This window comes from Oncorhynchus gorbuscha, linkage group LG05 (assembly GCF_021184085.1).
Source record: "Oncorhynchus gorbuscha isolate QuinsamMale2020 ecotype Even-year linkage group LG05, OgorEven_v1.0, whole genome shotgun sequence".
NCBI classification, from domain to species: domain Eukaryota; kingdom Metazoa; phylum Chordata; class Actinopteri; order Salmoniformes; family Salmonidae; genus Oncorhynchus; species Oncorhynchus gorbuscha.
Genome location: NC_060177.1, coordinates 29,079,418 through 29,201,313, shown reverse-complemented (window position 1 = coordinate 29,201,313; position 121,896 = coordinate 29,079,418). Strand labels below are relative to the sequence as shown.

At 43.3% G+C, this 121,896-nt stretch overlaps 5 protein-coding genes across 20 annotated transcripts; 4 read left to right on the top strand and 1 right to left on the bottom strand.

Annotated features, from left to right (window-relative positions):
• The first annotated feature begins 3,761 nt into the window (after positions 1 to 3,761).
• Positions 3,762 to 23,650, top strand: LOC124035797 (protein GOLM2-like). 5 transcript variants are annotated; one of them, XM_046349538.1, is made up of 10 exons: positions 3,762 to 5,190; positions 16,735 to 16,789; positions 17,133 to 17,235; positions 17,403 to 17,493; positions 17,741 to 17,846; positions 17,961 to 18,041; positions 18,147 to 18,443; positions 19,651 to 19,797; positions 20,625 to 20,792; positions 21,617 to 23,650. In XM_046349538.1, the coding sequence occupies exons 1-10, from the start codon at positions 4,864 to 4,866 to the stop codon at positions 21,691 to 21,693; spliced, it is 1,452 nt and encodes a 483-aa protein (XP_046205494.1). In that variant the 5' UTR covers positions 3,762 to 4,863; the 3' UTR covers positions 21,694 to 23,650. The 5 variants fall into 5 exon arrangements, with proteins under 5 accessions (XP_046205494.1, XP_046205493.1, XP_046205495.1 ...); XM_046349537.1 differs by having other exon boundaries at positions 3,765 to 5,190; positions 17,958 to 18,041; XM_046349539.1 differs by having other exon boundaries at positions 3,766 to 5,190; positions 17,958 to 18,041; positions 20,625 to 20,711.
• A 409-nt stretch (positions 23,651 to 24,059) lies between these two features.
• On the top strand, positions 24,060 to 50,420 carry LOC124035795 (CTD small phosphatase-like protein 2-B). Of its 6 annotated transcripts, none has more exons than XM_046349533.1 (15): positions 24,061 to 24,563; positions 26,482 to 26,572; positions 26,999 to 27,072; positions 33,911 to 34,098; positions 37,114 to 37,252; positions 37,394 to 37,558; positions 37,826 to 38,059; positions 38,169 to 38,262; positions 43,386 to 43,497; positions 43,827 to 43,913; positions 44,120 to 44,182; positions 44,299 to 44,378; positions 44,600 to 44,726; positions 47,262 to 47,357; positions 47,611 to 50,420. In XM_046349533.1, the coding sequence occupies exons 4-15, from the start codon at positions 33,934 to 33,936 to the stop codon at positions 47,674 to 47,676; spliced, it is 1,428 nt and encodes a 475-aa protein (XP_046205489.1). In that variant the 5' UTR covers positions 24,061 to 24,563; positions 26,482 to 26,572; positions 26,999 to 27,072; positions 33,911 to 33,933; the 3' UTR covers positions 47,677 to 50,420. The 6 variants fall into 6 exon arrangements, with proteins under 6 accessions (XP_046205491.1, XP_046205489.1, XP_046205488.1 ...); XM_046349532.1 differs by having other exon boundaries at positions 26,466 to 26,572; XM_046349534.1 differs by lacking the exon at positions 26,482 to 26,572 and having other exon boundaries at positions 24,061 to 24,548.
• Positions 50,421 to 52,086: 1,666 nt separating this feature from the next.
• On the top strand, positions 52,087 to 70,338 carry LOC124035072. 5 transcript variants are annotated; one of them, XR_006838675.1, is made up of 9 exons: positions 52,087 to 52,687; positions 55,551 to 55,625; positions 59,407 to 59,509; positions 59,690 to 59,851; positions 60,205 to 60,390; positions 61,675 to 61,790; positions 62,009 to 62,129; positions 62,308 to 62,491; positions 63,549 to 63,691. XR_006838675.1 is itself a non-coding variant. In XM_046348488.1 (8 exons), exons 4-8 carry the CDS (start codon positions 59,714 to 59,716, stop codon positions 62,368 to 62,370), a joined length of 624 nt encoding a protein of 207 aa, XP_046204444.1. In that variant the 5' UTR covers positions 52,087 to 52,687; positions 55,551 to 55,625; positions 59,407 to 59,509; positions 59,690 to 59,713; the 3' UTR covers positions 62,371 to 62,948. The 5 variants fall into 5 exon arrangements, 1 of the variants encoding a protein (XP_046204444.1); XR_006838677.1 differs by lacking the exons at positions 52,087 to 52,687; positions 55,551 to 55,625; positions 59,407 to 59,509; ... (3 more) ...; positions 62,009 to 62,129; positions 63,549 to 63,691 and adding exons at positions 64,368 to 64,508; positions 65,178 to 65,239; positions 65,344 to 65,477; ... (3 more) ...; positions 69,375 to 69,483; positions 70,041 to 70,338 and having other exon boundaries at positions 62,363 to 62,491; XM_046348488.1 differs by lacking the exon at positions 63,549 to 63,691 and having other exon boundaries at positions 62,308 to 62,948.
• A 2,502-nt stretch (positions 70,339 to 72,840) lies between these two features.
• Positions 72,841 to 77,332, top strand: LOC124035794 (eukaryotic translation initiation factor 3 subunit J-A-like). The gene is made up of 8 exons (XM_046349529.1): positions 72,841 to 73,095; positions 73,233 to 73,324; positions 74,547 to 74,598; positions 74,851 to 74,942; positions 75,026 to 75,131; positions 75,225 to 75,401; positions 75,621 to 75,694; positions 75,943 to 77,332. The coding sequence occupies exons 1-8, from the start codon at positions 72,909 to 72,911 to the stop codon at positions 76,072 to 76,074; spliced, it is 912 nt and encodes a 303-aa protein (XP_046205485.1). The 5' UTR covers positions 72,841 to 72,908; the 3' UTR covers positions 76,075 to 77,332.
• Positions 77,333 to 77,495: 163 nt separating this feature from the next.
• On the bottom strand, positions 77,496 to 84,912 carry LOC124035793 (cartilage intermediate layer protein 1-like). 3 transcript variants are annotated; one of them, XM_046349526.1, is made up of 9 exons: positions 84,761 to 84,912; positions 83,524 to 83,669; positions 82,298 to 82,363; positions 81,762 to 82,040; positions 81,390 to 81,587; positions 80,914 to 81,228; positions 80,715 to 80,823; positions 80,448 to 80,605; positions 77,496 to 80,267 (listed from the first exon to the last, which is right to left on the bottom strand). In XM_046349526.1, the coding sequence occupies exons 2-9, from the start codon at positions 83,582 to 83,584 to the stop codon at positions 77,917 to 77,919; spliced, it is 3,537 nt and encodes a 1,178-aa protein (XP_046205482.1). In that variant the 5' UTR covers positions 83,585 to 83,669; positions 84,761 to 84,912; the 3' UTR covers positions 77,496 to 77,916. The 3 variants fall into 3 exon arrangements, with proteins under 3 accessions (XP_046205482.1, XP_046205483.1, XP_046205484.1); XM_046349527.1 differs by having other exon boundaries at positions 81,771 to 82,040; XM_046349528.1 differs by lacking the exon at positions 82,298 to 82,363.
• Positions 84,913 to 121,896: the final 36,984 nt, after the last annotated feature.

The window sequence follows — 121,896 nt, the reverse complement described above, 5'->3', positions numbered from 1 at the left end:
GTAGGTTGTCCCGCCCTTGTTTTGTGCGGGATTGTTTGTTTTTGTCATTTCGTTTCGGCTGTCGGTGTTTTTGTGTTTTGTTTCTCCGGTTTATCTGTTATTCCTGTTTTGGATATTTTTCACCCTGTTTGTATTTTGGGTTGTCCGTGTTTATTTTTGTTCACCGGAGAATAAACCTCTATTCACTATTTGCTCTCTGCGCCTGATTCCACCCACCTTGACTAGTCGTGACACCTACACACCGTTGCAACATGACCATACACTTGGCACCTGAAATACTGCAGCAGGTTCAGCACAAAACCTCGTACTAGATAACTGATATATCCTAACATGACTTAGTCAAGTAAAGACTCAACATCATAACTCAAAAGAACAGACAGTGACTCTTCTATTTCACCCCACTCTCCGCAGGGTCTCTGTCGCATCAAATGGCAGGCATCACAAACACTGGGAATCTTCCCCTTCAGCTGATCCATGTTTTTCTGTTGCTCATTAGAAAAATGAGATTTCAGTCTTGGCAATGTGTTTCCAGACCAATTCCGCATTTAGTTAATGATGTTTGTCCCCCATGAGACACTGTAGACACGGAAGCCTATATCACTTCCTCAAAATCCCCAGAATGAATCCAGGATAACTCAAGAAATATTTAATTCTATTTTACCTTTTTGCAGAGGATGTTTTAGTTGCGCAATTTTACATCTAACTAAGGTGTTTGGTGCAGTATTTCTCAAGTTTAAAAATGGTGACGTCTCATGTAAATAGTCGGCACTGCTGAGCAGGTCTGTCACACTGTCTATGCTATTGGATAGAGAGCAATCACCACAGCTGTTCACCCCATGTTAGTGGGCAAATGGACATGTCAAATCAAAACCCAACCATCATTTATCCATTGTTTATTTATTTTTAAAATGTTATTTCACCTTTATTTAACCAGGTAGGCTAATTGAGAACAAGTTCTCATTTGCAACTGCGACTTGGCCAAGATAAAGCAAAGAAGTTTGACGCATACAACAACAGAGTTACACATGGAATAAACAAACATACAATCTGTCACGCCCTGGCCATAGAGAGGCTTTTATTCTATATTTTGGTTAGGCCAGAGCGTGACTAGGGTGGGCATTCTATGTTCATTTTCTATGTTTTGGATTTCTTTGTTGTTTGTCCGGTTGTAGTTCTCAATCAGAGGTAGCTGTCTGTCGTTGTCTCTGATTGAGAACCATACTTAGGTAGCCTTTTCCCACCTGGGTTTTGTGGGTAGTGCTTTCTGTTTTTGTGTCTGCACCAGACAGAACTGTTTCGGTTGTTCTCTTTGTTGTTTTGCTATTCAGTGTTCAGTTCAACTAATAAACGATGAACACGTACCACGCTGCACCTTGGTCCTCACTTTCTTCCACCAACAGCTGTTACACAGTCAATAATACAGTAGAAAAAGTCTATATACAGCATGTGCAAATGAGGTAGGATAAGGGAGGTAAGGCAATAAATAGGCCATGGTGGTGAAGTAATGACATTATAGCAATTAAACACTGGAATGGTAGAATGTGCAGAAGATGAATGTGCAAATAAAGATACTGGGGTGCAAAGGAGCACGATAAATAAATACATGAGGTAGTTGGATGGGTTATTTACAGATGGTCTATGTACAGGTGCAGTGATCTGTGAGCTGCTCTGACAGCTGGAGCTTAAAGCTAGTGAGGGAGATAAGAGTCTCAGGTTTAGTGATTTTTGCAGTTCGTTCCAGTCATTGGCAGCAGAGAACTGGAAGGAGAGGCGGCCAAAGGAAGAATGCTTTTGGGGTGACCAGTGAGATATACCTGCTGGAGCGCATGCTACGGGTGGGTGCTGCTATGGTGACCAGTGAGCTGAGATAAGGCGGGGCATTACCTAGCAGAGACTTGTAGATGACCTGGAACCAGTGGGTTTGGCGACGAGTATGAAGCGAGGGCCAGCCAACGAGAGCATACAGGTCACAGTGGTGGGTAGTATATGGGGCTTTGGTGACAAAACGGATGGCACTGTTGTAGACTGCATCGAATTTGTTGAGTAGAGTGTTGGAGGCTATTTTGTAAATGACATTGCCGAAGTCGAGGATCGGTAGGATGGTCAGTTTTACGAGGGTATGTTTGTCAGCATGAGTGAAGGAGGCTTTGTTGCGAAATAGGAAGCCGATTCTAGATAAAATTTTGGATTGGAGATGTTTAATGTGAGTCTGGAAGGAGAGTTTACAGTCTAACCAGACACCTAGTTATTTGTAGTTGTCCACATACTCCAAGTTAGAACCGAGTAGTGATGCTGACGGGCGAGCAGGAGCGGGCAGCGATCGGTTGAAGAGCATGCATTTAGTTTTACTTGCATTTAAGAGCAGTTGGAGGCCACAGAAGGAGAATTGTATGGCATTGGATCTCGTCTTTAGTTAACACAGTGTCCAAAGAAGGGCCAGATGTATACAGAATGGTGTCGTCTGCGTAGAGGTGGATCAAATAATCACCAGCAGCAAGAGCACCATCATTGATGTATACAGAGAAGAGAGTCAGACCGAGAATTGAACCTTGTGGCACCCCCATAGAGACTACCAGAGGTCCGGACAACAGGCCCTCCGATTTGACACACTGAACTCTATCAGAGAAGTAGTTGATGAACTGGGTGAGGCAATCATTTGAGAAACCAAGGCTGTTGAGTCTGCCAATAAGAATGTTGTGATTGACAGAGTTGAAAGCCTTAGCCAGGTCGATGAATACGGATGCACAGTAATGTCTCTTATCGATGGCGGTTATGATACCGTTTAGGACCTTGAGCGTGGCTGAGGTGCACCCATGACCAGCTCTGAAACCAGATTGCATAGCGGAGAAGGTACGGTGGGATTCAAAATGGTCGTGATACATAGATGTTCCAATCTCCGTTTTAGACGAGACTGACTTATGACCAAAATGATCCTGTTTACAATTTGTAGTCCATTTTGACCAGAGGCTCAACTTTGGTTTTAGAAGTGGGGGGGGGGGCATATTTTTTTATTTAATCCAGTTTTATCCAGTTTATCCAGTTGAAAGCAATGATTCTCTACACTACACATAGCTTGTCATTCACATTGAAAGCAAGTCTAAGAAGAGGTAGATCTGTTCTATGTGCGCTATTTCTATTTATCCCGTGCTTAAGTTTGGTATTTGCATCGTTTCCCTCCGGTTTTGTACAACACCTTCAAACAGCTGAAAAGACAGTATTTTTGGTAACTGAAAAGATATTGCACAGCGGTTTAGAGGGTACAATGATTCTCTACACTAGACATAGCTTGTTTTGTCACATATATATATAATTTCAGTTTATATATATATATATATATATGTATAATTGGTTGGGGCCCCTTAAGTGACCACTTATTTAGCTTATGCCTGGAAAACCGTCCCTTCACACACACACGTTTCCACCAGAGTCAGACACCAGCAGTTTTGATACATTTAACTTGATGATCCTGAATCATATCATATGTCTGTCCACTGTGTTCTGCATTGCCTACGAACACGGAACTTCAGCGCGTTAGAAATCAGAATCCAACACCCCTTCATGATCTGTAAAACCCCGTCCATGTCATTTTTCTCTCATCCAATGTGCTTCCAAAAGGCAAGAACTACCCAATAGAATGTGTTCTTTATTGCAAGACGTATGTTATGATTGGATAATTGCACTGTCACTTTAACCTAACCACGCACCTTGCGTGCCTTGGCTACACTTCAGAAATCTGAAATTGGTGGTTTGACGAACTAGCCTGTATTGTGTGTCGACATTAGTTAGGCAGGTGTCAATGTAACGTTAACTGTCTAACACTCTAACCTTTATAACGACATAGCTAATCACTGTATCCAACGTCGCTTGCGTTTCGCATCCACGAGTCAAGAGGCACCAACAGAGGATATGCCAGCCAAGCCAAGGTGGAAGTAGCTAAAGTAACCATATCAACAGACAAGACGGGCTCAAGACTGGGGACTATCTTTAGGGGACAGGGGTAAAACAAAACTGATCGGATTGGGAATCTGACAGCAAACTAACCAGCTAATAATGGAAATTGTTATCTGTCGGTAAAATAAGCGTTTACCACGTGTAACCTCATTTCAATGGGTCTAGTAGCTAGCGACAAAGAGCCTATATATAGGGTACCAATACGTTATCTGGCGTAGTAGCGCCTAGGATTAGCAGTTAACGCGTAGCAACTACGTTGAATTGCATTGGATATCGCTAGATTAACGTTTGAATACAGTATTTTATATATACATAATTAAGATCCATAATCAATATGTATCATTAGGATGGCGATAGTTGCTTTGTAGTGTGTCTGACTAGCACTTTCAGTGCAAGCAACTAGCCAAACCAGTTTTGGTTCATCTATGTTAGCGCAGTCAGGTTGCTAACGCGTTAGCTAACTACTGTAGGTTTACGATTTGGTGGATAAATACACTTTTTCTATCTTGAAACGATTCAGGGCCCACCAGAATCGCTCAGATAATGACACTGGACTCGTTAGATAGCTAAATAATTTATCACTTGCATGCTTGGCTAGTGTTTGTCCACGTTTGCTGTTGCATTTAGGCCACGTCGCTGCAGATGCATTTCATCCACTGACAGCGTCGTTGGATGAATGCAAACAAGACAGGCGACAGCTGTGCGGAAGAGGGAAGACGCGTGAATAACTATTCCCCGAAGCTAACTTAATGCAAGAAACTCGTTTGGGGTTCGCTAAAAATGCTTTCTTTATAGACTCTCAGTGGCTGTATTTTTGCCGTAATTGAACGGCATGTCACCTACCCAATTTGTTAACCAGGGGAAGCATCGGCTTTTTTAGTTTTATAGATCAATTATCGAATACATTCTGAAATGGTTGGCTTTGGTGCAAACCGACGAGGAGGCCGTCTCCCTTCCTTCATCCTGATCGCGCTGATGGTGATCATTGCCATACTGTCTTTCAACTACTGGACTGTGTCCAACAAGCAAGGGCACCTATTGGACGAGTTGGCGGAGGTGCAGACACAGGTGAAGCGGACCGACGCGGCGCGCAGTCGACTGGAGAAGCGCAACTCGGAGTTGATGGTGCAGGTAGACACGCACAGGAAACATATCGATCAGAAGGACGGAGATAACAGCATGCTGGAGGGCAAGCTGCAAGCTCGCGAAGCTCTCGTCAAAAAGTGTACGGATGAAAAGGTGGGTAGGACTCGATACTGGATCACTTAATCCATCCGTAGTACCTATGATTCATAGTTCCTGCAGATCGCAGGCTTATTAACTAACTGTGCATAGGTTTGACAGGTGGAAAGCAGCCGTGCACCTGCATCCTATTGTTGTATTACAGTGGAGGGCAAAACCAATGTCAACCTAGTGACACCTACCAACATGGGTAAAGACTGAGCAGTTGAAAGTGGGTTGACGTGTACCTAAGTGACTTATTGACTTCCTCGTTCATGGAATGAGTCTTGATGTAATTTTAAATGTAGGTTAAATTCATAAACAGTATTCTAGTTTATCTACTTCAGCTGTGATACCCATCAATCTTTGAATCTCAAAGGTGATTTCAAAAGCCATATCATGTAACAGCTTAACTCATTTTTCCCCCATCACAAAAGTGCCTGCTAACCTGGCATTGCAGTTTGCACATTGTTTATTGGTGTGCATTTGTGCACTTATATTAGTCATTTTACATGAGGTAGTTTCCCTCCCTGCAGACATGGGGGTTATGAGTCCCAGCTGGGTCCCCTCTGCAAGGGCCCATCTGTGTGCCCAGTGCTGGGGACCCACCTCTTTTTACCCTTTCAGCCTCAATGTATGCTTACGTGCCTCACCAGATTGCATAGGAGGCGTGGAACAGCTGAGGGGGAGGGCCTACCTTTCATTAGCATTCTGCCGTACCCACACGGATGTTTGCTCTTCGGATTGTGTGGGCTAGCCATGCCCAAACTGGATTGTATATTTTAATTACAGCTCATTTCCTGAATGTTAATGGTGTCCAACAGTGCAAATCCTCTGTTCAACATGAGGGATGTCGTATTGTAAAGCCAATCCCAGATTTTCCCCAGCGTTATCTACTCTTTGTCCCGTATCAGGATCTAATTTTCTGATGTTACCAGTGTTAGGGTTTGGTCAGTGTCATCCTTAGTCCAATTGTGATTATGTACCCATAAAACATGCCTCTATTGCGCCCTCCCCCATATATATATATTTTTTTAAATGACAGTTGGGCTCCGTCGTGAAATTGAATGCAACTGGATGAATCATGATGAAATATAATGTTAAAAGCCTGGACAAAGGCTAAGTGCAGGCAATGGCAAATCTTTTCTAATATTCCTTTCTGGTGGAAGGGCAGGGCAGAGCAGGTTCGTTTGTGTCTGTCTGTGTGGCGAACACATGATGGAGCAGCAGTGACTGTCTGATGAGGAACGGGCTGTCTTACCATAGTGTGCTAGGTTATAGGCCTAGATCATGGGTTGGATAGAAGCAGTCTACAGTCTTCAGAATTGATTAATAATTGCTTTATTTCCCTCATAAAATAATAGAAAAATTAACTAGATAAATTGGTGGGACTTGCTTTAACTCTTTACAAGTATTTTTGTGGAAGAAGTTTTAAATGTTTTACTTAAGCCAAAGCAGTTTGAATATATATTTAAGTTGCATTTTGTAAAATAATTGGTCTTGCTTTGATAGACTAAACTATCAACCTTATTACTTTGGATTGTGAGGCAGTTAAATCCCATATTTCATCACAAATAACTATATTGACTAGCCTATTGCACTTTTTTCTGCTGTCTTACTACAATACCACAGTGTATATGCAAACTGTAATTATAGAGTACAAAAGAACAAGGAGGCATTGTTGAAGTTTTAAATAAATGTAAAGCTGCAATATGTAACTTTTTGGGTGACCCTGACCAAATTCACATAGAAATTAGTTATAGATTTGTCATTAAAACAAGTTTAAGAAGTGGTAGATCGGTTCTATGTGCGCTATTGCTATGGTTCCCATTCTTAAGTTAAGTTATTTTGGATCTTTTACTTTCGGTTTTGTACACCAGCTGAAAATACAATATGTTTGGTTATGGAAAATGTATTTCACAGCGGTTTAGATGGTACAAAGGTTCTCTACACTATACTGGCTTATTTTGTGATTGGTTGTAGTTATTGCTGTTTTGATTTCAGATTTGAATATCGGAGAAGTTGACCAGGGTGTCATACCCTTTAACTTTTGATCTATGTTGCATTGTTGGGAAAAGTGGTCAAGGTAGCTGATTTGTCAAAAGTCACATTTGCTCATTGGGTGTTTCTCAAAATGCATACCTCCATGCTCCGAGCACGGGAGGGTCAGACTATGAGTCCAAATCAATGTATGTGAAACGGAGCACTTTTCGAATGCGTACACAGTTTGTACATATATTTAAGCATGCATCGACGCAAGCTTCAACTGAAAGAATGCACAAATGTGACGCAACCACGTAAAACAATTATGCGACATTTCTTGAAATTAATAGCGGTCGTTAAAATGCACTCTGACTTCAGAATGAAATGTTGCTTATTCACATCTTATATGTTGCCTGACTATTTTTAATATATTTCTCTATGTTAATAAATACACTGCTCAAAAAAATAAAGGGAACACTTCAACAACACAATGTAACTCTAAGTCAATCACACTTCTGTGAAATCATACTGTCCACTTAGGAAGCAACACTGATGTGAGACCATATGCTGGTGCGGTTGGCCCTGGGTTCCTCCTAATGCAAGACAATGCTAGACTTCATGTAGCTGGAGTGTGTCAGCAGTTCCTGCAAGAGGAAAGCCTTGATGCTATGGACTGCCCGTTCCCCAGACCTGAATCCAATTGAGCACATCTGGGACATCATGTCTCGCTCCATCCACCAATCCACAGACTGTCCAGGAGTTGGCGGATGCTTTAGTCCAGGTCTGAGAGGAGATTCCTCAGGAGACCATCCGCCACCTCATGAGCACGCCCAGGCGTTATAGGGAGGTCATACAGGCACATGGAGGCCACACACACTACTGAGCCTCATTTTGACTTGTTTTAAGGTCATTACATCAAAGTTGGATCAGCATGTAGTGTGATTTTCCACTTTAATTTTGAGTGTGACTCCAAATCCAGACCTCCATGGGTTGATACATTTGATTTCCATTGATCATTTTTGTGTGATTCTGTTGTAAGCACCTTCAACTATGTAAAGAAAAAAGTATTTAATAAGACTATTCCATTCATTCAGATCTAGGATGTGTTATTTTAGTGTTCCCTTTATTTTTTTGAGCAGTGTACATGCTGTGTTAATTTTGGTATGATTACCTGCCTACAATACCCACTGTAGTATGTGTAGATTGCAAGCCCATAGTAAGTCAATGGGGCTAACTGGCTAGCTACTACTGTTAGCTAGCCATATAGCCACAAAGAATTGTTAGCTAGCTAGCTACCTACAAAGATTGTACATCTACCTTGCATAACATAGTTTTAAGTCATGTTGCCTGTTGAACTAGCTGGCTAGATTTATTATGATTCACATAACTAGCTGATATGTAAAAGGTTTGCTTTGCGTATGCATCTTGCTTAGTTTCTATTCTATTGTTCCATTGTCTTGGCTGGAAGACAGTTCAGTGGATGTGGAGGTGCAGTGAGTGCTTCTCAAATGTAATGTTTTATGCGTTCTCCACACATGTCCTCACAAGAACGTACTTAAGAGAACATCCTGAGAGAATGCACTTGAGTGTGGCGCACGGTAGCATGCATATTGAGAAACAATAATTTTCTCATGCTTAGACTGTGCTCCCCCATTGTTATAATTTGAATGTTCTGAAAAGTTTCATGGCAGTTAATTCAACAGTAGAAAGTTAGCTCAATAAGTTTGTTACTAAGATGGCTATACCTCTTGATTGGTAGTAGATATTTCTATTAGAGGTCGGCTGACTAATCGACATGGCTGATTTAATTAGTGCCGATTTTTCAAGTTTTCATAACAATCCTTAATCTGCCTTTTTGGATGCCAATTATGGCCGATTTACATTGCAATCCATGAGGAAACTGCTTGGCAGGCTTGACCACCTGTTACGCGAGTGCAGCGTCAAAAGGACCTTGTCGCTGCAATGAGCCAAGGTAAGTTGCCAGCTAGCATTAAACTTATCTTATAAAAAAAAATCAATCTTCATTTAATTACTAGTTAACTACATTTACATTTAAGTCATTTAGCAGACGCTCTTATCCAGAGCGACTTATTTCTAGGTTAACTAGCTTGTCCTGCGTTGCATATAATCAATGCGGCGCCTGTTAATTTATCATTGAATCACAGCCTACTTCAACTTTGCCAAACGGGAGGGTGGTTTAACAAAAGCACATTTGCAAAAAAGCACAGTCGTTGCACAACTGTAAATAACCATAAACATCAACCTTTCTTAAAATCAGTACACAGAAGTATATATTTTTTTAAACCTGCATATTTACTTAAAATAAATGCATGTTAGCAGGCAATATTAACTGGGAAAATTGTCACTTCTCTTGCGTTCAGTGCAAGCAGAGTCCGGGTATATGCAACAGTTTGGGCCAGCTGGCTCGTTGCTAACTGTGTTTCTTCCTAACGAAGATTGTAATTAATATGCCTGAATTGTACATTATTATGACATAATATTGAAGGTTGTGCAATGTAACAGGAATATTTAGACTGATGGATGCCACCCGTTTGTAAGTATGGAATGGTTCTGTATTTCACTGAAAGAATAAACGTTTTGTTTTCGAAATGATAGTTTCTGGATTTGACCATATTAATGACCAAAGGCTTGTATTTCTGTGTTTATTATAATTAAGTCTATGATTTGATAGAGCAGTCTGACTGAGTGGTGGTAGGCAGCAGCAGGCTTGTAAGCATTCATTCAAACAGCACTTTACTGCGTTTGCGAGCAGCTCTTAGCAATGCTTGAAGCACAGGGCTGTTTCTGACTTCAAGCCTATCAACTCCTGAGATTAGGCTGGCAATAAAGTGCTTATAAGAACATCCAATAGTCAAAGGTATATGAAACACAAATGGTATAGAGAGAAATAGTCGATGCCTCATAATTCCTATAATAACTAAAACTTCTTAACTGGGAATATTGAACCGCCAGATTTCATATGTTCTTAGTAAGGAACTTAAATGTTAGCTTTTTTTACATAATATAATAATAATAATAATATAATATATAATAATAACATGGCACATATTGCACTTTTACTTAATTCTCCAACACTGTTTTTGCATTATTTAAACATTTTTCATTATATTTGAGACTAAAGAGATTTTATGTATTATATTAAGATAAAATAAGGATCCATTCAGTATGATTGTTATTGTCATTATTACACATAGATATCTATGTATCGGCCTATTAGTTGGTATCGGCTTTTTTTTGGTCCTCCAATAATCGGTCTCTGCGTTGAAAAATCATAGTCGGTCGATCTCTAATTTCTGTTCTTATTTCCAGATTTGAATAGCAGAGAAGTGGAAGAAGATTTCATACCCTCTTAACTTTTTGTCAGTTCGGAAAGAGGTCAAAACCGCAGTTTAAAAAATGATACAAAAAAGTTGATGTTGATACTAAAACATCTGTATCATTAGATGTACAATATATTTTTGTTCTGATTCCAGATTTGAATAGCAGAGGTAGACCAAGATGTCATATCCTCTAACATTGTCTAACTTGTTAGGAAAAGTTGTCTCAACCACATTTTGTTTAAAAAATATATATATTTACAGACACACACAAAAAGTTGCTGATGCAGATACTAAAACAGCTGTATTGTTTAATCTCTACAAGATATTTCTGTTCCAGATTTGAGTAGCAGAGAAGTAGACAAAGCTGTCATACCCTATAACATTTTGTCAAATGTATTGGTAAAGTGGTCAAAGTAGCTGATTTGTGTGAAAAGTGACATTGTTTACAGTAAATGTGAAGTCATGATGCCACAATGGGGTGCTTTGGCCATACAGTGTTTTCAGAAAGTATTCACTCCCCTTGACTTTTTCCACATTTTGTTGTTATAAAGTGGGATTAAAATGGATTTAATTGTCTTTTTTTGTTTGACTGAGTATTTTTGTGTAGATCGTAAAAAAAATTGAATAAAAATTCTAACATTAATGAATCCTTAACTTGACTTGATAAGTATTCAACCCCCTGAGTCCGTACATGTTAGGATCACCTTTGGCAGTGATTACAACTGTGAGTCTTTCTGGGTATGTCTCTTAGAGCTTTGCACACCTGGATTGTAGTATATTTGCACAATTTATTATTCAAGCTCTGTCAAGTTGGTTGTTGATCATTGCTAGACAGCCATTTTTAAGTCTATTCAGTTTCTTTTGATCCTTAAACTCCCTAGTCATTGCCGATGACAAACATACCCATAACATGATGCAGCCACCACCATGCTTGAAAATATGAAGTGGCACTCAGTGATATGTTTGGGGCAAATCCAACAACAACACTTTGCATTCCTTACATAAAGTAAAAATAAATTGGCACATTTTTATGCTATTTTACTTTAGTGCCTTACTGTTCTGGAATATTTGTATTCTGTACAGTCTTCCTTCTTTTCAATCTGTCATTTAGGTTAGTATTGTGGAGTAACTACAATGTTGTTGATCCATCTTCAGTTTCTCCTATCACAGCCATTAAACTAACTGTTTTAAAGTCACCATTGGCCTCATGGTGAAATCTCTGAGCGGTTTCCTTCCTCTTCGGCAGCTGAGTTAGGAAGGACGCCTGTATCTTTGTAGTGACTGGGTGTATTGATGCACCATCCAAAGTGTAATTAATCACTTCACCATGCTCAAAGGGATATTTTCACCCATCTACCAATGGGTGCCCTTGTTTGAAATGTACTACTCGGTTAAGGGACCTTACAAATAATTGTATGTGTGGCGTACAGACATAAGGTAGTTATTTCAAAATCCTATTAAACACTATTATTCCACACAAGTGTCCATGCCAGTTCTGTGACTTGTTTTTTACTCCTGAATTTATGTAGGCTTGCATTAACAAAGGGGTTGAACTCTTGACTCAAGACATTTCAGCTTTTCATTTTTAATTAAAAAAAAAAGTCAACATAAAACCACTGATATTGTGTGTAGGCCAGTGACACAAAATCGAAATATAATCCATTTAAAAATCAGGCTATAACACAACAAAATGTGGAAACAGTCAAGTGGTGTGAATACTTTCTGAAGACACTAACATTTAATGAAATAGGAAGATATTGTCTCATTCAGAGCTCAGAGCATAAGAATTTCACTTTACCCTGCGGTTACATCTGCGACCCTGTGCATGTGACTAATAGTTTAGCCTAGATAGTTTGTCTGTCATATCATGATGTCGTCGATCGATGATGCTGTCGTAATATCGCCCAACCCTAACCAGCATCTTGTACTTCTCTGTTCCTCCTGTGCAGGTGTTCCACCCCTCTGTCAACTCTACTACTAGGACAGTGTGTTAGCAACTGTCAGTCACACACCATATCAGGAATGGGATTTGAGTTATGGTGGTGGTGGTAGTAGTAATCAAGCTGTATTAGCATAGCCTAGTTAGGCCAATACTCCTCATCTTCGTACTGCTGAAGGATAGAGAAGCAACACAATATAAATGTCGTTGAGGTGTTTTGCTTTAATGTCTTGGTCTCCACATCTGCTGTGTGCTTTGTGCCTAGAAAGAGTACTGTTATTTTCCACACAGCAGATTTGGTGGAGAGACTGTGAACCACTCGGTGTCTTTCTCTTCAAGGAAGGTGACAGCATGAAGCTTTTATCTCCACAATGGCTGACATTGATGCTGTAATTACTGACACTCCTCTTCTGTGCATTCTGCCTCATTAAAGTTCTGAGCCCCTTTTTCCCTCCCTCCTTCTCTGTGTGGATTTGATTCAAGCTCTTGGATCTCCCTGGAGAATCCACCCCTGTGATTTGATTGATGGCCAGTGACAACTGATGGGTACGTGAATCTCATTGGTGGTGGAGGAGTTTGTTTCTGGGACAGTCCTATAGGGTTGCCTGACTGGATACTATTCCCTCATTAGCCTATAAATAACAGTTCATTCAGCCACTATGCCACACCGCTATAAAATGTTTAGTGACTGGGTCAATGGAGCTATCAGAGAGAATCAGCTTTGGGAGAGACTAGTATTGGATTACACACGTGGTTACTTGCTACCTGGGAAGGGTAATCCCAGCCGGGCATCCCCTTGGTGTCTGCACCATGCTCAAATCGATTTGGTTTCTCCGGGCTGGGTTTGATGTTTTTGTCTTTTTGATGTTCATTTCATGCGTTGAGTGTGTAGAATACAGTAGGTCTATGAAGCTCCTAGGTTTGATGGTCCTTTGCCAGTGTTTCTAGCAGCTGGGATCTCCTGTCCTTACACTGGTGACAGTTTTGCTCATTCTGAGTGGTTATGTTTGGCTGGGCTGTAGAGACTTAGTCAGACCCCAGATAAGAGATGGCATAATTGGGTGGAGGGCAGAGAGGGGCCTGTCTGGATCAGTCGGGCTCAGGAGGACAGAAATCTCGTCTGACAAATTCTCACTTCGTCTGCGGCCTCTCAGCCATGGACATGACTGGACCTATATGGCCTGTGCTGGATTTTTGGACAGCTTTCAATTAGATATACTTTGGTGTATTCAAAAAGATGGTTATTGCAAATGTGATGTTAAATGTGGCACAAGTATTAGGCTGTGCATGTGCAGCAGCCCCCTCTGCGACAAGCACTGTCAATGAGGAGCGCTGCGATGATGGCTCCCTCTTCAGGTCACCGAGCAACACTGGGAGCTGAGCCGTCTTTTATTGTGGTCAAGGTAGGGGGAGGGGAGAGACGGGACAAAGGAAAGCAAACTGGACAAATGAGGATTTCGTCTCCTTTTGAAACAACCATTGCACAATTTAGACATGAAACTGAACGCAGGATGTATGCATAAATTAAGCTCACAATGCCTTTATAATAAATCCAGATACAGCATGCTTTTTATGTTGAGCACAGATCGCAAATACCTACTCTTATTTGGTGTAGCATAATGTTGCCACACCCTCGCCTCTTTTTACAGTGTTCTATTATGTTCAATACAAAACTGTATACAGCTCAGGTGTGTGTGGTCACGTAGGCTAATATTTGTCAAACGTGGGCATATGGATACAGATACCAGACATGTAGACACTTCATGTTCTCTGTCCCTCTAAGCATGCACAAATAGTGCCCCAGGGATGGCCTTCGTTCCTGTTTCTCTCCCAGCTGCATTTCACATTCACCACATCCCCTCAGTCTCCTGAGATCAAACGCCTGCACCCCTCCCGCTGTTTCCTAAATCTACCTCAAAGCCACAGCCGCTCTCCTCTGGTTGCGGCAACAAAAACCCGTAAGATTGAATTGTCTTTTTGTATATGTATGAAAATAAATTGAATAACCCCTTAGCCAGTCAGTGTGTCATAATGTGTAATGGGCCAATAGCGCATTGTTCTGACTAAGGTGGTTTCACTCGAAGCAGTCTGGGGTTGTATTATGAATTTCCCAATGCACAAAAGAGCAGTCAGAGAAAGTCAATCAAATCAATCCAGTTTAATTACAAGTTGCAACAGGGAGACACCTCGAACACAGAAGCAGAGAAAATGTCTGACGGGCCTTCTCTGAGACAGCCCTTATCCTAAACAGGACCCAATTGTTCTGTAAACCCGAGAAGCTATTAGGAAGTCAAAACTAAAAGGCATGGACTTGGTCAGCTGCTACAGAATACAATCGTAATCAGTGTTGTCCAGTCTGGCATCAATCGCCATCAACAGATATGACTTTGATCCATAACATACAGCATCCAGTTTAGGGCATCAATCCAAGTGTCACGAAACACTAGAAACCATTTCAAATCAAATTGTGTTAGTCACATGTGCTGAACACAACAGTGAAATGCTTCATTACCAGCACCTAACCAACAATGCAACTTAAAAATTACAATACGGGGGGGGTACCGGTACAGAGTCTATGTAATATGTACATAGACTCTCTCTCGGAGGACCTGAGGACTGTGCCCCAGGACTACCTGATATGATGGCTCCTTGCTGTCCCCAGTCCACCTGACTGTGCTGCTGCTCCAGTTTCAACTGTTCTGCCTTATTATTATTTGACCATGCTGGTCATTTATGAACATTTGAACATCTTGGTCATGTTCTGTTATAATCTCTACCTGGCACAGCCAGAAGAGGACTGGCCACCCCACATAGCCCGGTTCCTCTCTAGGTTTCTTCCTAGGTTTTGGCCTTTCTAGGGAGTTTTTCCTAGCCACCGTGCTTTTACACCTGCATTGTTTGCTGTTTGGGGTTTTAGGCTGGGTTTCTGTACAGCACTTTGAGATATCAGCTGATGTACGAAGGGCTATATAAATAAATTTGATTTGATGTAGGTAGTTACTATGCATAGATAGTAGCAGCAGTGTAAAAGAAGGGAGGGGGTGCAATGCAAATAGTCTATTACAGAAAGAGAATGTTTAGCATATTTATACATCTTAAATATTCATTTTACAGTGAGCCATAGATGTGTTCAGCTTAGGTCTCTATCAGGCTTCATTATGAAGGCTGTGGTCTGTTCTGACTGCCTCAGCCTGGCTGTCCCCTAGGATCTCTCATCCATCTAATCTGACTCTATATCTGGCTGCAGATGGTCCTCCAGTCACTCGGCTGGTCAGACACAATGAATGAGATGGGAGTCTTTTGCAAGCAGACTTTTCACTCAAAAGAACCTTTATGCAGCTAGATATCTCTACTGTTGCCCAGCTGACATTTGAAATAGTATTGCATCGGAACATAGTATAAAAAGGATATATTTCCAGTTAGGCTAGTTCAGCCATGTAATGCTTTAGATGTCCTGTTCAACCGGTTGTATTTGGCCTTAGGAGTGTTACGTACGCTTCTTGGAGGAGGGAATGCAGCACACTGCTACATCTCAACTCCCCGTGTAGTGACAATTGTATGTGATCATAGGTGCGGGGAGGAACGACAGAGGCAGCGAGAAATACCATATACAGGAATTTATTATTCCTTAACACGGTAATGTGGGGACAAGGGGTTGGACGGAACCAAAGTAAGTTAGTCCCCTCTCCTATCTTACCTGCCTTCCCACCTAACCTTAAGCACCACCTGGGGCACTAACCAAAATACAGGGGGTGGTCCGCCCAGGTCTTACCTAGTGTGCCTAGACAGATTAAATACGACGGGTTATGTATGCCCGCAGACCTCTCGCCTAAACACTCCCAAGATGCCTTCCCCCCTAGGAACAAATGAAAGAATACTTTAAGTGAAATTTCGACGCCCTATTGGCATACACATACCTCCTGAAGGAGTGGCTACAAAATAATATCAACAAAACTTTTACTGCCCGCCACAACAACCAACACAGGACAAAAAATAAGCTATTTTCTCTGACAAAGGAACACTGGTTTTTATCAAGCTGGAGAAGGAGTTGGTAATTGACGAGACAGCTGTATCCCCTGAAGAAAGAGAAAGGGGGGGGGGGGTCAGAGCTCCAATCAGCGATGGGGTCAACCAGTCAGCTGCTTCAGGAATCCAGGAAGCTATTTCCTGAAATGCCCACACTTGCAAACCCACAACACCACAGAGACTGGGGAACATAACAATGAACATAAAGGGTTCTGGTAACAAAGCGTTCTGGTGACCTTTCCTCAGACTGATGTTCTTTTCTCTCCTTTCCAGATGAAGGTGCAGGGTGATGTCACAGCACAGATGTCAGAGATTGTGAGGCTGAAAGGTAAGAGCAGACACTGGCCAGCAGAGGGCACATTTCTGTTGGAGTCTTGTGGCTAGGCTAGCAGAAAGCAGTATGGGCTTGTATTACCATAGATGGAGCCTGGAGCAGTAACAGCAGTTTGCTTAATGCTGTTAAAACATCTTATCTCAAGTCCCCCGTGTGCCAAGTGAACTCTAATGCATACAGATTTGCAATGTTGTCAATCCTAGTTTCTTTATTGAACGATTGTTCAACACTAACGCTGTAGCCTAATATCACTACATGTAATATCACTACATTAAATGCATTTGTTCATAGAATATGAACCCTAAGGTTATAATGTGTGTTATTTGGGTGGGTGTAGAGCAGCTGAAGGAGCTGAAACAGGAGTTTATGAGGCAGGAGATCCAGCTGAGGGAGGTGAAGAAGAACAGCACCAACCTGGAGAGGAAGCTGGAGTATGAGAGGTACAGAGAATGAACTCAACACATCTTTCATGTTTTTGCTCTAGGCTCTCAAAGTCACAAAAGTTCAGGTTATGATGACTATCGCACCGATATAGCCATTGGTGTGAATTCTGACACAAGCTTCGTTGCTTTTGTCTCTGAATTTTTTTGGTTTGTGTGTATGATAGCTTGCAGTGTGGGCGTCAAATCACACAACTAATGGACGAGTATGAAGAAGCTAAAAAGACCCTGGAAGAGGACGCGGTGAAGCTGAGAATGGTGAGGCTCTGTCAGAGCACTTAGTCATGGTGTCCCTGCCTTTCCTTTCCTTCCCCTGTAACGTAAGTTGTCTACCACCCCCTGCTGGTGTTCATAGATCATACACTCCGTGGATTATCCTTTGCTGGGGATGTCAGCAGCTCTGCACTTAGCCATTGTGACTTTTTTTTAAACTTACCCAGCAATAGTAAAGGCGATTATATTCATCTCTGTCCTTTTCTCTGTCCCACCCGCCCGCCATCTGCAGAGTGTGCTGGATAGCAGGAAGGTCGGAGCTGCAGAAGGAGGGACTGAGGTGGAGACCGCAGGAGAGCACCCAACTGTGGCCACACACCGAGACACTGACCTCAAAGGTAACATTACAACCAGCTCATATTGCCACGTTCTGCCTCTGTAAAGTTTTAGAAGTAACCCACCCTCTCCCTCCACCCCATCCATTCTTCTCTCTCTTCCTCCTGGGATAGAAGGTTTGGGCAAGCCTGGCAGTGATGCTGGCATGCCTGGTATTGAGGACAGTGAAGTGGGAAAAATAGATGATGTGCAGTTTGGTGAGTATTTATTCTCTCTGGTTATTCTACTTTTGATAACGATTCTGTCAGTAAGATTGGTGTCAAATTTCAACTGGAACTGTCCTCCCCTCTCATTCTCTCCAGCCCTGAAGAAGCCAGCCATCACCCAGAACCACATAGAGTTACCTGATACTGGGTTAAGAGAGGTGGGGGCCGGTATGGGAGCAGGGGCAGGTGAGGGGGCTGGTCGAGACCTCTCTCTGGACCTGCCTGTGCTCCAGATCCAGGACAAGGTCCTAGGGTTGGGGAAGGAGGGACGAGCGGGGGCCCTCCAGCAGCAGCCCCCCCAGGCGGTGGCAGACAGACCCATCCTCTTTGATGAGGACAACAAGGCAGCCATCCAGGCAGATGAGTTCGGAGAGCAGCACAGACCGCTTAGAGGTATGTCGACTCACAGTCCACACACTCCATATTTGCATTTTCAGTTCACTTGATTAGTTTTGCTGCCCAGGGACAAAGCCACTTACTTAGAGCAGTAATGCTTTAGTGGTGACTTGTTATTGTGTGTCATTGAGCTTGAGACCTGAGGCCATGGCCTGGGTACTCAATCAAATGTATTTATAAAGCCCTTTTTACATCAGGCGATGTTACAAAGTGCTGTACAGAAACCCAGCCTAAAACCCCAAACAGCAAGCAATGCAGGTGTAGAAGCACGGTGGCTAGGAAAAACTCCCTAGAAAGGCCAAAACCTAGGAAGAAACCTAGAGAGGAACCAGGCTATGAGGGGTGGCCAGTCCTCTTCTGGCTATGCTGGGTGGAGATTATAACAGAACATGGCCAAGATGTTCAAATGTTCATAGATGACCAGCAGGGTCATAATAATAATCACATTGGTTGTAGAGGGTGCAATAGGTCAGCACCTCAAGAGTAAATGTCAGTTGGCTTTTCATAGTCGATCATTCAGAGTTAGAGACAGCAGGTGTGGTAGAGAGAGGTTCTAAAACAGCAGGTCCGGGACAAGGTAGCACGTCCGGTGAACAGGTCAGGGTTCCATAACCGCAGGCAGAACAGTTGAATCTGGAGTAGCAGCATGACCAGGTGGACTGGGGACAGCAAGGAGTCATCAGGCCAGGTAGGGGAGATTAGGGAGAGGGAGCGAGAATAAATATATTTAAGTTCACACCGGATGAGATGGGAGAAATACTGCTCTGACTGGGTTCTTAATGGCTGTACAGCAGAGGCCCCGCTGCACTTGGCCTCGCCAACTCCACACTAGCTGCTATAAAACGTGAGCCATGCTGGCTTCCTGTTTTCAGTTCAGATTTTTTTTCATGGATTGTTTGTGTAGAAAATGGAGGGAAACGTATCGTTGGCACGGTGCTCTGCTCTCTGTTTGGCAAACTGTCTTTTTTAAAGGCGATTCATCCTTTTCTCCCGGAGATTGAAACGTGCTCCTTCAGACTGTAGGCTAGCTCTCTGTGAAGGAGCACGTTCCATACTACAGGAGAGAGTGCACCCTAAACCTCTCTCCTATTCTACATTATAATTGAAAAGCCCAAAAGGGATGACCAAATTTCAGGTGAAATATTTCTAACAGGGGAATAAATGTCATTATTGATGCTACCTCTGTTTCGATGTCTCCTTTAAGCTCCTGCCAATGTGATGAAAGCAGATGATGTACAGAGGAAAGGGGCAGGACTGCCTCTGCCTCCTAACCCCGCCCAGGTGCCCAACCCTATAGAACCTCTGCATGCCAGAGACCCCAAGCCTGCTGAGCCCCTGCGTCACAGACAGAGTGAGTGCCTCCAAAGGCTGGTGGGGATGGGAGGGGGAGACTGAGTACCTCTCAGTACACAGGAGATGTGACACATGAAGACTGTGGTTGTGTCTTTCCTCTGACCTTTAGCTGCAGCGTCCCAGTAAGAAGAGCTTCTCTCACTTGCAGATGTGTCAAGGTTACAACATAACCTTTACAAATACGTAAGCTATTTTTGAACGCACTCTACAGTCCGAGCCCTATCTAGAGTTCTTTCTCAAGGCTGCGTTAGGTCTACTATAAGTGGTTGCCTTCCCTAGCTATCAGGGTTTTAACAAACCTTCAACACTGCTCATAAAGTCATACATATGAGGTGCTGTCGCCACAGACTGAAAGAGATGGCCAGATGTCAGAGTGCACACAGTGGGAGAGGCCGCCTGACTTCAAGGGTCTCAGGGTGTTTCTTCCTGCTGCCTGCCTGGCTTCAGCTCTGCTCCCTCCCTCCCTTCGCTGCCTACTCTCCAAACAATACCCCAACCAGCTGCCCTGCCAGCTACCCCTCTCCTTGCTTCATCTTCACACACCCTGCACCACACATACACACACTCGTCATGTTTTCCTCCCAAGTTTCTTTACACATCACTTCATTGCCAATGACTTTTGTCCCCCCCAAAATCCCCTTAAACATATACAATATGCCTCCCTCTCATACCTTTTACAGTCCAACCCATCACTACCTCCTTCAGTCCATCTGATCCCCTCCGTTTCTTAGTTTCATCATACTCTCTCCAACCTTTCTCTTGTGACTCTGTCACAATCTCTTTGCTTCCCTCCCTTCCTGATGGGGCCCTTCTCTGCCTCTACAGGCCGTTTCTTTGATGAGAACGAGTCCCCTGTAGATCCGCAGCACGGCTCTAAGCTGGCGGACTACAATGGGGACGATGGGAACGTGGGTGAGTACGAGGCGGACAAGCAGGCCGAGCTGGCCTACAATGAGGAAGAGGATGGTGATGGTGGGGAGGAAGACGTCCAAGGTGAGCCAGGCCAGGGGTCTTCAAGTCCAGCTGTATCACCATTTTCTCCCTCCTCCACTCCTGCTGTCCCTGCATTAGACTGAGTACCACCAGCTCGGCCAGAGCTCACAGCACCCTGAGTTACCCACCATTCCTGTCTCAGGAACATCCATAACCAACTGCCCCTCGGGGTCTAAGCCTGAGGACTGTTCAGTGGGTCATTTGGGCTGGAGGGCAAGCCTCCCATCATTGTATACCACAATAAAGCCCTACCTCTACATGTGGTGGGCACTTCTCCCCCTCAGTCACTTATTGTTCTTTGTGACTCCAATGTCTGCATGCCTCATCCTGCCGTGCGCTTCTCCACTATCTGTGCTCCACCACCTGTTTGTGCCCACTGGTCATCTCTGTGTACACCTGCAGTAGATTGATAGATGCTGTGTTTGGGTAGTACTTGGAAGTTTGAAATGCATGTGCGTTCTTGTGTTATCATTATTGTACGGCTGTCAATCATTTCTCCATGACAGGTTAAGTGTTTTGTGTGTTACCCTTTTAATGGAACAGATTTCCATGTAGGTCCTTATTCCTTAGTCACTTGATCTTGACATTTATAACAGCTATTGTTGTCCCTGCCATTGAATAGGCTATTGTGATAACAAAGTAGTGTCAGGAATTCTATGGCCAATATGGGACCAGACTAATATGTACAGTATGTTGCTCTTCCATGGAGAATTCCTAATGATAATCTTTTAGATTGAAAAAGGAAATCCCATCTAGCAAATGTAATTTAGGGATGAGCGAGATGACTACTCCCTGATTTTGTTCTGTCGTCAATCTCCTTTCAGATGATGAAGATCGAGACATGCAGGGAGACCGGGCAGTGGACTATGGAAAGAGACGTCAAGCCATCGACATTCTGTAAACCTTGTCCACTTGCTCTTGGATCTGGGATGGAACATTCAAACAAAAGCGTTTATTCCTCCGCATTGTTTCAGTGGTGCTACAGATGTCATTAGGACTGGTTGAAATCATGAAGTCGTTTTAGGTGCGTCTCTTATGGCGATGGACAATTCTGAAGACACGATTACAGATTATTCCATGAATCCGTTTGACCTAAAACCATGTATCATTGAATCTATAAAACAGTTCATGATATCATTCTGTGCAGCTGTTGAATTGCAACTATATTTGTTTTATAAGTTATTTGGTATTAGAATTCCATAGCGATTACAATGATATAATGTACAAGAGTGCTATACAGTGTACATTTTGTTTTTTTTCATGACCGATTATGGATACTTTTGTTTTGTTTACTAATTTAAATGAACTGTCAGCTGCAAGAATAGACTGAAGTTGTCTGGGAGAGACCGTTTGGGCCAGAACCTCGCTGTCTTGGATGACTCTGTTGCTGACCCGGTCACCTAGACTTGCAGGCATGGCATATTGCTTGAAATGATCAACTTTTAATTTGACTTGTCTTTTATCTAAAAGGGAATATGTTTCCCTTTGATTTGGGACAGCTGTTGCTTGATAAAGAGAACCTGAACTATTGCTCCAAACTGTCAATGAATTTGACAGGATGGTTTCTTTGGCACGTTCTCTCGTATTGTTGGACTCTTGTATGGACGCCCACACTTCGAACACAGCTGTGCCAACGCAGCGCTTATGCCAAGGACTTCTCATGGCTTCTTAAACCTATTTGTTCACCTTATTTCTGTCACAGACATAAGTCTCCAAAGTGCTCATTCTGTCTTACAATTATGCTGTTGCTATTAATGCATGTGATTTTTATTAATCAACCTGAAGAACGTCTTGAAGCTGGGGGCAATACTTAAACCAGTTTAGAATTAGGAATCCTGTGGAAGACTAAATGCACATCTGTCCTGCTATTATGACTGGACTACAGTAGGCATAGATGTACATATTTTAACTGTTCTTCTTTTTGAATAATAAGCATAAAATCAGTTTTGTGTGTTTTAAAAGTTGGTGATTTTCATATGGAAGGTTGGCATATTGAATGTACGCTGCTGATGTTTGGTTTTTCAAGATCTTCATAATTAAGATATTTTGGGTAGTTAATTGTTACAACTGTGCAATTTAGATGCTAATGGGTAAACTGTGGAGTCGGTCTGTTCCGAGCTAACTGTGCAATTTAGATGCTAATGGATAAACTGTGGAGTCAGTCTTTTCCGAGCTAAGCTTTCTCTCAAATTCCGTGTTACTGATCTGGGGATTATTAAAAGCTGTTTATCACTGATTTTGGGTAATTCATTTATCATTTCATACTGAAGAATAAATCATTCATAAGTGGTCATTGATGCAAGTAATTAAACAATAGTTTCTGTTTGCCCCTGAATGCCTTTTGATCCATGATTTTATTCTCTGTAACCTCTTGAATGTGCATGTGAACTGTACTTTACCTGAGAATGTGACTGACTGGCAATGATTCTGGCAGGGATCCTGGCCCATGTTGACTCCAATGTTTCCCACAGTTGTGTCAAGTTGGTTGGATGTCCTTTGGGTGTGGTGGACTATTCTTGATACACACTGGAAACTGTTGAGTCTGAACAAAAACATCAGCGTTGCCGTTCTTGACACAAACTGTTGCGCCTTGCATATCCTGTTCAAAGTCACTTAAATGTTTTTGCCTTGCCCATTCACCAACTGAATGGCACGCATTCACAATCCATGTCTCAGGTCAAAGAAGGATTATTAAACCTTGTCTCCTCCCATTCATCTGTGATTGAAGTGGGATCATAGCTTTCACCTGGTCAGTGTGTTATGGAAATAGGTGTGCTTAATGTTTTGTTTACTGAGTGTATACTATGTTAGTGTTATACCAGAAGCCTCTCTATTGTAATAAAATCCATATCACCAGATTATCTTGATTTAGTTCAAATGCCCATAAAGCTACCCTAACATTTCTAGTATTTTACTCGCACTTTTTTTCAACATTCGTAAACGTTATTAGTCTGCATAGAAGACTTCAAAAGATCAAGCAATTGCAAGAAAATACCCGGGAGTGAAGAGACCTCGAAAAGACCCACACGCATGGGGGATTCGGGACCAGGTAACGGTATGTACTGTCAGAGTATCTCTGGACTATTTTTCAAATAAAAGGGGTGTGAGTTCATGTGCACAAGCAAAGGAAAAAGAGATATTACGCTGGCCCGGGTTGAACCGGGCAATGCCCCGGCACATCATAGGGCGAAAGCGGAAGGGTGGAGCGCCCTTCTCAAATCAAATAGTAATCTGCGCCGTTTGGTCATGTCAGCATGGTGCATCGTCCACAAACATATCTCTTTTCTAGTTTTCATTGGGAAGGCAGGTAAAGGGTTTTTATCCAAAGCAATCACTGTTGAATGTGAAAACACAAAACTCGACTTAGTTAATTTACGTTACTTTTGTTTTGAGCCGACTCGCTGTCCGCCAGAGCGGGGCACCTGGCTCACGCCCGGAAGCAGTCCGGTTCCACAATGAATGCAATCACTTCACCCGAATAAATTCCTCTCACCGGGATAACCCGGGCCAGATAAACGAACCACCTCATTGACGCCTCTGGCTCAAGCGGTCCTCTGTCATCCGGGTATCTGCCATCGAGAGAGTGTGGGTGAGGAGGCGGGAAATGGCGTCTGGGAGCACATCGCAGTATCAGCTACTAGACCGTTCATAAAAACAGTAAAGCAGAGAGGAAATAAGAAGAAAAAGAAGAAGCAGCTGCTGTCCGCACCGTGGCAGCCAGCAGTGCTTGATCAGTCGACTCGCTTTCTAGATAAGGTGAAGTACTGTAAAGTAAGTAGGGATTATTTCAAGCGTCTTTCAGCATGTGTCAATGACGTACAAATAAATATTTTCCTTTCTCGCCCCCAAGGCATGGACAAAAACTATCTACAGTAGCTAGTCAGCCAATTTGACCCTACGTCTTGCAACAATCTCGGCCTCCTGGTTTGATAACATGTAACCATTTCGCAGCGGAAAATTATTGAATGTTTTTGTAAATGTTGGTTTGATTTCTTCTACATTTACAACAGTCTTGGCTAACTATTGCCTAAGACAGCTAATTGACTAGATCCATGTTGCCAAGCTAGGTAGCTAACTAATCAGCTAGCAAAGTTTAGGTAGTAGTAGTGCTAGCTAATTAAGTTTAGCTAATGTTAGTTGAGCTAGTCAAATGTGCCTTTGGACAGAAGGGGCTAAATATTGCTTGTCCAGACTCTCACAACCTAAGTTTAATTTCGTTAGCTAGATGTTCTAACAGCTAATTGCATAGCTAAACCGCTAACATTTCTCAGTTGAAAACAGACAGTGAGAAATGGCAGGTACAGTAGCTAGTTATCTAGGTGCTGTGTTTTTTGCTAGCTAGCGGGGTAGCCGCCACGGCTAGCTAACGTGAACTAACATCGCGCGCTGTTTTCGAACGATGTTTGTTACTTGCTAGTAGCGGACTCCTGTGATGTTTAGCTAGTTAGTTACTATTGGCGTCCTGCTTTTAAGGCCTTCTACCTGGACACGAGTGGTCCGTAGCAAGCTTTAATTTCCCGCCCACTTTGTGCATACAAGCCTGCATAGGGCTGTCCGTCCATAGACATAGAAAAAGTTGGTTAGGTTAGCTGTGGAACAAATGCGAAAGCTTAACATGTTTTCTTTTGAATTGTAACCAGTTTTGACCCATTACACGAAGGAGTCAGTAACATTTTGAACAGTGACAATTCGATTAACTTGCCAGAAGACTGTCTAGTTAGCTAACTAGCTATTTCAATGAAGTGTGCGTGGTGTTCCCACTTGCCACCCATGCCACCCATGTTGATCGACCATCCCCTCATCTAACCATACCTTCCACTTGTTATGGAACGATGCACCGCCACCACCAAACGATTACTAGTGAGAGCGAATGAATGGGCTGCTGCAGTCACTATGGGTACTCTTTCTAGAGCCCCCAATTAAAGTCCAGGTAGCAATTAGACCAGTAAAAATAAATGTATTGTCATACCTGTGGTAAACAGTATGAAAAACCACAGTTTTCAGCCAATCGGCATTCAGGGCAATACTAGCAATAAAGCACCTCGTGGTATATGGCCAATATACCACTAGGGCTGTATCCAGGCTCTGTGTTGCATCGTGCTTAAGAACAGCCCATGGTTATGGTATATTGGACATTACTACACCCCTCGTGCCTTACTGCTTAAATATACATGGGTTTTAACACTAAAATATCTTTGTTTACAATTTATGCTCCCTGCATATAAGGAAAGCCCCTAAGGCAAGATTATAATTTCTATGATTCACACGGTGGAGGAACATATTGTCTGTCTGTAGCCTACTGTACACGGTGGAGGAACATGTTGCCTGTAGCCTACTGTACACGGTGGAGGAACATGTTGCCTGTAGCCTACTGTACAAGGTGGAGGAACATGTTGCCTGTAGTCTACTGTTCACGGTGGAGGAACATTTCCTTGTAGCATACTGTATATGGTGAGCTGTTTGTGGCACTTCCTCTTTAATATGGAAAACACACTTTCTAAAATATTGACACAATTACAATCTTTATATAGGAAATGTAATTTAATCAATTATATGTGGAAATATTTATTTGTGTCAACATACTTGCGTGAACTAAACTAAAGCATGTTAGTTTTCAGTGTTATTTAGATGATGTGAGCTAAATCTGTTTTAAGATAGCTAACGTTAGCATAGCTCTTTCACTTACCAGCTTGACTTCCATGCTAACTGAAGCCCATGATGATGCTCATGCTCGGCTGGTGCTGCTGCCTGTTTTGAGATGCTTTAAAGCCACATTGATGGTAGGTGCACCATCCACTTTGAGAAGCAACTTCTTACTGAAATAGTCCTTACATTGTTGATGGCTGTGGAAGTTCTCAGGGATGAAATGTGACCTGCAAATTGAGTAAATGCCCAGTTTATTCCCTCTCACTAATCCCACTTTTTACAAAGTTTTACATTCATCATGTGACGCTGACCGTGGGGCGTTGTGGTATTTTCTTTCTGAAGTTAGTTTATTTGGAGACCTCTAAAAGTTGAGTTTGATCAACATTATAATATAACAATTGGTTTAACAGTTTGTAATTTGGGAATGTTTTCTTGGGGTGCTCTAAATCTATATGCATTTCTGGCATTGAGAAAATAAGTGCTACACAACTTCAATTGTGCATCGGAGTTTGTGTCATACTAAATTAAAATATTGAAGTTGCCATATTTTATTATTTTAGGTTGCGGTACCTTCCTTGATGTGGACAATGTGTTACTACATTACGCAAGCTCACATTTTGAACGCATCATATTGGTGAGTAACATGGGGTGTTGGTGGTTAATCCAAACTGAATATTAATACTCAGTTTGGAAATGAGATCAACTCTAGATTGGTCTTGATGCAAACAATTTAACTGAACTTTTCATGCATTCCTTGGTAAATTATTAATTCGATCATACTCTAGGGCAGGGCTATTTAACTGGCTGTATATCAATTTAGAATGGCCCTTTGATACATTTCTGAACATTCATATAAAAAAAGCAAACTATTTCCAGCAAAAATTTGATTTTTAGTACCAAAAGGAGCCCTCGTTCAATATTCTCCAATGGAAATGTTTTCCTGTAGTCCTGCCCATTAAGTGCTGTCAATTAATATCACCTAACATACCAGTTACAGCCAATCAGCGCTGATAACAGGGGTACAGGGTCTTTCTGCCCGCCTATCGGCTCATTCACCACGGCTGTGAGTTAAAAAACGACCATTAACTTTATCCGATCAACATCCTAGCCTGCAACATTGCTTGTTTTGTTGTCTGCTGAGCATCATGATCTATTTTTACGCAATGATGTTCGATGGCTAAGAAAGGGTAATGCGCTCGAGAGCATTGTGATCTTTGGGAGGAGATGGTTGCTTTTCTCTGTGATTGCCTCCACAAGAAAGCCAACAAATATCTAGTGAAAATGCTTGAGCTCGTATCATGTTTTGTTTTTGTGACATCTTCAATCAATTGAATTGACTAATTTTGGGACTACAGGGGAGGGATGAAATAGCCATTGACATGATTGGTAAAACAGATTTCAAAATGTTATTTTCTCCTGATTTAGCTCCATCAAAACCGTCAATTTTCCCTTCACTGCGCAACTATATTCAGCCATTAGTACAAATCACTCCTGTGACGTTGGAGTTTTTAGATGAACTGAAAGCAAACTCATAAAATGTTGTAAAGTTAGTCCCTACAGAGGTGGTGCTTTTTCATTAACGCACCCATTCTCTACTGATGCGGTATGGAGAGAGACTGCTCTGCAAAAACTAGTCATCTGACATATACCAACAACAACAAAAATAACAAAAGTAGACAGGTGAAGAAATTGAAAATGGGACAGAATTTGTTGCTGGTCATCTGAGATATGCTACAAATTAGGCCCCGTAAGAATTTAGTTGAATAACCCTACATTAGGGTAAACTGAGCCGTGATAAAATGAGGTAATACCCGTTTACGTCTTTAACAACTTACTGCACAGTCACGCCGCTTTGAGTGCATGTGGCAATTTCAATGGTTCTCACACATCTTCAAATTATTTTTTTACGTTTGTTTTTAAAAAGCACTCTAGTATAATGGTGTGTATGTGTGAGTAGCTAGCATCTAGCTACTATAGAGGTTGTTTTCTTTGTAGCATATGTAACAGCTGGTTGTAATTTCAGAAATCTGGGGGCAGTGAAAATGGATAGTCTACTATACTTTTTTCAAATATAGCTTTATCCACAACCTTACTTGATGTGTGTATTATATATCCATAGATTTCCTTTGTTCTTAGAAAGAAAGAGAAATAAGGAAATCCTCTTCTCCCAGTACAGTGTTTCTGGCGCTACCGGCTGCAGCCTTGGGTTGTTGGAAGCTGTGAATGAGTCATGCTTTGAGATGGTAAAAAATAGGCATGCTATGACTGGAGGAACTGTATGTGTGATTCGTCTTCATTGGCTCTTGCATCCATGCTGAGTTCTGTTGGCACAATTGAGGCATGACGTTTCTGCTGCATTGGAAGATTTGCTTGCTCTTTGTATGGTTTAGCCCAGGGGTATCAAACTCAATCAGCACATGGGCCATATTGGAAGAAAAAAAAAACACAGCTTATAGTTTGTTTTTACAAAAACCGTGCCTACAACCGTGGCCCAAACTGGCCATTTTTTCTCTCTCAAAAAATAGGGCTCTTTATAAAAACCACTTATGTTCATAGGATGCTTTATAGCATTTTAACATATTAAATCATATTTGTCCAGCCTTTGCTACTATGCTTGCAGATGTGATTTAACTCCAAATAACAAAAACATAACTAGTTAGTTGTAGCCTAGCCTACTGCTCAAATGCTGTCGTAGGCCTACATTTCTCCTTTGCATGGTGTTTTATTGAAATGTTTGGCATTTTGGTTATTCGTTCTTACGCTTAAATAAATGCCAACAAAGATAGTTTTCTGTAGGCTACCGCAACGATCAGTTGGAACTGACATTTGACATGGCCTACCACACCTTTAAACTTTTGGTCCGGTGGATTCGGTCACTGCCATTTAGTGATATGATACAGCATTTTTGTGTGTGTGTGGCAATGCACTGCGGTTTGGTGTGCATCGTGTTGGCAGTGCTTCCTGTGACTTGTAGTGCAGTGCATCACGGGCGGTATGGAAAGCGGGCCAAAATGAATTGACACCCCAAATCAGTGCGCCGGCTGGATTCTGTCCATGGGCCTTGTTTGATGCCTGGCTTAGCCTAACCGAGAGCTAGGTCGTTCCTTCATTCGTAAATAATCTTATTTACTGGCTATATTATTATCTAGGCGTAACATTTTTTTAGTCTCTGGATTTGAAGTAGCTAACCTCTGCATTGCATTGCTCACACTGGCACCCCTGTGCCCGTGGGGCTTGCAGTCATTACAAGGAGACTAATGCTGTCATATTACATCAATAGTACCACATAACATCCCTGTTATGCTAGTTCAACATAACAGCTGTTGCTTCGTCACGGTGAAGACTAGTGTTCATTTGGAAATAATCCTTCCTGTGACTTGTATTGAATAAGTCTGGCTACTTGTCTTGTGTCTATGTAAATATTGTTGAAGGCACATACGTTTCCCGAAATCCTGCCCTGTAATCAACTGCTAATTTAATGTGGGTAGTGAAATAAAAAATTGTCCATCACATGTTTTGACAAGGGATGGAAACTTTACATTAGTGACTGAAAAAAGGGATGTTGTGTTCACATTCCTCAAGGTTTATCTGAGAAGTAAATGGACTTAGTTATATTAGGATCTGTTGAGAAAGTGTGTTCACTGTTTAGGCCAGGCCCCGTGGTAATGTAATGCAGATGTAGTGAAGCAGTGGGTTTCTCTGCAGTGCAATGGGAGTGGTGGATAGAGAGAGCTGTGTGTCCACTGTCTGGCATGGTGCCTGATAGGTCCTGGACATGTCTGAACACATTTTCAGCCAGTTATGTAATGTAGGATGCTGACCAAAACTTGCTTTGCAAAATGCACTTTATAATTTCCTCAAGAGCTTGCGCGTCAATGGGTGTCTGTTGCCAAGTGCGAAAATAGAACCTGGTTCAATTTTAGATGCGTGAAGATGCAAGTACCGCCTTTCCCATCTCCTCGTTGGTGTTTAGGAGCATTCTAACCCATGTGGGTGATTTTTGAAAGAAGAATGAGGTCCACACTCCACTCTGTTGTAGTAATGCGCCTTAAAGTTGCCATATAAAATCCACAGCGAAATAAACGAGGAGTGATGAATCAAAGAAAACAAATTAATGTGGTTTCCCCTTTTTTACCTGTGGAAAAAGAGAGAAACTATGATTATTACTCACAATGGTTGAAATTCTACAAAGATCCAGCAAAAAAAAGACCATGAACATTTCAGGTAAAATAACCCACTGTTTATCGCCCAGGACGATACGCTAGCCAAATGTCCATGCATGTTTCGACCTGTCCCCAAATTTAATATACAGTGGGGCAAAAAAGTATTTAGTCAGCCACCAAATGTGCAAGTTCTCCCACTTAAAAAGTTGAGAGAGGCCTGTAATTTTCATCATAGGTACACTTCAACTATGACAGACGAAATGAGAAAAGAAATCAGAAAATCACATTGTAGGATTTTTTAAATTAATTTATTTGCAAATGGTTGGAAAGTAAGTATTTGGTCAATAACAAAAGTTTATCTCAATACTTTGTTATATACCCTTCGTTGGCAATGACAGAGGTCAAACATTTTCTGTAAGTCTTCACAAGGTTTGCACACACTGTTGCTGGTATTTTGGCCCATTCCTCCATGCAGATCTCCTCTAGAGCAGTGATGTTTTGGGGCTGTTGCTGAGCAACAAAGATTTTCTATTGGGTTGAGATCTGGAGACTGGCTAGGCCACTCCAGGATCTTGAAATGCTTCTTACGAAGCCACTCCTTTGTTGCCCGGGCGGTGTTTTTGGGATCATTGTCATGCTGAAAGACCCAGCCACGTTTCATCTTCAATGCCCTTGCTGATGGAAGGAGGTTTTCACTCAAAATCTCACGATACATGGCCCCATTCATTCTTTCCTTTACGGATCAGTCGTCCTGGTCCCTTTGCAGAAAAACAGCCCCAAAGCATGACGTTTCCACCCCCATGCTTCACAGTAGGTATGGTGTTCTTTGGATGCAACTCAGCATTCTTTGTCCTCCAAACACGACGAGTTGAGTTTTTACCAAAAAGTTTTATTTTGGTTTCATCTGACCATATGACATTCTCCCAATCTTCTTCTGGATCATCCAAATGCTCTCTAGCAACTTCAGACGGGCCTGGACATGTACTGTCTTAAGCAGGGGGACACGTCTGGCACAGCAGGATTTGAGTCCCGGGTGGCGTAGTGTGTTACTGATGGTAGGCTTTGTTACTTTGGTCCCAGCTCTCTGCAGGTCATTCACTAGGTCCCCCCGTGTGGTTCTGGGATTTTTGCTCCCCGTTCTTGTGATCATTTTGACCCCATGGGGTGAGATCTTGCGTGGAGCCCCAGATCGAGGGAGATTATCAGTGGTCTTGTATGTCTTCCATTTCCTAAGAATTGCTCCCACAGTTGATTTCTTCAAACCAAGCTGCTTACCTATTGCAGATTCAGTCTTCCCAGCCTGGTGCAGTTCTACAATTTTGTTTCTGGTGTCCTTTGACAGCTCTTTGGTCTTGGCCATAGTGGAGTTTGGAGTGTGACTATTTTGAGGTTGTGGACAGTTGTCTTTTATACTGAAAACAAGTTCAAACAGGTGCCATTAACCTGTTAATACTCTAGGGGCAGTATTTCATTTTTGGATAAAAAGACATGCCCGTTTTAAGCGCAATATTTTGTCACGAAAAGATGCTCGACTATGCTTGGAATTGATAGTTTTGGAAAGAAGACACTGACGTTTCCAGAACTGTAAAGATTTTCACTGTGAGTGCCATAGAACAGAATCTACAGGCAAAACCAAGATGTTTGAGTGACCAGGAAATCAACAGGATTTCTGGAGGCACGTTTTCCATGATCTCCTTATATGGCTGTGAATGCGACAGGAATGAACGGACACTTCCTATCGTTTCCCCCAGGTGTCTGCAGCATTGTGACGTATTTGTAGGCATATCATTGGAAGATTGACCATAAGAGCCTACAATTACCAAGTGTCCCGCACGGTGTCTGCGTGGAAATTGGTGCGCAAAAGTCAGGTACCAGTATTTTTCCATCCGAATCAGAGAAGAATGCACGCTTCCAGGGAAGGGATTTCAATGAAGAGATATATGACAAAACACCTTGAGGATTGATTCAAACAACGTTTTCCATGTTTCAGTCGATATTATGGAGTTAATTCGGAAAAAAGTTTGACGTTTAGGTGACTGAATTTTCGGTTAGTTTCGGTAGCCAAATGCATAGTAACAAAACGGAACGTTGTGTCCTACACAAGCATCTTTCAGGAAAAACTGGACATCTGCTATGTAACTGAGTCTCCTCATTGAAACATCTGAAGTTCTTCAAAGGTAAATTATTTTATTTGATCCCTTTGCTGGTTTTTGTGAATGTTGCGTGCTAAATGCTAACGCTAAATGCTAAGCTAGCTATCACCACTCTTACACAAATTATTGATTTTCTCTGGTTCTAAAGCATATTTTGAAAATCTGAGACGACAGGATTGTTAAGAAAATGATAAGCTTGAGGATAGGCATATTTATTTCATTTAATTTGCAATTTTCAGAAATCGCTAATTTTGCATTATGGTAATGAGCTTGAGGTTGTAGTCACGATCCCGGATCCGGGATGGGGCGGACTAAGAGGTTAATACAGGTAACGAGTGGAGGACAGAGGAGCCTCTTAAAGAAGAAGTTACAGGTCTGTGAGAGCCAGAAATCTTCCACTATAATTTGCAAATAAATTCATTAACTCCTACAATGTGATTTTCTGGATTTTTTTCCTTCTCATTTTGTCTGTCATGGTTGACGTGTACTTTTGATGAAAATTACAGGCCTCATCTTTTTAAGTGGGAGAACTTGCACAATTGGTGGCTGACTAAACTTTTTTGCCCCACTGTAGTTGGTTTTGATATTGAACCTGTCAGGTGGGAATAGTTCAAAATCAACATGTGCAGGCGCAGAGCTGGTTCGGTCAGCATGTAAGATTAAGTACGGGTGGGGGGGTTGTGCTCCTTGAGAGAAGAGAGTTGTGTTTACTTACAGTAAATCACTTTCCTTGTGCATTTTTTTTTTTTCGTTAATGAAACCCATAGGTCCATCTTATCTCTAATGTCCTCATACTTTTTGATCAATTTGTCCCGTCAGTTGTCAGATAAACACATTCACTGAAATAGTCTTGCGTACTCAGTTGACGGGGTCTTTGGCTCACTGAGTCAGCAATGATGTACTGTGATGCAAAGGAAATGGTGTCTTGAATGCAAGCAGATGTTAGCAGCAGCACTTTTTCTGCTGGTGTTTTTTGTTCACTAAGGGTTTTCAAATCACCAGCTTGTCCACGTCTTTAGCTGTTAGGCTGTATGTTATGTGAACCCATGAAGCGGGGGGGAATCAGGTCTTACACTAATGTCCCCCCCCCCCTCTTTCTCTCTCTTCCCACCCAATCTTCCCCCCATTTGTCCCCTTTGCCCTATCTGTCCTCCAGTCTTACATGTGGCTCTTAAAACAATGATGCTGAGAATGCGGAAGGCATCTCAGCAGTCGAGCCCTGCCCATGCGCCCCGCCCATCCCGAACCAAGCGGAGGCATTCAGAAGTGGAGTGCACGCCGACAGGTGGCGGGAGAGGTCTGCTGTCCACCATTAAGAAATTAATCAGAGGAAATGCTGTCAAGGTGAGCCGTCTCTCTGTTATGTCTCCGAAATGGCATCCTATTCCTTATATAGTACACTACTTTTGACCAGTGCCCTGTGAGTCTTGGTCAAAAGTAGGGCACTAGATAGTGAATAGGGTGCCATCTCGGGATGGTAACATTCCCCCCTCAAACATTCCACAGCTGTTTGATCACTAAAGTTACATGCAGTCCTTAGTTTAACATCTTAGCAATGTGTTATGTTCGCAGCACCTTTTTGCACCCCACACACACACCCCCTAGACCTTTATTTAGTCCAGATGTAAGAAGTAAAGTCTGTTTCAGTACCCCCAGTGTCATGTTTCCCTAGAAATGCATGGTGGAATGCAGCTTGTCTTAGAACTCCAGCAGTGTTCTAATTTTAGCGGTGGCTCTAGAGATTGCAGAAGGATAGTGGGTAGTGGGGCTGTATGATTGGGGGGAGAAAAAAATAATTGCCATTTTTTTGGGATATTAAACTTGCGATTTTCTAACACATGGGTGAAAACTTGCTAATTCCATCAGACATGTTTAAAACACGTCTGGGTAGAAAACATCATTTCTAAAATGAGATCATGAGTTAATACATACTGTGCTAAATGAATACAAAACCAAATTAAGCTAATATTTTCCAATATTGTTATACATATGGTGATAGGATTACAGCACATACATATTAACAAACCTAATTTAACATGATCATCAAACTATAGCAGGGTTCCCCAACTGGCGGGTCAGATTTGGCTTGCAGGTGGTTTCATTTGTTTTCTGAGCCCCCTTGCCCCCATTGTTGGACATAATAGACTGTAAAAACACCAGGAAATCTGCTCCAAGAGGTTTTAATTTAGGAAATATTTTCTCAAGTATTCCCACGCATGGAGAGATGTGAAGGCATACAAATGTGAACAGGTTGGAATTATGTTTTAGTCATATTATATATTTTTGGAGCTTATTGTGGTCAATTTGCAGCCTACAAGTTATTTGTAAGTATGTTCTTGCCCCCTGACCATCCACTGAAGAGAAAATTGTCCCGCGGCTGAATCTAGTTGATGATCCTTGAAATATAGTGTGCTATAAGTGTATAGCATGTTGTTCATTTAACCAATGAATAACATGAGTTTCTATTTTACCATGGATTTCTTCAAGTTAATTTATTTTAAGCGAAGTTCATTATTTATTCAGCCAGCCATAGGTTGCAGATGGAATAGGAAGATTATATCCTGTATTTATGTATTAGTAGGCTGAAACATCATTATAAGTCAAAGTTCATTTAAAAACATGTAACCTACCAATTTACAACGTGCAGTCTGGTCCAGTCATTCAACGCGATGGCCTTGCCCATGTGTACACCGTGATCGTTATGCACACTTAATGCTCCTCGTTCAGGCCCCAAGCAGCTAAAGCTTCTCTTAACCCCAGAGCTATGTTTTTTTTCTTGTTATCTCTGGGGAAGTAGCCTATGATGTTTGCAAGCACAGACCTTTCAGTTGAAACTCCTTATCAATAAAATGTAGCATACTGTCAAACTAATGTAGGGCTTGGTTGTTATTATTAGTGATGGGGGGATAATTACATATTGGGTTATTTGTAACGCTATATTGAATTGTTTTGACTATTACAATATTATTTTTGCTCTAGTTGGCTGTACTTGCACAAACTCCAGCATTTTCCCTTCACAGCTCGTTCGATATCTTTTTTTAAATAATTGTAGTTTTTCATCACTTATTTCCTTGACTGTTCAACTCGTTTTCTCATGGCTCTCTTATCCCTCTGCAGCATACATACATATGGGCAGCAATATGTTTGGCACATTGAATAACAATAAAAATCAGTGTCGAATCGCAATGCATACGTATCGACACCAAAGTCAAGTGATAATATCACATTGTGAGGTCCCTGGCAATTTCTATCCCTATGTTGTAATAGACCAAAGACAGGCCTATGTTGTTGTAGTCACGTAATAATCATGTAAGCTCTGTTTCAAATGATCCCTTAATTTTGCTGTACAGCGTTTGGATGGTGACTTGAGAGATGGAATCTTGTTTCCTGTCCAGATTGTTTATCCTCTTTTTAAATAAAAAATAAAAAATTTAATAGACAGCTTTGCTGACTAAATGTGAATCCTTTCTTTGGCTGGGTGATTTCTATGTGTCCTGCGGGATGTTTTTTCGTAGGGTGTTACCCTCGTTAATTCCTGTTTTAACGTATGTGACTAGCTGTGGCTGAGGGGCTTTGTTGCTGTCCGGCGTTTTTTTTTTTTTCACCATGCAATCGTTGTGAAGTAGGGGATGGTTCTTCGAATGATTGAATGCATTTGTTGTATTGTCGCTACAACTCTTGAGGCACTTTTTGCACAACACATGCATTTGGTTGACAACGGTTTGCCTGTTGCTGGAATACTGCCAGGCCACTGAAGATGACCCCTTTGGCACCAAATCGCTGTTCTCGTTAGCATTAGCAGCACTCATGTTTCTGGGGTAAAGCCCTTTCTCTCCTCACCAGCATCTAACTGTGTGCTCTGTGGGATGCTTATGATTAGCCAGCATGACTTGCAGGGAGCGAGAGCCCGCTTGTGATTGGTCAGCATCCTCTGTGCATGTAGAGAGTGAATGGAGTCTAGGGAATCTTATTGGCGACGGTACCGTAGTCTAGTGTGAAAGAACGTAGAGAATCGCAGCCTCTTGTGATATGGATATTGCACATCAATATCGCAATTTCTATCTGAATTTGATTAATCATGCAGCCCAAGTAAGTAGCTAGGGTTGGCTGAAACAATATTTCAGGAGAGAAAAAATCCCTCTGGGAAGGCATATGGTTTCTTTGTCTTGGACCATTGTTACTTGGCATACTACAAGTCCATTGTACATCCAACCAGATATGAGTCAGAATTCCTTTGGCCATCTGCTAGTGGGAAGATTCAAAATGTTGAATACTTTAAGATTTTTTTAAAATGTGGTTTTATTCTAAAGTTATACTCCTCCCATCAGTTCTGATATGAGAGTTGTGTTTCTACTTCAGGTAGAGCAGGAGAACCCAGCAAAGAAGACGCGGCTCAACTGCGACGTAGACGACAACCTGATCTCTTCCACACCACAAGGTGGCGATGCCCCCAGGAGGACCATCTCCAGGGTCAGCAGGAGAAATTCAGTCAACGGGGGTGAGTTTGGAAAAAGAGTGAAATGTTATTCTGTTCAGTAATCATACCTTGTACGCCAACAAGCCTTTTTACAGGAGTTTGCATCCCTTGATAAAGCGACATATCATGTTGTTCTTACCTGCTCCTCACCCTAAACCACAGAAGCGACAAACCATGACACGAACCATGACACGAGTAGTAAGCCTGTGAAGCCCAATGGGAAGCTGGAAGAGGCGGCAGAGACTTTGACCAGTCCGCCTAGAACCACTCTCCTGGGAACCATCTTCTCTCCAGTCTTCAACTTCTTCTCACCAGCAAATAAAAATGGTAATACACCAAAATGATGCTAGGTCGAAGAGTGCCAATTACTCTGCAGAAACTTGACTTAAAATATGTTAGATTGGCCCACATTGTTCCATGTTTGTCTCTAGTCACTGCGCTGGTAAATGGCCTACTATATTACCTCGGTCTTCATTCAACCTTGTATGATGCTCATTTATGTTATTGTATTTTTTATATTGTGGTCAAGTCTAACTTCCCTGCAGAACTACGGTAATAAGTAGTATAAATATAGTAATCTAATGTAATTTTCAGCCACGTCAGGTTCGGACTCCCCAGACCAGGCGTTGGAGGCTGAGGAGATTGTCAAGCAGCTCGACATGGAGACTGTGGAGGAGACCCCCACCTGCACTGGCACCACCACCGAGGAAGTGTGTACGACTATGCCCCTTTACTCCAGCAACATGCTGCCCCCCCTGCGGCCCCCACACTCTCCAGAAGTACCCATCGAGGAAGAGGAGGTCGTCACAGACATGCCTCCTCTCACAGGTAGCTGGAGATAAATGTCTTCTTGGTGTCCATGTCATAATGGACAAGGATCATGCTCACTTCTCTCTCCTGCCCATTTCTCTTGGTCTCCTCCCTCCTATCCTCTCAGCCCCAGACGCCCCTCCAGTGGGAGGCTATGTGGATGCACAGCCCACAGCCCCTGCAGAGGGGACATACGAGGAGGACTGGGAGGTCTTTGACCCGTAAGTACCAATCTGCTCCCTCTTACGCAAAATATTCCAGCCTTAGTTAAGGCCAAAATATGAATACTTAGAATTCATTTTGATCATGTGAATATAAAAAAGGAAAATGTACTGAACAAAAATATTAACTCAACCTGCAACAAATTCGAAGCGTTACAGTTCATATAAGGAAATCAGTCAATTGAAATCAATTCATTAGGCCATAATCTACGGATTTCACATGACTAGGAATACGGACATGCAACTGTTAGTCACAGTTATTAGGGTGTGACCACTATTTGTCTCGAGATGCATGTACTTTGCCGAGAGTTGATCAGGCTGTTGATAGTGGCCGGTGGTCCCACTACCACAAAGTTTCTGGATATTGGCGGGAACTGGAACATGCTGTCATAAATGTCAATCCAGAGCATCCCAAACATGCTCAATTGGTGAGTATGCAGGCCATGTAAGAACTGGGTTGTGAATTATGCTCAAACATGAGGTGGTGGCAGCGGCTGAATGGCATGACAATGAGCCTCAGGATCTTGTCACTGTATCTACAGTGCATTCGGAATGCATTCAGACCCCTTCCATTTTTCCACATTTTGTTACATTACAGCATTCTAAAATGGATTACCTAACAAATCAATTAATCTACATACAATAATTCATAATGACAAAGTGAAAACATGTTTAGATATTTCTGCAAATGTATTTACAAATAATAAAACAGCTTATTTATATAAGTATTCAGACCTTTTACTATGAGACTGAAAATTGTGCTCTCTTGTAGAGGTCGACCGACTATGATTTTTCAACGCCGATACCGATTTATTGGAGGACCTAAAAAAAAAAGCAGATACCGATTAATCGGACGGTTTTAGGGGGAAAAAAACTGTTTTATATATATTTATATATTTATTTATTTATTTTATTTAAAAAAATGTATTTGTAATAATTACAACAATACTGAATTAACACTTATTTTAACTTAATATAATACATCAATAAAATCAATTTAGCCCCAAGTAGATAATGAAACATGTTCAATTTGGTTTAAATAATGCAAAAACAAAGTGTTGGAGAAGAACGTAAAAGTGCAATATGTGCTATGTAAGAAAGCTAACGTTTCAGTTCCTTGCTCAGAACATGAGAACATATGAAAGCTGGTGGTCCCTTTTAACATGAGTCTTCCAGGTAAGAAGTTTTAGGTTGTAGTTATTATAGGACTATTTCCCTCTATACCATTTGTATTTCATTAACCTTTGACTATTGGATGTTCTTATAGGCACTTTAGTATTGCCAGTGTAACAGTATAGCTTCCGTCACTCTCCTCGCTCCTCCCTGGGCTTGAACCAGCAACACAACGACAACAGCCACCACATCGAAGCAGCGTTACCCATGCAGAGCCAGGGTAACAACCACCCCAAGGCTCAGAGCGAGTGAAGTTTGAAACGCTATTAGCGCGCGCCTACTAGCCAGCCATTTCACTTCGGTCACACCAGCCTCATCTCGGGAGTTGATAGGTTTAAAGTCATAAACAGCGCAATGCTTGACGCACAACGAAGAGCTGCTGGCAAAACGCATGAAAGTGCTGTTTGAATGAATGTTTACCCGCCTGCTTCTGCCTACCACATCTCAGTCAGATACTTAGATACTTAGATGCTTAGATGTTGTATGCTCAGTCAGATTATATGCAACACAGGACACGCTAGATAATATCTAGTAATATTATCAACCACGTGTAGTTAACTAGTGATTATTGTTTTTTTATAAGATAAGTTTAATGCTAGCTAGCAACTTACCTTGGCTTACTGCATTTGCGTAACAGGCAGTCCGTCTCCTTGTCGAGTGCAACGAGAGAGAGGCAGGTCGTTATTGCGTTGGATTAGTTAACTAGGGTTGCAAGATTGGACCCCCCGAGCCGACAAGGTGAAAATCTGTCTTTCTGCCCCTGAACGAGGCAGTTAACTTGAAATCGGCCCTAATTAATCGCCGATTCTGATTTAATCGCTCGACCTCCACTCTCTTGCATCCTGTTTGCATTTAACATCCTTGTTGTTTCTACGACTCGATTGGAATGCTCTGGTGGTAAATTCAATTGGTTGGACATGATTTGGAAAGGCCCACACCTGTCTATGTAAGGTCCCACAGTATGTCTGAGCAAATCCCAAGCCATGAGGTTGAAGGAATTGTCTGTAGAGCTCCGAGACAAGATTGTGTTGAGACACAGACCTGGGGAAAGGTAGCAAAAAATGTATACAGCATTGAAGGTCCCCAAGAACACAGTGGCCTCCATCATTCTTAAATGGAAGAAGTTTGGAACCACCAAGACTCTTCCTAGAGCTGGCCGCCCTGCCAAACTGAGCAATCTGTGGAGAAGGGCCTTGGTCAGGGAGGTGACCAAGAACCCATGGTCACTCTGACAGACTTCCTCTGTGGAGATGGGTTGTCCTTCTGGAAGGTTCTCCAATCTCTGCAGCACTACAGAAATCAGGCCTTTATGGTAGAGTAGCCAGACATAAGCCACTCTTCAGTAAAAGACACATGACAGCCCGCTTGGAGTTTGCCAAACGGCATCTAAAGGATTTTCAGACCATTAGAAACAAAGTTCTCTGCTCTGATGAAACCAAGATTGAGCTCTTTGGCCTGATTGCCAAGTGTCACGTCTGGAGGAAACCTGGCATCATCCCTACGCTGTAGCATGGTGGTGGCAACATGACTGTAAGTCGCTTTGGATAAAAGCGTCTGCTAAATGGCATATATTATTATTATCATGCTGTGGGGATGTTTTTCACCGGCAGAGACTGGGAGACTAGTCAGTATTGAGGGAAAGGTGAACAGAGCAATGTGCAGAGCTCTTTGATGAAAACCTGCTCAGGACCTCTGACTGGGGCGAAGGTTCACCTTCCAACAGGACAACGACCCTAGGCATACAGCCAAGACAACACAGGAGTGGCTTCGGGATATCCTTGAGTGGCCCAGCCAGAGCCCGGACTTGAACCCGATCGAACATCTCTGGAGAGACCTGAAAATAGTTGTGCAGTGACTCTCCCCATCCAACCATCCAATCCTCGATCGGATCTGCAGAGAAGAATGTGAGAAACTCCCCAAGTACGGGGTGTGTGTGAAGCTTGTAGCGTGAAGGCCGACGGTGCTTCAACAAAGTTCTGAGCAATGGGTCTGAATACTTATGTAAATGTAATCCATTTTAGAAGGCTGTAATGTAACGAAGTGGAAAAAGTCACCATATGTGCAGGCTGTATTACATCCGGCCGTGATGGGAGTCCCAGTGGGCAGCGCACAATTGCCCCAGAGTTGTCCTGGATTGGCTGTCATTGTAAATAAGAATTTGTTCTTAAACAGCTTGGAAAATTTTCTGGAATTATGTCATGGCTTTGGAAGCTTCTGATAGGCTAATTGACGTCATTTGAGTCAATTGGGGGTGTACCTGTGGATGTATTTCAAGGTTTACCTTCAAACTCAGTGCCACTTTGCATGACATCACGGCAAAATCAAAATAAATCATCAAAGACCTCAGAATTTATTTTTGTAGATCTCCACAAGTCTGGTTCATCCTTGGGAGCAATTTCCAAACACCTGAAGATACCACGTTCAACTGTACAAACAACAGTACGCCAGTATAAACACCATGGGACCGCGCAGCCGTCATACTGCTCAGGAAGGAGACGTGTTCTGTCTCCTAAAGGTGAACGTACTATGGTGCGAAAAGTGCAAATCAATCCCAGGACAACAGCAAAGGACCTTGTGGTGATGCTGGAGGAAACAAAAGTATCTATATCCACAGTAAAACGAGTCCTATATCGACAACCTGAAAGGCTGCTCAGCAAGGAAGATGCCAGTGCTCCAAAACCGCCATGAAAAAGCTAGACTACGGTTTGCAACTGCACATGGGGACAAAGATCGTACTTTTTGGCGAATTGTCCTCTCGTCTGATGAAACAAAAATATAACTTTGGCCATAATGACGTTATGTTTGGAGGAAAAAGGGGAGGCTTGCAAGCTGAAAAACACCATCCCAACCGTGAAGCACGGGGTTGGCAGCATCATGTTGTGGTGCTTTTCTGTAGGAGGGACTGTTGCACTTCACAAAATAGATGGCATCATGAGGGAGGACAATTAAGTGAATATATTGAGGCAACATCTCAAGACATCAGTCAGGAAGTTAAAGCTTGGTCGCAAATGGTTCTTCCAAATGGATAATGACCCCAAGCATACTTTCAAAGTTGTGGCAAGATGGCTTAAAGAAAACAAAGTCAAGGTATTGGAGTGGCCATCAAAGCCCTGACCTCAATCCTATAGAAATTTGAGGGCAGAACTGAAAAGGCGTCTGCGATCAAGGAGGACCTGACAAACCTGACTCCATTACACCGGCTCTGTCAGGAGAAATGGGTCAAAATTCAACCAACTTATTGTGGGAGCTTGTGGAAGGCTACCCAAAACGTTTGACCTAAATTAAACAATTTAAAGGCAATGTTACCAAATACTAATTGAGTGTATGTAAACTTCTGACCTCCCGAGAATGTGATGAAAGAAATGAAAGCTGAAATAAATCGCTCTACTATTATTATGACCTTTCACATTCTTAAAATAAAGTGGTGATCCTAACTGACCTAAAACAGGTAATTTTTACTTTGATTAAATGTCAGGAATTGTGAAACTGTGTAAATGTATTTGGCTAAGGTGTATGTAAACTTCCGACTTCAACTGTACCTGCAGTCAGCATGCCAACTGCACGATTCCTTAACTTGAGACATGTGTGACATTGTTGTGGCAACTGCACATTTTAGTTGCTTGTTTTTTTTCAGCACAAGGTGCACCTGTGTAATGATCATGCTGTTTAATCAGCTTCTTGATATGCCACACCTGTCAGGTGGATGGATTATCTTGGCAGAGACATGCTCACTAACAGGGATGTAAACAAATGTGTGCTCAACTTGAGTATTAAGCTTTTTGTGCTCATGGAACTTTTCTGGGATCTTTTATTTCAGCTCATGAAACATGGGACCAACACTACATGTTGCGTTTATATTTTTGTTCAGTGTCGTTTATTTTTTGTTGTTGTGTGATTTCATTAAGTCCTGTATTTACCTTTTTTGAACGGTTTGGTTTGGATTGGTCCAGGTATTTCTTCATCAAGCATGTACCTCCACTGACTGAGGAACAGCTGACCAGGAAGCCTGCCCTCCCACTGAAGACCCGCAGTACGCCAGAGTTCTCCCTGGTTCTCGACCTGGTGAGTGATGATAACATGGTGCACTTCAATCCGTCATCTGCATTGGCCGTGCATATTTTACAGTGATACGGCCTCTGCAGATGTCAGCGCATTCATACTTCTTGCGCTTCCCGGAGCAGATCCGGGCTGTTGAGTAAGCTGTTGTGAAGGAAGTGAGTTTGTTAATACAGCCTCCGGAGGCTCTGCAATTGTCACACCTTCCGTATGGAGCCTCCGACCACATTTTTCGGGTCAAACATATATTTATTTTTACTGTAAATGGTACTTCCACTTAACGGGTATTGTTGTGGTGGTTTGCAACTTACAACTATTTTTGTGATTCCTACCAGGATGAGACATTGGTGCACTGTAGCTTGAATGAGCTGGACGATGCAGCACTAACCTTCCCGGTCCTGTTTCAAGATGTCATTTACCAGGTATACAGAAGTCCTTGGTCTGACATTGAGGCGTTTCTGTTTTAAATGGGACATAATTAAGCATATTACTTTTCCACCAGAGGGTGCTAAAGCTGTGCCATTGTAGACAGCCACAGGTGAAAGTTGGAGATGCAGAATCAGTTTCTAGGAGAAACGGGGGCCTCTGAATACTTTGTACAAATAACTGATACTTTGCTTGTCTGCAGGTGTATGTGCGTTTAAGGCCGTTCTTCCGAGAGTTCCTGGAGTGCATGTCTCAAATCTATGAGGTAAAGTGGGCTTCCTTTTCTCTTATTTAATTGTAACAGTATATGGAAAGAGTGCAGTTACTTGCTTTAAGCTACTCTGAAATGAGAAAATTATTCGGTTGTCTTCCCCTTGTTAGATCATTCTCTTCACTGCCTCAAAGAAGGTTTATGCAGACAAGTTGCTCAACATCTTGGATCCTAAGAAACAGTTGGTTAGGTAAGTTAAATGTTTATTTCTCATGTTTCTTTCTACCCCTTCATTTAGATGCATTGGAAGTATCAGCCGTGTTTTTGTAATAGAATACCAAGCCGTAGCTTTGACATGCATGTATAGTGTTCTGCCTGCATGTGATGTTCAGTTGTCAACATTGTTGTTTTGACTGAAATATTCAAACAGACTTTTAGACTTTTATTTATTTTCCTCTCCACTATCCCTAGACACAGGTTATTTCGTGAGCATTGTGTCTGCGTACAAGGGAACTACATCAAGGACCTGAACATCCTTGGAAGAGACCTGTCCAAGACCGTCATTATTGACAATTCACCACAAGCCTTTGCATATCAGGTGAGCCTTTCAGCAACAAGTGACATCTGTAATATAGGTTGGCCGATTAATTAGAGCTGTATTTTTGGGGGTCGATTTTGAATTTTTATATGTATTTTATATATTTTTTAACCTTTTTATATTACTAGGCGAGTCAGTTAAGAACACATTCTTACTTTCAATGACGGCCTAGGAACGGTGGGTTAACTGCCTCGTTCAGGGGCAGAACGACAGATTTTCACCTTGTTAGCTCGGGGGATCCAATCTTGTTGCCTTAGTTAACTAGTCCAACGCAATAACGACCTGCCTCTCTCTCGTTGCACTCCACAAGGAGTGGAGTGCAACGAATGCAGTAAGCCAAGGTAAGTTGCTAGTTAGCATTAAACTTATCTTATAAAAAAAACATTAATCACTAGTTAACTACACATGGTTGAGGATATTACTAGATATTATCTAGCGTGTCCTGCGTTGCGTATAATGTGACTGAGCATACAAGTATCTAAGTATCTGACTGAGCGGTGATCGCAGAAGCAGGCGCGTAAACATTCATTCAAACAGCACTTTCGTGCGTTTTGCCAGCAGGTCTTCGTTGTGCGTCAAGCATTGCGCTGTTTATGACTTCAAGCCTATCAACTCCCGAGATGAGACTGGTGTAACCGAAATGAAATGGCTAGCTAGTTAGCGCGTGCTAATAGCGTTTCATACATCCCTCGCTCTGAGCCTTCTAGTAGTTGTTCCCCTTGCTCTGCATGGGTAACGCTGCTTCGATTGTGGCTGATGTCGTTGTGTTGCTGGTTTGAGCCCAGGGAGGAGCGAGGAGAGGGACGGAAGCTATACTGTTACACTGGCAATACTAAAGTGCCTATAAGAACATCCAATAGTCAAAGGTTAATTAAATACAAATGGTATAGAGGGAAATAGTCCTATAATAACTATAACCTAAAACTTCTTACCTGGGAATATTGAAGACTCATGTTAAAAGGAACCACCAGCTTTCATATGTTCTGAGCAAGGAACTGAAACATTAGCTTTCTTACATAGCACATATTGCACTTTTACTTTCTTCTCCAACACTTTGTTTTTGCATTATTTAAACCAAATTGAACATGTTTCATTATTTACTTGGGGCTAAATTGATTTTATTGGTGTATTATATTAAGTTAAAATAAGTGTTCATTCAGTATTGTTGTAATTGTCATTATTACAAATAAATAAATAAAAATCGGCCGACCTTGAATATGTGGACATCTATAAGTACCTAGGTGTCTGGCTAGACTGCAAACTCTCCTTCCAGACTCACATCAAACATCTCCAATCGAAAATCAAATCAAGAGTGTGGTCCTTCTGTAGCTCAGTTGGTAGAGCATGGCGCTTGTAACGCCAGGGTAGTGGGTTCGATCCCCGGGACCACCCATACGTAGAATGTATGCACACATGACTGTAAGTCGCTTTGGATAAAAGCTTCTGCTAAATGGCATGGCATAATGGCATAAGAGTCGGCTTTCTATTCCGCAACAAAGCCTCCTTCACTCACGCTGCCAAGCTTACCCTAGTAAAACTGACTATCCTACCGATCCTCGACTTCGGCGATGTCATCTACAAAATGGCTTCCAACACTCTACTCAGCAAACTGGATGCAGTCTATCACAGTGCCATCCGTTTTGTCACTAAAGCACCTTATATCACCCACCACTGCGACTTGTATGCTCTAGTCTGCTGGCCCTCACTACATATTCGTCGCCAGACCCACTGGCTCCAGGTCATCTACAAGTCCATGCTAGGTAAAGCTCCGCCTTATCTCAGTTCACTGGTCACGATGGCAACACCCATCCGTAGCACGCGCTCCAGCAGGTGTATCTCACTGATCATCCCTAAAGCCAACACCTCATTTGGCCGCCTTTCGTTCCAGTACTCTGCTGCCTGTGACTGGAACGAATTGCAATAATCGCTGAAGTTGGAGACTTTTATCTCCCTCACCAACTTCAAACATCAGCTAACCGATCGCTGCAGCTGTACATAGTCTATAGGAAAATAGCCCACCCATTTTCACCTACCTCATTCCCATACTGTTTTTATACTGTTTTTATTTATTTACTTTTCTGCTCTTTTGCACACCAATATCTCTACCTGTACATGACCATCTGATCATTTATCACTCCAGTGTTAATCTGCAAAATTCTATTATTCGCCTACCTCCTCATGCCTTTTGCACACATTGTATATAGACTGCCCATTTTTTCTACTGTGTTATTGACTTGTTAATGGTTTATTCCATGTGTAACTCTGTGTTGTCTGTTCACACTGCTATGCTTTATCTTGGCCAGGTCGCAGTTGCAAATGAGAACTTGTTCTCAACTAGCCTACCTGGTTAAATAAAGGTGAAAAAAAAAAAAAAAAAAAATTGAAAATCCTAATCGGCCGACCTCTAATCTGTAACCCAACCTAGCACAGCAAAATTAAGCCTATTTTTTTATTTTTTTTGCATTTTAAATGATATTCAGAGAATTGATATATGCTGTTGTACAATACAGAATATACCTTCCTATATCCCTACAGCTTTCCAATGGGATTCCCATTGAGAGCTGGTTCATGGACAAAAATGACAATGAACTCCTGAAGCTTGTCCCGTTCTTGGAGAAGCTTGTTGAGCTGGTACATACAAACTACATTTTTTAAACGTGTTTTACTAATGCTTGTCTAGTAATAATTTGTTTATTTGTAAGTCATACATGCTTGAGCTGTCATTGACATGTGCTTTGCGATGCCCCCAATATTCATTTTTAGTAACCCAAAGTCTTTTACGAAATGAAATGTTCTTCGCCACTACAGAGAAATCATCTCTTTAAATCATCGGTTTAGGTTCATATCACTGTGGTATTAATATAGTCTGTCTCCTGTGCTCCAGAATGAGGATGTGAGGCCACATGTTCGAGAACGGTTTCGTCTGCACGAGCTTCTTCCCCCAGACTGATCCCTGGAATAGATGGACGGAAGAGATGATGAATGATTGAATAAACCAACACAGACATGTAAAAAGCCCTCTTTGGATTACAACATTGCCATTACTGTATAAGGTTTCACTTTTTCTCTCTTTTTACCCACCATAGGTTCCCCCCCCCCCCCCCCCCATCGATAACGACAATGCAAAGTCACATTTTTGAAGCAACATCTGGTTAAAAATCATTTACAAAGCCACACGTTTAAATCACATTACTGTGGGCAAGATCAAGAAGGCTCCTCCTTTTGACTGGCTTTTTATCAGGAGCAGTTTCTTTCTCCCTGCTTCTTCTCGGAGGGGCCAAGGTGCTGTCTGTCTGGACTGAATGTGTTAGCTGACAGAGAAGAGGATTATACTTGCTCCCTTTGGTGCTTTCATGGGACTGTTGACAGTGACACTCTTTGGCTACAGACGAATTTGAACCGGAATGGCCAGTAAAGTGTGTGTGTTTTTGTGTGTGGGTACATAGCTTATCTTTTCTTTCCAGCTTGGGGTTTTTACAACATTTTTACCAGTAGCCTATAGGATCTCATTATGCATTCCTCTAGCTGAATTTCTTTGTTTTGTAGACACTTGTTGTAAACGCAATGTGTTATTTTACCCCATTTCACAATGTTGCATTTGCTTTTTTCTGCCTATGTTTTATGTAGGTGTTCTCCAAGGCTGTTGATTGGAAAATAACATTGATGGTAGGATATCCCCATGCTATGTCAAATCAAATTAAACAAATTCACAGCTTCCTGTATAATTTGTACTTCTGTTTAAACAATAGTTGGCTTTAATTAATAGGACACTTTGCCAATAACTAATCAATTAGTATCACTTTCAAGAAATTAGCATCAAGGGACAGACAGTTCGTTTGACTAAATGTTCCCCGCTTCTCAAGTGATGTGTTACTGACATTTTTCTTTTATAGTAACGTTTTTATTTGTCATTTGTATATTTCAATGTATTTTTACTCAACCAAGGTTATTTTTATGGATAAATGTCTAGTATTGAATTATAACTAATGTAGATTTCACCCCTGTCTGTTACTGGGGGCAGATGGATGGATGGCTGGGTCCTGAAACAGCCCAATGTGTAGCACCACCAGCATATAAACAGCAATCCTCGTCACTGTGGTATAAACCCAACCTGCCTAGTAGTTTTGTTTGTTTTAGGAATTTGTTTTATTATATGGCTTTAAAGCCTTTTTAAATGCAGTAGGAAGAAGCAGCGTTATGTCTGGATGTTTCTGCCCAGACTTGGGAGAGTTGTAGAGAAATATACCATGATACATTGTCAGATATTGTACCTAGTACTTGTTATTTCATGCGGCCTAACCAGATCATAGACACTTTATTGATGACAAACTGTAAGGAAAAAATGACACCTAAAACGGTTACCGTACCATGTCCATTTGGCCCTTTTGTTGATATTATGGACTTGTACATTAGCTGGTCATGTATATGGTGCCATACAAACCTCCTTCCTAACATGATCAAACATCACCACCCATGTCGTCTTTTTTTCTCTCTCTCTTTGGAAGTGTTTTATAAGTCGGAGACAATCAAGCCTCTAATATCAAAACACTCAAATCGGAAAGGAAATTCTGGTCCATTTGCTCTGTTCTTGTTCTAAATTTAATTGTGCCATGCGAACAAAGTTGTTAGGTGAATCCAACTGTGCCCTATCCCAGCTAATCATGCATGTCATTTTGCCAAACATCTGAAGGACTGAGGGTTAAAACCCATACCAGTCCTTTTAGCCTGTTCTCTCATTGCCTTTCTGGAAATCATCGCCCTATAAAACTGAACTGACAGACTAGTTACACTACAGGGCGCATAGTTTTTAGTTTTTTGCCGACACTAAATATTTCCAGACTATGAATGTATTTTTTCCCACACTTGATCCCAAAATGGGGGGAGATTAACTAATCAAAAGTCCATGATCCAAAGGATCTATCAATTTCTTTGATTTTTGCTGCTTTGAACGGTGCACATTGCGTAAACATTTTTCACCATTCTAATATATATATATATATATACACAAACAAACAAACAATGGACACCCTATTCTATAGCATTTTCAAATATGCAGCCCTATCCATACCCACTTTAGCGGTTGGTTGAGAGTTGGCCCCATAAGCCTGACATGGCCCCTAGGAGGATCAACCTGCTCCTTAAAGGGGGCCTGGCACTTCTATCAAGGGAGAGCTTACTTTGTAATTGTTTATGGGTGGGCTATTTGACATGTACATCTAGTTCATTTTTATGTGAATTATACCCGTTTTTTTTTTATTGTACAATGGATATTGTACAATACATGCAGCTTTGCGTTAAAAGAAAATCCTTAAAGGAAAATCTTTTTGTATTTTTTTATTTCAAAAGGCATGTCCTCTACTTTTTAAATGTATTCATTAAGATTTAACTTCACATCAGATGGAGTGTTTTTCTTACAAATATCTGTGTATGTTTAGTTAGGGCAGTGTCACTGAACTGTTAGAAACCTAGCATGTATGTACAGAATCTTGTTTTGTGGGGAAGTCCTGAATTAAATTTTAATCTTGGCACTTTTTCTGCAGAAAAGAGCAACTGTGTTAATGAACCTTTTTCAATTTCCATTAAGGTGTATTTAAAATGTATTTTTAAATGCTTAAAATTACATCTTTGCTAACCATGTTGTAAAATGTACATACCCAATTGCATTGAAGTATTGAACAAAGTTTTAAAGTTAAACCATCCAGCATGTTGTTTTTCTTTCCTATTGAACATGGTATTGTAACTCTTGGTAGTTTATTTTCACTTGACTATCTCTAGACCAGGGTTTCCCAAACTCTGTCCTTGGGGTCCCCTGGGTGGAAGTTTTGGTTTTGGCACTAGCACTACACAGCTGATTAAAATCATCAAAGCTTGATGAGTTCTTTAAATCAGCTGTGTGGCGTGAGGGCAAAAACAAAACGTGCACCCAGTTGGACCCCAGGACTGAGTTTGGGGAAACCCTACTCTAGGGATGGGTATTCAACTCTTACCCTATGTGGTCTGGAGCCTGCTGTTTTTCTGTTCTACCTGATAATTAATTGCATCTGGTGTTCCTGGTCTAAATCAGTCCCAGATTAGGGGGTAACAATGGAAAAAATGCAGTGGAACTGGCTGTGTTGAGTTAGAGGGCTATAGATTCTCCATTCATTTTACTGAGAAAGGAAGATGTTTTTTTTGGGGGGGGGTGCGGGTAGGCAGGCCTACTGGTTTCCAGCTATTAAAACACTGAGAAACTAGCCACTCTTGAACATATAGTCCCTTATCCTATTTGAGCCTATATCAAACACCAGACTAAATAGCTTACTTAAAACCTCTACGGGATTGGTATCCCTAAACCGGGACGATTGATGCTCAATATGCGATAATGTGACTAGAAAACGTTGTATACAACAGCCAACTTTCGGGGACATAGACATGTTTTATATGGCTAGAAAGCTTAAATTATTGTTAATATAACTGCAGTGTCCAATTTACAGTAGCTATTACCAAAAAAAATAACATGCTATTGTTTTAGACTGGTGCACAACAAAACACATCATGGCAGCTGGTTTGATACATTCACCTCTGAAGGTAAATTAGGTACTTAAATGACTGAATGTGTCATCCTGAAGGTTCCAGAGCTGTGAATTGGGTTTACAGTTTGACCCCACTGCTGTCTCTGGCTCCACCCCCTCCCTCCGTGACTTTCTGGAAGTATGTAAACTTAAAATGTTTATTAGTACCATATCATTTTTGTATGTTCTTTAGTTATGTACTTAAATGTATAAATTGACAAATTCAGCATACTCCTGGCAGACTTGCTGCAAAATATTGTGTAGTGAGATCAAACTTTGTGGTACACTGCTGCCATCTTGTGGACAATCTAAATTACACCTAGGCTCCTATCTTAATGTATGGCCTTTCTTGCGTTTCAAAGATGATAATAACAAACTTTAAAAAATTGTTTATTTGACCAGATCTAATGTGTTCTCCTACATTAATTTCATAGTTCCACAAACGTCAGTGTTTCAAATGGTATCAAGAATATGCATATTCTTGCTTCAGGGCCTGAGCTACAGGCAGTTAGATTTGGGTATGTCATTTTCAAGTAAAAATAAGAATAGGATTTATTAAACATTTGTATTATTGGATAAGGTTTATATAGGCCTATTTCATACGTTCTGATGTGTTTATTAAATCTTTGTTTATTGTAAACGACGACCGCATTTCTTGGCATGATCATCCATGAAAAGGTCATTTTTAAATGTTCAGTATCAGCCCCAATTCTATATTTTTGTTCAACCACATTAATTGACTTTGGCAACCACCATCATGTCCGGTGTCTCCGGCGCTTTTGACCTTTCAAGAGAAGAGGCTCGCGTTCGACAATGCACTGAGAGGGTTTCATCCATAATTCGGAATTAGAATACTAATTTAATAGGATCTCTGAGTTAATGAACACGACGTATTAATATTTCATAACCGGCAGAAGTTTGTTTGCTAAATCCGTAATGTGCATTTCACAGCCCTTTTGTTCGTACCTGTTTTAAAATATATATTTTTGCCGCTATTTCTAATTGAGCTACTTTTTGCTCACGGATAGATTTGCAGGTGGACACGGGAGCCATGATGGAGGCGAAGGGGCAGGTAGAGATGTTATTTTAGCGCACTATGTAAGTGGACCACTACTTGGCAAAGCATAAAAGGAATCTGAAGTAGGGAAGCAAGAACAGATATAAGGGAGACGACCAAATTGCTTTGACAAAGACCGGTGTTTTGAGTTTGGTTCCAGGAATGTAAAATAACTAAGGATGATTGGCATAACTATTGCCTTTGTAGTGCGCCTGGATAATAGGCCTAAATGTGACTATATTTCTGAATACACTGGATAGTTAGCATTTCTGTGGACTTTTCAAGCTATTTTCCCCCATGTACTTTGAGAATGCTGTTAAGAATGCAAATCGTTTTTGCCCTTAGCATCCTTGGTAAGTAAATTAAGCTACTTGCAATCTGACAACTATGATACGATAATAATTATAAAGCGTATGTACTTGTTTGAAGCATGCTGTGTATTGGTTTTTTAGTGTTAATGTTTTTGTTTATCTTAAATGTAATCTACTAGTTGGTGTATTAAATTGTATTATGGGGTTGGTTTGCGATGCTGCAAGACCAGTGCGCTCATTGCCACCCACTGTATCAAGAAAAGGTCCCCCGGACGCCAGCGTGTTCGACAGAAACCGAATAATTGATAGATCGAATACACGATTTTTCCACCGAAAATCACAACGTTTATGCCAATGCCAGTAGCGTCATCAGCCCAGACTTTTAGAGGACCCAAATGTCAGGACAGGTGGCACCATGTTGGAGGGCGTTGACTTGAGCGCTTATTATGGTGTCCTGGGCAGTGCATTTGCCATGTATAGACCACTAATAGAAGATGGATTCATAGAAAACCTCAAACGTTTGTGTGTATTTTGTCTGGGAGAACGGACTGTGGTTTGGAGGCAGAATTGACAAAGGCTGTATCACTTGATCTTGGCAAACTGTGATGGTTGTTTTTTTTATATCCACCTGCATCCAGAATTATGACAAGGGTTTTGTACTGGAGGTATGCCAATGCCACCTTTCTGAATAAACTGCTCCGTAATAGTGCTACTGTATGGGTTGGAGAATACTGCACTGTATCCCTTAACTCTCCACCCACCAACCCGCCTATGGTGTTCAGCATCCCAGACTGGTGCAACTATGATAAGTGGAGCAAGGTGCTGGTGGACCCGTCAATGGTGGAGCTCTGCTGGCAACACGACCAGATGGGTTTTTGATAAGAACGTGTGCTGCAACATGCCCCTGTTTGAGAAGCTCACCTTAGAGACCAGGATGAGTGGCTCGTGTCCGTCTGTGTCAACAAGGAGACCAAGGACATCCTGCCCCAGGTGTGCCAATATCTGACTGGAACTATCCCATCATTGTAGACATGGCTGACCTGGCTCTCTGTGCTGAGCTGGACTCTCTGAACTTCACTCAGAAGGTAATAATAATAATAATATATGCCATTTAGCAGACGCTTTTATCCAAAGCGACTTACAGTCATGTGTGCATACATTCTACGTATGGGTGGTCCCGGGGATCGAACCCACTACCCTGGCGTTACAAGCGCCATGCTCTACCAATTGAGCTACAGAAGGACCTGGAGCACACCAGAAGGTGTGCTCCAGAACCTGCTAGCCAACCTGGACAATACATGGCTATTGGCGTATTGTGCTAACCACACTGGCCCTGGGGGTGGAGGGGGAAAAGGAGGAGGCCTGATAGGGTTTAAGCCAGTAGAACAATGCCAGTACCACAGCTGGGCAGCAGTGCACTTCTAGACGCTGCTCTCCTGGCCCTGTGTTGGGACTACGACCAGGCCAACTTTGCATCATCCGTCTGCACCAACAATGGCCTCCTCTCCCTGCTCACCAAGGAGCCCTCCAGCCTGTGAGTGGTGGGCACGCTCTGCACCAACTACACCAAAGGAAACCGCCAGGGCCAAACCAAGAGCACCTCCACAGACTCCTAGCCCTGCCTGGTCAGAGACATTGTGAGGAGGCTAGACTTGTACTGCAGACTTCAGCCTAGCCTGTCAGCCAGGCTCCAGTCAGACGCAGGCTCTGCAGCTGGTGCTGCACTGCGGGGTGGAGGCCCTGCAGCCCCGCTTGGAGGGGATCCTGACCACACACATGGCCTCTGGTGGACCAGGCCACCAGTGTAACCATGGTGCTGCTGGTGGCCCTAGAGGAGAGCCAAATGACGTCCCTACGTGTGACTGAAAACACCCGCTTCAATGTGCTAGGTTCTGTGGTGCTCTATGTAGAGAGGGAGACCAATCTTGACAACGAGGGTCCTGCTGCAGTGCTTTGGGGTAGGTGGGCTTGGCAGACTTTTATCTGCAGATAAAGAATTCCAACATTGTGTGTATTGTAAACTGCTACAGTCCTGAATGAATGGTGGTCATCTATACATTTCCCTCAGGTCACAAGGCCTGTGCATCTCCTCCTCATGGACTACACCACGTTTGCCAGTTCTTGCTGTGAGATGCTACCCCACTCTAACACCAAGGCACCTGCAAGTTCCCGGACATTTCTGGGGTTTAAATGTACCGATCCTGTGCAGGTGTTGTTACATGTGGTCTGCCACTGCGAGGACGATCAGGTGTCCGTCCTGTCTCCAAGTAGCACTGTCTTAGGCGTCTTACAGTACGGACATTGCAATTTATTGCCCTGGCCATATCTGCAGTCCTCATGCCTCCTTGCAGCATGCCTAAGGCACATTCACGCAGATGAGCAGGGATCTTTATTTTGGTGTTTTTAGAAAGTCAGTAGAAAGGCCTCTTTTTAGTGTCCTAAGTTGTTACTGTGACCTTAATTGCCTGTAAGCTGTTAGTGTCTCAACGACTGTTCCACAGGTACATGTTCACGAATTGTTTATGGTTCATTGAACAAGCATGGGAAACCCTTTACAATGAAAATCTGAAGTTATTTGGATTTTTACGAATGATCTTTGAAAGACAGGGTCCTGAAAAAGGGACGTTTTATTTATTTTTGCTGAGTTTATATCAATTACCATGAGGGCTATTGTTTCAACAGATGGTGTACCCAGTTTCACACCTGTCATTGATAGGGGACATTAAATCGCTTCCTCTGGATGAGATTAACTGACTGACATTGATGTGATTGAATGACAAGCCAACACTAATCTCTAATCACATGTTTATTGTTGTTGATACGGTGTTGCTGTTGTCCATCTTGATTTATTACCTTTAACCATTCAAATGATAAGCTTGAAGATTTGTTTGTTTTTCCATAACAGATAGTACTGACCAGTTTGACGCAGACAGGAAGACATGTGACCAGTGATGGATTTTTCCTCATCAAAGTGACAGAAGTAGGACTGATATTTATTAGGTCTTTTTATATTTGTGACTGGTAATATAGGTACTAACAAATACACTCCCCAACGTATTTCTCCTTTCCCCCTTCTGATGACCAGGTGGCGAATCGCATCTCTGCATGTCTGGCAGACATATCAGTGTGGATGACGGATCACCACCTCAAGCTGAACTTCGGCAAGACGGAGCTGCTCTTCCTCCCGGGGAAGGACTGCCCGTTCCATGATCTCGCCATCACGGTTGACAACTCCATTGTGTCCTCCTCCCAGAGCGCTAAGAACCTTGGTGTGATCCTGGACAGCACCCTGTCGTTCTCAACTAACATCAAGGCGGTGGCCCGTTCCTGTAGGTTCATGCTCTACAACATCCGCAGAGTACGACCCTGCCTCACACAGGAAGCGGCGCAGGTCCTAATCCAGGCACTTGTCATCTCCCGTCTGGATTACTGCAACTCGCTGTTGGCTGGGCTCCCTGCCTGTGCCATTAAACCCCTACAACTCATCCAGAACGCCGCAGCCCGTCTAGTGTTCAACCTTCCCAAGTTCTCTCACGTCACCCCGCTCCTCCGCTCTCTCCACTGGCTTCCAGTTGAAGCTCGCATCCGCTACAAGACCATGGTGCTTGCCTACGGAGCTGTGAGGGGAACGGCACCTCAGTACCTCCAGGCTCTGATCAGGCCCTACACCCAAATAAGGGCACTGCGTTCATCCACCTCTGGCCTGCTCGCCTCCCTACCACTGAGGAAGTACAGTTCCCGCTCAGCCCAGTCAAAACTGTTCGCTGCTCTGGCTCCCCAATGGTGGAACAAACTCCCTCACGACGCCAGGACAGCGGAGTCAATCACCACCTTCCGGAGACACCTGAAACCCCACCTCTTTAAGGAATACCTTGGATAGGATAAAGTAATCCTTCTAACCCCCCCCCCCCCCTAAAATATGTAGATGCACTATTGTAAAGTGGCTGTTCCACTGGATGTCATAAGGTGAATGCACCAATTTGTAAGTCGCTCTGGATAAGAGCGTCTGCTAAATGACTTAAATGTAATGTATGTAAATGTATTTATTTGGCCAGTGAAGCTAAAATATTAATTTTGCTCTATACTCCAGCATTTTGAATTTGAGATCAAACTTTTTACGAGGTGACAGTACAGGATGTCCCCTTTTTATTTGAGTGTATTTTCAAACATATCTGTTTTACCGTTTAGAAATAAAAGCACTTAATGTATCTAGTCCCCCCCATTTGAAGACAAAAGTTGAGTGTTTGGTCCCATATTCCTATCACCCAATGAGTAGCATCATGGTAGAATCCACATTTAATGCAGAAGTGTTCAGAAACATATTCTTATTGACAATAAAACTGACTCCAAAATGACAGATTATTTACCATTCATTTCTATTGGGCACAACATAATCTGAAACACAAACAAAACTAAATGTAAATGCATCCAACAAGTGTGTAGAGTCAAAAGTTTGGCGTAGTCATTGCGTGCTAAAAATATGCCCACAAGCCTCACACTCGTCTGAAGGTAACCCGGTACCAGTTTACAAATAAATAATAATTTATTTCAGATATAGGACAGACACTTCAAAACATACTTCCTTTTGATAGTCAAAATAATTATGTTTTGCTGTGTAGGAATGTTACTCAATGTGTTTATGGGCTAATAGCAGTAAGGCCAAATTCAATCTTAAAAATATTTTCTGGGATACTTACAGGGGTTCTAAAAATCAAATAGCTAAATGATCCTTGGTAGACCATCTTAAAACAATTCCATAAGTTAGCTTTGTAGGCACTTAGACCATGAGTGAATTTGTCCAAATACTTATGACACGTTCAAATGGGGGGACTAGATACATAATGCTTTAATTTCTAAACAGTAAAACGGATAGTGGGGAGAACAAGTATTTGATACACTGCCGATTTTGCAGGTTTTCCTACTTACAAAGCATGTAGAGGTCTGTAATTCTTATCATAGGTACACTTCAACTGTGAGAGACGGAATCTAAAACAAATCCAGAAAATCACATTGTATGATTTTTAAGTAATTCATTTGCATTTTATTGCATTACATAAGTATTTGATACATCAGAAAAGCAGAACTTAATATTTGGTACAGAAACCTTTGTTTGCAATTACAGAGATCATACGTTTCCTGTAGTTCTTGACCAGGTTTGCACACACTGCAGCAGGGATTTTGGCCTACCCCTCCATACAGACCTTCTCCAGATCCTTCAGGTTTCGGGACTGTCGCTGGGCAATATGGACTTTCAGCTCCCTCCAAAGATTTTCTATTGTGTTCAGGTCTGGAGACTGGCTAGGCCACTCCAGGACCTTGAGATGCTTCTTACGGAGCCACTCCTTAGTTGCCCTGGCTGTGTGTTTCGGGTCATTGTCATGCTGGAAGACCCAGCCACGACCCATCTTCAATGCTTTTACTGAGGGAAAGAGGTTGTTGGCCAAGATCTCGCGATACATGGCCCCATCCATCCTCCCCTCAATACGGTGTCCCCTTTGCAGAAAAGCATCCCCAAAGAATGATGTTTCCACCTCCATGCTTCATGGTTGGGATGGTGTTCTTGGGGTTGTCCTACTTCTTTCTCCAAACACAGAGAGTGGAGTTTAGACCAAAAAGCTCTATTTGTCTCATCAGACCACATGACCTTCTCCCATTCCTCCTCTGGATCATTCAGATGGTCATTAGCAAACTTCAGACGGGCCTGGACATGCGCTGGCTTGAGCAGGGGGACCTTGCGTGCGATGCATGATTTTAATCCATGACGGCGTAGTGTGTTACTAATGGTTTTCTTTGAGACTGTGGTCCCAGCTCTCTTCAGGTCATTCACCAGGTCCTGCCGTGTAGTTCTGTGCTGATCCCTCACCTTCCTCATGATCATTGATGCCCCACGAGGTGAGATTTTGCATGGAGCCCCAGACCGAGGGTGATTGACCGTCATCTTGAACTTCTTCCATTTTCTAATAATTGCGCCAACAGTTGTTGTCTTCTCACCAAGCTGCTTGCCTATTGTCCTGTAGCCCATCCCAGCCTTGTGCAGGTCTACAATTTTATCCCTGATGTCCTTACACAGCTCCCTGGTCTTGGCCATTGTGGAGAGGTTGGAGTCTGTTTGAGTGTGTGGACAGGTGTTTTTTATATAGGTAACGAGTTCAAACAGGTGCAGTTAATACAGGTAATGAGTGGAGAACAGGAGGGATTCTTAAAGAAAAACTAACAGGTCTGTGAGAGCCAGAATTCCTACTGGTTGATAGATGATCAAATACTTACAGTATGTCATGCAATAAAATGCAAATTAATTACTTAAAAATCATACAATGTGATTTTCTGGATTAGATTCCGTCTCTCACAGTTGATGTGTACCTATGATAAAAATGACAGACCTCTACATGCTTTGTAAGTAGGAAACACTGCCGATTTTGCAGGTTATCAAATACTTGTTCTCCCCACTATGTATGGAAATACCCTCAAATAGAAGGCGACATTCTGTACTGTCGCCTCATAAAATACTTTACGGCAAATCAAAATGCTGGATTATAGATCCAAAGTAAAATGTTTAAATAAATGTCCAAATAAATATGTAGGGGAGTGTAAATTCTTCACGCACGTCTGGAGATGTCTCAAGGCATAGTGATGGCTAGGTATGAGTATTTGTAATGTAGAGATTTTTTAGTTTGTTTATTGTTACTTGGTGACAGTTTTTATGATATTCTTGTCTGGTTTATGGGTGCTTGGTTTTAGTACGTGGTGTGATTCTGTTACAGGAGTATTTCCGTATCCCTCCGACCATTCTGAGGGCAGTGATTATACATCACCACAGTCCGACAGATACTGCAGTACTTCAGCAGGAACCAGGGAACATTGCATGTAATACAACACACTTTATATCAGTTGTCCTCTTAGACAGGTCTTCCATGGAAAATACTGAGGTCACTTGACCTCAATGGGACAACCTGATTTGAATACATTTTTATAAAATAATGTAGCGAAACCTTTTCAGCTCTATGTTCACACAGGATAATCACATAACCTCTCTCTCTGTCCCAGTTTACAGATGACTACCTGGGCACCATGGTATCTGTGCTTTTTCATACCCACTTGGTCAGGGACAGGAGCCTCTTTCCTGAACTGGTCCCCCTACTTTCCCTGGTCAACCCTGCAGACATCCAGTCTGACATCACTGCCCCCCTTACAGACCAACCTCATTGTGTAAGTGAAGTAGGCTTCTGATACAAGTCATCATGAGCCAAGATGTCTTTGTGTGTTGGTTTCTGCATTATAGATGTACATATAGTACTGAATGGCTATAGAACTCTTATTATTCTAGAGTCAAAGGTCATGGACTTGCACAGTTAAATACCCGCTCTATTCAGACACAAACAGACTCCCAATATTGGAGTCATTTTCTATTGAAACTACTGCTTTGGCCTTCATTTATATTAGGTCATTTGAATCTCTGAAAGAGATGTGCTTTCCCAGTCATGTTTTGCTCTCTGCTTTTTGTTCTTGGTAAACAACAACTGTGTCCTACATTCCTCTATGCTCGCTCTCGCTTTCTTCAGGAGAAATACCATCAACGGCAACATCAGGAGCCTGTCGGTGGAGCAGCGCAGGGCCTTGGGAGGTGGTACAGCCGAGCCCTCAGCTCCCTCAACATGACAGCCGGTGGCCCCTCCTTCATCAGAGACACTGGTAACCTGATCGTCTACCTGCCCTTTCACAGCTTCCAGCACCTCTCACCTGCTCAGGTAACAGATAAGACACCTCTGTGAAACCAGAGCCGCCACAGCCAGGCACTCGTCAGTGGTCTCCATTGTTTCAGTGGTTGTGGCCATAGCCAATGTTCAGAAAGTAAACATCGGAATGCATGAATTAAGGTTGGCTATGTGAAGAAAAGTGAGTGATCTTTCAATGCTTAAAATGTGAATATGATCGTTGCACGTAAAGTCAGATCCAAAATAATTGTCAGCCATGATGATGATCAAAAAAGACTATAAATTCAATAATACAAATACTGAGCTGTATTGTATACAGAATTTCTATTTATACTATTGCGCAAAGAAAAATATTTTGTTTAATAAGCAATACTTATTTTCTCAGTACCTTTCAATCCCTAACCTTGGATAATGTTTTTTTTATGAGATTGGAGAACACATTGGGAGGGATCTTATTCCTCAATACAGAATCTTTCCATATCATTGATATCCTTTTTTTTGCTAATGGACTGCCCTCTTAAACTCAAACCACAGGTTTCAATGGGGTTCATCTGGAGACTGAGATGGCCATGGCAAAATGTTGATTTTTTTGGGGGGTTAATTAACCATTTCTTTGTGGATTTTGATGTGTGCTTCGGGTTGTTGTCTTGCTCAAAGATCCACTTGTGGCCAAATTTCAACCTCCTGGCAGAGGCAACTAGGTTTTAGGCTTAGATGTCCTGGTCACTGGCATACCACAGCCTACTGCAGCTCCCGCAATAATTGGAGGAAATTATCTTTAAAAATGCAAAATAGCATGATATTAGCTATAAAACAGCAAAAAACAATCTAATTTGCCCCATGGCAAAATGTGTTGAATTGTAGGACGTTAGCTATTTTCCCCCATAAGAAATGCTTAGACCTTTCTCAGACCTTGCTGAGTGCTCCACGAAACTGCGGTACGCCACTGGTCCTGGTACTGGGTTAAGTTTATTAAGTCATTGACCTTAAAGGCCCAGTGCAGTTAAAATTCCTGTGTTTTTATCATATTGTATAACAGCTGATAAAATGTACACTGTAAAAATATGTGAACGTGATCAGGATTAGTTCCTGATCGTTGCTGGTTGAAATACAAATCAGGTGACATTTTGAGAAAAAAATATGACTATTATAAACAATCTATTTCTCTGAGCACTGTGCAAAATTCTTTGTATACAGTGCAAAACGGTATACGTTTAGGCCAATACGTTTTCATTGTCTTAATTTCAAACGGTATACAGTGCGTTTTCATCATTGTGCACAGTAAACCAGAGTTGGGTGGTGTTTTTTCTCTCCTAGCTGTTGGATGGAATGGATGTGTTGCTGATGAACACCCTAAGCCACCTACAGCAGGAGTTTGTGTCTGAGACCCTCATAGGGACGTTCAGAAATCTAACAGCAGAACAATTCAGGAGGTCAGTGTCACAATATTTGATCGATGGTTGGTCATGTATCCTCTCTTGCAGAAAGATTTGGTTTCAAACAATCTGATTTGAGTGTATGCGTTTTCAAGAAAATACTTTCCCTAGTCCTATGAAACTCAACACTCTGGTAGACACTGAAGTAGCCAACTGTTTGGGATCCAAAAGTATCTTTGGATATGCTTGAGTAATTATCATCTTTGTCTCCCTAGGCTTGGCAACCTGACGTGTCTGTCAGACCCAAAGGACCTGCGGGTGTACAGAAACGCAGAGGCCTTCTCTGTGATTCAGGACAACATTAGGACATGTGTTGACCAGGGCCTCAGGAGCATGGTAAGTGGAGCTGTCAGACAGACACTGTTATTCCTTACCATGGAACTACTTTATTTTGAAACTTATATGGGTATGAGTGAAGTGGACTAGTCTATGGTTTGAAGGTCATGTGTTTGCACTTTGTGTGATTCCTGTGTAAATATGTGTGTGTGTTGTGCTTGTGACCATCCCTCTTCAGATCTCCAGCTTTTTCCTGAATGGGAGTGAGCTTCAGTCTCCTGGCTCTCTCTCTGCCTGCTGAGTGTCCCAGCTGGCTCCCTTCTTGCCCTGGCAGGGTGTGGACTTCCTGCAGAAACTCCACCAAATCCCAGCTCAGCACTGTGCTGACAGTCCTGGCCTCTGTGCTCTTCACTCCTGCACAGGTAGAAGATCATCAGTCGTCACAAGCATCCTCTCATCAGAGAGAGAGCTCTAATGGAGCACCTTCTGTTTGGTTTTCATACCTGATTGGGTTTTCTCAGTGCTGCCCGGCTTCAGTAACAGAGGGTGGGGATGATTATGGGGGTTGGTAAGTAGGGGCTTTGTGACAGATGACAAGCAGCCAGTCTGCAGCAGTCTGACCCCAGGTGAGGTGAGGGGGGTTCTGGAGGTGCCTTGACCCTTTGATTACAGAAGCACAACTAACCCCACATTTTCAACGTGTGCCTCACGGCTGCTGCCTGCCATGCGCCATAAGGGGCCTTAGTCAATGGAATGGTAGGGTGTGGAAACAGAAGCAGAAAATAAAGCTTTTGTTTTGAGCCCAGTGGGATTTTCCTCATTTTCCCAAGTAGTTTCCATTTCAATTATACAGATGTTAATAAAAGAGTTAAGACCGGTCATAATGATTTGTTCCATCTTCTTTTTGTGATGTCATCCTAGGCCAGTGTAATTGGGAACAAAGTGTCTCTAAACAGCAGTATTATTTCTGTTTTTAAAGGATATGGCTTTCTGTTTCAGAAAGGGATTGTAAACAGGGTTGCGTATTGTCTCAGATATGGTATGCTAGATGTTTGAGAGTGTCTCTGTTTCAGTGTAATGGTTCTGTGCATAGTAATGGTCCATTCTGAGCCAGCTGGCCCAAAGTCTAGAGCAGTCTGGCCAGGGGTGACTCAAGGACACACACTATCACCATGGCAAACCACACAACCCTGTCAAGATGTGTTTCCTTACTTCATTACACACCAGATGACTCTACCTGTATTAGCTAAGTATATAATAGCTGTATAGTGTTACAAAGAGCAAGGACAATTTGTCAGATCTTTTGTATCTAGTTCCCTTTAACAGATTTTTGCATTATTAAAAGTGTTTGAATGATGAGTTAGAAATAGACTATCCCTCTTTCTCCATATCCCCCCCCCAACACACACACGCGCTTTCATATCCCCAACCTTCCCTTCTCGTTCTTTCCTGCTCTCTCCCTCCTTGTGGCCCTTCTAGCTGGGGCAGCTGCAGAAGCTGGGCTCTCTGGTGAGTGGGGTGAAGGTTGAGACTCTGAAGCTTGCCCTCTGACATCCTGCTGTCCTCTCTGCTTGACGTCGCCCTGCACATGCCCGGCCTCAACCCCCCCCCACAGGCCAACACCATCACCACCTAACTCTGGGTACGGCCTTAGAGGGACACACCAACACAGACCCCCATCCTCACAAACAGCGACATGCTCACTCATACTAAATTAAGACAATCGACAAGGTACACAGTAACATGGCTTCGGCAGTACGCTGCTACTCTTGGCTCAGTGGGCGGTATGTTTACAAGGCTCTGTCAGTATGCATGCATGACCATAACCAATGGAGAGTAAATGGAAAGGAGGAGAGCAAGGTGGAGTGTAGAGTGGGACCACAGCTGGCATGCCCAGGTGTACCCAGGCTTCTTGCCCTGCCTGACAGTCAGATAGGGGTGCTGTGGCCCTGTGCCAGCTGGAGCTGTATGCTCCATAAGGACCCGAGCCAGGTATAGACTGACACACTGGACAGGCTCAGTATTGGGCTGTTTCTTAGAGAGGAGGTGCCAACTATGTATGAATGAGGTCACTCAGATGTTTGAAATTACCCCTCTTTTTTTGATTGCCCGATAAATTTTTTTTTCATGGTTTGTGAACATGTATTTACATTCCACCAACATATTGTGTGTACCGATAGTGTTTGTCAGAAGCCTATTTAGTCACCATTGAAATTCACTTTACATCTATGTGTTTATCTTTGAATTGGTGTCGTTTAGTCACTATACTCTGTCTGTGTTGTGTTGACCTTTGTCCAGGGCTCACCAGAGGTGACTGGCTAGTTGGATAAGGTGGAGCCCCTGCTCCCCAGCACCCCTCTACTCAGTGTGCTGACCAGGGCTAGTCTGCTGTTGACCAACAGGGCCTTGGTAGGAAGACGAGCCTGGAACACTCAACAGGTAACGTCTGTGAGCTGACTCATGCCCTCTGCTCCAGCAATACCTGTGACCTGCAAGTCGTTTTCAAGGGGATACAATTCATGCATATCAGTATAGGAACATCTATCTATCCCTAAATACTCAGTGATTTTATTCACCCAATGAAATGTAGAGATTTGAAAAGGATTTCTGAGTGTCAGCATGTTACAAAATGTGGGTCTCTCCTCTGTCATGCAGAGGTGTGTATGACACGGTCTTAGATGTTAAATAATGAACCGTCAGTGGAGAGGTCGGCCTGTTGTACAACCCCTGTCCTGACTGTTTAAATAGGCTGTTCTATGTATCTGAACACACACACCAGGTCCCAGCTGTCACTATGTGGTGGTGTCTCAGACTGGTGATGGCCCTGCTGCTAGCCTTGTGCTGCGCTGTTTCACCACACTGGCCATGAAAGCTGCCCTATAATCCCCTGTCTGTTGCTACTAATGGGCCTGAGGGCGGCCTGCCAGCACCATTAAATCACAGCTCCCTCATCTTGCATGTTTATGCACACTGAAGTGGCAAAGCACAACAATACTGTGCTACTGACCTCTATAGCACTGCAGGGTATTCTCTCTCTGGCTTTCTCTACGTGTGTTGGGAGATGGTTTGTGATCAATACTAATGATCACTTCTGGTTTCTTTTCCCAGGTTAAAACTCTTTTTAAAGAAGCAGTGAAGACCATGCCCAATCTTTCCACTGAGATGTTTCTGTGAGTGCATATCTATGTGAAACATAGCTGCAGTTGATTTATTACTAACCTCTTGTGAATGTGCTCCCATATATGTAATCTATTTTGTCTCTCTGGTTATACAGTGCCCTTGGAAGCATTGCTTGAGGTGTAAGCTGCACAGCCCTGCGACAGGTCATCCGGGACAAGCCATCATTTTCCTCAATGCGGAGTGTCCTTGAATTCATGAAAGAGCAGTCTGTTCCTCCATTCCTCACTGGTACATGAGCAAATACTTAACCAAATTCCTCTGAGCCAGTTAATTGAGTTAACATTTGGCATGGTTCCACTGTTAAGTATAAAGATATGTTATATAAGCGTAATTGACAACCCTCATGTATTTGTTTCATCGCGGAGCTGTACTACTTTGACTTCTTCTTTGAGCTGCTGGGAGACCTTGGCGCTCAGATCGCTCTGGCCCTGCCGTCTTACTGCCATTAATCATCAATACAGATGGTTTGAGCATCAACAATGCATCACTGTCAACGTTGTGTGTGTGTGTGTGTTCCTGTGTGTGCATGCTCTTGTCTGTGTGTATTTGCAGGGTGAGCACTATTAAGAGGTTCCCTACTGACATGCCGGATACTTTAAGGAAGATGATTGTGCAGGACTCCCATCACATCCTGCTCCTACCCAGTACAAAACAGGATATTCTAGTGGACAAGATGGAGCAGAGACTTGTCAGTACCCTCTCCTGTACCCCATTACTGCCAACACATTAAGACTGGGGTTTAACTTTGGTGTCTTCGATTTGAAATTTTTATGTTGAAAATAATCTACAGGTATAAATTGAAAATGTTCTCTCCCCCAGGGCATGTACACAGCAGAGTTCACTGAGGATGAGTTCTGCTCACTGGGCATCATGGCGACCTATGTAGTGGATGAGGTGTTTCTGGAGCTTCTTTGTGGAGAGCCTGGAGTTCCTCAGAGTTCTGCTACAAGAGCAGCAAGAGGGACAACGTCGCACCCTCTTAAACAACCACCCCACACACCCCATTTAACCTTTAGTGATAACTCTTGTCTCCTCACATCAAATGAAAAATGAGCCTTTTTGTGCGCTCTTAGCCCCGTTCAGAACTGAAGATACTCAATCAAGTGGACAGATTATTATTTTTCTTCCTTCCCAAAGCGACGCTGCAGCAGGTTCCCCAGGTGCGTTTCCTGCTTTACTTTTCCCTCCGTCTTTAACACATCTATTTCCATTATTTATTCAAGGTTAGTTCCTCTGCAATTCATTTGACCATTGTCATGATTCAATCATTTGGGTGTCCTTAAAGTTATTGGCTCAGTAGTGGGTGGTGCCTCCACGTGCCTGTATGACCTCCCTACAACGCCTGGGCATGCTCCTGATGAGGTGGCGGATGGTCTCCTGAGGGATCTCCTCCCAGACCTGGACTAAAGCATCTGCCGACTCCTGGACAGTCTGTGGTGCAGCATGGCGTTGGTGGATGGAGCGAGGCATGATGTCCCAGATGTGCTCAATTGGATTCAGGTCTGGGGAACGGGCGGGCCAGTTCATAGCATCAATGCCTTCCTCTTGCAGGAACTGCTGACACACTCCAGCCACGTGAGGTCTAGCATTGTCTCGCATTAGGAGGAACCCAGGGCCAACTGCACCAGCATATGGTCTCACAAGGGGTCTGAGGATCTCATCTCGGTACCTAATGGCAGTCAGGCTACCTCTGGCGAGCACACGGAGGTCTGTGCGGCCCCCCAATGAAATGCCACCCCACACCATTACTGACCCACCGCCAAACCGGTCATGCTGGAGGATGTTGCAGGCAGCAGAACGTTCTCCACGGCATCTCCAGACTCTGTTACGTCTGTCACGTGCTCAGTGTGAATCTGCTTTAATCTGTGAAGTGCACAGGGCGCCAGTGGCGAATATGCCAATCTTGGTGTTCTCTGGCAAATGCCAAACGTCCTGCACGGTGTTGAGCTGTAAGCACAACCCCCACCTGTGGATGTCAGGCCCTCATACCACCCTCATGGAGTCTGCTTCTGACCGTTTGAGCAGACACATGCACATTTGTGGCCTGCTGGAGGTCATTTTGCAGGGCTATGGCAGTGCTCCTCCTTGCACAAAGGTGGAGGTAGCGGTCCTGCTGCTGGGTTGTTGCCCTCCTACGGCCTCCTCCACGTCTCCTGATGTACTGGCCTGTCTCCTGGTAGCGCCTCCATGCTCTGGACACCACGCTGACAGACACAGCAAACCTTCTTGCCACAGCTCGCATTGATGTGCCATCCTGGATGAGCTGCACTACCTGAGCCACTTGTGTGGGTCGTAGACTCCGTCTCATGCTACCACTAGAGTGAAAGCACCGCCAGCATTCAAAAGTCAGGAAGCAGAGGAACTGAGACGTGGTCTGTGGTCCCCACCCTGCAGAACCACTCCTTTATTGGGGGTGTCTTGCTAATTGACTATAATTTCCACATGTTGTCTATTCCATTTGCACAACAGCATGTGACATTTATTGTCAATCAGTGTTGCTTCCTAAGTGGACAGTTTGATTTCACAGAAGTGTGATTGACCTGGAGTTATATTGTGTTGTTTAAGTGTTCCCTTTATTTTTTTGAGCAGTGTACTTGCATACTATTGTTAGTACAGATAAACGTGGTATCGTCAGGCGTTTTTGAAATTGCTCCCAAGGATGAACCAGACTTGTGGAGGTCTTGGCTGATTTCTTTTGATTTTGCCATGATGTCAAGCAAAGAGGCACTGAGTTTGAATGTAGCCTTGAAATACATCCACAGGTAAACCGCCAATTAACTCAAATGATGTCAATTAGTCTATCAGAAGATTCTAAAGCTGTTTAAATGCACAGTCAACTTAGTGTATGTAAACTTCTGACCCACTGGAATTGTGATACAGTGAAATGATCTGTCTGTAAACAATTGTTGGAAAAATTACTTGTCATGCACAAAGAAGACTTGCCACTTGCCAACCGACTTTCCAAAACTATAGTTTGTTTCCAAGACATTTGTGGAGTGGTTGAAAAACAAGTTTTAAATGCCTCCAACCTAAGTGTATGTAAACGTCCGACTTCAAGTGTAGGGAGGGTGACTCTTTCGGTCAGAAACATTCGATTTTGCAATGCATACATTATTTAGGATTTGTATGCCCATGAAAACTGTTTTTACCCACAACATAAGGAGATACTAAATTATGTAGTTACACTGCATTTCTGAGATCACTATACAAAAAATTGTCCGACAGTTAGATACAGGATTCTTACAGGGTTCAAGTGTAATGGCTAATTTAGCTAATAATGCTTAATATAAGATATGACAATAACTAACACTGCCATAAATGCAAGGACAGAAAAGTCATGTATTATGTAACACTATTTTGGACAAATCAGTCAAGACACCAACCATGATAAAAGGTTAAACATACAGTAGGTTTAAATAAACTTGTGAATATCTTTGACTATAGCTATGATCCCCCCCCTTATGTTAATGTAATGACATTTTAAAAAATGGCATTCTTATTGATCACTTACAAACAGCTGTAACAAGTTGTCCAGTGTAGAAAATCCTCACTGGAACCTTAGTTTATAGAAAAACCCATTTAAACCCTGGATTGTAATTGGCCAAAGAGCGGCTTTGAAAGGACCAGGTCGGCACTCCCCAGAAGAATCAGTCTTGCTAAGGAATGAATGGAATTCAAAGGATTTCAATTAAATGTTTCAAAGACAAAATTGCATGTATTTTTGTTGTTGTAGTGGGGACAGTAAAATGTGTACTTTCTAAAATGTATACTTTAAGTATGCATGAAGGTGACTAATAGAATAAACATGGCACAAATAAATGTAGACATTAATAAATGCATTTCTATAACTTCCAATTTTTTTTTACTATGATAGGAGTGCCAAGATGGGGGCGCGGTGGCTTCAAGCTGGGCCGTCTGAGGCTGACCTGTTCAGAAGAGCAGCAGCTTTAACGGGACTGCTGAGCCATAGCCTGGCTTTTGGACCCATAAGCTCCTGGCGCCCTGAGGTCTTCATTGAGGTTGGAGCACTGGCAGGTGCAACATGCCTTTTGTTGTTTTGCTACCACAAATATGTCTAGTGCCTGAAATGAGTTTCAAATCCTCTTAACTTGTTACTATCTGCAGCTGGCCTCCCAGATATGGCCATGTCATCTTTGGTGAAGGTTGAAGGACTGACACCATTCTGGCTGTGTCCCTCATCCGGGCAGACAAGTGTGAGGATTCAAAAACACATGTCAGTTTATCTTCCATGTTTTGTATTGCCTCCTATCAAATAGTTGTTTTTCTTTGTGTCCATGTCGTGTTTGACCCAGCCCAGAATGTTTCTCCTATAAACAGTGATTGATTTTGTCACGTGTGCAGCTGATAGCTGTCTTTTTTTTTTAACGAGGCAAGTCCGTTAAGAACACATTCTTACTTTCAATGATGGCCTAGGAACAGCCTTTTTTCAGGGGCAGAACGTCAAAAATTTTCCTTGTCAGCTCGGGAATTCGATCTTGCACCACGAGGCTACCTATCTAGCAAATTTCACTGAAGTTAACATTGTCTTGATCTTAGTAGAGGGTAATTCAATTAGATGCGTATTATGTCAGTACATACTTACAGCATGTATATTTTCAAATTTTGAGTCTGAATAAGAAGAGGAATCAGGATCGAGTGGAAGAAGGACAGCTCAAGGTTTGAGGGAGTGTTGGATGTAGGATGCAATTGTATGCTAATTCTATTGTTGATGTTGTTGACTTTGTCTCCATACAGTTATGGTTGCTTTTGTGTTTCTGTGTCCCCATGCAGGCAGGTCACCAGGGCTGGCACTGTGCCCTAGTACTCTCTGTCACCTTCTGGGACTGCTGATGGTGCTGTTAGTTTCTGCTCTGTAATGGCCTCCCCTTCTGATGTGTAACCCTCTCACCCCCAATGGGCCGTGAGGACTCTCTCCCACACAACTACAATGTTAAACAATATGTGTAATATATTTGAGTAAGGCTTTTGTAATGGATGGTTATTCAAAAAATGCAGAACTAAGAACATATATATTCCTTGGTTCACTCCAAACCTGACTGCCCTCGACCAGCACAAAAACATCCTGTGGCGGACTGCAATAGTTTTGAATAGTCCCCGCGATATGCAACTGTTCAGGGAAGTCAGGAACCAATACACGCAGTCAGTCAGGAAAGAAAAGGCCAGCTTCTTCAAGCAGAAATTTGCATCCTGTAGCTCAAACTCTAAAAAGTTCTGGGACACTGTAAAGTCCATGGAGAACAAGAGCACCTCCTACCATCTGCCCACTGCACTGAGGCTAGGTAACACGGTCACCACCGATAAATCCATGATTATCGAAAACTTTAACAAGCATTTCTCAACGGCTACTCCAACCTCTGCTAACAGCTCCGCCCCCCCCCCCCCCCCCCGCAGCTACTCAACCAAGCCTCCCCAGCTTCTCCTTTAGCCAAATCCAGATAACAAATGTTCTGAAAGAGCTGCAAAACCTGGACCCTAACAAATCAGCTGGGCTTGACAATCTGGACCCTCTATTTCTGAAACTATCCGCCAACCATTGTCGCAACCCCTATTACCAGCCTGTTCAACCTCTCTTTCATATCGTCTGAGATCACCAAGGATTGGAAAGCTTCCGCAGTCATCCTCCTCTTCAAACGGGGAGACACTCTTGACCCAAACTGCTACAGACCTATATCCATCCTGCCCTGCCTATCTAAGGTCTTCGAAAGCCAAGTCAACAAAGAGATCACTGACCATCTCGAATCCCACCGTACCTTCTCCGCTGTGCAATCTGGTTTCCGAGCCGGTCACGGGTGCATCTCAGCCACGCTCAAGGTACTAAACGATATCATAATCATCATCGATAAAAGACAGTACTCTGCAGCAGTCTTCATCGACCTAGCCAAGGCTTTCGACTCTGTCAATCACCACATCCTCATCGGCAGACTCTATAGCCTTGGTTTCTCAACTGATTGCCTCGCCTGGTTCACCAACTACTTCTCTGATAGAGTTCAGTGTGTCAAATCGGAGGGCCTGTTGTCCGGGCCTCTGGCAGTCTCTATGGGGGTGCCACAAGGTTCAATTCTTGGACCGAATCTCTTCTCTGTATACATCAATGATGTCGCTCTTGCTGCTGGTGAGTCTCTGATCCAACTCTATGCAGACGACACCATTCTGTATACTTCTGGTCCTTCTTTGGACACTGTTAACAACCCTCCAGATGAGCTTCAATGCCATACAACTCTCCTTCCGTAGCCTCCAACTGCTCTTAAATACAAGTAAAACTAAATGCATGCTCTTCAACCGATCGCTGCCTGCACCTGCCCGCCCGTCCAACATCACTACTCTGGACCGTTCTGACTTAGAATATGTGGACAACTACAAATACCTAGGTGTCTGGTTAGACTGTAAACTCTCCTTCCAGACCCATATCAAACATCTCCAATCCAAAGTTAAATCTAGAATTGGCTTCCTATTTCGCAACAAAGCATCCTTCACTCATGCTGCCAAACATACCCTTGTAAAACTGACCATCCTACTGATCCTCGATTTCGGTGATGTCATTTACAAAATAGCCTCCAACACCCTACTCAATCAATTGGATGCAGTCTATCACAGTGCCATCTGTTTTGTCACCAAAGCCCCATATACTACCCATCACGGTGACCTGTATGCTCTCTTTGGCTGGCCCTCGCTTCATACTCATTGCCAAACACACTGGCTCCAGGTCATCTACAAGACCCTGCTAGGTAAAGTCCCCCCTTATCTCAGCTCGCTGGTCACCATAGCAGCACCCACCTGTAGCACGCGCTCCAGCAGGTCACCCCCAAAACCAATTCTTCTTTTGGCCGCCTCTCCTTCCAGTTCTCTGCTGCCAATGACTGGAACGAACTACAAAAATCTCTGAAATTGGAAACACTCATCTCCCTCACTAGCTTTAAGCACCAGCTGTCAGAGCAGCTCACAGATTACTGCACCTGTACATAGCCCATCTTTAATTTAGCCCAAACAACTACCCCCCCCCTACTGTATTTATTTATTTTGCTCCTTTGCACCCCATTATTTCTCTCTACTTTGCACATTCTTCCACTGCAAATCTACTATTCCAGTGTTTTACTTGCTATATTGTATTTACTTCGCCACCATGGCCTTTTTCTTTTGCCTTTACCTCCCTTATCTCACCTCATTTGCTCACATTGTATATAGACTTATTTTTCTACTGTATTATTGACTGTTTGTTTCACTCCATGTGTAACTGTGTTGTATGTGTCGAACTGCTTTGCTTTATCTTGGCCAGGTCGCAATTGTAAATGAGAACTTGTTCTCAACTTGCCTACCTGGTTAAATAAAGGTGAAATAAAAAATATCTAACAAACAAACCTAAAAATAAAGAAAAATATTAGGACGAGCAATGTCAGTGGCATTGACTAAAATATAAATATGTTTTCTAATAAATAACTTCTGCATTGTACTCCTTTAATTTTAATTTAGATTTTTTTCTTGAAAGCAAAATGTTTAGCTGAAAAATACGTTTAACATGGAGCTGTCAATCATCTCAGCTTCGCCTAGATTTCCTAAACAAGGTGGCAGGGTCATGGTGTTGAAATGAGAGATTATGCCTTTAATTAAATATTTCATATTAAAATGTAAGATTAAGGGACAATGCATACTTTTCCACGAAGGGGATTTCCTTTCTTGAAAAAAATGTTTTTTTTAAAAAGAGATCAGCAACTCCCAGCATTGCAGAGCCTCGTTGTCTACTTTCACCATCTGCTTTGCCGCTTTCAGTTCAGAGTTCTGTCAAACCCGCACACACACACAGCCAAGATGGCGGATGCCGACGATTGGGGTGAGAAGAGAGTTCGAAATTATATCGGGCGACAGCTATATTTAGGGTTTTGGGAAATATGTGTAACATTGTGATTGATAATAGCTCGTTTATCGTTTAAGATAACTGTTAGTTACCATTACAATGTGTATTTATAGACGCTGACAACTTCGAGCCGGACGTCGCGCCGAGCAAAAAGGCGGTAGTGCTGGACAAATGGGAAGGCGAAGACGAAGATGAAGATGTGAAGGTAACCAAACAACTAACTAGCTAGCTACTTACACGATGAAGGCCATATTTCAGGTCATCATTAACCCGTTAGTTGTGTCCTAACACAACACGCCTTGTTAGTTAGTCTGTGGACATTAGCTAGCCGCCAACTAGCATAGCATTATCCACGTTTCTAGCTAGCGTTAACCGATATATCTTAGCTAGCTCGATCTTGTACAAGCTGTGAGGCCGCACATGTGAGAACTGTCAGCGTGTGTCTCTTGGTTCTAGCTGAGCATAGACTCGTTCTCTGACACTTTATTTTGGAAATGATCTACGTTGGTTCCTTTTTTTTGGGGGGGGCTTAGTTAGAAGCTAGCTAACGTTAACTTGCTAAGTTAGCTGCTAACCTAAAAAGCTATGTCAACTAATGTGTTGACTGGCTAGCTTTTAAGATAAACATGAATCATAATCTGTCTGTGATTGGCCATTGAAGTCAGTTCAAGGCTTTGTTATACATTTGATATATATGCACTTGAATGTAAGTTAGCTTGCCAACGTCAATCTTCCCTGATGATGATATGACTGAATTGAGCCTTACTACTAGATGCTTCCAACTCTGACATATGCTAAACGTAAAGTGTGTTTTCGAGAATCTTCAACAGACTCATCCCGTTGACTCATTTTCACCATTTGTCTAGAAAGTCATCCGAATGTATAGCGTTACTATGGGATCATACAGCTGTGGAAAAGGCTAGCAAAGCAGTTTCAATTGTTGACCATAGTTTCTGTCGGATATAGGTAGTGTTCAAGTCGTATGGTGTTTTCATGTCCTCGAAGCAAAACTTGATCAGTACAGTAGGCCTAAAGTTTTTATTTAAATTAAACCTTTATTTAACTAGGCAAGTCAGTTAAGAACAACTTATTTACAATGATGGCCTACACCGAGAGAAACGTTTTTTTTGTGTTTTTTTTCTGACTTGGGCTAGGTACCTGTCTTATTCCCTTATTGGGGCCTCAGTGGATATGAAACATTTGCGAAATATTGGTTGAAATGCTTTACATAACCACATTTTGTGAAAATGTGGCTGTGACTGGTTCTGACATGTCTTCTGATGTTTGATAATGCAGTTGGTCTCGACCTCAGATCTTGTTGATTTCCTTGAAAATTAAGTCGAGACCTACTCTAGACAAGTCCCAGAACCAACCACTTAACTACCCCTCCACATCATTTGACTCATTCGTCTGTTCTCCCTCTGCAGGATAACTGGGATGATGAAGAGGAAGAGAAGAAAACAGAGGCAAAGAAATCAGGTGCAGAAATATACAACTTACAACCAATGGATAGAGAAAGTAGTGGAGCAGCCTGTTGTCATATATCATATGTTGATCTGCACATGCCTGTATATATTTTTTTGAATAGATCACAAACATTTTCCTGCATCATACTGGCTACTGCCTTGTCTTTTTATTATCGTGTACTGGCTGAAAATGTGTACTTTCAACTTGATTTGATGGTGGTTTCTGTTCCAGAGGTTTGCGCTAACGTTGCTTTTTTTATTTCAGAGGCCAAAGTATCGGAGAAGAAAAAACTGGCCGAAAAAATAAAGGAGAAAGAAAACCGGCTAAGGAAAAAGCAACAAGAGCTGAAAAAGAATGTGAGTTTAGGAAATGTTGGATTAACCTTGCAGTTCTGAATCTTTTATCTCTTATGGATCCTTCACTTTTTTCTTGTTGTTAGTTGGATGAAGAGGAAGAGCTTACACCTGAACAACAGCTAGCAGAAAAGTTGAAAGTCCAGAAGATGCAGGAGGAAGCAGACTTGGAGCTGGCAAAAGAGGCGTTTGGTAAGGTCCTGGAGTACCCTGTCAGGTTTACCCACTAGCCAGCCATACTGTTATTGTGTGTTTTCATTAGTTTTTTTGTTTTTGTCATTTCAGGAATTTCAGGGGGTAGTACCACAAACAATGTTTCTGGAATTGAAGCCATGTGCCCATCTTCTAAAGAGGACTTCACAGAGTTTGAAAAGTTGCTGAAAGTGAAGATATTACAGTATGAAAAATCTGTGCATTATTCGAGCTTCTTGGAGTCGTTGTTTCGGGAGCTTTGTATTTCATGTGAGTTCAACATCCTTCATGAATTATGAAACTTTATTATTCGGTGTGTTTTAGTTTTGTGCACTTATTACTTTAAAACAAATGCCAAACTACATGTCGATATGTTTATATACATGAGCCATTCAACAATGGTTTGACTTGACATATTTGGAGTTCACTAACATTCAGGCTCAACCATTGTGTTAATGTGTCTAAAATAAATGTCCTGTTTCTACACAGTGGAAGTTGAAGACTTAAAGAAAATCAGCTCTTCCCTGACAGTTCTACTTAATGAAAAACAGAAGCAAGAAAAGGTAAGTTGTTGATTGTCTTATTCATGCAGAACAAAAATGATGTCGTCCTTCTGGACTTTTCATGAATTGTAGTTCTCCTTACATTCAGTGGAGGGAGCCCTCTACCAGTACCTCCATATTGCATTTCATTGGACTCTGCTCAAGGAATTAACTTACACCCTGGTTGCCCCATTTACATGAATATTCACTTTAAAGAACACCAACTGTTTATTTGTAGCAATGATTTAAGTTTAGTTTTGGTTCCACAGGCAATCAAAGGCAAAAAGAAGAAGAAAGGAGTTGTACTTGGTGGTGGTATGAAAGCCAAGGGGAAAGATGACCTTGCAGACTATGGAGAATTCGATGGTGGCTACACCCAAGACTATGATGACTTCATGTGACGACGGCTATATCCCCACTGCCCTTTCACCTTTAACCCTCAGAAATGCAGCTGTACTTCTCATGCTATCCAGTGTCATCCTGGAAAAACCTGAACAATGTGTCGCCCTTTCATTTTGCTTCAATGACCCGAGGGACTATACAGGTAGCATCCAGTACCAACACTTCTGTTATTACATAATGAAATGGCCTATTCTCTCATTCAGCCTCCAAACTTCATAAAAAGATACAAAACACAGTGAAAAATACTTTCCACGCTGTATGCGATTTGTAGAGCACGTTTTTGATTTTGAGAAATTATACACTCATGTCAAATTCCAGTTGCTACTGCAGTGACATCTAAACAAATTAGGTTCTATGCAAATAATTTCACCCAGAATGTCTATAAATATAGGTGTTTCACTTTACCTGTCGATGGGTTTCTTACAGGAAAGTATATAGTATCTATAACGTTGGTTGCCAAATACACATGTTATCTTTATCTATTGAAAGTTGCGTTCATGCTTTGAAACTGACACTACATGTTTAGTAGTTTTTACAGGTGGCTTATGCATTCACTGTAAAAATGGATAGACAAGTGTAATGCATTTTAGAGTTGGGCGGTATCTAGATTTTTATACCATCATACTGGTCCTGTACGCTCAAAATACATTTTAAGCGGCAGGGATTTATCCAGGAGGGAATTGATTGTCTCTGCTGTAACCAAGAAGCTTGATCTTGCAAGCTAGCCACTGATCTAGTAAGTTAGCAAACCAAATGTATAGCTGGAGATAATTTATTTGGCATGTCTAAAGATAGTTGTTCTAAGCAGTTGTATTCAAAATCATACAGTCTGTATTTCAAAATTATATGGTTTTACCGCCCAAGCTTAATTCATTTTTACCACATATGTGACTCAAACCTCATGGACATCCTTGAACAGTTGAGTGATTTTAGTTCATTTGTGTGCATGACAAACAGAATTTGCTCATCAATTACTACTAATGCAGATAAAATTGTGATCTGGCATGTTCTCACACAACTGGTCTCCTTAACATTGCTTCTGCAGGCTTGTATCAAGTGAGACGAGGAGGGGGCTTATGGGCTGACCTTAATGTCTTCATACTGGTAGAAACGGACATGTTTATTCCTATTTTCTAACATTTGATAGTTTTCAAATTGTTAAGGAAATTGGAAATGGTGTACAATATACCATAAAAGATTACCAGCTCTTCAGTGTTTTATATGCATCTAATTGAATAAAATCACTGGTCGAAATGATTCAATTTCTTTACTTTTTTCCCTACCTGATTTCACTGACCGTTATGGCTTTCGTGAATTAGAAGTAGCTTGTCTAGTGTGCGCTTCACAATGTTGTCAGCTATGTTGTGAATGTGCGCCAACAAAGACTTGTGCAAGCGAATCAGCAATCTGACACGTGTTCTCAGGTTGTTCTTGTTTTATTTTGGGCGTGGTGTCTTAATCACTGGTTACATTCTTGAATGGCATGTGTAATAAATATCCCATTATTTACAATTTCAAGTAGTAAATATGAATCACACCACAGGTGAAGAAAATACAATATTTGCAGTAACATTAAAATCTCCAAATGTTCCCTGGGCGTTACCTGTGTTATAGATCAAATATTTGTTCAGTTATGAATTTATGGTTATGGGCCTTACAATTGAAAAACATCTTTCAATAACAAATGAAATGTTATTACAAACAGTACATTATGAAGACAAAAAAACTATCTTTACTAAAGGGCTAAAATATATACATTTGAATCCCATCACCAATACCCACTTTCTTTAGTGATTTGCCAACATGTCTGATGTGGAGACCCTGATCTGTAGTGCTGTAATTTAGCCTGAGGTGCGTGTGTCAGTGGGATTCCGAGTACTGCGTCTACGGCTGTTGCGGAGTGCATTGGCTCCTGCTCTCTGCTTCCTACCTCGGCCATCCCTCACTGCCCTCGCCGAAGACTGCCCGGGGGAGTTCTGCAGAGCCTGGAACACGCTTTGACGGGTCACCTCACGTTTGCCACAGGTAAAGGTAAGTGCCACTCCCTCGTTGCTCTTCATGACACGGGAAGTGCCGTCAGAGGTGCCATCAAAGCAGCGTCCCAGTGCTATCTCTTTAGCTGTGCGGGGGTCCTGGTCTGTCACTGTGTAGATGCCATAGTTGTGGCCCAGAGGGTCCAGTGGTGCCAGCATTGTGAACTCATTGGTGTCGTTGTTGACGGCTAGAGGCAGGTGATTAACCAGGTACTCTTGAAGCATGGAGTTAACATTGTCCCTCTTACAGCTGCCCTGAGGGATCACCTTCACCAGAGTGCGGTCCACTCGGTCCTGGTCATAGAGCATGCCGCTGCACTTGAACTCCAGGCACACAGCAGAGACGGTGGACTGGTCCATGTCGCGGATGCTGCGGGTGTCGCGGAGGCCATACAGTTTGCCAACGGTCTTTGGGTGAGTGCCGCCCTGGTTTCGGGAGCGCATGTTGATCTCATGGGGACCATTGATTTTGACCTTGACATAGCAGGCTCGGTACTCCATGGGCTTGGGCCACCAGCTCAGGTAGTCTTCTGTCCAGCTCATAGGATCGTCTTCGTTGAAAGGCACTGTGTTGTAGTCGTAGCGATCTCCCTCCACTCTGGTGAAGCGGAAGTGGCCTGCAGTAAATGGGGCTTCCTCACACTCTTTCAGTTGGTCAAATGAGTACACAGGTCCGTTGAGCTCTTCAGCTGTGTTTGGGCTGGGCTTGGCCACATTGATGCTGAAGGCTGTCTTCTTTAACCTGGGGTCATTGTGGTCTGACCGTCTGTAGTTCAGCTTGCCCAGGTATGGCTGAGGGACTCCAATGATGTTGGGGTTAAACTTGGGAGCAGATGGCACTGCCTCGAGTTCTTCTCCTCCCATGTTGGCCATGACATGGGCAGAATATGCGTCAGCTTTCTGGTCGTCGCAGAAGGCAGGCAGACAGGCACCATTGGGGCCAGTGATTACGCTGTCAAAGCGTCCCCAGGCACGAGGGTTGGAGGAGTAACCTGCAGTGGGCTCCATGTTGATCAGGGTCACCACCACTCCCTCTACCTGCTCGCTGGCCATGAAGCGATCGCTGCGGAAACCTCGCACCTTGATGTAACATCTCCTGTTCTCTGGGACGTCCAGGTTAAACAGCCTCCTCTCTCTGATCTCCATGTTCCCAATGAGGAAGGTCCTCTCTTCCCTTTTACCACGTTGCTTCTTCTCCATCTGGAAGCTCCCCTCCTCCTCCCACATGCCTGTGTCGGGGTTCAAGGACCACAGCTTCATGGTGTCCAGGTGCTCAGGCATTTTCACCTGTGTTGAATCCATTTTCACCTTCACCTCTCCGGCGTTCAGTGGTTCTCCGGCCTCCTCGTCCCTGAAGTCAACTGAGAACATACCGTAGGTTCTTAGGGGCAAGGTGTCACCCTCATCTCCTACGAAGTTGAGGTCACTCTGTGCGGCTGCTGCTGTGGACACGTCTCTAGCGTCCAGAAAAGTGATGCTAGCCTTCACATTACCCACAAATACTTCTCCACTCTGCTTGTAGAAGGAGTTGGGTGGGATCTGGATCTCAGCAATAGGATCCTGGCCTTCCACCTCCCCCAGCTGAAGAGTGTTGAGCTCTGTTGAGCTGATGGTCACTGGTTCCTTCTTCCTCAAAAGCTTGATCTCATGGTAGACGGCGCCCCCTTTGGTGTTGAATGGAAGAACCTTGGTGGTGTTGACGAACTTATCCATGTTGTCCACAAAGGTCATCACCAGCCTCTCAGTGTCATGGGGGACCTGGATGGAGAAGGTGCCTTTGTAGCCTGTGCGGCTGACTCTGGCTCCATTGATGTAGACGTGACCAAATCTCATGGGCTCGCCAGTGTCTGCGGCCACAGCCCGCCCACGCACAATGACTCTGGTCTCCACACACTTCTGGCAGCCACATTCGGTCACCACCATGGTGGGGAGCTCATAGCCCTGGCATTTCAGTTGTTTCTCCTCCATCTTTGCCACCCCACAGCAGTATGCCACGGAGTCTTTGCACCTGATTCCGTTGTCCAGCTGTCCTGCACAAGTCCCTGAGAGGCACTTTCCTACGTCGTAATAGAGTGAGTCCGAGCTGTTTTGATAGCAGTCATGAGGTAAGCGAATAAGGTAGGATTCGGGTTTTGGGTTACATGAAGGTTGATCTTTACCTGTGAGGAGAAAGGGGTAGAAAAGAGAACATCCCATATTAAAAGATTTACAATCTGATTATACAATGGAATTATTTTGAGAAGATCAATACCCTTTCATACTCCATCTGATCATTGACTGATGTCATGCTAATGGCTGTTCACATAGTAAATATCAACCGTGGTGCTTTGTGATCAGACCTAAGACTGTGACTATGGCTGGTTTGGACTTGATGGCCCCAGCCTGGTTGCTGGCTCTGCAGTAGTACTCCCCAGTCTGCTCCATGCTCAGGTTTCTTAAGACCAGCGTGCTGTCATAGTTCAGCTGCTTCCTGTCCAGCAGTCTGCCGTTGTGAAACCTACCAAGTCACAGAAGACTGTTGAACACTATACTCAGCTAAATTGGTTTCATTTTGATATGGTATATATAACATTTTTCAAGCGGTCATTAGAGATCCATTGGCTTACCACTGGTACTCTTCTGGCTCTGGTGATCCACCCACTTTGCAGCAGAGAGCAGCTGTCTGGCCCTCTCTTCTGGCCTTGTTCTCAGGGTTCTTCACCACATGGAGCTTCTCTGAGGGATCACATTACAGTGTCTGAGACCAATGTAAAACAGAAATGTAATAATGTCAGCTTTCATTTATTTTTTTTGTGACCATTTTACCTGCTCTTTTCAGCATGATACTGAGGACAGAGGTGTGTCCGGTTCTGTGGGGCACAGTGACTGTGTGAGGGGCGTGGTTCCGCAGCTGGACGGTCAGTGTGGCGTTGCCGTCGGGACAGATCCCTGGGATGCGGAAGTGTCCATTGTGGTCAGTGAGGGTGAGGAGTTTGGCACTGGGGCCGAAGCGGAGGATGGTGGCCCCTGGGGCAGGGAGACCTCCAGCACTGCGGACAGAGCCCAGTACAATGTGGTCCTGACACATGCAGGCGTCACACTCCGCATTCGTCCTACCCATCTCGCAGTGCAGTGTGCAACCTGGAACAGCAGCAGCAATACAGTTTAACATGTCAGATAGGGACTTTGTACATTGGTTTAGATCATGAACATTTCTAGAATAAAATGCTAATGGTACTGTGACATTACAGATGTTTCCATCATATTTAATAGCTGTAATGGAGATGTTGATAGCGACTTACCAGTCCCAGGGCATTCAGGTCCTTTGCAGGCTCTACCCTCCACTGTAGGTCCGCTGCACTGCTTATCCCACTGCTTAGGCTGGGACTGGCATTTCCTGGAGCGCACCTGCATTGCCACCTGACCACACTTGGCAGAGCAATGGCTCCAGTCTGACCAAGGACCCCAGGCATCCTGAGAGCTTTCTGACCCAGTGTTGCCTGATTGAAAACAGGTTTTCACTCCATTACAAAAGACAGATATAATTGCAGTAGATAGAAATGTTGCTTGGAGGATAAATGAAGCATTTCACTATTATATAACTTTTTTTATTTGACCTAATACAGTAGCTACTTCTCAACTGTTTTTAAAGTAAGGCTCCCAGCCACACATACCAGACTGACCTTTGGGGCACAGGAAGCGCACAGCGTAGTTGGAGCAGTTGCGGCCAGGGGCCTGCTCAGCGTTGGCGCACCAGAAGCCCAGGGTAGGGTCTGCGTGGATCTTCTCCCCCGTGTTGCGAGCGGAGATCCAGTCCGTGGTGCGAGCCTCCAGGGCCCGGGGGGCGTCACACACCCGCGCACGGTAGTAGAAACGGATAGCATCCAACTGCTCATAGTCTCCTCGACCTCCAGGGTGGTCCACGTTGAACCAAGTGGTCCACTCATAGTTATCTGGACACAGAATGTCGCACAGTGAGTACTACTTCAGAATGTTAGTGTTTCCACTTTGGCCATAAAACAATGGCATTATTGTTTAGCTCTTTTCGCTGCTGCCGTAAACATATGTGGTGCCATTGGGCTGTGATTCTGAAAGTTATAGTTCTTCATACCATATTATTACATGGACATTAACCAGACTGAAAGCCACAACCTGGACTTAAAGCCACGGTAGTGACAATTGTGTAAAGATATGTCTTTTGGGATGTTACCTTCAGAGTGGTACACTGCAGGGTTGTTTTGTCTCGCAGCTCTCAAACTGTCTCTCCTCCATGTTCCTGTAAAACATCACACACACCTCACGATGACTCATGATTGACCTGTTGTGACATCAGACCAATTCCTTAATGCCAACCAGACTGGCCAAACCTCTGGCTATTTCTTCCTAGAGTAGTCTGGCCACTCTGTAAAGCAATTGGAATGAATCTGTATCTTTCAAATCGTTCAACTTTTCAACTATACTCTGAGTCATGGAACAATATATTACGACTTTGACTTTCTCTTCATGATATGCCACACTCTAATCTATTTCTGGTGATTTGCCCTGTACTTTGGAAATAAAATGAATTGCTCCAACACATGAATGTGCCAATGGCATTTCAAAGTGGTCAAGGAAATATGTTGTGGACCAACAGTGAAAAGGCTACAAGAGTTGATTTATTTTCCATTTATGTCCCATCGTTACTCTCAGCCTGAAACAATCAACTGCTTTGTACTAATGTCACTGATCCCAAGATATTGATACTCATTTATTCATTCTCATTGCTGTGTAATTTACAGACTTACATTTGTAGCGTACAGTGTTACATAATGCACATCTGGACTTTTCCCAGACCATTGCACAGTACCCACCAAACACTACAATTGTTCTGAGTTCACATTGGGGCTCAGTATAAACACGCTACTGGCACATACTTGTGGCCAATTGCAGACAGGTGTCTCCTTAGCCTGGTGCTTATACATATCCCGCCTACTTAAGGATGTGGAGCAGAATCCGTAATGAGGACATGCAACAACATGCCTCTGTTTACTAACGGTTTGGGAGAAGGAGCACAGGCTTCTGCAGAGTCAGAGGATCACCAGGCTGCTGTCTATGTCCAAGGGAGACCTCTGTTCTGACTTCTCAAATTCACATTAGATAATACTCTCAACTGCATAATGAAATAATCAATGATAATCGAATTTCCACATACAGGGTATCATCCTGGTTTACGTTTTGACACATGTTGAAAAAAGTGTACAAGTTTTCCAGTTGAAATAAGTTACAATTCCCAAGCTGAGCCTTGTGAATGAATTATGGAGTTACAGCTCCCAAACCGAGCTGTGTGTGTGTCTTGCATATTCGTGTGTGAGTGAGTGTGTGTGTGTTAGGGATGTTTGTGTGTGTGTGTATTGGGGACAGTAAGAATGTAAATAATAACTACTAATGAAGACCGACCTTGTGCCGTAGTGGTGACTCCCAGAGCTAGGAGGAGAGCCCATGTTGACAGGCAGCACATCCTGGCACTCTGCTGTTGCCTCTGACCTTGTGGTAATGACCTTCACACGCCAGGCACGACAGCACTGAGAGTAGTCCAGCAACCCCTGTAGAGGGAAAATGTAAATACTTAGCCAGAATCATTGCTGGCAGATTCACAACAAACAAAAACAGTAAAGTGTAACTGTGTTCCACAGTATTACATTTAATGATTTTATTTTCTATTGCATATGATTCCCTGGATGGAATATTAGGTCATAAATATCTCAAACATAACAAGTAGAGGACCTCCACCAAAGGAGGCTGGAGGGAGGAGCTAAAGGAGGACAGACGGAATGGGATAAATGGAAAGGTATCAAACATATGGCAACTACGTTTGACTGTTCCGATAATGGCGTTCCAGCCATTAAAATGAGACGGTCCTCCTATAACTCCTCCCACCAGCCTCCACTGTTCTACAACCCGGTGACAGTTATTAAATGCATTTTTTTCACTGAAGAGATTTTAAAAAGTAAAAACATACAGTATATTGGTGATTAAATACCCCAAGCAGAATGTCAGATTTATCAAGTAAAACAATTGCAATTTTTTAAAATTCTTCTCACGCTTTGAGGTCTCGGGGTGAAACTAAAGGCGGGTGCAGAAACATACAGAATGAAAGAACATGGAGAACCCTTCTCAAATGACACATCTGTGCTAGCCATCACTTGGTGTCAAGGGAACACTAAAACGTTTCTGCATCCATTGACCAACCACAGGGCTACACAAGCCAAATAGAAAACACACGCACACAAGCACACTTACATACACAAATGATATCCCATGAAAAGCCACGCACACACTTACTTATTCCCATGAACAGGTTACCTCCTTGCACAATCACACACAAACACTCATAGCTACACACATGCAAGCTGAAACCTATTGTCCAACAATACGGCAAACGTTCTTTCACGTTCACACAGACTAATGAGAATGTCTTACAGTATTTTATGAAACGTCTGAACTCAAATGTTGAACAATTTTATATCATCAATAAACCAACACTCAAAGAACAGAAGCTGAACTCGCTTCAGCACCCCCAAATCGTTTGTAAAAAAATCTGTCTGTTGAAAGAACAACGTGAACAGTAAAGTTCAAAGATGGGTCAACGGGGAACGAGAGGGAAAGAGAAGGTGGCTATGGATCTCAGGCTTACCCTGTGAGTACCTCTGTATAGTAGTGTTCAGTAGTCTCTCTCCTCCCTGTATGCAGGGTGCTGTGTCTGTGCTGACGGTCCTGCTGCTCTCTCACTTATATAGCTCAGTGCAGAGCCCAGGGGTCGGATCTGTGCTATTCACAGGAAGCCAGCAGAGAGCGTGAAGACTGGAGACCGCAAGTATGACTGAGCCCACTCTCTGCTGCTGCTTCTGGGAAGGTCGGGGGATTACTGTAACCTGCTGTACCTCTGTCTAAAGATGAGGATACCCAGGTCTAGACATAGACTTAAGGGAGAGTTGACCTCAGTCAGGTGGGTCGTCATTTTAAGTGGACATGGAACCTAGTTAAAGCGTTTATGATCTCTGTGTTTGATGTACAGTTACAAGATGACATGGCATCATACTCTTGGGTGTTCTGAACATGTTTGTCTATTGTGAAGAAAATGTATCTCAACGCGCATGCACTCTTGACCCCTTTCTATGCGCACCAAAATGATGATCTGTTTCCCTGAATTGTGTCGTAAAAGCCTAAAACTGTAACATCATATTTTATAACTTAGCTAGTCATGTTGGCAATAGAACAAGCTTTTAAATTAGGCCCACCTGACCCAGATTACAACAACAGTAATGTGCTTGCTCTAGTTCCTCAATGGCATAGCTAGGAGAGCGAAACAAAGCACCTTATAGTTGAAGGCTCTTTTTTTAAGTCCCGAAAGCGCATTGAAATGACTTGGGAACTGTGTACACTTTGGAGAGGTGAGTGGCCACTTGGAGACACCAGTCAGTCCTATGACTCAAACCCTTGTCATTTTGATGTCTTATGTTGCACCTACACTGCATTTGTCAGGAATATTCTTATGTTACTGAATGTATCCAGAGTATTTTCAGATGTTGTTATAGACAAGTGCGGTGAGAAGTACAGTAAATGTCAAATGTGCATAAAATCAACAGTGTAATGTTTGGATTGAGTCTTGTCCCGTCAACTGTTGAGTCCTCACCTTTAGTCTAATCATTTCCTAACTCTCCCATTTAAAAAAAAAAACAAATAAAAACATGCTGTTCCATTTCAATTGCTACCATGGTTATGCATATGGTTTTCATATTTATTCTGTAAGGAACATTTCATTTTAGCCCTATCCATATAGTCCAATTCCCACAAGTGATTAGGGTTAATGGTGAAACTATCCCGTCCATTTGGGATATTACTATAACAAAGAAGTGACTGAAAACATTTATGTTTTAACTGCTGCGTGAAGCTCCTCAGTTTGTCAACAAAAACAATGTGCTGGGGCGGCCAGTGGAGCTGATTCCCCAGACTGCGGATTCCATCTTTAACCACCTAATGTACATGCGATGGATGGTCTGGTACTTTCTACCCTTCACATTGGAGTAGGTCCATGTCAGTATTCTACTATACAAAAAGAGAGTAGGATACTGTGGTAACTATAGTGAGAAAGAGAGAGTCAAAGACCTTCCAACACAGACAAGAACACAACACACCCATTCCTAAACGATTATATTAATGGTTTCAAGTTGAAATGCCAGCAATAGCCTCTAATGTGAATTGGTAATCACAATGGCTTCATCCCATTTGTTGTGCAACATCAACACACAGTAACATTTCTCTGAAGCTGCTCCCATCAACAGTTTAGATTAGAGGCCATGAAAACAGTTATTATGAACAACATGTTAGGACAGTAAACACACAGATTCGTGCCTTTTATTATTAGTATTAATTTACCCAGACTTCGATCTGTTGATAAACAGTGTCTTTGTGATTTTCCGTAATGGCGTGCCAACGGCAATATACGGACTTACAATAGCACTAAAAGCTATAAACATGTGTAGCCCAACAACATGAGGTCACCCATCTAGCTAGTTAGGAGAGAATATGTGACAGACCGGGTGATGAAAAATCTTCAATGACTCACTGCTTAGATTCTGAACAGAGGTTGAAGTTAACTAAGAATTCTGTGATTATTATTATATATTTATTAAATGTAACCTTTATTTGACAAGGAAAAGCCATTGAGACCCTGAGTATATTTTTCAAGGGAGACCTGGCCAAGAAGGCAGCAACAATCAATACATTACAGAATTTAAACATACAACAATACAATACAATAACATGATCCAGCCTAAAGAAAAGCATTTACACTCCGTAACAGAGTCTTCCGTCAATATTTAAAATTCATTCAGTGGCACTAACATATCTCGATGAAGCATGAACTGTAGACTAATTCCATGCCTCTGGTGCACAAGACGAGAAGGAAGTCTTGCCTAATACTGTGAATGTCCTGAGGACTTTAAGTAGCAATCACCTAGCAGCCCAGGTATGGTAACTGCTTGTGGTGAAGTAGACCAGACTACAGAGGTAAGGAGGGAGTTGATCCAAAGGGGCTTTGTAGATGAACACATTCAAATGCAGCTTTCTGCACATATAAAGTGAGGTCCAACATACCATTTGGTACAAGGTGCAATGGTGAACTGGCATTTGTAATAAAGTACAAGGATGCATGATAAACAGTCCAGTCGCTGTAAGACGGAGGAGGCTGCATGCATATACAACAAGTCACCATAATCAATTACAGAGAGAAAAGTGGCTTGAACAAGATTTTTCTAGCCATAAACGGGAAGCAAGCCTTATTACGAAAATAAAAACACAATTTCAATTTAAGCTTCCTCACAAGATTATCCATAGTCATCCAACCATGTACCTAGGTATTTGTAGTATGACACCTTTTCAATGGATAAGCCACCAGATGTGACATTGCTAACTTTCTCTGTCTGAGCGCGAGCTCTGGTAAAGGTCATGAATTTTATTTTTTGTACATTCAAGACCAGTTTGAGACCATAAAGGGAGACCTGCAGTGACTGAAAAGCAGTCTGGAGCTCTTCAACAGTCTGAACCAGAGAAGGAGCACATATGACTATCATCTGCATATAGATTCTATCATCTAAATATAGATGTAACTTTGCTGGTTGCATCCCATTTCCCAAATCATTAATAAAAATTGAGAAAAACACAGGAACTAAAATGGAACCCTGGGGCACGCCTCTATTAATCTCAAGAAAGCTAGACTTGTGATTGTCAGTATATACACATTGTGTTCTGTCAGAAAGATAGTTCCTGAACCAATTTACTGTCCCTTCACTGAGACCAATGTTACTGAGTCTAGCTAGCATCAATTCACGGTCAACAGAATCAAATGCCTTTGATAAATCAACAAACGGAGCAGCACAATATTGCTTTTTATCAAGTGCATTTATGATGTCATATGCCACTGCCATAGCTGTAGTTGTGGTGCTGTGCCCCGATCAGTATGTGCTTTTCAATGAAGAAGTTTTTTAAACTGTGAGTTCACAAGGGGTTTATAGACTTTGTCCAGGATAGGGAGTTTAGCGATAGGAGGATAGTTATTAGCATCTGTGGGATCTCCACCCTTTAACAGTGGGAGGAATTAACCTGATTTCCAAATGGTGGGTATCGAATTGGTCAAGAGACTCAAGTTGAAAATGTGAGCCACAGGTTCAGTAATAATACAAGCTGCCTTTAAGAGGTAGGGGTCCAGGTTGTCTGGACCTGCAAACTTTTTAGTGTCTATTGCCTTTAGTGCTTTATAGACCTCAGCATAAGAAACAGGCTCAAAGTTAAAATGGTTCACATGAGGGCCTATATCATAGTTTACTGTAACAGAGCTCCACCATTATCAAAAACTGAACCAGCAAATATGAAGTGCTTGTTAAAAGCCCCTACAATGTCGGCTTTATCCTTCACTTCATTAGAACCCATCGTTAAATGGTCAGGAAGGCCAGAAGACACTGATGTGATTAGCATCCAGAACTTGGTAGGGTTGCTCAGGTTCTCTGTGACTCTGCATTTAGATAGAAATATGATTTGGACTTCCTGATCAATCCTGCGCATTTGTTTCTTAGTGCTCTGAAGGAGGCCCAGTCAACAGGGGCAGCTTGAGCTCAAGAGACATTGCTCTTTCTAATGAATTCTGCCAAGTTTTCTGAAAACCAGGGATTGTCCCTTCCACTGATTCTACATTTCTTCACAGGGGCTTATCGCAAATCCACACAAATTTCATATAAAAATAGTCCCATGCAGTGTCAACTTTGGGAATCCGACTTACTCTGAATGTCAACATATTATTAGTATTCATTTACCCAGACTTCGATCGGTTGATAAACAGTGTCTTTGTGATTTTCCGTAATGGCCTGCCAACAGCAATATACTGATGTATGATAGCACTAAAAGCTATAAACTACAGCTATATTTGATTTGATGTACATGTGTAGCCCAACAACATGAGGTCATAGCGATCACACATCTAGCTAGTTTGTAGAGAAGATGTGACAGAACGGGTGATGGAAAATCTTCCATGACTCATTGCTTAGTTTCTGAACGAAGGTTAAGGTTAACAAAAAAATGATCTGATTATAAGGATGAATGTAAACGTAAGTACTTACCAGTTTAGGAGTCTGTTGCTACTATATACGAGTAGGACAACATTCAACTTGACATTATTCAACCAGTGGAGTGGACACATTCATACATTGATTCACCATTTGCGAGAAGGTGGGTGAGAACAGAATAGCCCCTCATCGGTTTAATCATGTGAATCCCATTCTACTAACATCCCTCTCACCACCAGAATTCCCTGCACTGTCGACATCAGAAACCCGTCACTTGGCACCTGAGCACAGTGCGGCATTAGTGTGAAATTTTACAACAGCTGGATCCAATTGAACGAGTTTGTTTCTTTACCTAATGAGAATTTAAGAGACTCAAGGTGTCTTTAAACATGATAAATTAACTTTCAAATCCACTATGTAAAAAAAAAAAAAATTCATAGACACAATCTCATTAAGATCAGAAAATATCATTATAGGAACATTAGATCAAAGCCAAATAAAAGGCTGTATTTATACAACTTATCCACTTGTCATCATGCTGTCACTCACTCTTCATCGTCCACTAAATCGAGGTGAAACCAAACATTAACCCTTAATAGAGATTAATGTTGACTGACGCTGCATCATCATCAGGGATCCTTGTATGAGACATTTAACCCTATCTTCTCAATCACCTTATAGCAGGCTTGCACAATCTTGGAAATGGAATGGCAGTAGTCTTCACATGAGTCATTTACATTCATAAACAACTTTAGAGATAGGGCTCTTATGAAATGAACGTCTATTTCATTATGTTTGCATCGTGCAATCATTGCGTCCACTCATCAATTATTGGTCATCAGTACAAGGACATGAGGTTTTCTCATGGATTTTCTGGGATTGATGAAGTCATTAAGATCCTCCCCTTGGTTGAAAAGGCTGGTTGGTAGACTGGAATTTTTCAGAACTGTGGAAACCTACTAAAAATACCTGGTCAGCGTGACTCTACTAGACGGTCGAGGACAGTTCTTAGTCTGATGGTTTTCCACACGAGCCTCATTAACTTACCTCATGTAAATTACAAGGCGCAGTATGCACAGCAGGAGGCGTGTACGGATGCCACTCACCCGCTGGCATAACAACAGAACTGAAGTTCAAATGGACAGCAAATCAAATCAAATGTTACTGGTCACATACACATGGTTAGCAGATGTTAACGCGAGTGTAGCGAAATGCTTGTGCTAGAACCAGAGGGTTTCTCCCAGAGATGTCTACATCTAGAGCTGGGTAGGGGGCCAGTCTTACACACAGGGGAAGTGGCAGAGAGAAACCACAGCTCTATTGATGCATGCTGTTATTTATATCCCTAACCTCACCGATAAATACTGATATTAATGAGAGCTTTGTGTTTGATGTTCACCGATGGTTTTAGTTGTTGACATTGATAGATTATAGATTGTGTAAAATGAAAAGGTGCAGACCAAAGCTTGTCGAAGTCGAAAAGGAAGTTCCTACGGAGTGGCCCCGAGAACCATGTCCACATGGAAAAGCCTGCACTCTTACCTCATGTTTACCTGCCACCAATTATTGCATTTCCTGTGCAGTGATTTGGTTTGGTGTGAGGTCATTAGAATAGTGAAATCAGTAAGTAGTTTGGAACGGGGCTCCAAGCCAGACACATGGTCCCAGGGAGATGGAGCTCTTTCCAGACAGTGTTCCACTGGATTCCTTAACTCTCCTGTACTTTTCACTGATAGCAACTAATGAAAGGGGAATACAGGGGAGGGACCATTAATTAGCAGAAGAATGCTATGGTAGGCAGACTAGTACAGTAGCTTGGTGGACTTGGTGTGTTTATACGGAAGGCATGTTTCAACGTATAATACATCATGTGTTATTTAACATTACGAATGAATCATGTGGTGTGGTTATGCATTTTATGGATTGCAGTAAACTGGGACCTTACTGAGCATTATGCCCTTAACAGTGGTGGTCTTAGATGGACTCTCACAGGGCTGGATGACATGCCCCCATCAGTCACCTAGCTACCTACCACATTTCCCATGTCACTGTACTGCCAGCTAAAACACCCAGACAGCAATTTTCTATAAAGGTGTATTTTACTAACTGTACAATTTACAAGCTTTTAAGAGGGGACAACGTTATGACATTCTGTCAGTCTTCAAAGGCAGTTCTTTCTCACTAAATGAGGAGGACGGGCTGGAGGGGAAAGGAAGTGGGATAAGGACAACAAAAAACATAAGCAAACACTCAACGTTTCCAGGCAACAGTCTGGGGCATAGATAGGACACCACATGGTCTGTCCTTCAGTTGGACTCCAGACAGGCCATGTTTATAACGACATTGCACAACACTGTCCAGTTTACCCAAGCTGTGTCCAGTTTTATTTGTTGGTTTATGTTGTTCTGGTTTAATAGGGTGACAGTCATTATCTCATTGTCTGTATGTATGACGTCGTCATCGTTTAGAAGTCAATGGCTGCAGCTATACGGTTCCTGATAAAGAAGTGTTCCAACAACAGTATGAGGAGCAAACATTGTTACGGTTATGGCACGATGGAAATATGCTTTTTGAAATTGAAATTGGTCTGTATGCTTTGTTTTACAGCCAACATAAGCATAATCTCCATAATCTGGACGGAAAATGATATGGCTCCCATACAATTACATAAGTATAAATGACAACAAGATAATCAGATCCTTAGAAATACAATCTGGCAGCATGGTGAAGGTTAAACTTTCTGTGAACTGGATTTGTGAACCAAAACATGATCCATGACTCCTGATTTTACATTAAAACGTTACGGGACGAATCATTTTCCCAGGATAAGAGCGGTATAATCCAAATCTGTTCAAGTAATACGTTACTTCAAGAGTTTCTTCAATTTACAGTCTAACCCCATTTTCACAGTGATATTCACCTCCAACATCTAGTTCTGCTGAGGCCCAGCCAAGCATCAACAGTCTCCCTGAAGCGTTGTGGAGTTGAAACCATACCTAACCAGAGCAGACATGAGACTCCAGTGGTTTGTATCGGTGTGGACTGGGGGGGGGTTCATGGGGAACCTGGGCTTAATGACTCCACCAGAGCAGCTTCTGTTTCTGTCGTTAGGGGCCCGCATCCCGGGAGGAGGACATGGAGGAGGAGAAAGGGTTTCTTCTTCTTCCTAACATGTTCAGAAAGACGTCGGCACTTGCGGATGTCAACGTCTGTACGTTTAACTCTTGGAAGGAAATGGATGGATGTAGTCAATGGACAACGTCTCCAACTGTGAATGGTTTTCTCATTGTGTTCTTTGTAGTCTCCCCGTTGGTTTAAATATTAGAAAGTGAAAAGCCAATGGATGGGGAGGTTCAGCTACATACTCTAGGCCTAGCAGACTCCTGTTTGATGCTTTTGATATTTGAAATTCCATACACACCCACAGGTACGTCAAGACGATGTGTGCCACTGGATAAGTAATCTCTTAGCCCTTTCACAAAACACTGAATAACGTTATCTTGGCTCGTACACAATCTTCCTCATTTCAGATTAAATCAACGCCTGCTATTAACACTGACAGACCTATAAAACAAAGTCTCTTGTCTAATCGTCAATGGGAAAAGTCTTGCTGGAACCCAACAGTTGGGACAGTGTGTGCCGCTGAGAGACGTGCATAATTAAGAGCTGAGCGGAGACAGGGTTGAGAGGTCAGTCTCCAACTGCCATGTGATGAAGCGGGACTGGTCTTTACCAACAAGATTTCTCTCAGATTTAACAGGCTGCTTTTATTAAAGCGAGGAAAAAGTAACCGTTTCAAAATGTGTACTTAAGCACTTACATAATAATAGGGCAATAACGTTTCGAAGATGTCATTCAGTCTAAGCCTTTCAAAAGGAGCAGGCGAAAAACAATGCCATATGAAATGAAAGCATTAAAAGGTGTGATGAAATAGAAAACAGAAGGAGACAGAAAGGAAAACGCTGTGGTAAGAGTGAGAAAACTTGAAAAAGAATATGGAAAGCTTTTGGTAATTAATGCTCCTAGGGCTAAACAATGATTGATTCAAGATATAACAAAACCTCATCTGATTTAGCCTCTACTTTCCCAGGGCAAGTGGGTCTCATTGTGACTTTCAGATTTCATAGTATTTTGGGAGAAAAAAACAAAGGTGAAACACATTACTGAACCCTCGTTTCTAAGGTTGAAATCATTGAAGACCCGGTATTCCCGAGCCAACTGTGGACCTAAGCACGTCAACTCTTCAAGCGTCAGAGATCCCCGTCCACAGCTGTGTAGGAAACGGAAGTGTAGGTCACATCTGCTCTCCTACAGGTGCCTCATCTCTTCACTAAACATCACAGAGACAAGAAAACCTGTAAAGGTTTACGGTGCACTCATTGGCATGCACACACACCACCAAGTGCAAACCTAGTTCCACTTACACCACTATGTAGACTCTTTACCTGAGCAGATGTAGTTGAGAGGACATATGTTTCACTTTCCCACACGAGTAACACGTACACCCACACATAATTTAAAGACCACAAGTAAAGGCTCAGGCACATCCTCTATGGTGTTAGCCAGCCCGGGTCTGGCTCACAGCTATAAACCATGGAGGCATGTAGAATGGCCAGATTAAAAACACGTGGGGTGACCTGAAAGACGGATGGTATGTGTTTCATGAAATCAGCAGGACGAGGTCATCCATCTTTTGCCCGCTCTTGTTTGCCGGAGACCCCTGAGGTCTCCAGCTAAAGGTCAGGAGGGATTGACTCACTCTGGAGAAGAGAAACAGAGAAAATGTTTTGTTGAAAGTACAACATTGCACAGGTGTCTCATACTGCATGTTTTTTATTTGATCCTATTCCTTACAGATATGAAAATAACACTCTTACATTCTGAAGCCCTCAGAAAGACTTTCCTCAGTTAGAAGCAGGGAATGTGACTGGAACGAATTGCAAAAATCGCTGAAGTTGGAGACTTTTATCTCCCTCACCAACTTCAAACATCTGTTATCTGAGCAGCTAACCGATCGCTGCAGCTGTACATAGTCTATCGGCAAATAGCCCACCCATTTTTACCTACCTCATCCCCATACTGTTTTTATTTATTTACTTTTCTGCTCTTTTGCACACCAATATCTCTACCTGTACATGACCATCTGATCATTTATCACTCCAGTGTTAATCTGCAAAATTGTAATTATTCGCCTACCTCATGCCTTTTGCACACAATGTATATAGACTCGCCTTTTTTTTCCTACTGTGTTATTGACTTGTTAATTGTTTACTCCATGTGTAACTCTGTGTTGTCTGTTCACACTGCTATGCTTTATCTTGGCCAGGTCGCAGTTGCAAATGAGAACTTGTTCTCAACTAGCCTACCTGGTTAAATAAAGGTGAAATAAAAAATAAAATAAAGGAAAATCAGATCCCAGAGCAGCGATGCATACATTTAAAATGTGTCTTATCTTTAGGAGAAACTTAACTCATACATTAATAAAATAAGAATAGGAAAAAATGGTGTTACTGAGAAGACACAGACGATCCATACACCATAAATAGCCCAACCTACACCATGACGAATCCTTTACTCTGTCTCCATTCCAAGACCTCTGAAGACAGGAGCTTTAGACCTCTGAAGACAGGAGCTTTAGACCGTTTGAAGACATGGGAAAGGGTTGCGAATGGTTTCATGCTGCTCAGTCTAGAGCCTCATCTGGGCTTGAAAGAGTCGTCAGTAAGCAGGATCCTCTCAGGGAGCTGGTGAACCCTGTTCCCCGAATCAGATGACTCACTCTCACAGGTCCTCATGAAACCTGGTCTGGAGGGAGCACCCTATCAAATGTGTCTGTGTGTCTCTCTCAGGGCCCAATGCTTCTCCAGCTTAATGCTTTTACAATACCTGCATTGTCTGGTGATCTGAGCCTGAAAATATGAGCACAAAGACAATGACATAAATATTGTGGTAAATGAGGTTCGCAATGCTGTCATAGTTGACCTCCCTACAGTTCAATGCTGTCATAGTTGACCTCCCTACAGTTCAATGCTGTCATAGTTGACCTCCCTACAGTTCAATGTATTTCATGTGGACTCCTTTAGATAAAAAAAAAATCATTAAACACTGTACCAGAGAAAATAACACTGAAAGGAAAACAATTACCTAACGAAATAAAAAGTGATATGTATACAGTGCTCTCATACTAAAATGGGACCATAAAAGGTGGTCTGGAAATACTGCAAATACACGCTTCTCAACTGGCTTTCACTGGCAAGGCAGCACACATAATGACAAAGAAGAGTGGTGAATGTTGTCAAAGGGCTTTGGCCAATGTTTTAATGTGGAACAATAACTGTTATTACAGGGTAGTCTGTGAGGAAGTGATGGAAGAGCTCTATAACACAGTGTCTTATCCAATAGGGATAACCACTATCATAGGCATATTATGAAGGAAGCACTGTCTAAAAAGTAGTATTTACAATCTATCTAGATTAGTATGTTCATGACAAGGAGCAACAATGAAACAACTCCTCATACACTTTTGGGCTGGGATTCAATCCAATGTTGCTTTGTTGACAATACGCCGTTTGAAGGCAACGTTCCTGTGTTTTGAAAGTGTTCAAGATTTAACTCTGTTGCAATGAAGTTGATGGTGGTGTTTGCATAGCTCTACTGTCGAGTAATATGCAACACCTACATTGTAAAACATAACACTTGATTTAGAGTAAACTGGAGTCACTTTGCTTAGTGCTGACCCTGTTACACTTTCTCAGTGTATGAAATTAACATCTGTATTGTTACAGTAAATCGTTTTTGGGTGTTGTTTTAACACTGTATGGTGTAAAACCAAATGTGCACATTTCCCACAGTGCCTTTTCTTTTCGAGAGAGTTGTAGAGTTACCACCCATGACTGTATTTGTTCGTGACAGAGACATGATTATCAGATTATCCTTTTAAAGGTCTGTGGCTTTCACCAAGTGAGTTCCTAGGTGAATGCTATCATAAAAATGTAACTATGACAATACATCATCGGGCCTTACTTGATGGCCTCATTTTACCCTTACCCAAAGTGCTATGTAATTCCTACTGAAATCCAGGCAGTTTGGATATCCAACAGTTGGAATTTTTATTCACCCGCAACCTGCATTTAGAATAACTGTCAGGGTTTGTGGGTAAGAAGACTACTTAAACCACTTAAGCTGGAACAACCATTTCATTAACGGGTCAAATGAATCTAACTAACTTGATTACTTTAGAAAAATGACTGTTATTTATCTTTGCTGCAAGATATTAACCAATCAATGTACATGCAAAAACACAGATATTAAAAACAATCCTTTAAAAAAATCAACCTGCAGTAGAGCACGCTGGGTAATATGATAATGATGGGTGTGGTTTTGATGGGACTGTTTTACTTTCCAAAGTGTAACACAATAACTCTGGTTATTAACACCAACACTGGGGGTTATTTTACACCACTGAGTCTTACAGAGTGAATTTAACTCCTGAATCAACACTAGAAATGATACACTGAAAAATGTACACTGGCCAATTTTCTGTGTAAAGACGTCTGTGGTTGCTGAATATAAACAGGGTAGAATTGAAATCTTGGATCTTAGTTCACTTTCCCATAGGGATCTATAAAGAAGTCAATGGAACTTCCAAAAACAATGGAAAGGCCATGGAAACGTGTGGGGGACAGATCCAGAATCTCCTCATTTCTCCCCAACAAAATGAGCCTACATTCAGGCTGTTGTTTTATGTGTATTTCACACTATGTTGAGGTAAAAACATGAGTACGGATGTCAATCCCAATATTCATGGCATCTTCACCAATCAACTGCATTACAGTTCAAAAAAACGACTTTGACTACCACCACCGGTTTCTCTGGGCTAGCTATGCTACCAGCTTAAACGAACGGGAGTTAGCATTTAGCAGTCATATCTTATGAACTGTAAAATGGACTACTTCTAAATATAATGCAGCAAAAACAGCCAAATATATCAAAATCGGACTTCAGTAACCACATTGTAGGCCTGTTACTATCCATCAATCATGACGGATTTGATGAATATCCACTTTGTTAGATCAGATGTGTTCAATGTGAACCACTCCAGCGTCCTTCTTCTATCCCCACAGTCTGCGTTCCATTGACCTCTTTACCGCATCTATCTGATTTGATATATGATCTCTCACGTCATTTCTGCCTTTCCTATGCACTTTTCAGTAGTTGGCATTGCCTTATGCAGATCCGTGAAGGGTTTTGCAGGCGTGGTTCCGTTGTGCGCCCTGAATACATGTCATCAGAACACTTGCTGGCCAACAGATTTTCTCATTGAGTTTTCATTCAATATATTATTCTAGAAATCCTAAATGAACTTTGTAGGTCTGGCGCTATACTGTCATTTGCGCATGGCTACAGAAGCCTATAACTTGGGTCTCTACATTTCATCCCAAATTATAAAGCCGGCATTTCATACATTTCACTGTGGAAAAGGTGATGTGTTGATACCGCGTGCTTCAGTTTGCTGTCTTATGACTGGTTTCACATTTGTCTTCAGCGATCATAAGGTCAAATAGATCTAAATCAATTGTATTTTATATTTACAATCCCCTTATTCAAACGACTTTTTACCTTCCACTGGGCACACACTGGTTGAATCTACATTTCAGTTCAATGAAATTAGGTTGAACCGACGTTGAATTGACGTCTGTGCCATGTGGGCTAACTCTTATCAATAGCTCTTATCAATTTGTAAATTATAATGCATGGAGATTGGTGTTATTTATATCGGAAAAAGGAAGTAGATGTTGCTCCACTTGGAACCGACAGGTTGCTGACCTTATTCATCGTTTCATAGTGCGTAAAGGTGGTGGAATTATGAGGGTCAAGGTCAGAATACGGTGTATCTGTAGACACACCTCTGCCACACCTTCATTTCGCTGATCTCCACCCCAAACGAATAGCATGCTATTCTCATGCTTAAATTCAAGATCAGAATACGCGTAGAGAGAAAAGTGCAAAAGATTTACGCTAACTTAACTCGGGCTGGAATTCCCACATACTGCACCAGCTGAGAAATTAGTCTCACTTTAATAGTATAGTCACCTATAGATGGTACATAGATGCTCAAACTAATAAGAAATGATCAACTACAACTCTGTTGACATGCAACAGTTTGCCTGGGATCAAGGTTATGGCTAGGGTTGTTGAGCCAGGGTGTGGACACAAAGCTAGAGGTTGGGGTAAGAGTTAGGGCTGGTCGATAGTTAGTTGAACCGTTTGTTGATTTTTAAACCACCTGTAGTGGAATATCCAAATATATACAAGTGTTACTGAGAATATTCTTCATTATACTGACATGATCCTTACATAAAAACAACAAAAATAGACAGTTTAAAAAAAAAACACTAGAGCATTGAGTCACACCACCACAGTCAGGCAACTGTCATGTCACGGATCTTAACCTTTAATGGGTGAACCTGCTGCAGGTTGTAATTCAAAGGATCTCTCCACGTTCCATGAGAGAGAAACAGGAAGGTATGGGTTACTATGATGCAACATAATGTGGAGTGGGAGGGATGGAGATAAGTCTGGCTAAAAACAGCAGCAACAGAGGAAATTCCATGTGGTTTGGTATAGAGAGAACCAGTCTCCCACAAAATGTGACCCCGTTGGGAAGTAGGTGTTGCAATCACTTTTTTGTTTTTGAGAAACACATGACATCACTGTCTAGAACCTCCTGGCCAGCCTCAGTCCCAGTTCCTTCCTTCTCCTTGCTCACCATCTTATCACGCCAGCCACAGTGGGAAACTGGAAAACTGATATTCCCCATCCAGACTGGGATTCTTCACCTTCACTGGCTAAAGGAACACAAATGTTATCCTGGAGTCCCTTACAGAGAGAATACAACAACAAAATAATGCAAGAAATGCAGAACTGCTACTTATTTCCAGAACAACATCTGTTTGTAATTGAAATGAAGGTCTTGGCGACTGGACTGAGATCATGTACTGAGTGAGTGAGCCTGTTGTTCAGGTCCTGTTTGGCTGAAGAAGCACATCTTCTCCACTCTGTAACCATGGCACTCCTGTGTGTGGTGTGGCTTCTTTTGGAGCTCTCGCTGCTATGCTTTCAGAAAAGCATTGACCCCACATCACCCATTTGTCCATTGTCTCAATAATTCATAGATTCATTACTTCATGGAGACAAACATATCTGCTGGGCTGGGATCGCCCCATTCCATCTCTATCTCTAACCTCCTCCCCTCGGCTTTGAGACTCTAACACCAGAGAAAGAGCTGATGGATGCCTGAAATGAACTGAGAACAGAGACAAGAACCCCTTTTTAAAGACTGGTGTGGTAACACAATGTTATATGATAAACCTGCTGTCAGTAAAGCAGCTTTGGCAGGAAGTGGTGCTCCCCCAGTTCCTCTACTAGACAGGAAACAGTGGGGCTGGAAAAGCCATCAGAGTCCACCTCATCCCCCTCTCTCTCCTCCTCCTTTCCCGTTACACCAAACGTATCCTACTAGAAGAGGAACATGAACAACACAAACCACACGAGTGACAGGTCTACTCAGCCAAGACAAAACACCCATCCACCTCAGAATTTTTTGTGCATATTGTCATAGAACAAAATCATTATGATGGTAAAGGGTTTTAAAGTAAACACTGAACTACTGAAAACTGATTACATTTACATTTAAGTCATTTAGCAGACGCTCTTATCCAGAGCGACTTACAAATTGGTGCATTCACCTTATGACATCCAGTGGAACAGCCACTTTACAATAGTGCATCTAAATATTTTAAGGGGGGTGAGAAGGATTACTTTATCCTATCCTAGGTATTCCTTAAAGAGGTAGGGTTTCAGGTGTCTCCGGAAGGTGGTGATTGACTCCGCTGTCCTGGCGTCGTGAGGGAGTTTGTTCCACCATTGGGGGGCCAGAGCAGCGAACAGTTTTGACTGGGCTGAGCGGGAACTGTACTTCCTCAGTGGTAGGGAGGCGAGCAGGCCAGAGGTGGATGAACGCAGTGCCCTTGTTTGGGTGTAGGGTCTGATCAGAGCCTGGAGGTACTGAGGTGCCGTTCCCCTCACAGCTCCGTAGGCAAGCACCATGGTCTTGTAGCGGATGCGAGCTTCAACTGGAAGCAAGTGGAGAGAGCGGAGGAGCGGGGTGACGTGAGAGAACTTGGGAAGGTTGAACACCAGACGGGCTGCGGCGTTCTGGATGAGTTGTAGGGGTTTAATGGCACAGGCAGGGAGCCCAGCCAACTGATCTGGACAGTTGGACAGTCAGGCAGCTCTATTAGCAAAAGTACAAAAATGTTCTGAACCATTACAGAATAATGAATCGGAAGAATCACTCTAGTCTTGGCCAGTGATTTACCGTCTTTCAGACAGCCGTTCTGTTAGCTCCACAGTGCAGACACAGAGATTCTGTCACCCCCTTCTCTACCACTCTCCCTCTCTTCACTCCATCCATTTGCTCTTTACTGGAACAATGATCATCCTAAACTCTGCTCATGTATGCAGAAAAGAGGGAAGGTAGCGCACAGTACGTTTCTTTAGTGTTTCTTAAGTATTGTGTTTTGTGTAAATTTATACCACTATCATACGCTGATGGTTTTGGACTGCAGGTTGAAACATGAACCATCATGGTCACCTAATAATCCCCAGTTTACAATTGGCTCATTAATCCCCCTCCTCTCCCCTGTAACTATTCCCCAGGTGGTTGCTGCAAATGAGAACATGTTCTCAGTCAACTTACCTGGTAAAATAACGGATAAAGAAAAAAAAGGAAAAAAAAAGAAAAAGTAAAGTATTACTGCCACCTTGTGGTTAAAGGCTACTCTCACCTGTGCTTGCACATTCACCCATTTTATTTAACTGCAGGACCAAAAAGTATGGTGGGGGGGGGACAGCATAAGGTACAGAGATCAAAGATTGATATTGGGAACACTCACCTATGCTTTATTTACTACGAACTCCTCAATTTATATAGAGACCAACTACAGAATCTCTTTAAAAATGATCCCCAATAATGTAAATTTAAAAAATTGAAATGTGAAATGGCCTGTTGACTGTGTGTTAGCGGAAATACGTGTGGATTGTGTTGCTGTGCTACAGGGTGTCACTGGGAGGCAGTGGATGGCCACCACATGTATGCATCACCATTGGAACACAGCTAATGATACATGAATAGTGAGATGAAATCCATCAGTCAGGCAAAAAGCTGTTTCCAGATATGCAGAGCTCACATGGAGCTTTTAATGAAACAAAGGACAGGATGAGAGGAAAACACAGAGCCATGTCCTCCAGAAGTCCACTCAAATGAATGGCTCCATCAGAGCCATGTCCTCCAGAAGTCCACTCAAATGAATGGCTCCATCAGAGCCATGTCCTCCAGAAGTCCACTCAAATGAATGGCTCCATCAGAGCCATGTCCTCCAGAAGTCCACTCAAATGAATGGCTCCATCAGAGCCATGTCCTCCAGAAGTCCACTCAAATGAATGGCTCCATCAGAGTCAGCAGCCTCACATTAAGCCACGATAGCTTTCTAAAGGGTGGGCTGGTCCAAGGCGTTTCCTACTAGGAATAGGTGATGACGTTGTGTCTTTAAATCCTCACTCTGTGAGGTTGTTTACCCCAGCAGTAAAACAAAACCAATCCTGTTACTGGTCAAATGGCCATTATCACACATTTCTCACCCAAAGACAAGACAATAAATAGTAGGTGTGGAAAGAGCCATTGACGACGTGTTAAACAAGCATCAACTATATGACTCAATGTGTGTGCTTGAGTGTGTGTGTTTGTTCCTCCAGGTGTGGCGTGCCTAGCTAACCCGCAGTAATCAGTGTAATTTGCTGGTCATAGTCCAGGCTTGTGACAGGCAGCACTAAGCAGAACAGACCCTTTGCTGCATACCATAAGTAATAGTCACACAGGCAAAAGACAATCACTGGGTAACGGCCGATTCGCTTCCCATTAGGACCTCTAAACGCCTCATTCCCACTTTGCCTTAATTACCCAATTAAAGCTTACTCTGCAGATTTCTCTCTCTCTCCTCTTCCCCTTTTGGACGATGCATGTGGTGTCATGCTTAGCAATGCCATTTGGAAATAACAGAGGACATGAGGACAATCAGGTTTGGTTTAGTATTCAATAAGAATCCGTTTATATTTTATGACATTTTTAGATTGGTTCATTTGATGGTTTGATGGTTCACTTGGCTCTTTTGATGGAGACTGTTGAATGCGTGTGTCCAGCTCTAGTGTATTACAGTAAGAGTACATAATCAGTCTTTTAGCTAGTGTACATTAGTGTGTGAACCAAACAGGTGACAGCAGAAAGCGCCGGAGCTCATTCTGGACAGACAATCTTAGCCGTAAATGAATTGCAGCTGTCTTACAATGACAGAAGTCCCATTGAGGGGGGCATCCCAGGCCAAGGTGGGGTGTTTGGACTGCCTCTGTTGCTGCTGAACAACTGTCACAAGGAAACGTTCCTTTCCTGATTCTGACTGAAAATTCGGACCAATTCATCTCAACTAGAGCTTTAATTAAATTCTTTACAATGTTATCTATGGGTGTGAGTCAGCAATTCTACACATTTGCCATGGGGCAAAGATAAAACATTTCAGTTTAAGGGCTATTCTACACATTTTGTCATGAAGCTGACAGAAATGTTTTAATTTGTTATTTATTTTTACCTTTATTTAACTAGGCAAGTTAGTGTCACGGATCCCTCCGTAACATTCTTTTGGCACACCTGGCCTCTATTCCCAGTGATTAGTAATTGTAAAAGTGTGCCAGTGTCCTGTCGATTTTTGGTCGTGCTGTGTGTTAAAAAAAATTAAAAAAATTAAACAATACAAATCTCACCAATTTCGTGGCATCCAATTGTTAGTAGTTACTATCTTGTCTCACCACTACAACATACGGGCTCGGGAGAGACGAAGGTCAAAAGCCATGCATCCTCCGAAACACAACCCAACCCAGCTTCTTAACACAGCGCACATCCAACCCGGAAGCCAGCCACAACCAATGTGTCAGAGGAAACACCATGCACCTGGTGACCTGGTTAGTATGCACTGCACCTGGCCCGCCACAGGAGTCGCTAGTGCACAATGAGACAAGGATATCCCTATCGGCCAAACCCTCCCTAACCCGGACGACGCTAGGCCAATTGTGCGTCGCCCCATGGACCTCCCGGTCACGGCCGGTTGCGACAGAGCGCAAACCCTGGGCGCAAACCCAGAGTCACTGCGATGCAGTGCCCTAGACCAATGCGCCACCCGGGAGGCCTGTGTGTTTTGGCTTTCGTGCCATTGTGGATTGCGCAGATTATTACGGGTCTCGTCCCATGTGATAATCATTGTGCGCTTGTTATTTATTTGAGGTACTACTCGCTCTTTTGTTTGGGTTTCAACCCTGTGTTTTGTATGGTGTTTGTTTGGTCCTTTACACGGCACGCTGTGATTTGGGTAAATAAAAACCCCTATTATGCATTCCTGTGCCTGTCTCCCGACCCTTTATACCGACATGACAGTAATTTAAGAACAAATTCTTATTTACAATGACGGCCTACCAGAGGGCAAAAGGCCTCCTGCGGGGACGGGGGCTGGGATTAAATCAAAAATAAAAATATAAAAATATAGGACAAAACACACATCACGACAAGAGAGACAACACAACACTACAATAAAGAGAGACCTAAGACGACAACATAGCATGGCAGCAACGCATGACAACACAGCATGGTAGCAACACAACATGACAACTACATGGTAGCAATACAACATTGTCCTTCTGTAGCTCAGTTGGTAGAGCATGGCGCTTGTAACGCCAGGGTAGTGGGTTCGATTCCCGGGACCACCCATACGTAGAATGTATGCACACATGACTGTAAGTCGCTTTGGATAAAAGCGTCTGCTAAATGGCATATAATTACAATTATAATTATGGCATGGTAGCAGCACAAAACCTGGTACAAACATTATTGAGCACAGACAACAGCACAAAGGGCAAGAAGGTAGAGACAACAATACATCACGCAAAGCAGCCACAACTGTCAGTAAGAGTGTCCATGATTGAGTCCATGAATGAAGAGATGGAGACAAAATGTTGCAGTTTGAGTGTTTTTTGCAGCTCGTTCCAGTCGCTAGGTACAGCGAACTGAAAATGTTGCTGTTTTACAGCTAACATCCTGTCAAATCTTTTTTTTGCCATGGCTTATGATGTGTTCATATGGTATTATTCTTATTTTAGGGGGTTGGGGGGCCTCCAGAGCCTGTGCTTTTTGAAAATGTATTGGTATTTTGACCAATCAAATCAGCTCTGAAAAAGATCTGATGTGAAAGGATCTGATGTGATTGAACAAAAGATCAATTAGTGGAAGAAATACCAGAATTGGGCAATGACAATAAGAATTTGTTCTTAACTGACTTGCCTAGTTAAATAAAGGTTAAATAAATAAAGTACAAATAAATGTAACTCATTACCCCACCCTCTAAAATCATTGACAGGTGGCACTATTGATTTATGGTATAAATGTGTCTTAAAATAAATAAATACATGTTATTCAGAACAAATATCTGTAAAATAATTAGCATACAGGGATATCTGGTCACAATGCGGACACAGTGGATGGATAAGAGACTAATTTTAATACCACGAATAGATGCATCGGCTAATAAATTGGCACAATCAGAATTTATACAAGATCAAGACAATGCATGTTAGCACCAGGTATGAACGAGGCTTATGTTTTCGGGCCAGGACGATACCAGTATCGCAAGGAAATAAAAGTCCTAATGTTGGAAGCATACATCATTATGTTGTCATCCTGTCACATTTCTCCAAGCTACAGCACACTATATTTTACATACGGCAGGTTTTTAAAGGACCAAAGAGTTTGCCATGGAAAAAATATTGCAGTTACTGGTATCGTCCTGGCCCTTATGCCTATGTAAAGAATAAACATATGTTCGTTAGGGAGAAGAACGTAGACAGAGATCAGGGAGAAGACCATGTAGATTAGGGGTAGGCAACCATGGTCCTGTTTTTGATTGAACCGACCTGGAAGACCAGGTGTGTTGAATTTAGGCAATCACTGAACTGATCAATTAGCTCAGTTGGTAAAGGTGTGGTGCCTAGTTGGAACAAAATATATGGCACTCCAGGAACACGTTTGCTTACCCCTAATGTAGAGCGATATACAGTATACAGTATACAAATGAGGGTGTGAAACATCGTTTTTTTAATAGCTTATCTTGTACTTGTACGAGTACACAAATACAGTGTTAATGAGTTGGTGGTGCCACATCTTGCTCAAGGACAAACACTGTACAGCTGTCATCGAGCCACATAAATGATAGAAAGCATTTAGCAGTTGCTCTGTTTGAAAATGAAATATTTACTAGATTGAAACCAGCTTCTAAAAAGCTATTTGCTATCTTTACTCACCACACTCCCGTAAACTGTTCAGGTGGGGAGACAGAGAGATTGAGAGAGAGAGAGATTGAGGGTGAGAGAGCGCTGGAGAAAGCGGGAATGTGATTGCTTAGAGGTGGGTGGATGAGAGAGCAGATCCCATGTGCTGGTTCTAGCTTGTTACCGCCTGTGAAGTGAAGTGTGCAGGCTGTGTGTCAGAGATAATGGAGGCGCGTTTTACCTGCAGGGTAGAGGGGGCGTTACCGCTATGGAGAGGCTCCTTGGACCTTGAGATCTACCTCGCAGCTGCAGGCAGGGACCTCCTGAGAACAGCAGCAGGCGAGGCAGGATGACGGACTGGGAGGGCTGGACTCCTGCTGGGGTTCCAACCAGGGATTCTACAGGCCCTGTGTTGTCTCTCCACATCGGGTGGTGGACTCCAGTGGTACTGTGGGTGGCTGTAGGGAGAACAGGAGAACAGGCCATCTGGACTGGGCTGCACTGTAGTGGCCACAGAGGATTCAGCCACAGCTTTACTGAGAACTGCTACAATAAGAGCCTGTGTGGGCAAAACTAGAAACAAGTAAACAAAGAATGGCATGGGAGAATTTCCCTACACTGTTATCTATCTATTTAAAGTAGTTATTCCTCCTCTTTCTTCCGCCTCTCTCCCTGCATTCTGCATCTCACCCTTTCTGCGGCCCTCTTGGGATGGCTCTGCTTACATGAGTTTCTAAATCCTTTTCTGTGTTGCTTCATTTATTCATTCTTTGTCTTTGCGCTCCTGGCTTTGCCCATTTCAAAAGGGAAGCCGTGGGTCTGCAGAGAGGAGAACATTGGGAAAAGAGCCTTTTGTTGTTCATTTGAAAGAGCAGCTTCCAGTCTGACAAATGGTAGCCCTCTGATAGGCAACGACAGGAGTCTGAATACACACACGGCTCTGAACACACTCCAACTCTGATCCTGCCAATGTTCTGATCTCAAGTGTGTCTTGCTGTGTGGTGAGGATAACCGGCAACAGTCTCAGCACTCCACCTCTCCCGTCAAACTCCAAATGAGAGCAGAGAAAGACAGGAGGGAAATAACGTAATTCCACACAAAACACAAAACCACCTTTTCCCTCATTCATTTCCATGACATTGGAACAGTTGCTGGAACAATAAACCTCTCTCCATTCCTCAACAGGCTATTGGCCATTGTGGGGGTTCTGAATGAGAGGACGTCTGGGTGCTATGAATGCTTATGTTGTGCTGTGTGTCCGACACTCTTGACCTGTATTCTTGTCACAGTTTCCATGCACTTGTGCCCCTTGACCCTCTCCAGTGCAATGAGAGCTCAGGGCTGTGCCTGGGATCCCCATGGACTCTGGGTCCCCATGACCACTCCCTGTTCTTCCTCTGTTCAACAAGGGGCATTGTAGGGGAGCGTCACCTCCATGGAGAGCGGCCGCGTGTTCCAGGCCTAACAGTCCTAATGCAGCGTGTGAGGACATGAGGAGATGGGGAGTGGAGGGGCAGACTGAAGGACCGTTGGGAGGGAGTGACACCATCCTCCTGCACAATTGCTCCACACCTCTATTGTCCAGCCAACTGTTAGGTATTGTGGACGGGTCAGGTTGGATTCAGGCCTGGGTGATAATATGTAGTGTTCCTGTGAGAGTGCTCCTGTCTGCAGTGTGTTTTACAGGCTGAATGAGGGCCTCTCTATGTACAATGCTGTGGGACAGACAGGGAGAGAGGGAGTTGTCTCATACGTCTTTCTCCAGGTGTTTCAAGTTTCATGTTTTAATGTCACGTGCACAAGTACAGTGAAATGCCTTTCTGGCAAGTTCTAAACCCAACAATGCAGTAATCAATAACAAGGTAATACTAAAAATAACATAAGGAAGAACAAAAACACAACAAGAAATAAAAATAAGAAATAAGAAGAACACGAGAGGGTAAGTAAGCATAATATATACAGGGTCAGTTCCAGTACCATATTTACAATGTGCAGGGATACTGGATCTATACAGGTAGGTATGTATATGGGTAAGGTGACTGGGCATCAGGATATATTATACACAGTAGCAGCAGCGTATATGATGATTGTATGTGAGTGTGTGTGTGTGTGTGTGTGTGTGTGTGTGTGTGTGTGTGTGTGTGTGTGTGTGTGTGTGTGTGTGTGTGTGTGTGTGTGTGTGTGTGTGTGTGTGTGTGTGTGTGTGTGTGTGTGTGTGTGTGTGTGTGTGTGTGTGTGTAGAGTCAGTATAAATGTATGTGCATATTATGTGTGTGAGAAAATTATGAATTGAATGTTTGTGTGTGTGTTGGAGTGTCACTGTGTGTGAGTGTGTAGGGCCCTGTGAGTGTGTAGGGCCCTGTGAGTGTGTAGGGCCCTGTGAGTGTGTAGGGCCCTGTGAGTGTGTAGGGCCCTGTGAGTGTGTAGGGCCCTGTGAGTGTGTAGGGCCCTGTGAGTGTGTAGGGCCCTGTGAGTGTGTAGGGCCCTGTGAGTGTGTAGGGCCCTGTGAGTGTGTAGGGCCCTGTGAGTGTGTAGGGCCCTGTGAGTGTGTAGGGCCCTGTGAGTGTGTAGGGCCCTGTGAGTGTGTAGGGCCCTGTGAGTGTGTAGGGCCCTGTGAGTGTGTAGGGCCCTGTGAGTGTGTAGGGCCCTGTGAGTGTGTAGGGCCCTGTGAGTGTGTAGGGCCCTGTGAGTGTGTAGGGCCCTGTGAGTGTGTAGGGCCCTGTGAGTGTGCACAGAGACAGTGCAAAAAATAATAATAATACACAAGGGTCAACTCAGATAGTCTGTGTAGCTATTTTGTTAGCTATTTAGCAGTCTTATGGCTTGGGGATGGAAGCTGTTCAGGAGCCTGTTGGTGCCAGACTTGATGCACCTGTACCGCTTGCCATGCGGAAGCAGAGAGAACAGTTTATGTGTGGAGAGACGTCTGGGACAGAGGCCCTCTGTGTGTGGAGGTAGATCAGGCTAGGTGTGGTGGACGGACGGACCAGGGTGACGGCAGCTGGTAAGGATCCTGTTAGGACATGAGATCCAAAGCCCTCTCATGGATAATACTCTCCTCTCCTATGACCTGCAGCTTTGGGGCAATGCATGTCGCCATTGCCATTGTCTACAGAGAGCAGAATGTGGATAACAAACTCCTTTTACTCTTCTATATGAGTTCCATCCTCCCATTACCCCTGGAGTGCAGAGGGACGGACATATTCAGATGTAGTTACAGTATTATAGTAGAGTAGTTACAGTATAGTAAAGCCAGTAGAGAGGAATCACCATGAGTAGTTCATTCTGACAATCTCTGGCTTTGTGGCGATTAAATTGCCTCTGCTACTCGCTGATTAGAAAGAAGAGCTCTCAGAGGAGGAGAGTGAATGGCTCTTTCATACACTGTCCTCTATCTGTCTGTGTCTATGGGTGATGCCATAGAGACTTAGTGAGAGAGAGAGTCATTCCATAATCCACACAGAGAGTTGAGGAGGTGGTCAAGGAGCTGCAGCTGGGATAAAGGCAGCGATTGTAGCGCCCTCCCGCCCTCCACCAGTCAACTGATGATGGACGAGGGGCTGGAGGTAGAGTCTCTCTGCTCCCTGGTAGAAGAAGGAAGAGAATGTCTCTAGTTCTAGGATTCCCTACCCAGCATTGATCCCCACTGGCCAGGACTCAGCAGGAGTCTATTATCTGTTAGATTACATTTAAAGCCCTTCATTTTGTACGCATGGCTTTTTGAATGGCCCAGGCACAAAAGGCCTGATTGAGTTTCCATTGGCCATCTGAGCTGGACAGTAGCTCCCACCCCGCTCCACCCTGACCTGGATAGAGACTGTGCATCATCCTGAACAAATTACAACGCCCTCTATCATGTCCTTTACCCTCTATAACCTATCCCCTGTTCTCTTTCCTTTCTACTTTCCTCTTTACAGTGAAGGAAAAAAGTATTTGATCCCCTGCTGATGTTGTACGTTTGCCCAATGACGAAGAAATGATCTATAATTGTAATGGTAGGTTTATTTGAACAGTGAGAGACAGAATAACAACAAAGAAATCCAGAAAAAAGCATGTCAAACATGTTATAAATTGATTTGCATTTTAATGAGGGAAATAAGTATCTGACCCCTCTGCAAAACATGACTTAGTACTTAGTACTTGGCAATCACAGAGGTCAGATGTTTCTTGTAGTTGGCCACCAGGTTTGCACACATCTCAGGCTGAGGGAGATTGACAGTTATTTTGTGTTTCTTCCATTTGCGAATAATCGCACCAACTGTTGTCGCCTTCTCACCAAGCTGCTTGGCGATGGTCTTGTAGCCCATTCCAGCCTTGTGTAGGTCTACAATCTTGTCCCTGAAATCCTTGGAGAGCTCTTTGGTCTTGGCCATGGTGGAGAGTTTGGAATCTGATTGATTGCTTCTGTGGAAGGTATAGGTAACAAACTGAGATTAGGAGCACTCCCTTTAAGAGTGTGCTCCTAATCTCAGCTCGTTACCTGTATAAAAGACACCTGGGAGCCAGAAATCATTCTGATTGAGAGGGGGTCAAATACTTATTTCTCTCATTAAAATGCAAATCAATTTATAACATTTTTGACATACGTTTTTCTGGATTTTCTTGTTGTTATTCTGTCTCTCACTGCTCAAATAAACCTACCATTAAAATGATAGACTGATCATTTCTTTGTCAGTGGGCAAATGTACAAAATCAGCAGGGGATCAAATACTTTTTCCCCTCACTGTACCTACCAAGATAATTCTCATCAGTTCAGTTATAGTCACAGTTGTGTACATTCCCCCTCAAGTGGACACCAAGACGGCCATCAAGGAACTTCATTGGACTATATGCAAACTGGAAACCATACAACCTGAGGCTGTATTTATTGTAGCTGGAGATTTTAGCAAAGCAAATTTGAGAACAAGTCTACCTTTAAATTCTTCCAGCATATTGATTGCGCTACGCGCATGCGCAACACCTTCGTCCACAGCTACTCTAACTTCCGCGATGCATACAAAGCCCTACCCCACCCTCCCTTCGGCAAATCCGACCACGATGCCATCTTGCTCCTTCCGTCTTGTATGCACAAACTTACAAAGGATGTACCAGTGACGAGAACCATTCAATGCTGGGCACGCTTCAAGATTGTTTTGATCACGCGGCCTGGAATATGTTCCGGTCAGCCTCAGAGAATAACATCGACCTATAAGCTGACTCAGTGAGTGCATTTATAAAGAAGTGCATTGGAGATGTTGTACCCACTGTGACTATTAAAACCTACTCTAACCAGAAACCGTGGATGGATGGCAGCAAAACTGAAAGCACGATCCACTGCATTTAACCATAGAAAGAGGTCTGGGAATATGTCTGAATATAAACAGTGTAGCTATTCCCACTGTAAGGCAATCAAACAAGCAAATTGCCAATACAGGGACAAGGTGGAATCGCAATTCAGCGGCTCAGACACGAGACGTAAGTGGCAGGGTCTACAGGAAATCACGGACTACAAAAATAAATCCAGCCACGTCACGGACACCGACGTCACGCTTCCAGACAAACTAAACACCTTCTTTGCCCGCTTTGAGGATAATACAGTGCCACTGTTGCGGCCCGCTAACAAGGACTGCGCCCCTCTCCTTCTCTGTTGCTGACATGAGTAAAACATTTAAACGTGTTAACCCTTGCAAGGCTGCTGGCCCAGATGGGATTCCTAGCTGTATCCTCAAAGCAGGCGCAGACCAGCTGGCTGGTGTGTTTACGTACATATTCAATCGTTCCCTATTCCAATCTGTCCCCACATGCTTCAAGATGCTACCATTGTTCCTGTACCCAAGAAGGCAAAGATAACTGAACTAAATGATTACCGCCCTTTAGCACTCACTTCTGTCATCAGGAAGTGCACTTCTGTCATCATATCACCTCCACCTTACCGGCCAGCCTAGAACCACTTCAGTTTGCATACCGCCCAAACAGGTCCACAGACGATGCAATTTCCATCACACTTCACACTGCACACTGCCCTATCCCATCTGGACAAAAGGAATACCAATGTAATAATGTTGTTCATTGACTACAGCTCAGCATTCAACATGTACCCTCCAAGCTCATCATCAAGCTGGAGGCCCTGGCTCTCAACCCCGCCCTGTGCAATTGGGTCCTGGACTTTCTGACGGGCCGCCCCCCAGGTGGTGAAGGTAGGAAACATCATCTCCACTCCACTAACCCTCAACACTGGGCCCCACAAGGGTGCATGCTCAGTCCCCTCCTGTCCTCCCTGTTCACCCACGACTGCGTGGCCATGCACACCTCCAACTCAATCATCAAGTTTGCAGACGACACAACAGTAGTGGGCTTGATTACCAACAGCGAAGAGACAGCCTACATGGAGGAGGTGAGGGCACTCGGAGTGTGGTGTCAGGAAAACAACCTCTCACTCAACGTCAAGAAAACTAAGGAGATGATCGTGGACTTCAGGAAACAGCAGAGGGAGCACCCCCCTATCCACATTGAAGGGACAGCAGTGGAGAAGTGGAAAGTTTTATGTTCCTCTGCGTACACGTCACAGACAAACTGAAGTGGTCCACCCACACAGACAGCGTGGTGAAGAAGGAGCAGCAGAATAAATTTAGCTTGTCACCCAAAACCCTGACAAACTTTTACAGATGCACAATCGAGAGCATCCTGTCAGGCTGTATCACAGCCTGGTACAGCAACTGCAACCTCCTCAACCACAAGGCTCTCCAGAGGGTAGTGCGGTCTGCACAATGCATCACCGGGAGCAAACTACCTGCCCTCCATGACACCTATAGCACCCGATGTCACAGGAAGGCCAAAAATATCATCAAGGACATCAACCACAGAGCCACTGTCTGTTCACATCGCTACCATCCAGAAGGCGAGGTCAGTACAGGTGCATCAAACTGAGAAACAGCTTCTATCTCAAGGCCATCAGACTGCTAAACAGCAATCACTGACTCAGAGAGGCTGCTGCCTACATTGAGACCCAGTCACTGGCCACTTTAATAAATGGATCACTAGTCACTTTATACAATGCACTCTAAATAATGCCACCTTAATAATGTTTACATATCTTACATTGCTCATATCACATGTATATACTGATTTTACTGTATATAGTTGATATATTGTGATAATCGACAAGCAGTGTTGTCTGGCAAAAATAGAATAACCACATTCATGCCGTTATCTTCTTGTTGTAATGTATGTATTGAATAATTCAGACCCCATCACCCCAACACTAATGCCTGCAACATATCTTAGATCCCAATTCCCATACCTAGCAACAGTGCCATGATTACCGGCCACATCAGCATACATTCAAGTAGCTCTTCATATATCATTATGTTAAAGCACACAGATGGCTGTCCACAGAGAAAGAAAAAGAAAATGCATTGCTCCCCTCCAGCTAACTCCATCAGGGTGAACATCTTGGGTCAGAGGAGCATCCTTTTCCCTCTCTCTCTGTGAGCCACTCCTGCTTCAGGACCAATCTGCTCCCAGGGGCAACCCGAGACCAGTGGTGGAAAAAGGATCCAATTGTCATACTTGAGTAAAAGTAAAGATGGAAAATGACTCAAGTAAAAGTGAAAGTCAGCCGGTAAAATACTACTTGAATAAAAGTCTAAAAGTATTTAGTTCTAAATATACTTAAGTATCAAAATAAATGTCATTTCTAAAATGTACTTAAGTATCAAAAGTTAAAGTAAAAGTATGAATAATTTCAAATTCCTTATATTAAGCAAATCAGACGGCATAATGTTCTTGTTTTTATTTATTTACGGAGAGCGAGAGGCACACTCCAACACTCAGACATCATTTACAGATAGCCAGGGCACACTCCAACACTCAGACATCATTTACAGATAGCCAGGGCACACTCCAACACTCAGACATCATTTACAGATAGCCAGGGCACACTCCAACACTCAGACATCATTTACAGATAGCCAGGGCACACTCCAACACTCAGACATCATTTACAGATAGCCAGGGGGCACTCCAACACTCAGACATCATTTACAGATAGCCAGGGGGCACTCCAACACTCAGACATCATTTACAGATAGCCAGGGGGCACTCCAACACTCAGACATCATTTACAGATAGCCAGGGGGCACTCCAACACTCAGACATCATTTGCAGATAGCCAGGGCACACTCCAACACTCAGACATCATTTACAGATAGCCAGGGGGCACTCCAACACTCAGACATCATTTGCAGATAGCCAGGGCACACTCCAACACTCAGACATCATTTACAGATAGCCAGGGCACACTCCAACACTCAGACATCATTTACAGATAGCCAGGGCACACTCCAACACTCAGACATCATTTACAGATAGCCAGGGCACACTCCAACACTCAGACATCATTTACAGATAGCCAGGGCACACTCCAACACTCAGACATCATTTAAAAACAAAGCATTTGTGTTGAGTGAATCTGCCAGATCAGGTAGCAGGGATGACCAGGGAAGTTCTCTTGATAAGTGTGTGAATTGGACCATTTTTCTGTTCTGCTAAATGTAGGTATGTAGTGAAGTACAAGTAGAAGTTGTTAAAAATATAAATAGTTAAGTAAAGTTGAGATACAAAAAAAAAAAAAAAAAAAACCATCGTCCCTTTACATCACTGGGTGTCATTACTATATACAACAGCAGAGCCATGGTAACTATAGGACCAGGCTAGCTAGGAGAATCCCCTCAGCCTTTAACAATTTATTCATCTATTTTTCCCCTCACCAGGGGTGGGCAACTCCAGTCCTCGGGGGCCTGATTGGTGTCACACTTTTTCTCCATCCCTAGCAAACCCAGCTGATTAATCAAATTGCATTCTAAACTGAATTAGTTGATTGCATTCATGATTAGTTGATTATTGAAGTCAGGTGTGTTGGCTGGAGCTGGGGCAAAACTGTGACACCAGTCAGGCCCCCGAGGACTGGAATTTCCTACCCCTGCTTGATGATCGTTCTTTTCTTTCTTTCTTTCTTTCTTTCTTTCTTTCTTTCTTTCTTTCTTTCTTTCTTTCTTTCTTTCTTTCTTTCTTTCTTTCTTTCTTTCTTTCATTTTTTTGCAACTCAGCAGTCCAGAGGTCAATATTATGTTGGTCAAATCTCATCCTAGGCTGGAAGCGGGCAATTGATTACCCCTACAAGGTTATATTCCCTGGACGATATTGATCAATGAATCATGATGGATTTCCAATGGTGACTGTCCTTCTTGTGTAGGTACCTTTAAGGGCTCTATTCAATCAGATCCGCTGTAGCTAACATCTGCCTAGGGTTGTTTTGATGTTGTCAGAAGGGGAACTGCTTTAGAGCTGTTAAATACACAAGTGGCTCCTGGCATTACACCTAAGGAGGACATTGCCATTGGCTGCATGGAGTCGCATTAACAGAAATCCCATGCAACCCTGTTTACAAGTTGGACCATTGGAATATGAGATGTAATCTACACCTCGATTAGGCTGCTAGAAATCCTCACTATTTAGTTGAATCATTTTTCAATTTGAGAGAAATTATGTCTATATAGCCTACACTTTCTCTTTCTGAACTGGTAACAGGAGTGGGACGGGTGTGGCTTCGTGACCATGATCGCAAGAGCAGCTGCTCACCATTTGACGACTCCAATGCAGTTCCACCTCCTACACCGCCCAAACATCTGCCAATGTGGGTGTCTGTTTTCCCCGGTTAACGGTTGATCTGATTGAATCTAGGCCTAAAGCTGAGATCCACGTTAGGAGAAACAGCGCCACTGGCCGCCCCAGAGGCATTTATGGTATTGTTTTCCTTTTGATTATGGAATGGAGGAGAGGAGCTGCAGCATCAACGTAAAACAACCGTGTAGTAAATACTCTGCTGTTCTGTCACACGCGCTGATATCCGTCTGTACGTTGTTTGAAGTAACGTCTTCGCTGTTGTGATTATCACAAGCGAACATGGCAGTTTCACTGCTACGGATTCCAACTTTAATGCCCGAGAGACAGATGAAATGACCTCTGCCGGACTTGACAAGGTGCAATACAATGAAGAATAAAAAGTTGTAGTGGATGTGTTAGAAAAATTCACAATATAACAGTGATTGGGAAAAAAGAGCATCGCCTTCCCATAAGAGGGTGAAACTTTTCTTAGTTTTCCACTTTTTCTCTACAGCACACGGCCTTGACATGTGACCTGAGATTTGCAACACTATTGTGGTTATGAAATTGTGATTGAAAAAAACAAAAAATGTCCATTGTCTTGCAAACTAGATTCTCTGTGAGCTAATGTGAACCATTGGCACTGTACTGGCTTTGAGCACAACAAAAAGAACTTGTGACAAATCAGATGATCAGAAATCAAGGTAAGACCCAGATGCAGACACGTTGAATTGACAATGGTTAATATTTCAACAGGGGCAGGCAATAGACAGGTAGGGGTCAGTAAACCAGAGGTTGGGCAAAGGTACAGGTCGGCAGGCTCAGGGTAAGGGGTAGGCAGAGTGGTCAGGCAGGCGGGCTCAGGGTAAGGGGTAGGCAGAGTGGTCAGGCAGGCGGGCTCAGGGTAAGGGGTAGGCAGAGTGGTCAGGCAGGCGGGCTCAGGGTAAGGGGTAGGCAGAGTGGTCAGGCAGGCGGGCTCAGGGTAAGGGGTAGGCAGAGTGGTCAGGCAGGCGGGCTCAGGGTAAGGGGTAGGCAGAGTGGTCAGGCAGGCGGGCTCAGGGTAAGGGGTAGGCAGAGTGGTCAGGCAGGTGGGCTCAGGGTAAGGGGTAGGCAGAGTGGTCAGGCAGGCGGGCTCAGGGTAAGGGGTAGGCAGAGTGGTCAGGCAGGCGGGCTCAGGGTAAGGGGTAGGCAGTGTGGTCAGGCAGGCGGGCTCAGGGTAAGGGGTAGGTAGAGTGGTCAGGCAGGCGGGCTCAGGGTAAGGGGTAGGCAGAGTGGTCAGGCAGGCGGGCTCAGGGTAAGGGGTAGGCAGTGTGGTCAGGCAGGCGGGCTCAGGGTAAGGGGTAGGTAGAGTGGTCAGGCAGGCGGGCTCAGGGTAAGGGGTAGGCAGAGTGGTCAGGCAGGCGGGCTCAGGGTAAGGGGTAGGCAGAGTGGTCAGGCAGGCGGGCTCAGAGCCAGGACAGGCAAGGGTCAAAACCAGGAGCGCGAGAAAAAGAGAGACTGGAAAAAACAGATGCTGTTAACAAAAACGTTGGTTGACTTGACAAACAAGATGAACTGGCAATGGACAAACAGAGAACACAGACATATATACACGGGATAATGGGGAAGATGGGCGACACCTGGAGGAGGGTGGAGACGAGCACAAAGACAGGGGAAACAGATCAGGGTGTGACAAATCAGATAGGTCAGGATTCTTCTCTTTTTAGATTTTAAAGAGTCATCCAGCATCTTCTAATCTAATCAATCAATCAAATGTATTTTATAAAGCCAGCTTGGAAAAACTCCCTAGAAAGGCAGGAACCTAGGACGAAACCTAGAGAGGAACCAGGCTCCGAGGGGTGGCCAGTCCTCTTCTGGCTGTGCCCGATAGGAAGTCAAGATGTTGCAGCATAGACACTGGGACTGAGACAAGGGTGGCCGGAGGACACTGTGGCCCCATCCAAAGTTACCCCAACCAGGATGAGTTGAGTACACCATGCTAGTGTATGAGTTAAGCTTTATGAGAGTGTGTGTACTGTCTAGTGCCCCCCCCCCCTGCCTTTGATTATTGTCCGAACCGTTCAATAGAGGGCACAAGGTGAATTGATTTGAGAGGTGTCTTATTCCTCGGAAAAGGTATTTGATGAAAAATAGGAGGGGAAGGGCTGGTGGCAGAACAGAGCAGAGCAAAGTGTGCCGAATGACATTGATTTTCAGTTGGGGGAAGAAGAAGAGGAGTGTGGGGGAGAGAGAGAGCGAGGAGGCAATCTGTTGCTAAGCCTGGTCTCGTCCTTTATTAGACCTTGAGAGATAATAATAAGCCTGGTTGTCACGCCTCTCTTTCAGCTCCTGTCATTTCCGTTACTCACTGCATTTCTCCCCTTCGTCCTGTTTTCACAAAGGGCAGTTATCATTTCCAATTAGGCCGGTGTACAGGGACCCAGAGACATTTCATTAAGGGCCCAACCTCCATTTGGAGTCCCATTGTGGCAATTATTCTGAGGGCTATTGGTTGGAAGAATGAGGGCACACAGGACGAAGCACCTGAACAAAGACAGCTGGAGAGGAGATGTCAACATTGACTGCACACACCCATCACTGCTGGACCACACACACACACACACACACACACACACACACACACACACACACACACACACACACACACACACACACACACACACACACACACACACACACACACACACACACACACACACACACACACACACACACACACACACACACACACACACACACACACACACACACACACACACACACACACACACACACACACACGAACACTTTACTATTTCTAAAGCATATGCAAATGAGGCAAGCACAAAACCCCACCACACATTTGTCACTAATTGAAAACATGTCAATTATGAATGTAGGAACATACAGAGAAGTGCCACTGTTAATCCCTGTGTGGTTGTGGTTTATAAAGCTGCTCTGGCTGTAAGTGGCAGGACTCATATGGGAGACAGGAGAGAGGGGGAGGGAGGGAGACAGGGGAGAGGGGGAGACAGGGAGACAGGAGAGAGGGGGAGGGAGGGAGACAGGGGAGAGGGGGAGACAGGGAGACATGGGAGAAGGAGAATTCTTCATTCTCTGTTATCTCAACATGCTTGACAGGCATTATCTCTCACCAAACAAGGTGGCATATTAAAGCTGGCTGGTAAACTCTGTCTTGTAGTGCAATATGAGAACTGTTAGATTTAAACCCTGCTGTGCTCACTGCTGAAGATGAAACACGGAGGAGACTGGTTTAAATCAATGCAGAGTAACTTCTTATGTTGACACACATTTTCATGTGTTTGTGTGTGTGTGTCTGTGTGTGTCAGTTTGAAGGAGAGGACACGCCCGTCAAATCTCGAGTGAATAGAAGCCCACCACTTCACCACATCCACAGGGCAGTAATCAGGTTGCTGGCTGATTCTCCTGGTAATACTCTGTGGAGATCAGAACACTGATACATTCCACCACTTCACCACATCCACAGGGCAGTAATCAGGTTGCTGGCTGATTCTCCTGGTAATACTCTGTGGAGATCAGAACACTGATACATTCCACCACTTCACCACATCCACAGGGCAGTAAATCAGGTTGCTGGCTGATTCTCCTGGTAATACTCTGTGGAGATCAGAACACTGATACATTCCACCACTTCACCACATCCACAGGGCAGTAATCAGGTTGCTGGCTGATTCTCCTGGTAATACTCTGTGGAGATCAGAACACTGATACATTCCACCACTTCACCACATCCACAGGGCAGTAAATCAGGTTGCTGGCTGATTCTCCTGGTAATACTCTGTGGAGATCAGAACACTGATACATTCCACCACTTCACCACATCCACAGGGCAGTAATCAGGTTGCTGGCTGATTCTCCTGGTAATACTCTGTGGAGATCAGAACACTGATACATTCCACCACTTCACCACATCCACAGGGCAGTAATCAGGTTGCTGGCTGATTCTCCTGGTAATACTCTGTGGAGATCAGAACACTGATACATTCCACCACTTCACCACATCCACAGGGCAGTAATCAGGTTGCTGGCTGATTCTCCTGGTAATACTCTGTGGAGATCAGAACACTGATACATTCCACCACTTCACCACATCCACAGGGCAGTAATCAGGTTGCTGGCTGATTCTCCTGGTAATACTCTGTGGAGATCAGAACACTGATACATTCCACCACTTCACCACATCCACAGGGCAGTAATCAGGTTGCTGGCTGATTCTCCTGGTAATACTCTGTGGAGATCAGAACACTGATACATTCCACCACTTCACCACATCCACAGGGCAGTAAATCAGGTTGCTGGCTGATTCTCCTGGTAATACTCTGTGGAGATCAGAACACTGATACATTCCACCACTTCACCACATCCACAGGGCAGTAAATCAGGTTGCTGGCTGATTCTCCTGGTAATACTCTGTGGAGATCAGAACACTGATACATTCCACCACTTCACCACATCCACAGGGCAGTAATCAGGTTGCTGGCTGATTCTCCTGGTAATACTCTGTGGAGATCAGAACACTGATACATTCCACCACTGACACATTGTTTGCAAGCTCAAGGAGATGTATGTACAAACAGAAACACAGACTCCACACACACACACACACACACACACACACACACACACACACACACACACACACACACACACACACACACACACACACACACACACACACACACACACACACACACACACACACACACACACACACACACACACACACACACACACACACACACACACACACACACACACGAACACTATTTCTAAAGCATATGCAAATGAGGCAAGCACAAAACCCCACCACACATTTGTCACTAATTGAAAACATGTCAATTATGAATGTAGGAACATACAGAGAAGTGCCACTGTTAATCCCTGTGTGGTTGTGGTTTATAAAGCTGCTCTGGCTGTAAGTGGCAGGACTCATATGGGAGACAGGAGAGAGGGGAGGGAGGGAGACAGGGGAGAGGGGGAGACAGGGAGACAGGAGAGTGGGGGAGGGAGGAAAACAGGAGGGAGGGGAGGGAGACAGGAGAGAGGGGAGGGAGGGAGACAGGGGAGAGGGGGAGACAGGGAGACAGGAGAGTGGGGGAGGGAGGAAAACAGGAGGGAGGGGAGGGAGAGAGACAGGAAAGGGGGGGGTAAGGGAGACAGGGGAGAGGGGCAGACAGGGAGACAGGAGAGAGGGGGAGACAGGGAGACAGGAGAGAGGTGGAGGGAGGAAGACAGGGGGAGGGGAGGGAGACAGGAAAGGGGGGGGGAAGGGAGACAGGGAGACAGGAGAGAGGGGGAGACAGGGAGACAGGAGAGAGGTGGAGGGAGGAAGACAGGAGGGAGGGGAGGGAGACAGGAAAGGGGGAGGAAGGGAGACAGGGGAGAGGGGGAGACAGGGAGACAGGGAGACAGGAAAGGGGGGAGACAGGAGAGAGGGGGAGGAAGGGAGACAGGGGAGAGGGGGAGACATGGAGACAGGAGAGAGGGGGAGGGAGGGAGACAGGAGGGAGGGGTGGGAAGGGTAGAGGAGAGGAGAAAGGGAGGGATACAGGAGACAGGGGGGACAGGAGGGAGGGGGAGGAAGACAGGAGAGAGGGGAGGGAGACAGAGGAGAGTGGGAGACAGGGAGACGGGAGAGAGGGGGAGGGAGGAAGACAGGAGGGAGGGGTGGGTGGGAAGGGGAGAGGAGAGGAGAGAGGGAGGGATACAGGAGACAGGGGGGACAGGAGGGAGGAGGAGGGAGGAAGACAGGAGAGAGGGGGAGGAAGGGAGACAGGGGAGAGGGGGAGACAGGGAGACAGGAGACAGGTGGAGGGAGGAAGACAGGAGGGAGGGAGACAGGAAAGGGGGAGACAGGGGAGAGGGGGAGACAGGAAAGGGGGGAGACAGGGGAGAGGGGGAGACAGAGAGACAGGAAAGGGGGGAAGGGAGACAGGAGAGAGGGGAGGAAGGGAGACAGGGGAGAGGGGTAGACAGGGAGACAGGAAAGGGGGGGGACAGGAGAGAGGGGGAGGAAGGGAGACAGGGGAGAGGGGGAGACATGGAGACAGGAGAGAGGGGGAGGGAGGGAGACAGGAGGGAGGGGTGGGAAGGGTAGAGGAGAGGAGAGAGGGAGGGATACAGGAGACAGGGGGACAGGAGGGAGGGGGAGGAAGACAGGAGAGAGGGGAGGGAGGAAGACAGGAGGGAGGGGTGGGAAGGAGAGAGGAGAGGAGAGAGGGAGGGATACAGGAGACAGGGGGGGACAGGAGGGAGGGGAGGGAGGAAGACAGGAGAGAGGGGGGGAGAGAGGAGGGAAGGAGAATTCTTCATTCTCTGTTATCGCATTATGACAGGCATTATCTCTCGCCAAACAACATGTCACACTGCAGTTATTGAAAAGCAAATTAGAATAATAATAAGAGGTCGCAAACATCAGCAGATTTTTCATATTAAAGCTGGCTGGTGAACTCTGTCTCGTAGTGCAATATGAGAACTGTTAGATCTAAACCCTGCTGTGCTCACTGCTGAAGATGAAACACGGAGGAGACTGGTTTAAATCAATGCAGAGTAACTTCTTATGTTGACACACATTTTCATGTGTTTGTGTGTGTGTGTCTGTGTGTGTCAGTTTGAAGGAGAGGAC

Excerpts from the sequence above, each read along its gene's own strand:
- LOC124035797 (XM_046349537.1), top strand. The coding sequence starts at position 4,864 with ATGGTTGGCTTTGGTGCAAACCGACGAGGAGGCCGTCTCCCTTCCTTC. Across the intron at positions 17,847-17,957 it reads CCGAGACACTGACCTCAAAG|AAGGTTTGGGCAAGCCTGGC; the intron begins GTAACATTACAA and ends CTCCTGGGATAG. Across the intron at positions 18,444-19,650 it reads GCAGCACAGACCGCTTAGAG|CTCCTGCCAATGTGATGAAA; the intron begins GTATGTCGACTC and ends GTCTCCTTTAAG.
- LOC124035794 (XM_046349529.1), top strand. The coding sequence starts at position 72,909 with ATGCATACTTTTCCACGAAGGGGATTTCCTTTCTTGAAAAAAATGTTT. Across the intron at positions 74,599-74,850 it reads AACAGAGGCAAAGAAATCAG|AGGCCAAAGTATCGGAGAAG; the intron begins GTGCAGAAATAT and ends TTTTTATTTCAG. Across the intron at positions 75,695-75,942 it reads AAAAACAGAAGCAAGAAAAG|GCAATCAAAGGCAAAAAGAA; the intron begins GTAAGTTGTTGA and ends TTGGTTCCACAG.
- LOC124035793 (XM_046349526.1), bottom strand. The coding sequence starts at position 83,584 with ATGTGCTGCCTGTCAACATGGGCTCTCCTCCTAGCTCTGGGAGTCACC. Across the intron at positions 82,364-83,523 it reads AGTCACCACTACGGCACAAG|GAACATGGAGGAGAGACAGT; the intron begins GTCGGTCTTCAT and ends GATGTTTTACAG. Across the intron at positions 81,588-81,761 it reads GTGCCCCAAAGGTCAGTCTG|GCAACACTGGGTCAGAAAGC; the intron begins GTATGTGTGGCT and ends GTTTTCAATCAG.
- LOC124035072 (XM_046348488.1), top strand. The coding sequence starts at position 59,714 with ATGGTATCTGTGCTTTTTCATACCCACTTGGTCAGGGACAGGAGCCTC. Across the intron at positions 61,791-62,008 it reads ACAGCAGAACAATTCAGGAG|GCTTGGCAACCTGACGTGTC; the intron begins GTCAGTGTCACA and ends TTGTCTCCCTAG. Across the intron at positions 62,130-62,307 it reads ACCAGGGCCTCAGGAGCATG|ATCTCCAGCTTTTTCCTGAA; the intron begins GTAAGTGGAGCT and ends ATCCCTCTTCAG.
- LOC124035795 (XM_046349535.1), top strand. The coding sequence starts at position 33,934 with ATGATGCTGAGAATGCGGAAGGCATCTCAGCAGTCGAGCCCTGCCCAT. Across the intron at positions 37,559-37,825 it reads CTCACCAGCAAATAAAAATG|CCACGTCAGGTTCGGACTCC; the intron begins GTAATACACCAA and ends TGTAATTTTCAG. Across the intron at positions 44,379-44,599 it reads CCTAAGAAACAGTTGGTTAG|ACACAGGTTATTTCGTGAGC; the intron begins GTAAGTTAAATG and ends CACTATCCCTAG.